We start from the raw sequence: 144,179 nt of genomic DNA, 5'->3' as shown, positions 1-144,179 counted from the left end.
GTTTTTAAAGAGCACTAAGCTGAGCCCTTTTTTAGCCCTGGGCATCTTTTATTTATGTTTCAGTCATGCTTTTCTCTCTCTGTGTTATCAAAGTATGGCAGTACCCAAAAGTCCAAGAGGAGGTGTTAGGGATTTGTTTGAAGCCAGAGTCTGCAGGTCCCCACTTCTGCTCTCTCAGCATTACCCTTACTGTTCCCAGGTCAGTGGAAATGCTTGATTCAAAGACTGATCACACCCCTAAGCTGACATCTGCCATCCTGTTTTTCAAAATATACTGCGACATCCTCAGACCACTCAATGTCCTAGAAGCTGCAGTAAGCCGCTTCAAGATTTGATGCCTTCTAGCAGTAAAGTGTTGTGGTAGGACGTGCTCTTTTTTGCTGGTCCAGGGTCAGTGCTGTGTCTCCCTTGTAATGCTAAAGGTTGGAACATGCGTAGAGGAAGTTACCCTGGATCACAAAAAAGGACCTTTGCTATCCAAAGTGCAGTCAAGCATGCAGAGTAAACTTGTGCTTGAACCCCCTCCCTCTGTCACTGAAACGTTGAGGTTCAGGCCCTGTCTCTGGACTGCTGGCACTTCTAGACTCCCCAACCCAACCATGAGACTGCCAACCCACAGGCAAGGGTGGCTAAGTGGCCACCGAACTGTCTGTTCACTGGCCCATCCAGCCTTGAAGACCAGCAGTGGTGTCTGGAGATGTCATATTCTTAGACCCAGCAATGGTAAGTGTCAGGGCAAGTTTCTTGTGAGTGGGCTACATACACTTAAAGGGATGTTTCATGAATCTTGGGTGTGGAAGATGGGAATGAGGTTTCAGTCTCTGCTTTGGACAGATGTTGCCAGATGAGGTTTTTACAGACTAGTGGATGTAGGAGCCATTTTAAACTACTGATTCGATTTAATTACAGTCATATATCATTGAGCTTAATAGGCTAAAGCCTATTCAGGGCCAGTTTAAAGATAAAAGTGTTCTTGAAATCTATCCTTTTGCAAGATTTACGAAGCATTATTTTAATTAAAATTAAATTCATAATATAATGATTGACCATCTTTAAAATTTCATATTTTCTGTAGCTTTGACCATGCAGCTAACTGTCACATTCAGTGAATTTGCTGTGCCACACAGGAAATGATTGACAGATTTGCACATATAAATAAATAAATATACAGATAAATAAATAAATAAATAAATAAAACGGAAAAAAGTGAAGGAACAAGAGGAAAAAAAGTCCAGGTTTGTGAGTGCAGCTATGTGCGGGTGTCACATTCCTCACCCTGGGCCCCAGGAGCACTTAACTCCACGCTGTCACAATTCCTCCAATTACTCCTGCCAGCCCGCCCGCGCCGACGGGAGGTGGCTCGCCCTGGAAATGCTCGGCAGAATGTGGATGCCGCCTCAACATCAATTATTTAGTCCGCTTCCCATTCGCACACAGCCTTAACCATCCCAGGCTGGTACCATTAGAGATGGAGGAGATCTCCCATTTCCCCAGCAGAGTGTGCGATGGGGTCCAATTCAGGCACTGCTTTTGGAACGCGATGTGCAAGGGCCTCAGGCCTTGAGGAGATAGAGAATGTGGCGATGTGTGAGGGGCCTCGGGCCACCGCCAGACACAGAATGCAGCATTAAGGCAGCCAGCAGGTGACGTCAGCGCAGGTATGACATGTTCCAGTACAGGAGGAATGCGCGTCTCCTGCGAGGTGTGCGTTTTAGCACAGGGGGACTGGGAGTCTTAGAGGGGTACTGGGGCAGACAGACGGATGAAGAGAAGCAAGGGTGGCAGAGAGACAGAGGCAGCGAGAAGCTGGGACTCACTTAGAGCATCCTCCGCAGCGGATAACTAGCGCAGGCCACGGTGGGGAGCGAGAGAAAACACAGCAAGGTGGGGAGAGGGTTCGAATGAGAGACTATGATAGGCAGGGGGAGAGACAACTGAGAGAGAGACGAGTAAGACAGCACATACACACCACACTAGGAGAGCAGAGGAGGCAGGGGAGCCCGTGGTGCACGCTGGTAAACTTTAAGCCGCATTTCCTGAGAGAGCACTCACACACTCAGAGTGAAAATGGGAAGAAACGTCACTCATACGAAGCCCCAAAGAATCCTTAGCAGATTAATGGACAAAGAGAGAAAGTTATCAGGAGTCAGTTCTTTTCATAAGTTAGCGCTTTAAAAAAGTCTACTTTTGGGGAACGCTCAGATATTTACATTTCAAAAGACATGTCCAAAGAAATGACAATCACTAAACCCTCAATCCCCGTACCCTTTTTAGAAAGCAAGGATAAATGCAAAGCTGAAATGAGTTTCAAATATCACATTACATGAGCAACTACATGTTTGCATTGCATGTTTATACAGAAACAGAATTTAGGTCAAAATATACCAATCTCAAAGAAAGCAGCGTAGTTGTAGGCGTTCGGTCAAACGAAGTGTCTGAACATTGCTACAGCAAGACTACAGCAGCTGGCGCGGTAAAAGCAGTCATATCAGTGAAGGCCTTCATCAGAGAAAAGAGTAATGGTGACCATTCATAGTTAAACCCTCAACTCAAACCGAAGATGAGGAAGCAAAAAGAACTAAATTCTTATAGCAGGTAAAGATTTTTTTTTAAAAAACACCCATTTAATATGATAAAGTTGGTATCAATGAAAGCCACAAAAGTCACTGGATTTTTATAACATTTCTTCAGAGTGCTTTGCAAATCTGGACACTTTACATTTCAAAAGGATTTTTTTGTTGTTGTTGTTGTTGTTTTCTACAAAGGCTACTCTTTAAAAAAAAAAAAGATGTTTATCTTTCAATAAATTTGCCACTGTATTTTATTATAGCAGACAATGTTTTTTCCAACATTGCAGGCTGTTATTAAAACAAAATCTTAGATGATTTTCCTTACACAGGATGCATGAGAAAATGTGACTCATGTTGCACCACTCCCCCACGGCGCACTGTTATTCTAGAAAAGGCCCCTGTTACACAACCACGAACCAAGTCATCACACGTATATATATTTCTTGTGGATCTTTTTGTTTTAAGTTTGTGCCTCGGTGCTGACAGGCCAAGAAAGATTCAGCTTTCTAATGACAGAAACTCTCTTGCGCAGAAGGGATACTCAGGTTAGTGATATTCTATCAAAATCACTTTTTCATCCTGTTTCTTTACCCTCTTTTTTGCTGGTAGTGCACCCTACTCATAGGCTTCTGTGTACAGCTGGCCGTTACCTAGAGCTGGGCCCAGCATGCAGCAGTAACTAAAGTAAAGTAAACAGTAAGATAAACCTAACATTCTTGTCAGCTCGGGACATCAGATGTTCCCAAAGGAATTCATTTCCATCGGTTAATTTCCAGCAACTCTGCAAATTAGACTTGAAAGGATAATTACTTAATTTCCATCATCTGTGATCTGTGCCTCTCCTGCCCCTTCAGCAACCCCCCCCCCCCTCCCGACTCAGGCTAAACGTAAATTGCACTCTTCACCATTGCTTGTGTGCTCAGCATTTAAACGGTGTTTCATTGGTAAGAATGAAGTCTCTTCTTCTCTTTTCATTTTGCCTCCATGCAGCTATATTGATTTAGACGTGGTCGAATTCCCTTTTGTCACTTGCACGACCGAGAGCAAACTAGCTACTGACAGAAGCTAATTCCTACAATAACTAGAGTCTTTGGGTATTATTGTATGAACAGCTAGTTATTTTTTACAACCCTCAACATGAGCATTAAAATTCCCCTTTTTGAAGACTTTGTCACACATTAAGTTTCACAGTATTATATAAAAGCTATAAGGTTAACCATGATAGTGTAAAAAGAAGACAGCAAAGTCTGACACTGAAAAAAGCAAAAGGCCAACCAAAAATATACTCCTACTCAGAGACATCTTTGGGTCAGTCTTACAACAATTAGCTCCAGTGTTTTTAACTGCCTCTGAGCCACATATCCACATGCACATACTCATCCAGACTAGCAAGCATGTAGCACGGAGCACTTCCATATCATTTCTAACAATAACTATTTCATGTCATTTCATGTTTAAGGTTGAATATAAGTTTACTAACTCAACAATGGCATTCATGAACCAACCAAATGTTGTCATGTAAACCATCAAAAACATCCATACTGCATGTGGGCTAATCCAGCAATTCATACTTCATTATGAGGAGGATGTGTATCCTACATATTCAAGTAAAAAACAGCTGACGCATTGACATTATGGTGAGCAATGCAAATAGTGTCTTCTGAAGAACACCTCAGGCTGGGAGCACTCAAAGCGCAAGCATTCTTTACCACATAACCTAAGGCACAACACCCACTACTTAGTACCGGTGTGAATTCTCCTGCTCTTTTGGAGGTTCCAGTGCTGCTGACTAAAATGTATAGATGGAACTGCCATATTTCTGGGACATTCTTTTACATCCGCATTGTCATTCCAAGTCATTCCGGTCCTTTATTCCCTCATACTTGGTCTAGCTCACCTATTCTACTTGACAGTGGCGAACCTGACTGGGACGATCCGCAACAATGTTGCTATTTTTTAACGAGCTAGTCGCTGAATATCAGATTTGTTGCAAGTCTGCATGGGCTAATGCTCACCATGTCACGTCTGAAAGAGCAATTTCACTTTCAGCTCTCCGTGTCACACGTCGCGCGCCACACACACGCGACTCAGCGCTGCAGATGTAAACGCGCTGTTGTGATCTGAAGTGACGAACCACTCAGAAGCTCAGGTTGATGCAGAGAGTTTGTTACAACATGATAAACCGTTTATATAGCAATGTAGCAGGTTGTTCTAACGAAGATTACAAAAATCCTTCCTTCCCTTAAGTAACCTAACGCTAGTTGCTCGACAACGGAAGCCACTTCCTGTTCTGATGGCCTCCTGCAAATCACATGACCAACCACGTGACTTACCCTGTTTACCCTGTCTATATGTTCTTGCTTTCAAAGTACTGCCTTACTCACAGAATGCTTTGTGAACAATTCCCACCTACGTGTGTTATTTTCCCTGAGACAGGGAAAATCACAACATGTAATAATGATTCAAAGGCTTAATGCGTTTTCCAAAGAGCTTGGTCACCTTAAGTGATGCTTGTGGCTACATATTAAAAACCTTCTGTAATAAAAGGAAGTAATTGGCAACTGAATTCCAGGAGTGTCATTCTCAGAAACAGAAAACATTTTATTGTGTCAAGAAGAAGAGTGTCAAAACACTCATATGTCAAGCATGAAATGTTTCAAAAATGAGACAGAGCAGTTGCACGGCAAAGCTTACTGACAGGGCCAGAGCCAAACACAAACATCAGTACTAAGAGTGAACATCAGCCTCAAAAATTATGATGGAACTCAATTTACACCCGAATGTCTTAATCTCAGCTAAATCTGTGAGTCATTATCTTAACAAAGCTACTTTGTGATGAGTGTCACATTTGAAATTGACTTGCAACCAGCTAAAGAACAAAACATCAAAATGGAAACATTTTCTCATACTTTTCCACCTAAGGCAATTTTCTATAACATTACTTCAGTTAACCAGAATTCTGATGCCTGGCTTCTCAGAAGAGGACACCTCCGTGAACACATGCAACTGACTATATTAAGCCCATTGAGAATGCCTGTAACCTTTATGTATTTATTTTATTTTTTTGCATTTTTCATTTGTTTGTGTAATTAAAACCAACAGACTCTATGCCGACTTTATGCTGCTAAACATAATACTCTTGACCTGCTTTGGTGGTAAAAAAGGTTTGAAAAAGCTGATGCTCCTCTAAAGCTCCTTTACTCACATACTGTTTTCCGTTGTTTACATCTTAGCTTTGTTCATGCTTATTTCAAGACCTCAGCAGATAAACAGGGACCTATTCCACCACAAATCCATCTAGCCTAGTGCAGTAAGGCATGCCTGGTGTTGGATAAATATTTCGCCTAGCCACCTGCAGCTGTGCAAACCTCACTCTATCATTACATCAGCGAAGCTTCACTACCCCCCACATGTTCTTACAGCACAGGATCAAAATAGATGCCACACATGCACTGCCAAACATGACACAGACAGGCTTAGCGCACGAGCGGCGACACGTCATCCTTTCAAGTCAAAGTGTCCAGGTGTTTATCTCAGTTAGTTTTGTACTGTACAATTGTTTTTGAGATGGCTGAGTTCTGTGAGGCTCAGGGACCCTGGGGCAAGATGGGCGGATCCATGTATTTAGCTCAGTAGGGAGGGTAACAGCACGCAGATGCACTTAATTCACTGTAATCAGTGTGTGCAGGCGGGTAAATGGAGAGCTGGGAGCAGGTGCCTCCAGCCTGAGTGCTCATCTGCTTATGAAATCAGCTTAACCAGACAGTAGCATGACAAAGAGCTTAAATTACTCAGAGTTCATTTTAATACATGTATGAGGACGAGGTCATTTCTATCCATCAAACATATGACATGGTAGAACTGGAGTTCTCAAACTTTCTCAGTTTGGAAACTTTTTCTTGAACTCACTGCCTGTCTGAATGTATTAAAAAAGGACTACATCCGATAAGTAAACAGGATTTGCATGGAATGCTAAAACACTTTTGAAAGGCTTGTTTGAACTGTTTTAGAAAGACCAAGATAGCAGAACAGATACTCAAATAAAAGCACAAAAGTGTGGTACTGGAAATATTCAATTTCCTACCACCAGTGTGTCCCATGTGATACTAACTTTATAGTGTCTATAACATTTATAACTGATTTTATACATTAATAAGATTTTATGAGCCACCTAAAAATGAAACCCCTTTAAACCAGCAAAATAATTGAACACAAAAACAGGCTTTTCTGTAGCGCTCAGCCTCATTATGTACCCAGCAGGGTCTAAAGCTCTGAGTCCACTGTCAAGAATTAAAGAATTTGGCCCTGTGACAGCTTTTCAGTGCCTATGAGAACAAATTGTCCATGAACTGCTTTACTAAAGTCTTTAGACATTACTACAAACAACTGGGAAATATTTTTGTACAAAAGTTCATCTTGAAAATCAAAACATTGTACTAACAATATCCCACTGAGGACCATGATAAAGTGTTAGTCCATATCAGGTGTTAGTCATTAAGAGCAAAAAAAAAAAAAAAAAAAAAAGATGACACTGTTTAAAACATTAGCTTTAGCTTTGGAATGAAATAAATGATATCACATAAATGAAATAAATGACATTGTACAAAATGAAGCAAAACAGAGTGTGAACTGGATACTTTAAGACGTTTCAGTTTCATACAGGAATTTTTCAAATTAAAAAAATATTTGTCCAGGTGTCAATATATAAATAATATATTTCAGAATAATAAGTACCAACTGAGTAAAACTATGTATTATTTTTTGACAAATGATGAAATAAAAATAGTTCCTGGTAGTAAAGCTTTGCACTCTACTGTATGTAGGTACCAGAGGAAGTCTGTCCTAACAGTGGACTGGGTATTGCTCAGTGAGTCCTGTTCCTTCAGTAGGAGTAACACAGGCAATGGCATCATATATGACAAGTTTGGGAAATTTACATCCTTGAAAATATTCACAAGGTTTGCTAGAACTAAGGCAAGCAATGCTGTGAGTGTACTTGTGGTGAAAATTGGAGAAAGAAGGACCAAATAGCTCAAGGTCATCAAGCGTGCATGTGCTAATATCAAAGCTGTCAGTGGTGTTTCTGAGAAACACTATGTGTAAGCAGTCAGTAAACTATTCAAAAAGCTTTCAACAAATCCCATTGAGACACTTCCACAGGGAATACCCATTTAAGCGCACTAACAACTATTTGTAATTCTAAGAACTGAGAGTACATCATTTTATTACATACATGACTTTTGAAAGCCTCAAGACCTCATCAGTGTTTTCAAACAAAGCTTTTTACATATACAATATTTAGCAGATGCTCTTAACCAGACCAACATACATATTTATCAATATGTCAGTGTACTGTATGTGATCTTTGGGAATTCATGCATGACCTTGGTGTTGCTAGCACATTGCTCTAACTACTCAAGTTTCAGGAGTTAAAATCAACAGTTAGATGCGCCAATCAGACACCAGAATTTTTAATTTACAAAGTAAAATTTTATTACTAGATGAGGAATTAAAGACATCTGGCACTGAGACCATTCAGAGTCATAAGAGACATAATGAGGACTAACTGAGTGATTCAGCAGTGAGGGGAAATGAAGGTGATGCTTCAGACAGACCTGGAGCCAGTTCTCCCAGGATGCAACGAGGTGAAGGGGCCTCACCCTCAGTTTTAAAGCCAGAGGGCGGATAGTATCTTAAAGAGACTCAGAAAGCTGAAGAGCTAATTTCACTTCCACATGCTCTTGTGAATATTTCGCTTTGTGTGCTCATGTATGTGTGCATGTGTTTCGTTTTTCCATTTCTCTTACTCTCTCTCACCATTTCAGCCAGAAAAGGCTACCATTACTAAACCATTAGGAGACTCTTGGGCTTTTTTTTTTTGGTATGATCTCCTGGTCGCATATCAAGCAGACGTTGCACTTCAGCACCAGTTACCAGAGGTGATATCCTGTGGTGTGGCATTCAGCATTAAGCACGCTAAAGTTCAAGTTCAACTTAAAGTTGCCCTGCAGTGACCTTTACTTCTATTCTTTCAAGAACTGCCATTCTCACCTCCTGAGTCACAATGTTAATTTGTTCCATTCTCATTAGTACTCAGTGGACTGAACAGTTCTCATCCTTCAACAAGCACATGGGACAATAGAGATGGCTGGGTGGCACGAGCAATAAAAAGGCTTTCCAGGCTATCCAGAGCACTGCTATCCAGCACAATAATACAGACACAAAATGTAGGATCTCAGATGCTTTTCTTCATAAAAGGCACAAAGCTGGGTTGAGCAGCAGGAACACTGTGCTAGGAGAAAGAGCAAACATTGAGATGCACAAGTGTAGCATGGCTGACCACTAGGGCAGTTAGCAAGAGAGCCTAATTTCTGATCCATATCAAAGATCTAGCCAGCTTTAGCAACCTCACAAACAAAATGTGGCTCCCTCTGAGCCAGAAGAGTAAAACATTTGTACTCTTCCATCCATGCCCCCTTTATTTGAAGTCGCTAATATTCTTGTATGCGGATGGACAGAAGGGCTTTTAATACCGTCTCTGACTATCATCAACTAATGTTAACAAGTAAATGTGATGTTCAGTTGCAGAGACACAAATGGAGAACTGAAGAGGTGTGTGTGTGCGTGCGTGCGTGCGTGCGTGCGTGCGTGCGTGCGTGCGTGCGTGTGTGTGTGTGTGTGTGTGTGCGTGCGTGCATGCGTGCATGTGTGTGTGTGAAAATGTATTGTCATGGGATAAGTGAATTCTGTGCACTTAAATTAATTTAATGTTGAGATTTTGTGCTGGTATATTGCTACACATCAATGGCAACTGAAATGAGGTACACTGGGTGTAAGCAAACAAAATAAATGGTTACAAAAACAAATGCAAAATTTTCCAGTGTCAACACTTCTTACATTCATTCTTAATAATAATGGCTTTAGGCCAGATAAATATAGATGGATGCTCAGTCTACAACTTGGCAAGGCTGTATTTGAGAGGACTATCATTCACGAAGCCCCACCCCCAGCCTGCCCACAAGGCCAGTCAAAAATGCTCTCACTCTGTCCTTTTTCAACATCTCCTGCCAGTAAATGTACAGCAACACTAATGCAATTATTCCAAGACATTTCCAAGCAAATATGTAAAGGGTAAAAAGAAAAAAATACAGCTAGAAAGTCTAGCAGTGAGGGGACTGCCCCCTGCACCGATGTTCAAAACATTCTGCAGCGTCTTAACAGATCAAACTAAAATTCCATCCAGCTGCCACTCACTGCCAACCCTCTCTCACTCAGTGCACCACTGACAGCCATGGAGCAAGTGTACCTCAACAGTGGGCTGATGCCTCACTGGAGAGACCATGCCCACGGCCCTATCTCCATAAATTACTTGGATGGCAGGGCACGTAAGCACGCTTGTTAAAATTGCAAATGAAATAAATGGCACTGGGAAGGAGGCAGGCTCACTGAGGAAAAGAAAAACAAGGGTAAAAGGAGAGACGATATAAGGATGGGAGAGAGAGGGAGTAAGGGAGAGAGAGAGAGAGAGAGAGAGAGGAAGAGAAAGATACTGGGAGAAGTGAAAAGAGGAGGAGAGGGCTGATGGGACTACACCCATGTAGCAGTGTCTTGAGGAGATGAAGGAGATGTTTGGGGAGGGAGGTGGGGGTCAATAGAACATCAAAGTTATTCAAATGGAACATCGCAAATTGCAAATTGAGCGTCTCCTGGGTGGCGCCGTGGGGATGGATTGGAGGCTGTTAGTCTTCCAGAGGTTAGGAGGATTAAATGTCATATCAACAGATGAGACTCATCAATGTTATTTGCGATGCTATAACAGCAAAAGTTAAAGTAGCAGCTTGCACTGGCAGCTTGATTTTGCTCAGGGATTCTTCGCCTGGACTCCTGGAACTGGAATGTTGAGCCTCACATGAGACACTGGAGATCTTGGCTTGGCACCAGTAAACACTCAGTCAACGCAATCTCATACAAAACCCTGTAGGTGCTATAATGACTGAGGGCAATATTGATGGACTTGACACAAATAAAGTTGTATGAGAAGTTAAATCTACTAACTCCAGCTCTTAATGAATTGTTCATAAAAGTTAGTTTGTTCCATTGTGAGGGCCTCACCACTAGAATTAATATTATGCATGGTGGAATCAGTCATGCCACTTGAGCTTGATAAGTAGGAGGATGTCTCTGTAAGATAGTTCCCTTTCCCCTTTTTCTCTTTAAATAGCACTTTAAAATTATCTCAATCTTTCAATACTTTAATGACATGAATTTGACAATTTATGAGTTTGCACTGAAAGGTCACTGAAAAGGTTGAACTGATAAAGACCCCCTCTTTAGATTTGACTGTCACAGCTCTAGTTGGTTCATGCAATCGCAATGTCCAGTTATCTAGGTACTAATGGCCTGACCTCTGCTAGGAGCTAGGGACCAGTGCGTAGATTTGTATTAAATCATTTCGTTGAAGCGCTTAACTGCAGCCAAGAGGCTAAAAAATGGAGCACAGCTGTATGAATGCAAAGCAGGCTAACAAGAACAACTCATGTCCACTTTCTGGTCGCATACATATACCTAGTTCAATCAACAAGTAGTTTGTGACCTGTCCTACATACTGACCCCAGTCTAAGTTGAGTAAAGACAATTAATTTTTCTCTGAACACCTGACTATCTTCAAAAGTGCCGCAACCCTTCTTTCCTCCTGTCAAACATGGCAGATACAAAGAAGAGTTAAGACTTTTTAATGGCCCTACCATGTTTAAAAAAAGATTTACTTTAATACTTTAATACTTCCATATGTTATTATTATATCCCCCAAAAAGGATAAAGACCTTTGTGAATATGACATGAGAGGGGCCAATGAATGACTTTATCCAACAGCTATTGAGAGAAGGTATGAATTCAAGACTTCTCTCCAGATAGGTCTGAAGCCAAAATTTAATGCAATACATTAATATAACAGAGGTTTAACAGTTTCTGAACTTGTATAATAAAACGTTCTCCCTACGAGAACTCATGTTGTATCTGAATAAAAGCGATTGCCACAGGCTTGCTGGGCAGTTGTGTGCTCCCTATTTCTCTCTCTGTCTCTCTCTCTGTCTCTCTCTCTCTCTCTTTCTCTCTCTCTCTCTCTCTCAAAATCAATAGGCCTTTAATTGATTGAGAATGACTCATCAAAGGTTTGCTGGTGGAACAACCAGTGAGTTTAGACAAAGCCTGCATCATGTGTAGACCCACAGCAGGAAAAAGAAAACTTGTTGTGATTAAAAATTTACCAAAGATTTTGAGCTCAACTGCAGGGCCCATGAACTTTAAACTTTAAACAGCTGACCTATTTCAATAAATCAAGTGTACTCAAATGCATCTTCTTGTTATCCATAGCTAGTCTTTTTGATTTTTCATATATGGGTTCTCCACTTTTTTTGTGAACATGTTTGTAAACCAAGTGTCTCATAAATTGTCTGACGTGTTAATCCATGACTTTGCCTTTTCATGTTCAAACAAAATTGTCTTTGAAGTAGACCAAAGCTATCAGCCACTGAGCTCAGGAATATGCCTGAAGTTTTCCTTATTTTGCTGTTTTCCCTAATGCCACTTCCTTCAAAAAAAAAGTGCATTCTTCAGCACGATAATGCCTTGCTTTATTCAGATAGAACATTAATACCCATAATGCCGCCTAATCCCTGACTGGAGGTATGGCTTGCTCAGAATCTGTAGCACTGTGGTCAAAATTCTTCCTCCAGAAGAATTTCTTTCAGAAGCAGAGAGATTTCCAAGTATGTGTTCTGTCAAATAACCTTCAAAAGGTGATGCATATCTTTTAAGAGACAATCTGTGAATTTACATACCTTGGGGGTAGAGAAACAGAAAAAAAAGAGAGAAAAAAAGGGAAGGCATACAGTACCATATACCATCACATTTTAAAAAGCTTCCTCTCTCTCTCAGTCAGAAGATAAAAATACAGTCACAGAACTAATCTCTTGGTAATTTACACAAAACCTTTTACCGGCATGTTTCTCATGGCACGATTAGCAAAGGGATTTATTCTGTATTCACCACCACTGGAATTCATATCTAAGCCTCGCAGAATCAGTCATGTCACTTGGACCTGATAAGTGGGAGGATGTCTCCGTAAGATATTTCTCTCTCACTTACTCTCTCTCTCTCTCTTTCCATTTAAGTGGCATTTTTAAACTAATGTCATTCTTTCGCTAGTCTAATGACATTAATTTGACCATTTATGAGTTTTTGTTGAAAGGTCACTGAAAGGTTGCACTGATAAGGACATCCCCCCTCTCTTTAGATGTCACAGTCACAACTCTAGCGCCACCCTGCCTGGGCCTCCATCATCCGAGTTATTCGAGCAGAGCTTACATGAGCAGTGCAGGAAGAATAGTGTTTTTACTTCTCAGCTGTAGTGCTGGAATAATGTGGCACCGACAGTAAATGTGTCTCAGGGTCTAGACTGTAGCTGAGATAGAACAGGTCCCTGGTAGAATTGCCCTATAAAGGCTCCTCCTCCGACAGTCTACATAGAGGTTGGCTTGTTCCATCAATACAAAACCTGTTGTGTGTGTGTGTGTGTGTGTGTGTGTGTGTGTGTGTGTGTGTGTGTGTGTGTGTGTGTGTGTGTGTGTGTGTGTTTGTGTGTGTGTGTGTGCACATACAATACACACTATACATATATATATTGCATTTCATTGTCCTGCAGTATATATAGTTGTGTTCTGCAGTTAATACAACTTTATTCATATTTTGGTATTTTTATGCTGCTTTACATTTGAAAAATTTACATTCGACCTATGTTTTAAGAAATTAATACAATAACAAATGCAGATGCAATTTTTTTTTACTCACTCTTACACTCTTGAAAGTTCCCACAATATAGGCTGCATTTCTCATTCGTGCAGTAAGGATCCTTCAAAATGAAAAGAGACTTCACTGAAGAACAGGCTGAGAAATGCAGCCCACCTCAACTGCAACCTCAACTTTGGGACACATCTAATAGCTCTCCTGTGCATTACCCATAATGCCATACCATTAAAAGAAAGGCGATGACACTAAGAGTATCCTGAGATGGCACAGGCTTCATTTATGCAGGAATTCACCCAGAACTTAGAGCTTTCCTACTGTTACACTGGGTCTTAAATAACTTAAGGTTTACAGGAATCTGTTTTTACATGTAATTTTTACAAGGCCCTGCTAATCTTTTTGAAGTCTATTCACTTATATTATGGGCAACAGCACTGTGTTTAAGCACTAAGTAATTTGACTTGGGTATAAATGGAATGGTAGACTTCAGGGGCTTAAAATATATTATTAGACACACTATACCTAAATTTTCCTTTATAATTTATGAAGCTTTTGTTTATTTTTGGACTCTAATATCAATGTTATTTTAGCCACAAATGGAGCTCTGAATTAATGTTCAGGATATGTATATCCTGTTCATCTAGAACTCCCAGCTGATTTTTTATCCATCATCTATCTTATGAACTGTTTTGTCCATTTTGAGGAAGTAAATTAAACAAATAAATAAATAAGTAAACCTGATTAACGCAACATTTACAACATTTGCAACAGTAAGCACATAAGAGCTCTATTTAAGTAGGGTTCGCGTTTTGGTGACACTGCGCAAGCGCAGAAATAAGGCATAAGACTGCGGCGCAGGCACATGTGGGCGTGGCAGCAATGTTGTTTGCTATTTTCATGACCACTGGCAGATGCGCTAATCCGGCACAGAGCGGCGTAATTTCAATAGCAGTTTGGGTTAGACTGAGTACATGACCGAAAGATGTGGTCATATAGCCACTCAGATTAACTCCTCTCATTCCCTTTAAAAACTGAGTGGGAACAGTGCAGTGCAGTGCAGTGACAGTTTCGTCATGGCAGCGAGTATGCATGAATGGCAACGCCAAAAAAAAAAAATCCGCCGGTGAAACATATGCTTGTCATGATAGTAGAGAGCCACAATATATGGCCCTCGATGATAATACACCTTATTGTCATTGTTATTGTTGTTCTCTGTGTTGAGTGTAACATTAATATTTACATAATTGTGATATGAATAACTGTCATTTTTATAATTTCCCGTGCGTAATGACACGGCAAGTCTCTTGATTCACATTTACTTCTCACAATAGAATTGTTCTTTCTTAAAAAAAAAAAAAAAATTATTAATCAGTTGTATTTAGGTAGTAATTGGGAGATATAGTTTAGTGGTGTTATGTTCGTGGTCAAAATCTCGTTATGAGAAGTGTTTATGTGCAGGCTTGTAGTGAGCATGCCGTGTTGCTTTTCGATAAAGAGCAAGTCCGATGCGGCAGCAGCGCTAAAACTGCCATTGCACTGCTGAAATAAGCCAAAATAGCTCAAAACTAACATTGCAACAGGTGGATTTTACAAGTCACTCCACCAAACTTGTCGTATTTATGTTTGTTCACCAAATTAACAAATGCGCTAAAAAAAAAATTAGTAAAATGCGGAGAAATGGCAGCCCATAAAGTATTATACGTAAAGCATAAACGTAATTATTCGGAGTTGACTAATTAGAAACAGTGCCAGTGTCTGAGCAGAACAGGTTAGCTTATGTACAGAATAGACAAAGCCAAAGAGACCTTGCGCTGATAAACTGCAAGTCAGATAAACAAATGCATTGCATGAATGTGATTAATGTATTTATACAGAGGAATTCAAAAATCATGCAGAAACATATCAACCATTCTGTCTGCTTTATAAGAATATAACAACAGCAGCAACATATAGTTTCGGCAGCTAATTAAAAAACAATAAATCATTTAATGGTGTATTATGACATCTAATTAGCTTTTCCATACCTTAGGGCAGTTTATTTACTTGTGAATTTATTTATGAAGTAAGTTCTGTTAATTTAACATCATCATGTGGTAACATTACTAATCCATATGTTGAGTCATATTCGGTTTACACCCTACACATCTAATTTCATTATCTTGTGGACAATATAACAAGATTGACTTCCGTGAAAGTATTAGGTGATTTAATAATATGTACAACAAACTGCTGATGTTACTAATAATAAATTAATTAAGTTTGTAGAGACCATTTATTCACTGACTGAAACAACATGTGAACTAATCTTAATTATCTTTCATTTACTGTTTATCATTTGGCATCTGTGTCAAAAACAAGCCAAACAAACAGATGCATTAAACTCAAATGGTGGGCTTGTGCAGGCCTGCACTCACACTACACTGGCTCTGCCAGCTCTCTAGACACAGTGCTGGACTTTGCTTTGAGATAGGACAGATGTGCAGAATAACAGCAAAAAACAAAAAACAGAACCTGGAAAGATTCAGAACTGAGTTGTGTAAGGATATATCGCAGGGTCTGTGTGTATGTGTGTGTGTGTGTGTGTGTGCATGTGTGCGTGTGTGTGTGTGTGTGTGTGTGTGTGTGCGTGCGTGCGTGCGTGCGTGCGTGCGTGTGTGTGTGTGTGTGTGTGTGTGTGTGTGTGTGTGTGCCTATAAACCCATAACTCATGAAAGTGTGGCAAACCAGGAAACCACTGTTGCGGACAAGCTTCTCGTGATACAGTCATTCCAAACAAACTGAAAAAGAAGTATCACTTAATGCCTTTCATTAAAATCTCATTCTGGAGATGTGGACAACACACACACACACACACACACACACACACACACACACACACACACACACACACACAAAGTGAATGGCTGAGCTGAGCATCAGAATTGACTGGAGGATGTACCAGCACATCGCGGGCATCGTGGGAGCCTCTGGTATGCATTGTGCGTCAGCGACTCCTTCCTCCAGTGCCAGCGAGCTGGATGTATCAATGTTTAATGTGTTGTAAAAAGAAGAAGGAGTTCTACTTTACAGCACCTAGTTGTGGCTGTGGTGGTGGGGGGAGCGTGCGGAGGCCAAGGGAGCTATTTAACTCGGCAGGACCTACGCGCAAGCAGCAGCAGTGAACAACTTTCAAAACATCACACGGAGGGGATGCTTTCCCTAAAACACCTGCAGCAGCTAGATAGATAGCCACCAATAGCAGGAGGGAGCGCACGCTGAACACTGAAAAGGATGGACGGATGTTGGAAATGTCACAAATATGATTGGAGGCTGATCTTTCATCATGGCTAATTCAGCAGCGACCTGGTGTTGCGGGGATCCAGCCTTAAAGAATTATAGTCAGCACGAAAGGATGCTGGAAGAGAGACTTATATCGGAAAAGTAAAGCGGGAAAAGGTACTGAGAGGAAAAATGAAATGTTCAACTGCATGCGGAGGAAGGGAGGGGAGACGGATGGAAGGAGGGAGAGGGATGAAGGGAATGAGGGCGGACGGGAGAGAGGGAGGGAGGGAGCGGGGAGGAAGCAGAGAGGGAGGGAAGGAGGGAGGAAGAAGAGAGGGCAAGAGGGAGGGAAGGAGGGAGAAAGGAGGAGAGGGAGGGAGGTGGATAGGGAGGGAACGGCTGGAAGAAGAGTACTGAGAAGTTTCTTGGCAGCAGTAACTGCCAGTGGGAGCAAATGGACACACACACACACACACACACACACACACACACACACACACACGCACATGCAGACCCAAACACAAACATACCACTCTCCATCTGGTTATCGCTGTAAATGCAAAGGAGAGCGGCATGCCATTGTGAAGCACTCCCCTGCCTTGGCTGCTGTGGGGGGGCCTGCAGTGCATGCCTTTGTGTGCGCGAGAACGGAGGTGATGGTGCAGAAATCAGAGGCCAGGCAGGAGCAGCAGGCTTGCATGGGAGCAGACGGGCGTGTTAGCACTTTCCCTGCTCTGAAACACCCGAGTCAGCTCGAGAGGGGTTTGCTAGAGGGCTGATGAGACGGATCAGGGATGCTAAAGAGAGGAAAATCCCTCCACTGCTAAGGGCCTTCACTCGACAGGGGCAAGCCTCACGAAATGAGGCTCCTCAGACAAACATTGCCTGTGACCAGCGAAGAGGTCACAGGCGTTCCCACGTGACAGTCTTGACTTTTATCCCATTATTCAAAGCCTTGCACTGCTGGCCTGGAGAGGTGGCCCAACTCCTGAGCAGCCATGACAGACTCAATAATCTATCACCTTCATTCTTCAGTCACATAAGGTATGTTGCACATACAGTCATATTCATAGGTGCTTGAAAATATGCTTTAATTGACCACATGTTCTCACACTCACACACGCATACACACACAGGCATGCACACATGCATGCATGCACGCACACACACACACACATTCAGGCAAGTGAGACAGTGAGGGTGTTACCCCGTGAGCCAGTCTGTAGGAGGTGCAATGGGGGAACATGCTCCCATCTGGTGTTGTGTGAATAGGCCAGAGATCTCAGTATACCACCTCCCTAACACACTTACATACTTTCATTTCTTGTTACAGTCCATATGTATACATATATACACACACACATGCACACACCCATGTGTGCGCACACACATATGCATACACATAGCAACACAAATTTCCCTGTTGGTAGGTGCTTCTCTGAACGTGAAAATGGACATAGACACATTCACGCAACACAAATATACAAAGTGGGGGTTTTAATGATAACAATTGTTTAGAAAGCAGATTTTGCTGAACCAGCCCTGAATCTCTACCACAGTGCTACAATGACACCTGCTGGTCAGGAGTAGGTTTGACAAAAACACACAAGTGACAAAGGCCTCCATGCTGAGAATGCTATTTGGCTCCATATAAACTGATGCAGGAGCAGATATCCCAGTGCTTTTGTGATCTTTATTGTGCTGACCTTTACTGACTACTAAAAGATTTATTGAGTAAGTTCAGTTCCATTTCTCCTTCGTGCCCCCATTACACCAAAACCACCCACCCACACACCCACCCACACACACACACACACACACACACACAATTCAGTTCTTTTTGTATAAATATGTTCCTTGCAGATACGCTCCTTCCTTTATAATATTAATCTTCATTGGGCTCAAATTAAAGCTATTCCAGTAAAATATTGTATTTATTTATTAATATGCATATAATATGTAAATTTTACATGAGTCTGCTGCTGTTTTTAAGGCTACTTTGCTCCTCTGCTCTGACTCCTCCTTCATTTCCCCTTTCCAACAGAACATTATCATTTTACTGTGTGTGTGTGTGTGTGAAGCCTGTGAGGGTGTGAACAGATAGTGTGGAGTATGATTTTCCGACTCCTCTCTTCTCCCCTCTTTCTCATCTTCCCGATCTATTCCATCTCTTTCTGTCACTGCTTTATCACCCTCTGACACTACACTCCCCCCTCCCCCAGTCTCACCCCATCCATGCTCCTGTCTCTCCCGTTCTCTCTCTCGTTCTCTCTCCCGTTCTCTCTCCCCTGCAGATTAAGTTCAGTGTGGTTGCAGGGAGAGCGCGGGTGCCGCTGATTCAGCCATATTCTTCCAAATGACCCAAATCCTCTCTCAGCCTGGAGAAACCTTATCCCCTAGCTGATTACTCTCTCTCTCACACACACACACACACACACACACACACATTCACACACACACACACACACACACACACACACACACACACACACACACGCACACACACACACACACACACACACTCACTTACTCTCTCTCTCTCTCACACACACACACACACTCACTCTCTCTCTCTCTCTCACACACACATTCACACACACACACACACTCTCTCTCTCTCTCTCTCTCTCTCTCTCTCTCTCTCTCTCACACACACACACACACACACTCACTCACTCTCTCTCGGCTCCTCTACCCTCCACCAGGTTTAGCGCTGCCTTCCTCTTCCTCCCCCTGCTATTTTCATCTTCAGTGTGTTCCCATCCAATTCTCTCACTCTCTGTCTGCCTTCATTTTGAGTTCCTTCACCAATCCCCCTCATTTTCTACTTTCCCTCTTCTTTCTCCTAATGATCTTGCGGCTTGAACTTCCTTTGATATGTTCTTCTTTCATAACTGCCAGCAATTTATGATTACGAAAAAACACTGATCACAAAGAGCATAGGGAGTGATCATGGGTGTAACAGAGCATAAACTCAAAACAAATGAGCCTCCCGCTGACAACATGCGTTATCCAATGCATGGGAAATTGTAGCGCCATATTTACTGTACAGTACAAAGAATAGTATGTAAGGTAAATGGGTGTTGTCATAGCAACCACTGGTTCTGCCTTCTTGTTTTGCATAATGAGAGCTTGTTTGCATTTGTAAAGAGTTATTACAGAGTTGGCTGCTTTAATTCAAGAATTATATTGAAATCAGGATCTGATTTTATATTGTTCTGCTTTGGGATTCCATACAAGTAGAGGTCCAGTGAGGTCCAGTCAGCCAGTGCTAGCTTATAGTTAAATGTTGTGTTGGGTCTTCTCAAAGTTGGCACAATTCAACAAATGAACTCTCTCTTTGGTAACTTTGGCATCATTAAGACTCTTCTCTGTCCTGGCTCCCAGATGGTGGACTGAACTTCCACTGGCTGTGCAATCAGCAGAGTCTCTTGCTGTCTTCAAACGCAGACTCAAAACTGAAATATTTTTTGGAATATTTTAAATGACTACTAATCAACTTATGGAAATATTTTATTGCACCTCTGTTTATTAATTGATCCCTTCCTACCACTTATTGTTGTTTGGCATTGCTTTGTAATTCATTCTAGGTATCAGCATTAGCTCCTGTATCTAGAAGAATGATCTCCTGTACGGGTCAGGATGAATTCTATGATTATATGACAAAGCACATTTGCAAGTCGCTCTGCATAAGAGTGTCTGCTAAATGCCATAAATGTAACCCCCTGGGGCTGGAAGAAACCAACCTTGAATTCTGTTCAGCCATTTTAGAATCATTAACCCATAACTAGCACAAGGGGGTGACCTTTGTCTGCAGACAGACACTTGGAGGTTAATGCAAGCAATCACTGGCTTGTGTGAAAAAGCATGTTCATGGGCTCTGGGTCTGAACCACAGGTGCCCAAACAAATGAATGCCTGTTGATTTTGTTTCTCTCGTTGTTTGGACCCTGAGCTGTTAGCCCATTGATATCTGGTGAGGCTAAGTGGCATGCTGACAAGAATGGAGAATGCAAGGAATTTTAAGGAACCTGTGGATTTAAAAAAAAAAAAAAAAAAAAAAAAAAAAAGACTTTCCTGTCATGTCCTTTTATTGTGCTTGCCATTTCTGTAAGAATCTTTAATTCTCCCCTGCATTCCCTATTCCCCACTTCTGTTCCATATGTATATTCACATTATAATGTAATTTCAATCTATGCTTATTCGAGTTCTGATTTCCTCTTGTAGAGAACTGATTGAAATATTTAACTCTCCTTTGTTTGCTCATGCAAAATTAATATTCATTTTTGGAAGCACTGTTTTCTTCTCCCTACTATTCAATATTCATATCACAAATGATTATTCCAAACTCTGTTCAGGTTGCTTTTCAAAATGGAGATGAAAAGATGCAAGTGTGGAGAAAGAAGTGAGAGTAAAGTTAAGTTTCTATGAGAGAGAGAGAGAGAGAGAGAGAGAGAGAGAGAGAGAGAGAGAGAGAGAGAGAGAGAGAGAGAGAGAGAGAAGAATTTACACCAGGTAGAATGGAAACACAGTGATGAGAGAGAGGACAGAGATTAGAGCGGCACTGGATCCAATCAAGAGATCACTAGAAGTAATGCTGAGCTTTTTTAGATCAATTAAATACAGAAAGATTGCAATGATAGGACAGGGAGGAACACTCAGAAACCAGGAGACAGAGATAGCAGGAAACACCAGAGAGCATTATATGCATTGAGAGAGAGAGAGAGAGAGAGAGAGAGAGAGAGAGAGAGAGAGAGAGAGAGAGAGAGAGAGAGAGAGAGGAGGAGGCGGGAAGCCGCACTGCGACTATCTAACCGTTTGAAAAGTCAGGATTCGGCACTTTTTCATCAGGCACAAAAGCAGAATGGGGTTGCGGAGTGATTGTGGGTAAAAGTGGCATATATCAGACTTATCCAGATATGACGGCTAAAGCATCTGCGATACCGCAGGGAGAGACGGCTTAGCTAGCGGCAGCTGATAGCAGCGTTAACATCTGCCGATCATCAAAAGGAAACGAAATCAGACTGCAGCTCTATGGGCCAGACCCCTGGGGTTCTCTCTCTGTGACGTCCTCTCCTTTACTCAAACAGTCTGTTTAGATTCACCAGGGACTTGAAGACACTGTGTTTCTATTTTCTTTGTCCCTCCTTCCTGAGGGAGAGGGGTGTTCAGAAGCTGTGGGCGGGGCCTAAAAGAGCAGCTCAGGGAAGTGAGAAGAGAGACGAGGTTTGAGGTTTGAATATACAGGAGGAACAGAGAGGAGCTTAGGATTCTGAATGTGAGGGATGCAGTGTAGTGAGGGAGTAAGTGGACAGTGACACAGTTTATGGTGTTTTGGCTTTGTACTCCAGTAAACAGCATTTAAAATTAAACTACATTATTAAAGTGCAGACTATCACCTTTATTTGAAGGTACTTACATCCACCCTTTTACATCCAGAAATTTCCAGAGTTCTATGCCATCAGTAATTGAACAAATTGACAAATCTTAAATAACACTGTCATGTTTGGTACTTTGTTGCAAATCTTTTTACTACTTATGACTGCCTGCAGTTTGTGACCCACGGATGTCACCAGACACTAGGCATGTTAGCTGGTGATGGGCCCCCAAGCCTGTCATTTTTAATGCTTGCTTGTTCCAGGGGGGTTTGCTTTTAGTCTTGCCATCCGTAAATGAAGCACAAGCCTAATAGAGTTTAACTGATCTGGCCAGTCAATAGCATTTCACTTTTTATCCTGACAAACTGTTACTATAGTGTTTCAGGAATTTGTCTTTCTACAAGCTGAAACATATAGTAAGACCTAAAATGAAAAGTACTGATTCCTGTGTGGTTCACCAAACACAGATATAGCTGTAAATATCCTGAAATGAAAGTGAGCCTAACAATTTCTCTCACACAGAGTCAAAACAATCTCCATGACTCCTCTCACCCAGACCTCCCTCTGTGATTGGCTATATGTTAATGTTAAACTGGGCTGTCCTGGAAACTATACCAGGTGATCTGAATTTTAAAAATGTAAAAAAAAAAAAAAAAAAAAAAGGACTTACTGGGCTTTAAATGTGCGGAGGACTGGGAGAAGAGATGGCATGAGGCAGTACAGTTTAATAAGGTCTTTATAGTTCAGCCAAGCAAAGAATTTTACAGAACAGTACAAAATCACCTTTGTTCCTCATACAGAAAATAGGTGTTAAAGGATTTAGAAGAAAACGAGGTATAACACAAAGATGAACGTAGTTTTCTTTTTTTCATTGTGATCATAAGTAGTGCATATCAAAGAAAAAAAATATTGACAATAGCTAGTAGATAAAACGTTGATGTAATAGAAGTTTCAAAGCAAAACACAACAATAAAAATAAGAAAACACAGTGAAGAACGGGTTGACAGTATAGAATTAACCCCCAGACAGAATAAAAACAGGTTGACAGTGTAGAATTAACCCCTGGACAGAACAAGAATAGGTTGACAGTGTAGAATTAACCCCCAGACAGAACAAGAACAGGTTGACAGTGTAGAATTAACCCCAAGCCAAAACAAGAACAGGTTGCCCCCAGACAAAACAAGAAAGTTTTGTTTCATGTAGTATATTAAAGAACCTCCGGTCAATTTGCAAAGCTAGACACCTTTCTGATGTTCACCATCTTCCACTCACACTGTACTTAAAGATCTAAAATCTTTTTTCACCACAACTTGCATCCCCCTTTTAAATTAGACTTTATACCGTTAACATATACTACTCTTAGAATGATTAGCTCTGCCCATCTATGGAGAGTGCTGTTCGACAGTCCTTCAAGCTCCTTACACTTCCTGTTGTTGATTTTTGTGTGTGTGTTTTTCAGTGGTTGAGCATTATAACCTGTCAGTACTGTAGTCTTGAAAATATTTCTGAAAGTCGTCTCTTTATTTTAAAAAATGGTTACACAATGAGCAAGAGTTCGTCAGAGCTAGAGGCATAAACATTCACACCCACACAGAAATGTCCACCGTTGTCAGAATATAGTTCAAGTACCACAGGTTCCAGTGATTCGCTGGAAAATTTATTACGTGAATATGACTTATTAATTTGCATAATGACTCAGGCATTCGTTAGCATGAGGAGAAGCCAGAATTGATGAGAATTTAATTATGACACTTCTTCGTTATTAAAGTGTAATCAGAGAGGGCTCTCATCATTAACTTCCACCTTTAAAACTACCACAGGCTGGAAATTCTCCCAGCTACAATCTCACTGCAAAATGATTTCCGTCTCCTATCAGCTAAAATGGAAACAATACAAGCTTCATATCGACCTGCAATTACCACCCTCATCCATCAGAGGAGGGAGAGAGACAAGGTGAAGAAGAAACACAGGGGAGAAAAACAGAATGAAAGAGGGAGAAGAGAAGAGAAGAGAATTGAATTGAATTGAATTGAATTGAATTGAATTGAATTGAATTGAATTGAATTGAATTGAACGGAATCGAATCGAATCTGTTCTGGACATTTTATATTCGGGGTCATTCCTGAATCCTTTGTATTTTTGACCATGAAAAGAAAGCACACTTTACAGTTAATTCTGTACAGTAGGTCAGGCATTTTAGTTCTACTACATGTAAACTATGCTTGAACTACCAGACAAGAATCATAATGTCCAAGAGCCATTCTGTGCTACTGTACCGTTGCCCTCCCTTGCACTCTGTGTAAACTTTCTGAAGTGCTATGGTTCCCCCTCTCTCTGTTGCTAAAAACAAACAGTCATGGCAATTTCTCTCTCAGTATGTATATATACATTTATATAAACCCCCTCATTCCCTCCTGGTACTGAATGACAACCGCATACTCACACAGAAGCACACACACACAATTACAGTGATGTGCAATGAGCACTGTCTTCCATCTAGCCATAATTGCATGTATCAGTAACCAGTAAACATACACTCATTCATACTCAGACACAACTGGAAGGAGTAATGAAGGCACAGTCAGGCACAGTCAGGCACAGTCCTAAATAAGTCCTAAATACAATTGCCTGGAAATAGGACATCAGTTACAAAGCAAAAGAGAGATATTCATTTAACACCAAAACATTTAAACATTTAAACATCAATCCTATCAAATGTAAACATATATATATATATATATATATATATATATATATATATATATATATATATATATATATATATATATATATATATATATATATATATATTGTGTGTGTGTGTGTGTGTGTGTGTGTGTGGTTTTATTGTGCATGTGTGTGTGTGTGTGTTTCTGTGTGCCTGTGTGCTTTGGAAGGGTTTAAGTGAAACGAAGTAATGAGGCTTTAAGTGTGAGGGGCTTTGGACAGGCAGTGAGGTGTTGGAAAGTGACCCATTTAAAGCTGTGTGAGCTCTCTAATGGGAATAACCTGCAGCCCCTCTCCACAGCATGATCCGTCCATGTCCACAGTGTCTACAGGCATGTGTTCCAACCACACGCCAACACCTGTGCAACCCTTCGAATGCAGATGCTGTGTTACTTTTGGTTAAATCTGCACCTTGGAGAACTTATGGAACCATGTTGAAGTTATTTAAACTTGAAATAATTATTTATATACAATAACATAGTTTGGCATTTGAACTCAAGCCATCTGGAAATTCAAGATACACTTATAGCAGGTATTTCAAAATGCATGTCCCACAGGGCCTAGCACTGCACAGCATGCGTTACAGCTCATAGAATGCATCCCTTTCCAGTCTTGTTCTACTATTAAGCATATTACTTTACTTTATTTGAAAGGGGCCATCGTTATGTGAAAATTGCAGTTAAATTGGGGGAGTATAGCACAATATTAGCTGGGCAAGAGAAAACGCATGTATCCGTCAATATGCTTGGCTGCGTAGTTAACAAAACCATCCCTTTGAGTTTAAAATGTGCATCCCAGAGTTGCTTTCAAAGCACATTTAGTATGTTCATGTACAAAGATTTCACACAAACACTGAATTCCATCTTCTTATTTTTCCAGGTATGTTTCCTGAGCATCATGGGGTTTCAGCTTCAATCCTGAGGCCTTGCTGCCCTATATGGCTTCAAGTACTCCCAAAACACCTGATCCAAGTCCATGTCAGGTCAGGGCAGTGAGATCAGGAGTGAAATCAGCTGGTGCTGGTCAGGGGTCATGCAAACACCTGAAGGCACCTTCTCAAATGGACTAGCTTCCAGCTGTGATGCTGGAACTATTACAGTCATGGCCATAATATTCAGATTCTTTTGAAGATGTTATAAGCTGAAGGTGTGTTAGATCAGTTCAGGAGGGTAGAGTTCCTGAGGCAGGGTCAGGCTCTGATCTGAAAGGTCGACACAATCTCATGAATGAGGAATTACAATGAGCCAGGGGGTTTCTGCTGGAGTTCATACAAAGGAGTTTGTAATAAAATCTCCAACTGCTAAATCTGTCCCTAATCTTAACCTTAAACATTTGGAACTTTTCATGACAAATTCTTATGAATGTGTAATGGTACTGTCAAGGTATCTTCCAGAAAGACCACCAAACCTATTATACCCACTGATTGAACATACAGAACTGGTTGTGATTCCATGAGTTCCACGATGATGTCTGCAAACAAGTGAAACCAGTGTTGCATCTCACTGGTTCCTCACCACTTTTGGCATAGCTGTGAAACCATACCAACTCCCCATGTCACAACACCCCCTTAAGCGCGTCCTGTCTTCAACTTTGAAAGCCTAAACCTAGCCTCAGCCGACAACTCTCCCACGAAAAAAAAATGCTTCCAAAACTTGTCGGCCTTCAAGCAAAGGAGGAGTGAACATATCTGTGGTGCATCTTATACCTTTTCATCCTCTCTTTTTTCTTATTTTCCCCTCTCTCCTCTAGCTCCGACACATGCCTGAAGACACTCCTTCATTTCCCTGGAAAAGGGGGAAGTCATTTAAAACTTATGAGCTGCACCAGTCTGTTCTGCTGGTGGCTTTCATTCTCTCTCTGTCATCAGTTCACCAGCCTTCCTTTTTGGCCACAGTTTCTTGCATTTGTAGCTTATACCCAAATTGATAGGCAGCAACTCAAAGGCCATTTCTTCTTTGAATTTGGGAGTGAAGAAAACAATAAGCCAGTGCTTGCTCTTTTTTTAGGCTGCTGTGTAGTTAGAGCTGAGTCTGCGTATGCATCGTGCGACTGTGTATGTGAGACACTGAGATAAAAGGTGACAGATACAGTTCAGTTACTAGGAGGTTTGAATGATATGTTGTGGAGATGTTCCTGAGCACTCTAAAGCCATTTCTAGCTGAATATGAGTAAAACATTAAATGTGGCTAGAACTTAAATTTGACCATAACCTGAAAACAACAGATCTCGTATGTCTTAACATTATACATTCTGGATGCTTTAATGCCATAGAGACTTCTTCTCTCTCTCTCTCTCTCTCTCTCTCTCTCTCTCTCTCTCTCTCTCTCTCTCTCTCTCTCTCTCTCTAGACATTAAATTCCATGTGTCAGGTGGTAGCTGGGTGGTGTCATAAATTCAGGCAGGCTTACGTGGGTGGGTGGGTAGCAGGGGATAATTTGTGGTCAAAAATGAGGGTGTTTTTTCCGCATGGCTATAAAACAGGACAGGGAGAGAGAGAGAGAGAGAGAGAGAGAGAGAGAGAGAGAGAGAGAGCACAAAATAGAAATACAGAAAGAGAGAGGTGTGCGGAGGCCCAGGTTTGGCACAGTAATCTAGCCAAACTCTTTCTTATCCCTTGACTGTTGACATCACCCTCAATCATGTGTACACCACTGCATAGCAAAGGCTCGTCATTTGTTTAACCTACCCCCAGGGGAAAAGGAGGGATGGAAGAAAGGATGTAGGAAGAGAGGGATCAGATGGACAAATGTCAGGATTCCTCCATGGACCTGCCTTCTTTCTATCATGTAGTATCTTCTTAGAATTTCTCTTTTTTTTTTTTTGTCTTTTTTCCCCTCTGTTGCATTATTCTTTTTTTCTATCAACTTTTCCCCAACTGACACATGATCAGCAGGTCAAGGCGAGAATAATGAAAAACTATTATTATAAGCTAAAACAGTAGCCCAAATTAAAAACCCAAATTTTAACAGCTTATAAAATGGTTTCTTCCTGTCACTGAATGTTGCCTTACACGTTCAGTTCGGTGCACAAGTCTCGGAAGGGCAGCCAACCCTTCAGCACCGCTGGGAATGCAGTGGCAGGACGCTACTCTGTAAATCTCACTCGCCTTCCTTCTCAGCCTGCTCTCCCCTGCCTTTTACTTCCTCAGAAAGAAACCACCATGGGACAGACCATTCACCCTGCACAGCATACGCACAGCTGCCTGGGCACCTGGGCCTACAAATGACTGTCAATGTGTCAGCGAGGCAAGGAGGCAGTGAGGCAGAAGGGAGGTGAGGGAGGGAGGTAGTGCTTGAAAGTGTAGGAGGCCTGCCCGCCTTTTTCAAGCGAGGACACAATTCTGCTCATGCATCTTTTACACACCTCCAGTAAGATTTCATTTTGCAGCTTCAAAAATGAGCTTCCCTACTGACTACACAATAACATTACCATCCCACCACTGGTGTTAAAACTTGGCTTTAATACCTCCGTGTGTGTGTGTGAGTGTGTGTGTGTGTGTGTGTGTGTGTGTGTAGAAATATATATATATATATATATATATATATATATATATATATATATATATATATATATATATATATAGAACAGAGAGTGTGAAAGAGAGAGAGAGAGAGAGAGAGAGAGAGAGAGAGAGAGATAACCTGCTCCCATCAAATACTGAGTAATAGAGCGTTCCTTTGCAGGGCTATATTAATAACCATTTCTTTATGCATCACCATATTAAGGTATAACTGAAAAGAAAAATAAGAAACAATAATACTGTTTATTCAGGCGTACATCAGGGAATAACCATAACATTATTTGCAAACTCTGTGATATTGCCAGGTGTCAAGAGATCAAGTGTGCAGGGAAAAAAAATCTGAAACTGTAGCCCAACTAAAACAAACCTCAACAAGGCAGCCGCATGTCCAAGGAGCTACAAAAAAAAAAAGTCCAAGTTACAATGACTGAAAAACAAATGAGAGTTGGTGCCTGAGGCCCCTGAGCAGGGGGAGGTGCCAAGACATCACCCTGCCATTGCTTCATCTATGTGCCTCCCACCAAGTCTCCTCCACCATGTTCCCTGCGAGCTGGAGATCTTTCTGTTTCTCTTTTCTTCCTCTCTCCTCTTCCCCCGCGGGTCTGTCTTTCTTGTTTTCGTTTGTAAACACGCTCCCTTGGCCACCTCCCCCTGGGCGCATTTCGGACACGTCGCTAAGCAGTGCTGCTGATTCGCCTCTTCAACGCACAGCACCGCTGACTGCCAAAATAAGGGGCACTAACATGCACAGGCACATGTACACACGCAAACATCTCCCTTCAACTGTGTTCAAGTCATCTTAATTATAGTTATTGGTGACATTCGATGGTTCTCTTTCTGTATCTGAAAACCCCTCTCTGTGTCCATTCTTACAGGCTAATGGCTAACTTGCTAAAATACTCATTAATCTCAATATCATTGCCTCCTTCTCTCCCATGACTGATAGTTAGTAAGAAAATGAGAAAATGGCTTTTAAAATTGCCATTATAAGGCAACAAATCATACCCTGACACAACAGGAAACAGCAGGTCACAATCAATCGGGCACACTCTGAACTCTGACATTCAGTAAACATCAGGCAATATTTGAATGCAAAGCAAAGCATCCACTGAACATACAGACCCATAGATCAACCAGTTGTCTCAGAAATGGCCCATGCGCAGGGTGTCAACCAGAGGGAGGAGCAGGTAGACAACGAGAGCAAGATTAAATGAGGATGGTCGCTTGTATGTGCTCTGACTGGAGAGAATGCCACAGGCTGTCTATTTCTAATGAAGTGTGTGCTGTGTGTATGTGGTGTGTGTTGGCACATGAGAAAACTGGAAGCACAACCTGTCTGCACATCGTTCTGGCCACTGCCAAGTTCATTGAGAGGTTCTCTCAGTGTAATGGAATGAGCTAGCTATTACCAGAACAACAAGAGCTCTCAGCAATGTACTGCACTGGCAGCAGGGGCTACTAAGCAAGACACAGACATTTTGGAGAAAGTTATTTTTCACCTGAAAAGGCCTACTAGATTATTTGACAGGTCCGCTAGAGTTATCACTGACATGGTGGAAGTGTGCTTTTCAAAATAATAGTAAAACTCACACAATGAGAAAGTGAGTCATGGCAAACTAGCACCTAGTAAACAAAGTGTCTTTGCCCACTGCAGTGCAATCACATTTGAGGATTTTCATTGTGCAGGAACATTTATGGATTGCAGTAGCTGAGCTCCTTCAGTTTATCATGCAGTTTTCCGTACACCCATGTTCAGCAGACAAAGTGTTATTTACCCTGAGCAATATGACACACACGCGCGCGCGCACGTGGACACACAAGCACACACACACACACACACACACACACACACACACACACACACACATTCTACCATTTTTATGGGAAATAACAAACCTGTCAGTACTGTTTTTCATTTTTCTGCTCTTCCTCTCTTTCTGTGTCCTTTTCCTTTCCTTTGATTGATTGTTTTAATTCGAAAAAAACACACTTATCTATATAATTTTTCTTTCTTTTCCACAGAGCTCCTATCGGTCAGGGCCAGGTCATTCCATTCCAATTTTAGCGTAAAATAGAAAAATGCAAAAAGATACTTCCCCTCTCTCTCCCAGCCTTTGTTCCCTCCCTCTTTGGTGTCTCCATTTTTTTTGACCTCCACATTTTAAAATAAGGTGAAGAGAAAGGGTAAGGAAAGCATTGAAAATTATGCAGCCCAGACGGTGTGAAATGAATTATAAGTGCCAAATGTGAACGTGCAATGTGAAAAGGACACAGGGAATGCAGTGCGTATGGGTCGGTACAGGGGAAGAGCCCCGGCGGACGGTCAAATTACGGTGAAAACGCCATGCACAAAAGTAGTCATTTCCTACACAGGGCCAGCATACAACACTCCCTCACGCAGGTGTGCGCCACAAAACGCTCAGCACTCGCTCGCACTTAACCTCGCAGCCCCTATAAAGACTGCGGTTCTTAATATAGATCCCTTCTGTCTCCGTTTTCCCCACTGAACCGGCAACGTTTTACAGGCCCGAGAGGTGCACTTCTGTCATTACTGATCTTTGCGCTCGCGTTAGGTCAAAGCAGAAACTTTTTTTCCTTGTGACACACTTGTGAAGCTCTATAATCTTCTTGCTTTGGCCTGTATCACGCTGGCATTGTTAGTTTTCCTGCTAGTCCAGGACAACAAATTCGTACACAGAGCTGGAATTAGTACACAGGAACCTGTCAGTGCTGTCTGGAGCAAGCTATCACATACCCTTCTATCTTCATCTTGTGTTCAGTTTTCTAGCGTGACAGGATGAAAGATGCTCTTAGGAAAAACAATAGGGAATGGAATAGGCGTCCACTTCTCTCAAACAACAGCAACTTGGCATTAAAACCAGGCTTACGCTTTTTGATGAGCGAGCACCATTCCAGTACTGGTCAAACCGAATCTGCCTCACACTATCAAATGTCCTGTAGATCGTCCTGTTGAGCAATCGCTTAGGGAGTGTTCAGCTTGCAGGAGGCTAGCACCTATTTTCACTCACAAGAAAATGTAGTCGGACACGAAAAGCGATGGGACTCACCTTTGTAAGATCCGTCTAAATGATCCCTAAATAATACGTTTTGGACTCCAGTGACCTCGGTTTCACAGCGTTTCCATTTGTCGTTTCAATTTAGGGCTAACGTAACTATGTTTCAATTTACAGCGAATGCACAGCATCGTCAGTGATAATAACCCTTTAAAGAAACAGTGACAATGAGACTATGTGTTATGTTCAAATGTGACCTTAGTTGGCCTTGTATGAATTCTGGTCCTTTAGCTAGATGTCTTGACATTGGTCATCACTGGTCTTACCTTGGGATACAAAGTGTCTGCGTTTGTTTCAGAAAACCGCAGTGAGTATGTAGGTGCAGCACTAACAGCCATATATGTAATCCTGTGGTATAAAACATGTATCCCGGTTTGAGGTACACAAGTCAAAGTGTATATTTTGTGCATTAAACCATACACTCAGTGCATGGTTGTGCTGTTTCAGTGGTGCACTGAGCTCTGCCAATGAAATGCAATAAAAACGAGCTACAGAGAGGATAGATAATGTAATGGAAATATCAAAGAATGTGTGGATGTAAAAGTAAGTAATCTGTAAGTAATCTGTTTTATGTGTTCAGAGCAGCTCTGATCCTGTTGATGATGTGTTGAACAATTTCTAGTGAAAAAAAAAAGATTAGTATGACTTTCAGACTCAAGTAACAGACTCGCTATCATGTTGAACAAATCGTAGCAGGTGATGTGGGTTAAAGTGTCTTTCGAAAGAAAGTCTTATCTGCATGCCAGAAAGCAGAGGATGTATGTAAAGTAGAAGATTTGCACTGATTATATCAGGTCGAACATACCACTGGTGGCAGAGATTTCCAAATGGCAGACCTATCATATTGTGATAGTAATGATGTGCTGGGACTGAGTTGGGGACGTGGGTCATGAGGTTTTGTGTGTGTGTGTGTGTGTGTGTGTGTGTGTGTGTGTGTGTGTGTGTGTGTGTGTGTGTGTGTGTGTGTTTAGGTTTTTCCAGCAGCTGTTTCAGTATTCACCTAGAGTCCTGTCAGCTTTCAACCCATCTTCCTTCCCAAGGCAACTCTTGCGTTGTTTGAAATGTGCTGTCATAATTTTGGACACTGTCTCCTGACACATTAAATATTTTCTGCTACTTCTTTTTACTGGCTCACCTGTAATTTGCCACCCAACTTTCTCCTCTTGCACAGTTTGTCCCACATAGGTTTAGGAAACTAACGATTGAGTGTTATTAAAAATGTCTTTTATAAGAGAAACATAATGTGCTATATTAAAATTAAAAAGAGACACCATATATTGCTTTTTAAGTATGATTTAATGCAGACTACTCATAATACCATCTCTTTATCTTCTGGTTTACCTTATTTTGTCCCCCTAGATTTATTGAAGTTATGAGCATATGCATCAAAAGTGTAAGTCAGCAAGCCTGTGAGCAAATGCCATCCACGATAAGTTTAATTAATATTAATATTATTCAGACCATCCACTATGGAGAGGTAGTAAGAGCACCTTTTCCCAGCATGTACAGCTACCTGAGTGGCCCTGACATTTGGCACAGATAGAGCTCTGTGGATGAGATGTGCCCATGTGCGAGTGGTCCATTTCAGTGACTTTGTAAAAACCTTCACGCCTTATGCCTTACCCTTCTCATCACTGCCTAACCAGTGACGAGTTAACCAGTTTCCAAAAACTGGCACACATATCAAGAATAAACAGGAGACCTTATCCATGCAAATGAAGTCTAATGCATAAGGTCAAAAATGTAAAGGGTAGAGAATATGCCTTAGTTCACTACCACTGAAGCTACACAGTTCTTACTGTTTTTACTGTAAGATAGTTCTTACATTCTTAGTAGTAGTAATATAGGCTTTGTACATTAGCTATAGATATTGCCTACATATTTTCATTGTAAAGTATTGAATACTGTATACTGGATATTATTTGTCATGCATATTGAATGGAGTATTTGCCTGATTACAGTGCTCAGTAGTCGGTATTTCTGTAGACATCAGAGCTGACGGGACATTAAAGCTATTCCTGCTGCAGAAAGCAAACAAACCCTTACATGGTTGGCATGATGGTGGCACTGTGACGCACACATCAGTGTAGGAACCATAAATCAGTTTCACTCAGCCCCTCCTGTGCTCTCCAAACACGCATCAGTTTTGTCGCCCAACCGTTAGGAGTGGAACAGCTTACTCTCTCTCCCTCTCTCTCTCTTTCCTCTTGAGTGAGGACAGAAGGGCAAATCAGAATGATTAGGTGACAGAGAAAACGTGCTTTCTGAAGTACAGCTCTGTCCTCATTTCTCCTCTCTTGTTACCATGGGGCCTCCACTTCTTGGATACTCTGGCAGATAACGCCAATGGCGAAAACATGGAGCCATTCAAAAACTAGGCAGTTTTTCCAAGTCTTCAGGTTTATACGTCTGTTTTTTCCTTATATTTGATTTGTTTGTTTATCTGTTTGTTAATTTACTTTGCTTTGACTAGAATGATTACATTCCACTTTCCCCTGAAGGCAGGGCTCATTTAGGATTTCCATAGAATTAATGAAAGAAGCTTTACTGCTACAAAGCTACTCCCGAGTGGCTGACTTGCAATATATCTATGTCACTATGCCATACAAGCCTGTGATTGACATAAGATATAAGGTGTGAGGAATTGCACTGCAGAATTTTGGTAACTTGTTAAGATAAACCTAATATTTCAGTAGTTCAGTAGTGAACTGGTCAAATGTTTATCAGGCAGAGTCTCAAAGGTTCTCTCTCTCTCTCTCTCTCTCTCTCTCTCTCTCTCTCTCTCTCTCTCTCTCTCTCTCTCTCTCTCTCTTTCTGTGTGTGTGTAACAGTTGTGACAGGTTTTAACCCTTGGCTATCACCTATCACACTTACAGTCTCATGGCAATAGGACATTTTTTTGTTACCCCAGACCTTAGTATGACATACACCTGCACATACATACACACACACACACACACACACACACACACACACACACACACACACACACACACACACACACACATTAGGGGGTCTCCATGGATGTCTAGAGGTCAATATGTTGGCCTTAAATCAATGAAATATGGTTGGTCTGTTGGTAAATCCAAATGCAATGCCAGCTTAAAGTCATGATTTATAACCACACTGAAAATGCTCTCAAGAACTAGGTCAAACTACATCTGAATAAAAACTATATCAAACTGCTTCAGAATACCTTAATTAAAATGTTTTTGTTTAAGATTTTGTGTGTGTGCATGCAGTACTGTTTAAATGATTATGATGAGCTCATTGGTTTTTGAGTGGGCATGTATCACAAGTGGGTGTGTATCACATTCCAATTTGGCTGTTATAACTTATGTGTGTACACACATGCAAGCCCTCTTTTCATCACATTTGATTAAGCCTGTTTTTGTACCACATTAATAAGCACTTTAAAATGATGCAATGTCATAAATGTATATTTGAGTTTTTAAACCCAAGAAACACTTGTCCATATCCACATCATCCCCCACTCACCTACTTAAGGTTTAGTCAGCACGAGTTTTCCCTTTGGAGCCAATCCAAACTGTTTTTTATTAGGAATACTGAGTAGGCTTTTGCTACTGATTCTGAGAATGAGCCTAATGTGATGACAAATGTACAACAGCTGAGACAGGACACAGTACAGTCAGTGTTAAAAAAAAAAAAACATGGAGATGGGAATGGAGAGGTGTGGACCAGGGGACAGACTAATCAAGGGCATACCTGCCAAATTTTGGGCTCCAGGTTTTAAATGAGCTCTCTCCATTTTAAGGCCAGTTATTTTGTTGAATTCATTATGTGGTTTTACCAGGGCCATATGGTCTTACTGGAACTGTTTGGAACTCCAAACAAGTCTTTTCTTCTACTCTCTGTTTCTTTTCTCTACATCTAACTAAAATAAGGCTATATAATACACTGAAATGAAAAAGATGGATGGATGGATGGATGGATGGATGGATGGATGGATGGATGGATGGATGGATGGATGGATGGATGGATGGATGGATGGATGGATGGATGGATGGATGGATGGATGGATGGATGGATAATTTATTTTTCTTCTTCTCCATGGAACAAGTGTGCCATCTACTGAGAATCAGGATGTGCAACAAGCCAGTAAACAAACACTCACACTCCTCATACACACACACACACACAACATACAACAGGTATGAATGGAAACTGAGGGTGCTGCACAGTCTGAAAGCATTGAAAGCATATTAGCTACAGGATCTTCAAAGCACAGATGAAGCGCTGAGAGCACGCACCCACATGCATGCACACACACATTCATACTGTGGCATTGAGTGTCCTTGGTGATCTGACTGACGTAGGTCACCTACCAGAGCCCTGAGCTGGAGCACAACAAAGCAGCCACACATGGCACAACCGTCCATAATGTCACAGCAAGGGCTCCCTTCCCCCTGGCCATATTAAAATTCACTTTACCAAATTAATGTGATAGACAGCTCTCTCCCTCTCCTTCTCCGTCTGTCTCTGTCTCTCATTCTGCTCCACTGTGCTAAGGGCTCCTCTTCCCCCGGAGTTCGTTAAAGGTGGCAGAGGTAGAGGTTCCTGGGGGGAAAGGGGAGCAGAGGGATGGAGTGTGCTTTAATAAGGAGGGGGAAGTAGACGGCGAGCCGCATGTATTATTCATACATGCTCACATCCGCTGAGTTTGCACAAACCCGATAGAAACTCCTGTTGTTTGACAGATCAGGCCTGGCTCTTTGACACATATGCCACTGATCGAATTCCTCTTATAGAAAAGGGTGCAGTCTGAAGGAAAGAGGAAGAGTGTGTGGAAATGGAGGGTGGGGGGAGTGAGCGCGTCAGAGGGGGAGAGGCTGTGACATGTGGGGAATAATGAAGGCATAAACAAAATAGGAAAGACTGCCTGTATCAACGTCGGTTATTTCTCTGACTTACTTTTCTTTTTCCTCTTGGCCTTCAAGGCCTTTCTCATCTTCTCTCTGTGTGTGTGTGTGTGTGTGTGTGTGTGTGTCTCACCCACTCACTCTATCCATCAGTATGAGAACTTCCATTCTACTGCAGAATCTTCAAAGAGCAATGTCCCATGCATGTGTCCAGGGTGTGAGGAACATGGTGAACTTGTGGTCCATACAAACACATATGGACAGGAAATAAAACAACAGAACAGCACACACACACACACAACCCCTGTCTCGATAGAAATGTGAAACACTGACAGAATTGGAATGAGTGTGAGAGAGAGAGAGAGAAAGAAAGAGAGAGAGAGGGAGAGAGAGAGAGAGAGAGAGAGAGAGAGAGAGAGAGAGAGAGAGAGAGAGAGAGAGACAGAACCACAGGCAAGGATGACAAGATTTTGGATCACTGTTTAATCATGCGAACAGTTCTCTCTCTCTCTCTCTCTCTCTCTCTGTGTGTGTGTGTGTGTGTGTGTGTGTGTGTGTGTGTGTGTGTGTGAGTGATGTTCTTACACCATGCTCTCTCTCTCTCTCTCTCTCTCTCTCTCTCTCTCTGTGTGTGTGTGTGTGTGTGTGTGTGTGTGTGTGTGTGTGTGTGTGTGTGTGTGTGTGTGTGTGTGTGTGTGTGTGAGAGAGAGAGTGATGTTCTTACACCATGCTCTCTCTCTAAGGACAAAGCCATGCAGGCAGCAGAGCGCCGCTGGAGAGAGACTAAACCAGTGTGACACTGAGCAGCTAGTGCATTGACTTTTTGTGCTTTCACCCCTTTCCACTCCTGAAAGGCACATCAACACATATGTATGAAATCTGGAGGTAGGTGGGAAAAGCTCATTATTCTCATCAGGCATGCCATAAGTACCTAGTCTCCACCTCTTAACCTCAGCACGCTCCAACCGAACTTAGCAGACGTATGCACGCCCACGCACGCCTGCGCACAGGTACGCGCATACACACGACTGTGTCGCTTGCTATTCCCGTTTGTTTGCCGCTCATTTTTCGGTCTTTCAGATCATTCATCGTGTGGTGATTTCTACTGGTTGTTAACTCCAGTCTTGCAGCCACTATTTGTTTTATTACTTTAGCTGATAAGGGATCTAATTCACGGATGAGTTGAATCAGTTATTAAAGAAAAGGAGCTATCAAACCTGCCATGGGCTAGCAGAACAGATCTGCCCCAGAGATACAGAACATAATCACAACATAGTTGGTGATTTGATCATGACAATTGCATGAGTGATGACCCTGCTTTACATAGTGCCTGTTTTTATACTACACTCTATGTTTTTAGATTGGTGCCCGATAGCAAATGAACAAAGAAATCCATCAAAATTGATGTGATGGTCTCGTACTGGTCAGTCTGATGTATCCTTTTGCGTTACATGGATACAGTTTAGACTAGAAGAGGAATCAGCATTATACGCATTTTAGCAGAACATCACTGCCACCTAGCGCAAAATTGGAACCTCTTTAACCAAACGCTTCGATTTTTCTGTTAATCTGGTTATTTTTTTTCCTTGGCTTTACTTCCTAAACAGCTTGTTGCCATTAGAAACCATCTCAGCATGTGGAACCGATGGGTTATCAGGGTAAGTCCAATTTTTAATATCAACAACCACCCGATCCTTTCTTATCACATTAGGGGGAAGGAAATTCAAATGTGCATGACCTAAAAAGGCTGAAATTGCAAAACGGTGTGACATCTAATGCTAACACAGCGAAGTCCTCAACCATCTGTACATACATCGTTACTGTACTTTCGGAATGCATGTATGGATAAGTGATAAAAGAAAAGTGATAAGTGATAAAAGAAAAGTGTTTCTTTATTGATATTTTTAGCATTTTTTTAAATTAATTTATTGTTCACTATACAAATATTCACACACAAACCTTCAAAAAAAATCTTTCATAAGTATCATCAATTTGTTTAGATGTGGGCACCGAAATTGGAAATTCTAATGATGGAAACAGGTGACATTGGAATATCGTTCAGTGATCAAGTCAGCATTACTTAAACACACTAAAATGTCGCTGCGTAAGCAAAATCCGAAAACTGACTGGTATTTTAATAACGCCCCTTATGTTTTGCAACCTAACATTTACGTCTCCGGTAAACGTTCCTGTATTATTTAATTTCAGTAATATGTGAGCAGTGTAACAGGAAATTAGTATAGTATATTAGCCTGCTTGTTTTGGTTATTTGAGCAAAAGCCTTTATCCAATTAAATGCTCTTGCTGGGTGTATTTCAGAAACAGCGCAAAATGGGCTGCTATTTCCTCTTAGCATCTTTAGGCCTGTTTTATAATCCTCAACTGGACCTTTCTGAATACAAATTAAGTATATTTTTAAAAGCGCTGCAAGCAATACCAGGCTATCGCACTGTATACAAGTTTCCTCGTCTGTTCTGGGGTTAGCCTAGGATTAGTTCTGCACCCTGTCAAATAAATTATTATACACGGTAACGTTGGACTGAAGGTCTGTGAACCATTAGCCAAAATCCCAATAACGACCTGCCGAAACCGTGCTATGGGTGCCACGAGAGTCCACCTTACTAACCCAAAACATGGAGGCTATATGTAGTGCGTACTTGTCAGAGGTTCGTAGCATTGCACTAAATTCTCAGTGTTCAGCCACTTCTGTTTGGGACACTGTGCTAAGTTTCAAACGCAAAGCCATAAGATTACCTATCTAAGCCTACCTATTGCTATCTTTAAAACAAACAAAAAACTAGGCATATATAAGGTCGAAAAATGTTCAATCTGATACATTTGCTTCTCGGTCTGCCAAACTCGAACTGTTTTTTATGGTAAATTTTCATTATTCAGTCTCATCATTAACCACAAAAGTTAGAAAACAGTATTGTTGCTTCTTGATATGGTAAGCTATTTGTCAACATTAGTAGGCATTCGTTACCAAATAGTTTTATATTCCTTTCCAGACCCCTTTTTGCATCTTCTCATCTAACCACCCAAAGGAAGCAAATATACTTTTATATCTGATCACAGAAATCTACTTGAATTGAGTTAGTTTCTTTTGAAATAAGCAGAATTGGGTAGCTAAGAAACAAACGAGACAGCAATGCCAAGAGTACACTGTGCAGAGCAGTGAAAGACTTTCTGTAGACTGCATCGCTATGCAAGCCTATACCATGCACTACAGAAGTGATCACAGAGCCTCCTGAAAATCTACTTTCATACAGAGATGAGTTCCACTACCTAAGGTGGCATAGCAGATAGAGGTTGTCTGCCTCATCAGAAGATCCTGAATGAACTGGAACTGATCTCTGCAGGAAGCTCTCCATAGGGGAAGCTGGTGACCACTGCCAAAGCAACACATCCCGAGAACTTGGGGCTGAAGCCTCAAGCTGTGAGGGAGCAAAATGACTCTCACCCTTCTTTCTAGAGTATCATGCATAAATGAGTAAAAAAAAAAAGTTTGTCGGGGGAGGGCCACTAATACATATGCTTTATCTGTATTTATTCCTCGTAATGCCTCTGGAGTAGTTTTACTCTTGGCCAGTTAGAACAGTTTCATTAATGTCAAAGGCTGATTTAAGAGTAGCCATTTCCATTATTAGTGCCCATTTACTACTGTACTTAAATTTGACAAATGTTACACATTCAGTAGGGATGTACAATGTCCTAATATAATGTCCCCCTGCTATGTGACACACTAGGATCTTAAACATATCAGTAAAATTAAACAAGTTGTGACCAGTTTTGTCAAAATAGCATATGTTTAGAGCCAGGCTATATTAAGGTGTGTGAGAATGAAGATCATAGTCACAGTGATGGTTAGACCCTTGAAACAGGGCATTTAGTCCAAGAAATAGGGGTTATTGAGGGGTAGCGTCACAATTTGCATAAGCATATATAAAAAGCACAGTCTTTCCACAGCTACACAATACAAATGCACATTCTACAATTAGAAAATAAGAACATTGTCATAATGAAAAAAATATGCTAAAAAATAAATATGCTAAGAGGCATTCTAAATGCATCAAATTGTCTTGGCTCCATCATCAATTTGCTGCTTTTTTAATGCATCTCAACAAAATCCTAACTTAACTTACTGTTATTCCACAAGAAATGTCCCTTTCCAAACAAGGAAACCTGTAGTGCAACAATATTTAACAGAATTTCTTATTCTTTTTCAATTTTTTTGTTTGTTTGTTTATTTTTTTATTTTGGTAGCAGTTTCTCTTCAGCAGTCACGATGCCCTTCTAACAACCCTTCTCACATTTTTCAGCAAAAGATACAACCTCTTGTTAACGTACGTATTAAGGATTGTTAGTCAAAAAGGTTTACATCTTAATACACAAAATGTTTCTTCAAGAGCCAGGTGAGCAGTAACAGTATACACAGGTATGTGTCTGTCATGACTATTAATCAGCCGTTAGGCTTTTCAGCTTTACAATAAGCACTACCTTCGGTTTTCTTTTTGATCTAAAGGGAATTAGTCAAGTACAGGAACTGTGCGCCATCGGTAAGCATGAGGAAGCTGAAAGCTCGCATCCAGCCTTCAACCTTCAGAATATGGGTCTGTTTACTTCCACCTTCAAAACGTTGGAACCACACCAATCATTTCTTTACTACATGGTTTACCCTAATTGAAAAACAAATATAGCAGTGTGTGGTGGTAGTTTACTATGACCTTAAAAACAAAAACACCATCTGAGAAACCAGCTGGCACTGTGGGACGGGACAGACAAAACCCGCTAGGATTCATAACAGTGGCATTAGTTAAGGTATTTTTCAATATTAACATACAAATGTGATGATTTTATTACTTTATTACTAACACAAGCAGACTTTTGAAATGAACAGTTTTGTGAAACAAATCTTTTTTGTTTTACTTCCCGTATATTATTGGACAACTTGGATTAATAATAGGTCTATAGGAAGGGTAAGTATTTAACGTTTTATATAGGATATTAACTTTTTTCTGTTTTGGTGTTTGAAGTAATAATATTAACACTGAATGTAGCAGGAAATGAACAACCATTTTTCCCTGGTTCCTCAAAATGACCAACTTCACCCTTGACCTTTGACCATTCATGACTTTTTTTTGGTGACAGGTTATGAATAAACTTTTTTTTAAAAAGGCTTCATAAAAGGCTTCCAAACCAGGAGATCACCTAGACAGAGCTACATTCCCCTTTTAATTAAAAAAAATTGGCTTCTGTTTGACAGTCGATTCATTTTTTTAAATCATCATTTATTCATTTTAAGGCTTTTCACATCTCCAGCTTCTCCCTGCCCTCCGCTCTCTCGTTCCCCTCACTGTTTTTTGCTCTTCTTGAATAAGCTCTTGATCTTTGAGCGTTTCTTCTCACCATTGTCGCAGGAGTCTGGGCTGGAGGTAGAAGGCCGCTGCTTGACCTCCTTGCTGGCTCTCCCCTCCATGTCTAGAGAGCTCAGTGAGAGGTGGCGTCCCTCAGGGGACGTCCCACCAGCAGGCATCTGGCCCATGCTGCAAGACTTCTCCAGCATGCCATTAGAGGCTGCCATTTTAGTGACAGGGTGAAAGGTTAAACTCTGGGACTCTGGGATAGTGGAGGAGCGAGTGAGGTCAGGTGAGCCCCTGCCGCCAGACGTGGGGTCGATGGAGTAGCAAACAGGAAGAGGAGGAGGAGATGTGTCCACGGTAATGGCTTGCATTTCCTGGGCAAACAGGAGGAGCTCCTCACGAGAGATTTTGCGCTGTGGGGTTTCTGCCCCTGGAGCACAGGGGCTAGAGAATTGCTTCCTGCCTAGAGAGGATCCCATGGAGTCGGAGTCTGAACACGTATCCTGAGAGTCTCTGCAGACAAGGATCAGAATAAACCACATTCAATTTTGTTTGGAATAAATCTTTTATTTTATATTTCTAGTGATTTAGAGATTTAGTGATTTAAATATGAAGTTTTAAATATATCCTAATAAATATGGTAGCAGTGATGTTGCTGTTCAAGGCATGAAGGTAACTGTAACTGTGGTATGAATGATTCTATAATTTCTATTATATGAGCATCGCTTTCCAAAAAAAGCAGCGGGATGAAGAGTAAGTAGTGAGGCGTTACCCTTTCCTGTCCACGCTGAAGTAGATGTGCTCATCATCACCCTCGGGTCTGTAGACACCAGAGGCCATGGAGAGAAGGTCGGGGTCGGGCGATAGCAGCGAGGACTGCTGGGAGAGAATGCTCCGGCGAGAGCGACACATGCTGCTGTTACGTGTCAGAGGAGGTCGTATCAGCGGGGCTGTTGCAAGTAGGAGAAAGAGAGGTAGAGCAAGCAAGCGCAAGCAAAAAGTTTTAAATACGCAATGTTTAGAAAGCATTTAGAACGCTTAGACATATTCCAAATGCTATATACGTATTACAAATTATTTTCAAAATCAAAGCTTGTAGTTTTCCAGAAGTAACGCTTTTCTAGGTTCTTAAGGAACAGCAAGCTTGCCCTCGACTTGACGCCACTCACAGTTGAACTGCGTGACAATGGGCGGGGTGTCCTCGTCGAGGTCGTCCACGCCCCCGGCGATAGGGTAGGGGGGCAGGGAGAAGCGAGGCATCACCACCCAGCTGTGGTCGGAGTAGAGGGAGGCGGTGAGGCTGGGCAGGCCCAGGTTCTGCACCACGGGGAAACCGCACAGCTTCTCGATCTGCTGCCAGCGGTGCAGGCGCTCTCGCAGACACGCTGTGACCTCGGACAGCGCCTTTCTGCAACACAAGCAGCCTAGGGTCAGCGGGGAAGCGCGGACCGGAGTCCGCAGCAGAGTGCGTGACGTGGCGCACAATAGCGTCTGTATGTCAGATGTGTGTACGGGGAAAACGTACTTGGCTTCAAGTATCTTGTGGTCAACTTCATCCAGCGAGGAACTGTGAGCTACATGGAGGGTTCCAAGCACAGAACTCCTCTTCTTTTTAATCTTTTCTGCCTAAAATGTGCACATGTAGACACACACACACACACACACACACACACACACACACACACACACACACACACACACACACAGTCTTCATATCATCATATATTCATATCAAATTCTCTTTACATCAAACAAATCCCTTATACAGTACAAACCACACTATAAAATATAGCAATATGATAATTATAATCCAAGGATAATATGGACAATGGATAAGAGACTGTCAGGAGTTTTGTGGTATACACATTTTGGGAGGTGTTCCTGCAACAGCCATTGCTAATTGCTTCAAGTAATTGCTTGGTGACTCATTTCAAATGCAAATGACAAAAAGCAAAAACTAACTATGTAATTAAAAAGTAATTTACCTGCATCATTAAAAGGCCAAATTAGTGGGAGAAAATGTGTTCAATTTTGTTGGTATGTGAATGTTTTTGAATCTATATATTTCTTGATTAATAATGTGCTTGGCTTAAAATGGGAAAACCACTCAGCTCTGCATTAACTAAAGCTGTAATTGTTTTACCCAGCAAGATTCGCATCAGTGGAGAGTTTGCTTTGAAAACCTACTGTAACCATGAACAGAAGATTATTCATGTGTATAATATGGTCCAGCAGTTCCTAAGCTAAATTACTCCACTACTGGTCAATCTTCATCATATCACCAAAGAGACCTTTTAGTGATAGCAGATTTCAGTCCCATTCAGGTCTTATTTAAACTTGAGCCTGCTGGTTTCTGACTGCATGGAAGACTCCTGATCAACTGAGCTAATTCCCTGTGAATGAGTAGGTCGGGGTGGCAAGCTCTAAGAGTAGCTGTACTGTGAGCCTGGTAGGAATCCGCTCGCATCGTGTCCGACGCACCTCTTCCTTGGCAACGGTGAGCTGTAGCTCGGCATTCTGCTTTTTGATGTTGTAGTACTGGACTTCCACCTCATGTGTGAGCTGCAGCCACTTCTGTAAAGCTTCAGGTACTGACCAGTCTGACTGCAGTTCCTTTTCTGCTCGCTTTAGAGCCATGCGAACCTACAGAGAAACAAACGCACACCACACACACACACACACACAGACAAACACACAAACAAACAAACACACACTGGTCTCAGCGAAACCACATAAATGACCACAAATATTCAGTATTAAAAGGTAACCGCAATCTGAATAACGTAGCTAAAGCTTCACCTCAGATCTGCGGCAAAGTTCAATCTAGAATACCAAGTTCTTTTGTCTCCCACCTGTACCAGCTCCTCCTCTGCATATTTGAGACGGCTGAGCTCACACTCGGCGCCCTCGCGGAGCTCGCGCAGACGGGAGGCCTCTTTCTTCGCCCCGTTGATCTCGTCACGCATTTTGCGCTCCAGGTCCTGCTTCTCCACGGCAACCGTGCGGTTCTCCTCCTGGGCTTTCTCCAGCCTAGAGCATAGAGTGTGTGTGTGTGTGTGGGGGGGGGGGGGGGGGGGGGGAGATAATCCTGGGAGTAGGGTGTAATGCCTTTCGTCCTGAACTTCTCTCCCTGTGCGTACCTGCTCTGCAGCTCCATCAGGCTCAGCTCTGCGGTCTGAAGGCTCTCCAGGTCCTTCATCATGCGGGAGATGTGGATTTTGGAGGACTTGTTCTGCACGTAGGCGAACCAGCAGCCTCCCACGCCAATAATGATGGACACCATCAAGATGAAGTCCTTCAGCCAGTTGTGCTGTGGTCCTGCAGCGGGGGAGGAGCAGAGGGAAGCACCAATCATGGAACTCGCACTGCAGTTCAGGCTGATGCATCATCAGCCATCAATTTAAAAATGTGAGCTCTAAACCAAGTGTAATGGGTAAAAGAACTCAGATTCAGCTTTGCATTACAAGCAGTGGAGGACATTGCAAATCATCAAATCATAAATATTCATTGGTGTGGGACACACACACACTTACGCATTGGAGGACCAAAGAGCACTGCATCCAGTGCTTTTAGATTTAGCTTCTGTTTATGCCGTTGATCTAATATCTTTAGTTGTGATGACATAAATGAAGGTTCATTAGCTGCTATTCTGTAGCAGAGGCAGAGAGAGAGCGTGAAAGAGAGAGAGAGAGAGAGAGAGAGAGAGAGAGAGAGCGAGCATGTGTGCATAAAACAGACACAAGACATTTTAAAATAAAGTCACAGTCATGGGTCGTGGGACGTTTGACTAAGAGAGTGGGAATATGCATGTGCCTACACTTCACGTGAGCAAGTTTAAATAGTAAGTACAAAATATCCGATAGACCATATCTGAAGAGGAAATGTAAGCTAGCTGTGACATCATTTCCTGAGTCAGCATGTGGCGGCAGTGAGAAGAAACCAGATCCTTTACTTAACCCCTTTCCTCACGGCCAGCCTCCCTGCACCTACCCACAGCTACCACAGGAGGGCAGTGCCATTCAAATAATAGCCTTCCCATTCCTCCATAATTTAAGTTTATCTTCAGTTTTCACAAGATAACCAGCTCACTTTTGCTTTATTGAAATACGAAAATTTTATTGTGATGCACAAATCTCTTTTTCACTGCTTCAGTCTTCAGGCATGCAGAATCTTTTTTAAGTCCATGGAGCCACGTGTTTCTGTATCTCTGTGCGTGTTTACTTGTGTGTGTCTGTCTGTCTGTGTGTGTGTGGTGTGTGTGTGTACCGAGGTAGTGTATTGCCATCAACTCTGAACTCCCTGAAGTTTGTCTCATACTGAGGAAGTTCTACTGACTCTTTTAGCCACTGTACAGCATCATCCATTGTCCAGTTATGAACTAAGAGAGAGAGAAAGAGACACAGACAGAGTCATAAGTAAACATTGTAGCCCCCTTTTTACACAATTTTAATCCTCCTGCTGCCATTTACACTATGGAAACATTTCATGATAAATTAACCAATTCAAATGGTCCAGAATTACTTGGGGGGGGGGGGGGGGGGGACTTGCAATGTCAGATTTTAAGAACAATTAAACTTCAACAGCAAAGGATACAGTTTTGGAGTTACTGGGCTTCTTATTACTGTAATGTGTGCATGTAGATATTGTGATAAACATGAAAATATATGCAAGGCATAATATATAATATCTTTCATTAAAGTAGCTAGATAAATTATGTAGATTTAGAATGTTTCTTGTTATGGAAGTTCCACTTCACAAATGTGGAAGGTATTTAGAGTAATGTAATATTTGTCAAACAACCCACAACACTTTAGGACACTTCATACAGTGGCACGAAGCCAGCAGAACACTAATAAAACCAGACATTTCACTAACATTCACACCTACAATTTCGGCACAACAAACTAACACACCCTACTGTTTCAACAATTTCCTAGACTGAAATCATAGAGTACCTTAAAAAGGTTATGTAACCTAATTTATGTCACAGGGCCATCAGGACCTGATTAGCAGTTCTCTAGGCTACACACACTTTGTTTTCTGTGTGTGTGTGTGTGTGTGTGTGTGTTATGAGTTTTATTCTGTTCTAGTGTCTCATGCAGCACGCACTGGCGTCTATAACAGAACAGGATGGTGTTATTGCTTCTGGCATAGTAAACTTTTACAATTGATTGTAGGTTCGATACACATGCAATGGCTTGTCAGTGAATCGACTATGAAACTGACTTGGAACATCTTATGTGTTTGAAATTCAGCAGGTCTTGCTATTTTATATGCATTCCATTCTGTCCATCTGCCACAACCCCTCTTTGGAATAGATAAAAAAAAATTTAAGTATTAGCACCTATCCTTTCTGAATGAACCCTATTTGTTTGTAACGCCAGCTCTCTCTCTCTCTCTCTCTCTCACCCTTACTCTCTCATCCCACTCTCTTGCTGTCTCTCTCGCTCTCGCGCTCTCTCTCTCCCCCCCTCTCTCTCCCTTACTCTCTCATCCCACTCTCTCTCTCTCTCTCACCCTTATTCTCTCATCCCTCTCTCTCTCTCTCTCACCCTTACTCTCATCCCACTCTCTCTCTCTCTCACCCTTACTCTCTCATCCCACTCTCTCTCTCTCACCCTTACTCTCTCATCCCACTCTCTCTCTCTCTCTCTCTCTCTCTCTCTCTCTCATCCCACTCTCTTGCTGTCTCTCTCCCTCTCACCATCTCTCTTGCCGTATCCCACCCGCTCACCTTCAGAGGTCTTCCAGCCTTTCCACAGTTCCTCCACAGTGATGTGCTGGTCCTCTCGGTGCAAGTTGCTGTGTTTGTTCGTTTGCTGCTGCTTCATGTCCTCTATGATGAACTGGAAACCACAAGACACATTCAAATCAGACATACACACCATCACCACATCACAGTATACACATACACACATGTCTGTGCAAGCTCAAGTCAAGAATGACACTTACAAAGTGCTCTTGCAACTCCTAATTCACAACTAAGATAAGAAATGTGTTTTATCCTGTCTGGAGTGAAGCAAGCATATTTAGCATAAGAAACTATTCTGTTTCTGTGTGTCCTGTTGTGTAAAGTCAAATGCCTCTTTAATGGCACTTTATTAAAACAAAATAAGAATATTCAGTCCTTCAATACCAACATCAGAGCCAGAACACAAAACGTCATTAATACAGCTGACATTTTGCATTATAGCATAAATGCAGTATAAAGCTATAAAACTGTTTAACCAGGTCTGATAAGTTGAAAGGCAACAGTTGTTCAAGTACTGTTTGCCTACTGTGAAAAGATGTAAATTGCCATCATAAACGGTGGTTGAGGAGGCATCATTTATTGAAAATCAATCCAACATCTGTGCACCGTGCACGCAACCACACACACACGCCTACACACAGAGTGCTGCATGACTACTTTAAGTTACAATCCAAACATGCACTGAGTCATAGAGGTGAAGGCCCTGGGTCTCAGCTTCATGTGAACATCATGACCAAACATAAACACTCACAGACTTGTATAAATAAAGCCTGTGCGCGTGCGCGCGCGCACACACACACACACACGCACACGCACACACACTCACACAGAGATGCTTGCTTTACATGGATTCTTGGAGGATCTGCCTTTTCTGCCAGATAATGGTACTCCTCTGGTTCTCAGAATGACAGACAGACACCCTTTCAGTTTCAGGCTAAAATCTGTTTGCAGACAGCCAACCTACAGGGAACCTGACTGTTGATCGTCACACTGACCTCGCTCTGTCTCTTTCTTTTAGCAAATATCTTTTGACATCTCCTCCTGTCAGTTTACTCTACTAATTCCCTTCCTGTCTCAGCATAAAGAACACCAACTAAGCTGATGTGGTAATAACTACAGATGCATTGCACAGATCAGAATTCTGTATGCCGATTAAATAAAATGCTGTCCTCACTAAAATAACAAACTAATTTCAAAACAGTATCTATTTTCTGTTTTAATGCTGATCTGGTAAGAGACTTTAACAGTCTACTGATCATTTTTGCTTGTATTCGTGAAACATGCCAACAAACACAACACATACACACATTTGAGCACACACACAAAGACACACACAGGAATTTGCAGGGGTATGAAAGATGAAACCAACTGGCAGCAAAGGAAAATCTTTCGATCTGCTGGGCCACTTCTTTGAGTTGATTCCAATATGGAAGTTCCCCACTAGAACATTCTAGATATAATATACACATACACAACACACACAGTCACACATGCATGCACACAAACGTGTGTGTGCACATGTTCCCTCTCTGCTTACTTTAACACACACACGCGTGCGCACGAGCGCACACGCATGCTTGCACGCACACACACTCACATGCACACAGGAATGTGGGGGTGATAAAGAAGGTCTTATAAAGTAACTTGTTGGCAAAGCCATTACAACATCCACGGAGTACACCTGCCATGCATACCAACCCACCATTAGCAAGAAACTCCAGAAAAAAAGACTAATATCACTGATACACAAGCCCCACTAACTAGACCTTTAATCTGTGCCTTGCAAAGCTGAGGGGGCAATGTGGAGAGGCAGAGAACTTAAAGGAGACAGACAGCAATGGGAAAATATGCTGGTGTTTGATCATCAAACACACATACACATCATTTTCCAAGAATTTCTGAGGATCCCCTAGGCACGGGTTGATTGCTGTCTCTAAACACTACTGGACCTGGGAACGCACATGCATGATCTTGAGAATCTCGAGGCAACAGCTGATTTCTACATTCCCCCCTCAACATGTGATAACTCTGAAGTGACTGTTCTGCACGTCCGGCTAAGTGTTGGAACCCCTGTGATCGCCCTCTCCACTATGAAATGTTTTAATGGAGCAATAAATGAATGTAAATGAAGACATCAGGATGTTTCTACTTACACACAGACATACACACTCCCACACAAACATAAACAGACACATCCACCCACACGTACACCCCGCCAGCAGGGTCCCGATCTTATCAAGAGGAAGGGGACATTCGTCCACGCTACTGAGGGTGCGATTAGCCCCGTCACCCCCTCCTCCTGCTGCTAGTTCTTCACAGGTGATTGCTAGTTCTTCACAGGTGACAAGAGCATAACCACAGAGCAGAGTCATGCCAAAGTTCGCCCGCCTGACCTCCACGCTCTCGTTGACCTCAATGCCACCGTCGTTATCGTCGTCCAGCTGCTTGTGGATGTGCCGTAGTGCCTCCAGGCTGAAACGGTCTGCCTCGTTCACGCATGGAGGGATCACCACCAGGCATGGGTCTGCAAAACAGTGCAGGTCACAGGGCAGAGGTCAGCATTCTGAAAGGCTGCGCTCCATCCTTATGCTCCGCGCGCAGCGTGTTATTTACTGCCACTCAACCCTGTGAAACTGATGTTATCTAACTTCCTCTCTGTCTTCAAAGAATGCTGTATACGTGTGCAGGCATGTGTGGGTGTGTAGGTGTGAGGGGGGCTGTTTGGTGTAGGGTCCTTTTACAGCAATGAGCTTTGACAAGACTTATTCAGTTGCAAATTGTTGATATGGCTAATGGTGCTGGAATTCGACTGGATGGCTGCCTGGTCTTACATAAGAAGAGAGGATGTGAAGGAGGACCCCAACCAGCTTTAACCACGTGATTGAAAAAGAAACCTGAATAGGTCAAAATCAAGCAAGATTCCGTTAACATTTCAACACAAAAAGGAGTGCGCTTAATCAAAGGCGGCCACGGGACTTCTCAGGAGCTTTCCTCCAAAACTAATCAGGAGGCAAATCTGTGAAAATGAACAGTTGTGAACTCCTTCACAGGCACAGTCCTGGTACAAGCCTACAGACTGCATCAAAGGGCAACAAAAGTTACATGTGAAACAGAGGCATGCAGGCCGACCTGGGGAAAGACAGGTGAATGCCTCCTGCGTACACCAAGCCTTTCACTTTGCATAAGACCTTGCATGTGTTTCCCACTACTTACATAACAACATTTGCATACTAAAACTCCCTTCCCAGACTCATATGGCCATTGTTTTTGCTATTTACATAACAATCATCCGGGAGAATGATGCTTGTTCAGAACACACTGCATTTGTAAGCTCAGTGCCAGGCACAGCTGTGCTTAAGCATTTGAAAGTCAGAAGGTATTTACATATCTCCCCCCAAGCATGCAAGCAGAGGAGAGACCCACACTACAGGACGTGACACACATGGGAAGGGATGTCAAACAAAACCAAGTGCCAAAAACATGAGGTGCTAATTTTAAAACAGGCAGTACTATAAATAGAAGCCCATTTCTGGCCATAGGGACGTAGTTATGTACAAGTGAAACAATGGTATGACTGTCTCTGAGCAAAAAAAACAGCTCGCAGTTATCAAGCTCGACAAGAGAAATTCACTAGGCCTAACCTAAGCCTAGTCTGAAACTCACAGATTAAAAATGACCAGGCTATACCGGCAATCGCATCTAAAAAGAAAGAAGTCAAGTTACTTTATACCTGAACTGCCCTTTAAATCAGACTACAAATTACTGGCTGGCAACAACAATGTACCCAGCAATTAACTTCCAATAGAATCTTCATGAGATCTGTTCCCTGCCTGGGAGGCATCGGCTGAAGACCCACTTCTCTTTCCCAGACTCTGGTTATGTTCGACATAGCCTACTACATGCTGCATACTGCACCCAGTATAGACTCTATACTGCATACTGGTCTCTGTAGTAGCATGCAGTATAGTATCCAGGATGCAACAAACGCAAACCATACTACAAGGCCACGTAAATTATGACAGTTTCCATTCACTTGTAAAAGATTTTCCGCCACCATTGCATGACAGGATGCAGTACACCAGGAAGAGAGCTCTGGTCACGTACTAGAATATTTGGTTGAAGTATTACGTTATCTGGGTATCTTTCACACACTGGAAAATTTTATTTCGGTAGCATACTGCATATGGCATACTGGTTTGGGGCTCAATCAGTACGTGAGTAGTATGTAGTAGGCCACAGACAGCTCAGGAGAGTGAGAGCGAGAGAGATGGAGAGAATGAAAAAGAGACAGAGACTAAACAGAAAGATGTGATGGGGCCCCAAAATGATGGATCCCAGTGGATGACCCATCCAAGGCAAATGAGGTTATAAAGATTCTGTTTACTATTACCAGCCCAGAAGACACAAATAATTTCAGCTAGGACCCACAGACATGGGAGACCAGACTGGGAGTCAGCCCTCCTATAAAGCAGTACAGTGGAGACCTGTAAACACCCTTAAGAGGCAGTCAACACTCATTCAGGAACCACTTACCTGGGCTCGTCAAACTGAAGAGGTTCTTCAAAAAATTTGACACTACTGGGATCAGGTGTGACAGGCTATATCAGAACACTTCACCAGAGGACATGCGGCCTAAAATGAGCCAGCACCTCAGCACACTGTAAGGTTAGAGGGGTATTCTTATTTGGGAAGTGTTAGCTCAGTGGTTAAGGTCCTTGACTTGTAATCAGACTGTTGGGCCCCTGAGCAATGCCCTTAACCCTCAATTGCTCAAGTTGTACTCAGTCATAATTGTGCAGATAAAACTTTGGATAAAAGTGTCAGCTAAATACCGTGAATGTAAATTTAGGAAGGGTTTGTGATGGCATCTGCTTAGCATCAGTAAAATCCTAAAATATGTTCTGGTTATTTTAGACAGTTACAAACAAACTCCATGATAGTGGTGTTTATTGTTCGGATCATCATCATCATTACTCTTAATTGTAACAAACTCAATTTGCCAATCTGGTCGATGCCATTACTGGGTTGCCACGTTTGCTATGGGGGAATTTTTTTTTTCTATCAGTGAGTTGTGATCTACCCACACTGGTTTTAACCATCAATGAGGCTTATGAGCACAAGAAAAAATCCCCAGTGTAACGCCTACAGTGTTAATTTCTTTCCGATTTGAATTAAACGAACAGCAAGCACTTTTACCTGCAAGCCAACACTATTACGTCAGGTAGGCCAAAAACATGAAAGTCATATAAATAACCATTTCTTGAAATTTGACCTTAATTGTTGTAAGCAAAAAATAAACTAATATCTTCACAACCAAAATATTTTCTCATGCTCTCTAGGACAGTGGAAACATTGAAAGAAAGTAAGCAAGTGCACCGCAGTTTTGCATGAGTGCAGTATGTCTGTGCATCTACAAAAATAAACAACACTGTAATTAAATTATTTCCAATTAATTTCTGCCAGTAAATGAGGTACTGCTGTGCATAAGAAGGAACTTGGGGTAAACTCTGTCTTAATTCAGCTCTGGAGATTTTGCTGTGATTAAGTTACAGCAGTATCATCAATCAGTAACAATTAACCCAAAACACAAACACCCTCACTCACAAAGAAACATAGCAGACAGCATGTCGAAGATGCTCGGTGCATGTGAAGAATACCAATCATACAGGCCCCATGTTTCAGGTTTCACACGCTTATCCTCCCTCCTTCAGCCAAGGAGATGATGTCACACCACCAGACCATTTAAGATAAATTAAGCTTAACAATGACTGAAGTACTTAACTACTGTTTAACATGTCTACTTCAGTGGCTGTCTTGTGATACGACATATTGCAATCACACGCAAAGTGGATTCACTGCTTAAATTTTGTTAAATTATCAAATGATTAAATCAGTGTTAGGAATCTGGATGAAAGCTGCAAAGTAGTGTGTCTGTGTGTGTGTGTGCCTGTTTGAAAATGCCTCTTAACAGGCTACACTGCACATTATGAAGCCAGGGCATTTTAACTTAAAGTAATAGTTTTACAGAAAATTAAATGTAATGCCTTATCACAGATGAGGATGATGAGCCAAGATATCTTTGGTGTGCAAATTTTGCTTTTATAGCTTTGCACAGGAGGTACAATGCTAAAAGCCAACAATTAAAAGGTACCCATACCCATTTTCCATAAGCTAACACAGTTTCCCAGGGTCTTAGCGACAGGTCCATGACATGCTGTGGTCAAAATACCACAAGAACCAAGCACCACAGCGGCCTTCTTACCCTGCCTACAGTCCTGTTCAGAATGGCCTGCGAGTGCCTGTTACTTTAAATACCGAGTCACTGCTCAGCCTACACCTCTCTACTGCGGGGTGTGCTGACACAAGTACAGCTTCGCGCTGCCATAGCAACTCTTGAGCATGGACCCTTGGAGAAACATGGCTGCCAAAGAAAACAGCAGTGCAACAGCTACGTGTGTGTTTGAACTGCTATATATCTGTTTAAAGCAAAGTCAGAGCACGAAGGGCCTCCTGAATAATTTAAAGAATCAAGGATGCAACAGGACCTTTCTGAATAGTTAGTTAACTTAGTCACTTCGACATTTCTTTTTGTATGTTTGCATTGTAGCTAAGGTCACACAGTCATGGTAGAAGTGGCACAGACAATGCACTGCTAGCATCTCAACATCAACAGTAATTCTATCAGTTACTCTTATATTATTCAGATGTCAATAAGATTAATTTTATCTTACAGACATTTGACTACCAGCATTAATGTTCCTGTGGATACTGCAGCAAGTAACTAATGCCACAGCAAGAAAATTACATCTATTACCTCAGCTGTTAGTTTTGCCATGAACAGTTAGTACTGATGCCTTTTATTACGTTTCATTGCCCTTCCTTCATTGTACTAACACAGGTTGGAAAACCAGTCAGACAAAGCACACTTGTATAGGTTTATGCAGGGGGTGGGGGGGGTGTACTTTTTATTGGTACCTTAAATTTGCTACCATAGCAAAAGCGGTACCACTTTATAGGTTTATCAATAGTTTAAAAGGTTTTTTGTATTAATTAGTTATCATTACATCCAGCATTATATCATCTTGTTAGGTATTTGTTAAAAAGTTACCATTTACCCACCATCGGGATATCAAGAGTCCACCACATATCTAAGAAAACACATTGTAGCGGCAAATTTGTTCATTTGGCATAATGCTAATTGGCAGCCATAAGCTTTCCTTATTTGTTACCTATGTTAGGCTTTGCAGATCCAGTGCAATATAAAAAGGAATAATTACAGCCAGCATATTTTGGCTGATCAATGTGGAGGATGGGGGGAAAATAGCGTAAATTTCTAACAGTGTAAATTTTATACATTCCAAAGTAAAAATGGCCAAAGAAAAAGTGTGAAACTGTTGTGATCACCATCACTTGCATGATATTTACTGAACTTCACCTCAAAAAAAGGTGCACTACCGGAACATGTCAGTGGGACACATCTAATCCACTGCTTATATGATACAGCAAAGGTGAATGAGGAAAAACAAGCAAAAGTGATTATCATTCCTTTTAGCTTTGGAAACCATGAGGCAGAATCCCAAACTTCCAGAAAAGGAGAAGCAGCTAGCCCTGTGAGTTCACAAGGAATGTGGAGAGCAGAAATGAACATAGGCTGGCCTAGACAGAAAAAGAGAGAGGGGAGAAGAAAAATAAGGAGAAGAAGGAATTAAAAATATTTAATGAACCATGAAAACTGTTCATCGTTAAGTGTGTGACTTGGCTGCTCCCACTTCAGAGTAGTTTCCTGTTTACATATTGTGCCTGTAAAACAAACCTGAAAGTGAAGCACTAAGTTCTACAACAGGAAATTAGTTCAGGCTAACACTTATCACACATCAAACATGCATGTATAGCAGAAAATCTCTCTTTATTGGAAGACAAAGTGATACAGGACCAATACATACAGTTAACCATTGTAAGAGCCACAGAAAAACTGTTTTTAGATCAGGATGAAGCATCAACATAGGACTGCAGTGTATAACTACTTCCTCATTTGGGTCAACTCAAATGGTAATAGGATATTCTCTACCTGCCCATTCCTCTAAAAGCACTGCTTATGACAGACTAATCACTTTTGTGCAATGTCAGCATGATCAGAGGCAACCAGGTTGTGTGCACTTCACGTCTCACAGACCATTACTCACGACAACCCTGTGATAAAAAAAAAAAATAAAAATCTCATCAGAGATGGACTATTCTTAACAAACAGCTGTTTCAGCCTGGAGACCCATGTGCAGCACATATTCTTTCAAACCTTCTTAAAAGAATTATTATTCGTGGTGAATTTACAAGCAAAACATAAGCATGAACTCTCTAGTATCAGACACAAGTGCTCCTTGGTCAAAAAGCAGCACCCACGAGGCTCCTATAACTATTGACCCGCAATGTATGACCCATTTACCAGGTTCGCCCTCCTCACAGGCTACACGCAGAAAAGCACGCGGTTATAAATGATACTTTAGTAGCTGTTGAGTTTAGGGAAATGAGTGGAGCAACTTCTGTCTTCTGTCACTGCTGTCAGTGACCTTTGTGCTCTTATTTTAGAAGTTTATTATAAGTTAATAACCATCTGTTCTGAATGATATTCATGTTCCTTCCATATAAAAGTATGCTGACATTCTTACCACTCTACTTTATCATACCCCTCAAAAATGATGCTATTTTTTTTTTTAAATTATAGAATAAATGAAAGATTTTAAAGCCATGGGTGCAAGGCATCACTGCAGTCACACTATATTCTCCACCATCACTTTCAGCACCTTTCAGACCCAGCCAACCCTCAGCATTAGAATAGCACAACACGCACCACAATAGGAAGAATATGCTAATGTGTAACTCCTGAAGCATCCGGCTTGCCGAGCGGAATTGTGACGTGATGCATGGAGATCCGGACGTGTAGGCGGGGAGAACAGCTGAGTAATTCCCTGCACTGCCATTTCACAGGCTCCATTAACACTAGCTGTGTATGCCAAAGTGTGAACAGTAGTCTACCGATTTCTGGGGGAGGCCACTACCCAACCATAGTGCAAGTGTAAGTGTTCAGATGATTGCTTTGTGCTTGTATGGCTTGCAGGCTATACCATACCCAGAGGGTTAACTTCCAAGTCAGTGAGCTTGAACATGCGGAAACCTCGCTTTTTCCACAGGCTTATGTAACTAACAAAACACACAGACCAGCAGATTTTCAAACTGGGAGAAAAACTATTTGACCATCTAAAGGTCTGCCTCCTGGCTTCACCCCTCTGCTGCTGACCTTTATGTGTAAGAGGACTGACTTTACTGCGTAAGAGGAATAACCCTCCTGTGTAAGAGGCTTTGGCTTCCTGCCAGTCAGGAGACACTTCCTGTGTGGTGTGTGGCATGGCTGTCTCCGGGTGCTTCTGCCACCTACCTGAGCCCAGTGCGAGGGTTGCTGCTGAAGGAAGCATGATACCGCCAACAGTGACAGTGGAGGTTCCACCTTCGCTGAAGGTGCAGCACACACCTCCTCTTTCTCACCGTGACCAAAGGTGGTCATTTCACGTAGAGGAGCCAAGGTTAGCTCCTGCCTACAGCCTCTATGTTTGATTAATTACAGGTGTCACTGTCCTATGTTTGTCTCTGTGGGCAGTGGACTGCTGTAATGAGATTTGCCACAGAGCCGGCCAGAAAAAAGTTTGCAGTGGAGCAGAGGAGTGGGGACCAAGATGCAAGGTAGAGGGTCTCTTCAGATACACAGAAATGGTGGCGGCATACCAGGGGCTTATCCCCAGCATCAAGGGGCTTATCCCCAGCATCAAGGCTTACTATAGACACCCACTTCATTCAGATATAGTTAGTGTGATGTTTATTAACAGCAACAATCATCACTCTGCCTGTGTATGATCAATAAATAGTAACAAACAAGACATAAATGTGCCACATATAGCTTGCGATATATGGTAACTCATCAACTCATCAAATCACATTGTGCCACAAAAGATGCTGTGAAGTGCCAACTACCCAAATCCAGTAGCCAAATGAAGCCAGCTGGCCTGCAACACAGAGGTCTGCGTAAGGAGTTCAACCCTGACGTCACCCCTCATCCTCCCCTCACGAAACTTCATTCAAGCAAAGTAGTTTTAAAGGTTGTATGAGCTGCAGCTTATAACAGCTCTTAAAGTGCAGCTCACGAAACACAGCAGCGTGTGTTCTCGTGTTACCGTCTCCTTGAGACATTTTTTTTGTGGCATGTTCCGCAAAATCTAACGGGGACATGGTTGTGCATGCAGGCTCTTGGTGAGAAAAGAGTATTCACATTCAGGCATTGCTAAGGGCTTTTCTGCTTGCATCGTTTTCGGGAGCTGAAAAAGCCGGCTGAGGCAAAGCAGAAAGGATGAGTTCCACAGCCAGAGGCGTCGGGCTGGCGTGCAGAGCGCCAGGGAAAGCCTTTAGATTCCTACGCCACCCAGCCAGATTCTTAAGAGACAATACCATCCTCTCATCAGCAGAGCATTTCCTTTACTAACTAACAGTTTCAGTGGCTTCTGCAGCGACAGAGGCAATTACTCTCACTTATTGTTAAGTTATGCAAAGGCTACTGGAGGGCTGTGCATGGCCTTGCTATGTGAGATGCATAAAGCAAGGAGAAATCTACACCAGTCAGCCCTCCTGAGCTACTGCTCGCTCTACCTCTCTCCTTCTACCTCTCCCTCTCTCCCTCTCAGGGAAAGTCCCTGAAATAAGATGGCACAGCTATGCCGCTCATCTAAAATATCCCTCCACATTTCTGTCACGTGAACAGTATCCAAACCCTCCTTAGCTTTTCGTTTTAAAACTGAGTGGTAAAGCTCAAAAACACACAAGGTGAGCCATGGACTCAGACTGCTGAAATACAGTTTGAAGGGAATTCAAGACCTCTCAACCCAGACAGGTCTGAAAAGTCAATTATTACTATAAATTGAAACAGGAAATACAGGTAAAGCAACACTAGCTGTATGCAACTTGATGAAAGGGGATTTCATAACTTAGTTAAGTTACATTGTTATTTTATTCACTTTATAAAGCAATTATTGCAGCAAACAATACACACCCACATGCAGCTTTCTTTTTTTTTTTACACATTTCCACAGAAGATTAATTAAGATTTACAGATGTTTCATCAGCTGAATTTTGTGTTCAGTATTTCAGTATTTTGTTTTGTCCTAGTCATTTCCCTAGCCAATTCCCACCCTGCTATCTAAGTTTCTCCATCACGCGATAGCTACCAAAGTGGGAAGCTGGGAGCCTGCATGACACGTGAAGCCAAACACCTACTTTTTCCCCCAGGACACTGGCCGTCACAGGGCAAGGGGTTACCCTCAGAGGAGATTGCTCACCGTCCAGGTCTTTATATGTGACCTAACCAGCCCGTGACTGGCTGACATCACAATGATAGACAGGGGAAAAACGAAGCCACCTTTCCCTGCCCCCGACAGCAGGCCCCGTAAGGCTTCTCAGACTCCAGTCCAGGGACGGCTGCGGCTTTGCTGGGTTTCGAACTCGTGATCTCCCAATGATGTGACGATGGACAGCTGTGCTACTCTGGGGTCCAACTGTTGTTTGTTATATGCTATGGAAACAATAGATGGTTCTGATGTATATCATTAGAAAACTGCATAGCAAGCATCACTTTTTTCTCCTAAAGGGGTAAATGCTTTCAAAGCTGCAATGCTTTTAAGAAACCAACTCTTAAATAAGATATACAGTGATGGAGAGCGGAAATACAAGGAAAGCAAATCTTTCACTGCAGTGTTTCAGGACGACTGTTCTAGATGACCAGCCTCAGCATTAGAAAACCAAAGATGGCAGCTGCTAGAAGGGGCTACAGCAGAAATTGGTTTGTGACTCTTGTGACACAACCAGTACAAGCAATTCTGTTCACAAAGATTTAACATGTGCGCGCGCGCACACACACACACACACACACACACACACAAACTCTTTAAAATCTACCAAAGAATACCACACACATTCACTTATATTTTGTCAAATGCAAGATAGAAAGGTACAAATAAAATATCCAGTAGTGTGTGTGCGCGCACGCACGTGTGTGTGTGTAAAGCATGTAAGCCATGGCCCAAATCTGAATAAATCCGTTGTACATTTTCCTCTGTAGTGACTCTTAGCAACTCAAATCCTCTTCCTCTTTTAGCTCCATCAGCTGCCATTCCTAGTGCTGGACCACGGCTGGTCCACTTCAAACCAGGGCCAGGAGCCAATTAGTCCACAGCATATCCGCTACTGCAGGCGCGACATTAAGACATCTGACAGGCGTGTGCCACCATACAGTAGTCTGCAGTGCCTGAATGCAGGCAGTGGAGCTCGGCCGGTGTCCAGACTCCTGTCAACGATGCCCCACGTGCATGTCAGGATCCTTTTCCTTTGTTTACATTTAGTTTGCTAACATTTTCTAAGATGCATACTAACTCGGCAGCTGAAAGATGTTGGACAGTTGGAAAGATGAGCTCAGCATGTAAGCCATATACAAATGCAGTGAGTAATTCTGGGGCTGGATCAACACCTTATCGTAAAACAACACGAACAAGGCCACATCAGAAAGTACAGCATGGCAGTACAGTGCAATGAACCATATTTACATGGAGAGCAATTTTTTGCATGACTGGAGCTAGCAGATAGATGAAGTCCTTCAAAGAATTGGCTTAGTGTGCAGGGATTCCAAGGTGAAGGGATTACCCTGCATTTATCTCCACTGCTCCACAGATCTTCACATACAAATGTGGATTAGAGACATGCAAGAAAGAATCAATATTTGGGATGTGTGTCACTGAAGACTGCATTGGTTTCTAGGGAGCTAGCCAATTAGGTAACCATAACCCGAGCCAAAAGAGACTTGCACTCTTATGTGGTTATCAGAAACAGATACGATTAGATTCCAGAGTAGACCATACTTCAAAAACTTTACCCTAACAGAAAGGCCTTAACCCAAACATCAGCTGGCTTATTGCCACAGATCTGAATCTGAAGAGAAGATAATATAAACTAGATCTCTGACTTGTATACTAGATCTGAAAGAATATATTCATCAAATGAAAGCATTATCATGGTTCTGGTATTTCTTAAGTGTAGAGGTTTAGGGGAAAAGGCCATTTTAAGCATGATGACCATGGTGGACTCAATTCTAAAACAACTTTCCCTAACTAAAAGGGATAAGGGATACATTTAAATAAACAATTATCAAAGAATATTTTCTTCATTTGCTCCCTTAAAAGTGGCTATCCTCATCCTCTATAGGGTTCCTCTGACACCTTCACCCATAATAGTCAGTCTGGGTCACCACAGCAAAATCCAAATGTCATGTGTTTGAGCATGCCTGTTTTGAACCTCAGGGTGCAAAACTAATTACCCCCAAGGCAAAATATAACCTGAAAGCCAAGTTGCTGTCTAACTGTGACAGAGCTCGAAAACTATGCGGAACATTCCGGAGCCAGTGACTGCATCACACGCGTAATCACAGGCAACCTTGATTCCGCCATTCTTGATCCCAACACAGGCAGACAAATGTATATCTCTTGGCTGCATCACATCCTACTGGAAAACATTACCACTCGTGGCAAAAATACCTGCCCTCTGCCCATGGATGCCACAAACTTGTTCCTTGCCCTCCTTCCCAGGAATGGGCTGGCAGTATTAAAGCTCCAGTTGATGAGCTGACATCACAGCAGGATTTGTACACCAAGTTCACCGGTTGAGTTCAGCAATAGTGAGAGTTAGTCACATTATGGGAACTGTGCTTCTTACAAATCACAGAAGAGAAGATGAAAAAGATTTTTTAAAAGTTGATCAAAGATAAAATAAAATGTAAATAATAAGCAAATGAATAGAAACTACAACATGGTCAAATAATAACTAACTCCTAAACACTGCAAAAGTCTCCTATACCTACCAATGGGGTCAGGAAGGGAAAAGTAAAGAAGCATCTCTTTAAAATGACAACCTCTACCAATTTTCTAAAACCACTTTGAGCAATCATGTTTGCTGAACACTGTGCTAGTGTTAGGCACCAGATATGGTCTCCTGGCCAGAGTGATGAAATAGACAGCATGCAAATGAGTGCTTCAGTCACTTCATAGATAAGTCAACAAACACCATGGGTAGACCAAATGTTTACTCTCCTGTTCAAATAGCCTCTCTTGTTACTGCAAAGACTCTTCTGACAAGCAAACACATCTCCGATCTCATATATATTAAGAGGATAAAAGATGCATTACTGTCAACTGCAATGCACTTTAACTGACAAAATTCTTACCTAAATAGGAATACATCTTCGCAAATGTTGGTTTCAGCATTGACTTTCTCCTAGTTAGGTCTTTGAAAATATTTTTTCATTCCTCTTAGTCCAAAAAGGAAACTCTTGGCACAGATAACAATGATATTGTTACTGGCTGGCTACACTTGGGGTTACAGTTGATGGGTTCACTTTTTCTTATTTCCAAATTGTTTTAGAACACATCCAGTAGGCAGATTTACTCTCCTAGTAAATGAACATCTGAGTGAACATGTGTTTTATACAAAAATAGGTTAGTAAATAAAATCCTAACTTTTTAATTACGCTATGCTGTTTAGCAAAAAACATGGCTGAGGAAGGAAAAGTATCACATTATTAGAGTGCTCCTCACAGCCAACCACATGGCACGTGAAAACCTACTCCTGACATGAGAAAGGAAAACAAGGCTGTATGAAGTTTAGTCACCGTAGATCAAATATGAAAACATGAAATAAAATTTAACAATGACATGCTAGTCAATGGTCAGCACAGGAGATAGGAAAAGAGACACCAGCCCAGCCACCCCTTTTTTTTCCTTTGTTGTTGTTGTTAAGACCGCAAATTATTAAACCTAAGGGTAATACAGGACCATCCGATTAGTACCGGATTTAATAATGATACTTCTTTAATAGTGCAAGTAAAACCAAAGAATAAATCACATCATTTCAAAATTTGAATAATTCCAATAACGATGTACTTTCTAATTAGCCAGGGTATGAGTAAACATCTTTCTTGTTAAAACTGTTAGTCTACATCATTTATTTTTCTTTAGATTCACTTCATCTATAAATGAGGCACGGCAGTTGACAGATTAGCTAGTTTGAAGAACGCACAGCCAGTGACAAACAATATAGTTATCTAACTAGCTAGCTGTCAATGTTCAGTGTACCTGCAGCTAACTGCAAGCGCACTTACAGTTATGTGCAAAATAATAGCAGTGTGTTTAAAACAACTGAGAAAAAGCTCAATCCTCATAATAGCATTTATTTCCATATACACAAAGGCACTGGGAGCACTGCACATTCAATTCCCAATGAAAACATGAACAAAATATCAATTTTTAAACTGAAAATGAAGAAAAAAGAATAATGGGTTGTTCAGAAAAATAGCAGTGTCTTCATTTTCATTTACAAACTCGAATATTTACAGTATAAAATGAAAGCTGTTTTCAGTTTTAGCTTTTCTGTTGATCACTGAAGTAATATTTAGTTAAATAACCTTTATTTCTGATAGCTGCTTTACATCTGTGTGACATGGAGTCAACTAACATCTGACACCTGCAAATAGATATTCCAGCCCAAGCTGACTGGACTACATTCCACAGTTCTTCTGCATTCTTGGGTTTTGCATCAAAAACAGCATTTTTGATGTCACTCCACAAATTCTCAATCGGATTGAGGTCTGGGGATTGGGCTGGCCACTTCATAACATCAATCTTGTTGGTCTGGAGCCAGGATGTTGCCCACTTGCTGGTGTGTTTGGGGTCGTTGCCCTGCTGAAACACCCATTTCAAGGGCATTTCTTCTTCAGCATAAGGCAACATGACCTCTTCCAGTATTTTGATATATTCAAACTGGTCCACGGTGACTGGTATGCCATAAATGGGTCTGACTCCAAAGTATGAGAAACATCCCCAAACCATTATGCTTGCACCTCCATGTTTTACAGTCTTCACAGTGTACTGTGGCTTGAATTCAGCATTTATGGGTCGTCTCACAGACTGTCTGTGACCTTTAGACCCAATAAGAACAATCTTGCTCTCACCTGTCCATAGAATGTTACGCCACTTCTCTTTAAGCCAGTCAATGTGTTCTTTGGCAAACTGTAACCTTTTTAACACGTCTTTTTTTCAGTAATGATACTTTACGAGGGTTTCTTGCAAATAGTTTGGCTTCACATAGGTGTCTTCTGATTGTTGCAGTACTCACAGGTAACTGAAGATCTTCTTTGATTTCCCTGAAGCTGATCAATGGATGCTTCTTTGCCATTCTTGTTATTCTATGATGTACATGGATGGTAGTATTTCTTTACCTACCACGTGTTTTGGGTTTTGTTTGTCATTTTAAAGCATTTGAGATCATTTTAGCTGAGCAGCCAATTATTTTCTGCACTTCTTTATATGTTTTCCCCTCTCCAATCAACTTCTTAATCAAAGTTCTTTCTCCTACGGTACAATGTCTGGAACAACCCATTTTACTCACTGAGCAAGGGCTAAAACCAGCAGGTACAACATTTGCCCACTTTCTTTAAATAAGGGCCATAATTGACAGCTGTTTCTTCAAAGAATGAATGACCTCACTAATTGAACTCCACACTGCTATTAATTTGAATACAGCCCTTTCATTAAATGAGTCAATTACACCCAATTAGCAGCATGCATGTCATGACTGATTCTGTTGGTTGCCCATTACTCGGCTACACCCAGTCATGAATTTTTTTCCCCATGATGTATTATCTTTTCTGCCAAAATCAGTAATTAAATACATTAGTGATGTCAGACTACTATTATTTTGCACATAACTGTATGTTGTTAATTTGTTGTACATGCACACTGTTCTGAATTTATCTTTTATTATTTGAACCAGCACTGGTAAACCACTGAGATATTCTGGTTATATCAGATTAGCACTACCATGGTAAATTTGCATTAGTAAGGAATCCTTTGTTAGGTTACACTGTGAAAGTGTGTTTGGCAGCATTTGTGTGCAGTAACTTAATTCTGATGAGTAGCCAGCTAAGGGCGTCATCTTTGACAGGATATCAAGTTTATCTCTACTGTAAGTGCTAATTGTGAGCTTCCAATTTCAGAGGGGTAATCAAATGTTACACCTGAACCATGATAAGCAGAATAGTTTGTTCCTGTTTTGTAGAATCATACCCATTAATTAAAGAATATTATTCGCGAACAGATTTGTGAAAAATTATACCAAGACCATGATTACTTTGGTCACTGATTTCATGAGAAAGTTTCAGAGGGAATTCACGTCACCTGTAAGTTTGCTACCCTGAACTTTAGCTACTTCTAAAACATCCACCGAGCAAAGCCCCTTAAATGATGGGCACCTCTGCCTCTAGTCTGTAGAAACACCAAACAGGCAATCATGTAATCAACATATAATGATTACATCACCTACCAGTGTTCATCAGTAATCCTAGGCAATTCTTATTCTGGGCATTTATGGGGTTATGGGACGTTGTGCTGTATTAGAAATACATTGGCAAGGAGGAATTTCAAGAAATCTAAATGTGAAACAATTCAAAAAGAGAGATTAAGCATTATTTATCTGAACTATGGGGACCAATTTCATGATTAAGCCAAGCAGATTGGGTTGATATCTTCTATCCTAAATGACAAAACATGCTAGAACATACTAACCCTTACCCCAATGTGAAGGCCACACACATTCATCATCCCTGTACTCTAAACAGTTACGATAGCCATCAGTAGCAGAGGAAATTCCATCATTAATGAGTTTGCAACTGGGAGCCATTTACTTACCCAGGCCATGTACAAAAGAACACACATACAACCACTCCCTTTCTGGAGTTATCACATTCTCTAAATATGCCTTCTCATAAGTATGAGCAAACACACTTAGTTGTTTGCACTTAATATGTATAGATTTTCTCTCCATCAATCCCTCAGTTTCATGAATACACACCCAGTGGTGTTCTACATAGCAGCAGATGACCATAGCAAAGTGCCAGATGGGGAATGGGTCATTTGGTCAACTTGAGCAGGCCTGCCAGATACTGAAGTACAGTTTTGTTTGACATACACACAAACCCTCAGGGAAACTGGTGCAATGCCAACACATCACCTTTCTCTCTCTCTTCCTCCCTCTCTCGCACTCACATACACACACCCAAACAGTCATGGCACGTGGGACTTTCAACTCTGTTCTCTTATTCACGTACCTAAAGCTTTCCCCCACACCTCCTCCAAGCACTATAGTCCTGTGCCCCCTATCTTCATCATGGGGCCTCTGCCCTCTGCATGGCGTAGGACACAGACTAAAGCACGGAAATGTAGATGACATCTTTCTTCCAGCCATCCAAACCCACACTTTTGGCCTACGCCTCACTGTCTGAAAGCTTCTAATGAGAAACTGACATTGGCACTGGGGCTTCTCATAAGAAGTTTTCTCTTCACAGCACAGGCTTAACTTGAACCTGTCACAGTCATGGAGGCAGTGCCAACTCAGCACTCCTTCTCATTTGTTCTGCCTCATCCAACCCTCTCGAGCTGAGGAAGTGAAAGCAGGCCTAGCCCGGCAAATACTTACTCACACTTTCTGCATGCCGTGTACATGGTCAGTCAGCTGTATATTGTGTAAAAAGCTAGTTTTGTCAAGTCAGTTTCTGATGTAATAGCAAAATAGGCATGTAGCTTTTGTCTTCTGCTTTTCTGTCCCTCAGAGCAACTCTGAGCCAATCAAATGCCTGCCCTGGATCTTTCCAGGAAGCCACTGCAAATGGTTGGTCCCTGGAACGTTGCTAGGTGTGTCCATGCAAGACTAAGTAGCCTTCAACCCAGGTGAACCGAGTTTCTTGACAGAAGTTAATAGACCTAATAAATACACCTCAGATCTCTCTCTTTAGCCAGTAGTAAACATATAAAAATCATTTTAACTGTAGATAAAATATGTGCATGTTAAGCAGCATTAAATGGCCATAAATAAAGTTGGTGGCTCATCTTGCTCATTTGTTTCTAAAGTAGATTTGGCACTAGGCTAATAGGTGTATTCCTAGGACAATGATATATTGTCCTGTGCTTGGAGCCTGTAACTGTGCACAGGTGAACTTAAGTCTAGCAACCTAGGCAGTCTGGATCCATCTTTGAACACTGATGCCGGCTGTGCACTTGGCAGGGTGGAAGGGGTTACCACTGAAGTGCGAGCTCTCTGTCATAACAGCCTGACCCAGGCCAGACGGCTACACATCCGAAATGCTACACCGTCATTAAATCCTGGCCCAGGAGTGAGAAAGCAGCTGGACAGGACTAACCTTGCCAAGTCAGAGCTGCAGAAGAAGTGCCACATACGCTCACACGCATTTGAGTTTGAACCTCAGTATCCTCAGTGCACATTCACACACTTCCAGCATGTAATGCCCACATGATACAACAATATTTATTTTCTTCTTTTTTCTTTTGGGGGGCGGGGGGGGGGGGGGTCTGTGCTTTCATTTTGTAATGCAGATACCCCATCCCATACTCAGAGCTATTAAGGAAAGCATATTTGCATATTTGTGAGAATGAAATGAGAACTTCCTCCAGAAAAGTATGGAATGTATGAATATTATTTTCATAACTGTGGACTTCCTAAGGAAGTCATAGATGACACCTGGGCTCATGTTTTACCTGTTCAGAGAATGGACACACTGACCTGTAGACAGATTTTCTGTTAAAACATCAAGAATTCCTTTGGCGCTCACTCATCATCCTACAAATATAAAACAGTGGATAATATTATAATTAAACACTTCAGAATCCTCCAGGGTGATGCAGAGTCCGCATCCCTCTTTAAGGATCCTCCACTAATCTCCAACAGACAAGACAAAACAAAGATACGCACATTAAGAGTGAGATAAATGACCGAATAATAATCATGCTGCTGTAGCCTACAACCATATATGATGTGCTACATGTAAATATATTGACGCAGTCACTAAAATAACTAGCAAGAAAGGACCGATTGTTATTACCCTTGCCTCCTCACGCATAACTGCAGGAGTTGTCAATTGTGTGGAACCTCTTCAGATCATCAGAATTAAAGATTTGTCATTTCCTGTGATAAGGCAGTTTAATGCTTATGGATAATGCATTAATCACATCAGTTTGTATTGCCAGTTGTTGCTATGGCAGCAATAGAGTTAGGAAACTCAAAGGAAAATACATGATAATGTGATTTAAACATCTACTTTTCCTAACAAACTAGTTTCACCTCCTGGAATCCCTGAATACTTTAATGCCACATTTCTACATTTTTTACAGTACATTGCATTACTTTTACAATACAGTACATTACTCCCTGGAATCTTCTTTAGATATTTATATATACATAAGTCAGAGTTGTGCACATTGAGATCATACAGTCTCCTTCTGGTGTTTGGTGACAGGAATGTCATGCTGTAGCACCTCAATAGAAACCTGAGGTCTGGCGCTTTGCTGGTGCACCATTGCAGTGGTTACCACCTGCAGCACTTTTGTAGAACACCTACATCAAATGATCAAGTTTTCAACTCAGCAGCACACTCTCGTCCCTATTTTACCTGGGCATGTTCCACGGAACAACTGTAATCAACCCTCTGCTAATCTCAGGAGTCACGAATCGCAAGAGGGTATGTGGTGACTACTGCACATCAGTCGGTGATGGTGAGCTACCAGTCTCTTTTGCTCCAGTGCAGGAAAGAGTGAAATTGTACTCCATCCATTTAGCACTGTGAAAACAAGAAAGCTGTAATTTAAGCGATGGAGCCAATGGTCCACCGTCACTATCGCCCCACAGCGGTAGACACAATGTGTAATACTTAACGCTAGCTGAGGAATGTGACGGTAAACAGAGGGGATGCCTACAGAGAGGATGCCTACAGAGGGGATGCCTAAAGAGGGGATGCCTGGCTCTTGTTAATCCAAGGGCTGCCCCCATACTCTTGTGGGAGGGGAACGATGAGACAGCGGGAGTTCTGGGTAAAGGATGGGGGGTTACCTCTGTCATTTGGGAGACCATTCTTGCTTGTTAGAGAGTCGCATTCTCTCGAACCTTCGAGAGATAACGTAAAGGGACGGATCGAAGACCAGAGAAATAACCGTACCATCGTAATTACCTCGTAACACGGATGCCGAGAGGAATCATCATTTATATACACATTAAGAGCCACATTAAATCTAGCAAAGAAAAATATGACCGACAAGCGTACAATTTTGTATCGTTTCGCAAAGAAGTCGTGCCTTGCTCTGCATGTAAAAGGGTAGGGATTAGCACGAATAACACAATGATAGACTTGGAAACCTTACCTGTAGTTGCAACAATTGAGGCGTCTGGGGTCGCATGGGTCAACAGACCACCGGAGCGGATTTCTAATCCCAATACCGCAGAGATGACGAGTCCACGTAGCAATACAACCACTGCCCGAGATAAGTAAGTCATAGTGGGCGAAAGCTTTCAATTCCTCCCACGGCAAGGGAGGAGGACACAAACGTGAATTTTCTCGTTTCCCTATATTGAAACCTAATCGTTAGCAAATCCGTCAAACAGTCAAGATTCGATTAACAACAACGGCACGCCAGACCCAGCAGTTAACCTATAAAACGCACCGTATTTAAATATCAGCAATCGCTGAATTTAAGATTTCCATCAGGGAAATAAAAAACACCCCAAATATATTAGCTAAAAGAGAGATAGTAGGACCACAATGATATGTTCTTGATAAACGTATTCTATAAATATGTTATCTATATTTCACATAGAAGCTATGTCGGGAACGTTAAAAGATCCAAACTCCATGAGTGCGTAGCCAGTCCACACTTCAGAAAGACTTATCGTGCTGTTGCTGAGATTAATGTAACGATTTAGCAGGATCTCTGGCAAGCCGACAACTAAACCGTTTCAGTCCATTAGTTAAGTTCCAAAGACAAAAGTGCAAATGATGATGAATTCCCAATTCAGGAACATCACTTCCATCCAGGGTTAATAACACAATTCCTTGCCAGAAAAAAAAAAAAAAAATACAGGCTACGTATCCAGTGCCTTTAAAGTGCCATAGACCCTTATGACTGAGCTAAGACAAAATAGTCCCTGTACTTCCACACAGAGTACGCAAACATCATCTGTAGTCCCTTCAACATAATGAACACACGGTGTAAATAAGTCCCGCCTCCGCGAATTAGGACAAGATTCCGTCCTTCGATTTAATACAAATCCGAGTGTCCGAATGATGCGCCTCTACGACACATCCTCTGAGTGCCTCGGGTTTCCATGCCAGCTCGGCGTGTGTGCGGGACACCGGGGCTCCTCTCATCGCCACCTTCGCAGTCAGTGTAGAAGGGAAAAACCAGTGGCGGAAGTCCTTATGCAAACCGCTTAATAAAAGAGCTGTAAGTGTATCGAGCCCCTCTGCAGCTGCGAGCGCACAGCAAGAATGTGTATTTTCCACTTTTCTGAATTCCGTCTGAGGAAAAGTCACAATTACACGCAGTGTCTCAGTCAACCCTAGCCTATATGATTAGAATAGTTTTATGTGGTGAAACACACCACTATTGGCATGAGGAAGACACGCAATAAGTTCTGGGCTGGGAACCCTCCTGGCGCGACGAAGCGGAAACACCTCGTTCTATTGTCCAACACTTCCTCGTTTCATTACTCCCATCATGACTTTCTCTAGAAAGAAGTTGCCTTTTACGCAGACGAACGACTAACTCACCCCACCCAAATCCTCACTTCAACCATTGTAACAGAAAGGGTAACACTAGTCTTCGACAAACGGGTAACTTCCACCTTGCCCACCTCGACACAATGCCCGCTTGGCAGGGCATCCACGTTTTTCTCCTCGATTCCTTCTGTAATTGGTTAAACTGTCCCAACATGGCAGAATCTGATTGGTTGCTATAGCAATCTCTACGTGCTCATTTGAAACGTTAAACGCGGGAATATGCGTGGCGGCTGAAGGAAACCACGCAGGACTGTGAATATAAGAGAGGTAACGTTATAGAAAGCCACCATTTATTTTGAACAAGACCACAATTTTGTAACACAAGCTGCACAGTGTTTGTAAAAGGTTCAGCTCTGCGGACAGGCCACGTCATTGCATAGTGAACGCGTTCAGATGGAAAATCGATCAAGCCTTTTCTGACTTAAGCTCTAATGACGCTGGAATGAAAATATGTTCTCTGTTACTCTGACTTCAAGTAAAGCTATCAAAAAAAAGTACAACTGCACTCTCTTGCCCAGCTACTTGGGCGGGGAGTCGGGGATCAATACAAGAGTTTTTTTTTTTCTTTTTATTGTTGTACCTTAATGGTAACTAACATTATTTACAGCGTTAGTTAACAAGAACAGATAATAAACTTTAACTTAAAACATGACCGACTTAAATAAAGCCATTATGTACTCAACCGTATAATTGGAATACACCACAAATGGTGCATATATACAAGTGTTGGAAAAAGAAGACAAGAAAACATGATAGAGCCATTTACACGAAATCTTTCATCAAGGAAGTGGCTGGTGGCTCATTAGTCCTGAAGTGCAACCTTCTCACCACTAGGGGCACACTGACGTTGTATAATTCAATCCCAGAGTATGCTTGTTTGAAAAGGAGGGGGTTGATCAGCTCCTAGGAGATAAGCAGGGCAGGGCGTGGGAAGCTGGGTAGACAGGTGGCAGATGTACTGAGACTAGTCATCCAGCAGCACTGCTGTGTGAGGCAGTGAGAAGCCGGGCAGAAAAGTGACGAGTGGCATAATTTGATATGAGCAGGCAGGACTGAAAGAGGCCGGTGGCCAGCTGACTAGCAGTGGTATAGACGACCCAAGCATGTGTCAAAGGAGTTTACAGGGTTTTGCTGTGAGCCAGGGTACCTGTAAGTTAATGATGCTAGCATTTAAAGGGCTCTGTGTGGCAGAGTGCTGGACACCTTCTCCATATACAACCTTTCAAATGATTAGACAGACTTCTCCTTAAACTTTAACAGATCAGGGCTGAAACAGAATCCAAATAATCTGTAATAAATGGGTGGGCAGCAGTAACTGTAGCCACAAAACAACACTAAACAGTGTACTTTAAACTACATATTTAATGTAGCTTATATGTTTTAAAATATATAACCCCTCATGATTATAACTTACTATCTTTCTATAAGTCAAAGAAACATTATTTACCTGTTCAAGTTTGCAGAATATTGTAAATGAAGTTTATAACAAGGCAGTGCTAAAGAAACTTCAGAAATGATTGTCATGTCAATGTATATATATATTGATACAGCATTAAAACATGATTTAAAAAAGTTACAGTGACACAATAAGGTCATTTCTGCTTTGTGTTGTTTAATGGGAAGATGTATTATGGGTGAGGGGGAGAGAGCTCTATTTAGGTAAACTGGCATAGCAAACAACATCTGCTTCATACACTTCCATGGGGATGTGTAATAACATCCTTAACGGGCACATGCTTTATAATTCACATAATAACAATGTAACTGTCTTTCAAATTCACATTTATGTGCCATTTTCCTTCTTTAATCTGCAATACAACAGATGCATGTCACACTGACATGGGGTAGTATGCTATAATGTTTGATTATTGTAGACAAGGGATTTTAAACTACATGTATTTCACTCACAAATGCTTTAACATCCTTTGTTTCTTTACCATATTGTACTCTTTATATTATGTTCACGTTTCCTTTTTTAAATTCCAACTGAATGGATAAGATACATTTTTAGATTTTAATATGTTAAATCTCTCAGTAATGAATAGCCAAAAGCAGCAGCATCACTAGTATAAATTTACTTGGGTTTATGTAGTTAGTATGTAACACTAATTATTACATACTATGTGTCTAATTTGACATAATTCATACATTTGAAGGATGGAATCTATTCAAGGAATATTTCAACATTAAACCTCAAAAAGCATTTTAATCAGTATTCAGAGTAGTTTAAAAGGTTTTTAGGATTTTGTTCTTCAAATATTTGGTTACATCTGGGGCAAACATTATATCTTGGAATTATGTCCCGTGGAAGTCTATAGGAATCAGTGTTAATATACATACATATATAGGTCCTTGAACATGAAATGGGACTAAAAATGTAAAGTTAGTCTCGTATTTTTGTGGCATGTGGTGTGTAGATTGCCTCTATTTTTAACTTATCTCGTTATATTCAAGACATCATTCACTGCAAATGACCTCAGCTGGTATAGGCAAAGCAGGCAGACTTCTCCTCAGATGACATTCGCAAAGAGGAATATCTGGAGGAGAGGCATGACCTTTAGGGTTGAGAGGTCAGCAAGAACAGCCTGTGACAAGACAAGGACACAATGAATGACAATGGGAGGAACGATTGTTCTGCTGAACATTATTTCTCCATCAGCAATAGAAAATCCTTCCCCCCCCCCACAAAACCCAAAAGTATGCCATTCTGCTCCCATTTAGCAAATCCAACTGGAGAATTTCTCCACCTCAGCAAGAGGCTGAATGTTTTGTGGACGGTTCGAGGTAAGCCAGATGCCCTGTGGCCCCAGTAGCTGGCTCTAATGCCCAAGGGTAGGGCAGGAGGAATCTAGTTTTTCTCAAGCATTCGCAAGCCCTGGCCTTTTAGGATTGGTAGCGAGTACATTTAGGGTCTCCTATCATGTTTGCAAGCCTCTAAAGTTTCAGGCTCAGGCCCTGGGTGCTAAAAATACAAAGTGTTATGATATGTTCTCCAGTAGGGCCAGATGGTCCATGCCCAGCAGATCCTGCCCAGCAGCATCTCCCTTGCGCCCTGGGGCCCGGACCTCTGCGTCACTGTGGATTACGGCCAGGCGCCGCTGACAGAGACTCAGATGGGCTTTTACTACAGGTGTCAGTCAAACCATCGCTTAAGGCAGCAACAAATGATGTTGCCCTTAAAATGCTATTAGATACTTGCAACTAATATATTCACGTGTTAAAAATGAAAATATATTATGTCAATGTTGTATTTTGTAGTTACAAAAATAAGCAATCTCTTTCATGTGTGTTCCACATAAATATGTGATGACAAAATGTATTTTAAGGAAATGACTGGTTAGCAGTTATATGTGACCTCTTGCCGAGGAGCATACAGGGGCAAAAAAGACACAGAAAAAAATCACATATTGCAAAAAAACCCTGTCAGAAAATCACACAAAATGTCACATATCACAAAAAGTCCTGTCACATTTGGTTCTGGATGCATCAGGGCCCCAGGGAGGGGTGGTCTGCTTTTAAAAGTGGACAGGCCAGCGATTCTGAGACATGTGCCTCAGAGAGGCTAAGTTACTGGTGCTGGCTAAGAGTCAACACGCTATTTCAGTCTCTCTCACACACACACACACACTTGTATGCTGTACACACATACTACCCACACACTCACCTCAGCTGAGGCCAGTGATGTCACCTCCATTAGGTTTTCAGCTCGAAAGGCGAAGACTGCAGCCGCCAGGACTACGGAAAGAAGGATGGAGAAATAGCCAATCAAATATTCAGCCGATTAGCTGATACACTTTTACGGTCATATACTGGAAGGTTCCCTTCCATGTAGATCATGGGACAGAGGTTGCTTCTTAAACTTACTTATGACTACAAGCTACTAACTTGTATGCTAGATGAAAAGTATGTAATTCAAAATATAATGAAAATATATATCCTAATAGTTGTATTAAAACTGAATTTGTATGTGTGAAAAATGTTTACTATAAACGTTTGCAAGCTGTTGGGTGAAAAACAGAAAGGAAGGGACGCACCTGCCACTAACTCTAAAGAGTCGTAGCCAAGGATACGGTCCCATAGCAACAACAGCTGGTCAGTAGACAGGTACCCTGAGAAAGCCCGAACCATCCACTTAAAGGCAATACGCAATCTAAGGTAGAAACACACATATGGGCATTTAGATTTCATTTTCTCTCAAAGATAGATCTTTTCTAAGGACAAACTAAGCAATAAAAATGGGCAAATTACTAAAAATTTGCAAAGCAGTGTAACAGGATATGAGACACGAATACACAGCATAAACACTAGGTGGAGCCATGTGAATACTGCTTGCAAGAGAGCGGCATCTTTCCTCTAAATTGGGACTGCATCTTACTACTTAGAATAAACTGATCGAGAATCTGTCTTTACATTTCTTGTCCCATAAACTTGGTTATATGAAAAAGGAAAAGCACTATTACTCAGATTATATATATATATATATATATATATATATATATATATATATATATATATATATATATATATAGATAGATAGATAGATAGATAGATAGATAGATAGATAGACAGATAAAAAGGAATTATGCTGAGTAAGGGATTATGCTGAGTGAAAGATAGCATGCTGAGTGAAAGATAGCATGCTGAGTGAAAGATAGCATAGTAACATAACACAGCAATCAATTGTGACTTACGGCTGGGCCATGATCTCCTGTAGATGAAAGAAGAGCTGTGGCAGATGGATTTGAAGTAACCTCTCAAACTGCAGACAAAGAGAAACTATACCCTGCAAACACAAGCACACACACACTGGCCTTAAAACACACACTTCCAGCCTACAAACCGAGACATTCTGTAACATCTACTTACTGAGGGGCTGGAGGAGATGGAGTGTAGCCTGAAGAAGTAACGTACATACATCTCCCTGAATACACTGTACAGCTTACATGGCTCGTTGTACAGAAAGCACAGAGGAGCCACTGCAGGAGACACACACACACACTCTTAATGCCCATTAACTAAACTTTCCCCATATTTCTGTGTCAGCCAAAATAGATGTGCTGTCTTCACACTCACCATACATTGAGAAGCCATGGAAAGGGATCACACCTAAGCGACAAACAATACCCATCTGACACGGTAACAGAGGCACTGTTTTATAACGTAGGAATGCAGTTACAAGACTATTTGCACTGGTGAGAGCGTAATGGAAGAAGCTCCTGGATGGGTTGAGATTACCATTTGGAGGATACACGACAGCAAACTCCTCTTCACCAGTCTTGCCTGAGGGAAAGACATATTTTATTAGATGACCAAATAATACACAATAGCCAACTTACACATGGATTCTCACACAAAGATCCAGACATTTCTAACAGCATTACCCTGAATGTAGGATTTGGGAGGGGTGGCGCTGTTGTAGCTGAAATGCTCTAAAACTGCAGTGTCTCGAGAGAAGCACAGTAAGACCTGTTGAACAACAAAATCAATCCATGTGTGTGCGCATGCACACGCATGCACACACACACACACACACACACAAATACACGCATGCACACACAAATACACCACAATGTCCTTCCTAAATACAGAATTCTATTTTTGAACCATATTTATTATGTCAATGGCAAATTGCTCAGGTGCATTTACATTTGAAGAGCACTCCACTTAAAAACATTTGGCCAGCCAACAGTCCATTACTTATTAGAAATTCCATTTAAAGCAATTCAGGACACAGAACCTTAGCCAAAAAGAAATCTTTCCAATTTGGCATACTGCCAGCTATTACCTTTTTAATTAGTGTTTTGTTTACAAATGATTTGAATATAAAATCCCACTCTACCAAGGAAATATATTAAAATTTATAATGATAAAAAAAAAAAACTTATATATGCTTCTCCATTTCTAATGAATCCTTGGGCTGAAAAACATGACTGAAGCCATTATTCCAGCTACAAACCACATAAACAGAACAGTTCTTTATCTGCTCAGAGACTAGTACAAAACCAATATTTATGCTCTACTGTTAATCATTTCACACCTGTAGTCCATGATAAGACTACATAGTGATGACATAATTTGCACATTTCATTGAGATACAGCAACCCAAAAAAAACCAAACAAACCCAGAATGACTGAAAAGAGTAACATTTTAGGATAAGTATATTTTTTAATTATTCAGCCCAGCCTAACGTGTTATATGATAGATTTACGTTTACAGGATTTGGCAGACACTCTTCTACAGAATGACTTCCATGTATTTACCTCTATGTCAGTTTGAGTTCTCTTGGGAAATGAGCCCCTGACCTTGGCCTTGCTAGCGATGTACCCTAACTGCTCTCCCAAGTGGGCCACAGGCAGATATTGCAATAGTATCTCCCCAAGATACCATAAGAATTGCAATTTTAAAAAATACACACAGAAAATTAAAGGTCTACAAGGTATACATGCATGAATGTCAGTGTGTGTGTATATATACATTGCAAGACACACAGCCAATTACACGCACAGGGCCAATTAAAACTTGATGAAGTAAAGGGCTGAAGAAAGCAGCCTGTTAAGATGTACACATGCGTGTGTAACACTCACCTGATACAAAACGTCTTCAAATACAAAATAGTAGTCATCATTACTTGCAGTCAGTTTCACATCCTGGGGAAAAAAAACTATACAAATTGACAGTAAATCCTGACTAAGGCCCCTGTATAGGAAAGTGGAAATGACATAGTGGATTCCATTAAACTGTGAGCTGGTTTCATTATAGTTTCATATCACATTTCTTTTGTTCTGATCTAATCTGTGTTCATATGCTAAATGTACCATTTCAAGAAGACTTTGGGACAAGATGACTTCTAGCTTTGGTTGGGACACTAAACCTAATTAAGAAGATCTTATGATATCAATCAAGTAGCCACAAAATCCATTTTTATTAAATAAAATGTACTTCTTAAACATTCTCAGGCTTGTATGTGTATGCCTACCTTATATATTAGGTTATCCACCAGCAGGTCATGGTGTATAACAGCAGCCTTGAGCTGCTCATAATGCGCAACGTCCTGGCAAAGAGAAGCAAAATATGGTAACTGAGCCTGAATGGCCTAATACCACACAACTACAAATGAAAAGCCAGGACATATGTGTTCAAAAAGCATCAAGGTCAAAACAAAAAAGATTTGAATCATTACCTATAGGTCAGTCACCAACATCTGCCACTTTAGCTCAGAAATGCCTCCCTTCTTACCATCACATTTATTAAAAATACTGCAAAAACAGACCACTTAGTAACAACTGCCATGTGCTACCTTTAACTCTTCTAAATATAGCTGGTGATCAGTCATGGATATGATGGCAAACTTTGACTATTGCTGATACTGTACTAAACAAACCGTATATTTTTAGGTAATAACATATGCAATCTAAAAATATTCCAGACGATGGAAAATAAAATATTACCTTGGACAAGGAATAAAAAAGGTAAGCATAGAGAAGGAAGTCACAAAAAAGCTTTCCTGTCCTGATGGGGGTAGGGGTATAGGAAAGTTGTGGAAACCATCAAGACAACTGATCCACATCCAGACCGCTTACAGATCTTTTTTACAAAAGAATAAAATGTCTGGATCATGTCAGGACGGAAAGATTACAATTCACCTTAAAAGTCCTAAAAGAAACTGCTTGACTGGAAACTCTTGAACTGTTCTAAAGAATTTTTCAAATACAGTCACCTGTGACATTAATCACAGCAACAGGAACTAAACCACAATAGGTCAAATGAGCAGCAATCTTCAAAATTGAACAGGAAATGTATCAGACCATGGCATAAGATTCTGCCATATTCATCCTCTTTTTCTAGAGTTATGGTAAATCCAATCTGATGAACATTTTAGAGTAAACAGATCTTACTCCTTCCTAAATACAGAATTGAATAATGTCCAATGCTAATTCCTTGGTGGTCACCTACTGAGAATCTGCAGAGATGTCCTGCACACTCCTGCCTTCCTAACACACACACTGCTTACCTACACTCTTTTTTGCTGAACTGTTTTGAAGAGAGCACTCATATCTCTGATAACATAATTGCTCCACCTGCTAAAACATTAATGCTGCCTCTCATTTTTCACTGTCCACTTTGCCATGCCATATGCTTCTGTCCTGTAATCGTCTGAAGCAGTGACATGGCAGAGGAGGAGGTTTACAGGAGAAGAGTATGTTTACTCAAGTCAATAAAAATTGTGATTTTTTTTAACGCGTGTTTGTCCCTCTGCTGTCAGCTATCCTCAACGCTCCCATTTGACTACGCAAATAGCAACTAGGAGCTCACGTCTTACAGAAGACTAAAGTTAAGCAGCCTGATGTACACAAGGTGGACAACCGAATGGGGTGACTGTTTTAACCTTCTGCCACACAATTGGGTGACACCTAACTTCATATTTATGCAACAGTAATGAAGGTTAATTTAGCATGTCAGAGTAAACCCAGTGACAGGTTACATTAGGTGTGTGCCAAAGTGGCATGTGTAGATATTGCCATTAAAATTCAAACACTGGTACAATTAACATGGTGTGAAAGTAATTAAAGAGATTTTACTTGATACTTTTGTGTATATACTTTACCATATTGTGCCTATCAAAGCCCCTGTGCTTAGGTGTCCCCAGACTTGCAAGTTGTAATTTAATATATGCAGCATATATAATGGACATTTGTAAAATGCAATATGTAATTGTGTGTGTTTGTGTTACCTCAGGGTCGTTAGTGATATTGAGGATTAGAGCCCATAGCTGTGCTCTGAGGCCTGTAGGACTGCCTTGCCTGCTGTACTGCTGAGCAGCCGCACTGTCCTGCTCATCCACCACTAACACATGTACACACACACACGATTCACTGTATACACTTTCAAGAGGTGCTCCAGACCTACATAGCTTATCCATACACATTTCAATTTTTGATGGACTAAATATTCCAGGTGTAGAAAAAAAAACTGTTAAAAAGCATTTAAAGCATAAACCCCGAGCCACTATCTCCATCTGTGTTGTTAATATAGGTAGGTTAGTGCATGTGTCTATGTATCATCTAAGGAGGACCAAATGTTATGCACAGATAAGATGGAATTATGGGTATTCAACAGAAACTCTCAGCAAGATATAGTGTCCCAGGAAAGGGGGACTACATAAAGATTGTTTTTTTTACCTTTCTTTCCAATACGAATGTGTTCACTTTCAAACAAATCTGTGTAAAAATAGATACAGAGAACAAGAAAGACAGAGATAATTTCACATTTTTCTCTCCAGACGGGTTGAACACAATAAGACACAAACTGGATAACATACTGAATGAAAATCAAATGGATGGGCATCATTCCTAGAGCAGGGTGCTTGCTCAGTAAGAACTTGCACTCCCAGCATGGATCAGCCTCTGCATTAACTGTGCAATATTAAAGACAAAGTTAAAAATGGCTAAATGGCATCAGTTATGACTTTAACCCATATTTTGTACCAAATATTGTGAAATCTAACATTAACTGTTTCAGGCTTTATATCATAGCCAGAAACCTTATCTTATTTTGATTAATTTTTAAAAAGTTTTATCGTACTTTTAATAGCATCTTAAAAACCAAAGCAAAACATGCTTTTTGTTGTGTTCCATGCATAAGCTTTAGGGACTTACAGTATTTTAAGCAGAGGTGTGGGTGCCACATTTTCCAAATCAGAAGCACTTACACAACATGCCAGTGCTTTACAGAAGCACAGCCTGAGTGGAGATCTACCTGGGGGAACGTGTGCGTGATCATCGATGCCAAGCTGGCTGCAGGACAGACTCAGTTCTGGATAAGCCTCTCTCTGAAAAGACACGGAACAGGAACAGATGATGAGTGGAACAGTGTTGGCATTTGCTCTTCTAATTTCAACATGAGCTTTGGATATGCTGGGGGGGAAATCAGTTAAAGTGAATGGATTTCCTCTGATCCCCTTGTTTGAGTAGACTGGAACATGGTTCTGAAAATGAGAAGTAGGCGGGATAAGGCTTACCAGCTGGGGGACATCCCGGACACTGAGAGAGATCGGAATAAGGCCCCAGTGGCTCCTGGCAGTGAGCCCGTCGCTGTGGTCGTGATTGGGGTTCTTCAGATTGATAAGCACCTTCCAAAAAATAAAAAATAAAACACAGGCTGCTATTCTAATATTCATTACATGACATGCTGCACATATATAATGTCATTTTGCAAATTTAAATGTATGCAGAATGTCTTATAATGTAGATATAAAACAATATATAACTAAAATTTCTATGGCCTATTTATGGGTTTATTTATAGGTTGCATGCGCATGACTTGAGCGTTCCTTCATTCCCAAGTACAGAACACTTCAGCCTGGCAATTAAGAATGGCATATGTGCAGTGCACCTCAATTATAAAGAGAATGAGTCTGTGTCTATGCCTGTCAATCACTGATAACATTTCGTGGGCCATTTCAGAGTCATTTTGTGGACCATTTCCTACTGGAATACAATCAGCCATTGGCCAGCCAAGCCCTTCATTCACTTGAAGGTAGCAGATGTTTCCAATCAAAACTTACCTCTAGGAAATCTTTGGGTGCATAAACAGGCCTGAACTTGCTCAGATCTGCAAACAGGAGACTGTAGTGGTTAGTCAGTGATGATGCATCACTGCACAAAGACAAACAATAAGCATCAGAAGCAAATTGCTTTGCATCTTACATATTAGTATGACAGGTGAACTATGAAAGTTAAGTGAACAATAAAGAATTAGGTGTTTTAACTTAAAGACCCCTTTAAACAAGAAGTGTCAGAGAGAAAGAGAGAGAGAGAGAGAGAGAGAGAGAGAGAGAGAGAGAGAGAGAGAGAGAGAGAGAGAGAAAGAAAAAAAGACGGGAGGGGCAGACTATAAGGCAAGCAGTAGCTTAGGAGGGATAGCTCCAGTTATCTCCACTCATTCCAGAGTTCTGGACACGCTCTGGTTTCATAGGCTAAGCTGTTTATGCCATTGGCCAGACATCCATAAATGTTATCATACGCATGGCAAACAGATAGCATTGTTATGGAACTGTTACATCCCACAGGATAACTGCATGCAGGCAGATCTCAAAAAATAAACTCAAGGAGACGGACCCATACACACGGGGGTGGTGGTGGGGTGCTTCAAGAGTGCCAACACACAGATATTCAGAATTAAAAGGAATGTCCCTCTCAACACTAGTGCTGCATGCTGCTTCAGACAAGATGTTAGCAGGTGAAAACTGGCCTATGAGCCCTTTCACAGAGCATCTCTCACTCTGCCTCTGAGAGGTCTGGAGAGAACTTCAAGCTGCATGCTGTTGTCTCAGGTACCACTGCAGTAGTACACTCCAAGCTGTGTTGGATCTAAGACTGAATCATTTTTTAATGCCGCAGCATAGTAAGTTTTAGGTGTTCTGACTGGAATTTATCAAGAGCGGAAACTCAGCTGTTATATTCTGTTTAATACAGAATTCTGTGTACAAATGACATCAAGGCAATGCAGGCTTGTAGATGAAAACAGTTAAACTGGTGAAAGGAGGCTCTCCACTTTGTCCACTGTCAGTTCAATTCAATTAACCACAATTAAGAACTGGGTCTGCTTTTTATATGATCTACACCAATCTTGGTTACATAAACATTGCAAATAATCCAAGATCAAGACACAAAGTTTAAGCATACTGAGGTCCCTGTGTAATTTCCACTGGCAAAAGAAGACAGAGCAACATTTGAGCGTGACTACAGGCTGTGACATTTTACATTTTAGTTGTCCTTTATTTATTCAGGTACTATCCTGTTGAAGTTTTCAATGTCATTTACAACTGAGCTGGAAAAGTAAATCCTCAAACTCCACAAATAAATTTCACTCTAACATCTGTTCAAGTTAACATAACTAAAAATATATATAAAATAAAGCCTCTAAACAGAATAGTTTATATATTGTGTGATGTAAAATCACATGAAAAATCATTTACAGGTTTACATGATGAGTCATGAGAAAATCTCAAAAAATGTTTTGACAAAAGTTTTATACAGACTCTGCAGTGTTTCATGGTGGATTTTCATTTACTAGCACTAACTGACTTTTATAGACATCGGTCCCCTGGTGTCCATGCTCAAAACCAGACACAGACTGAAAGCTGACCCTGGACTTGGTGTCCAGACATGTGGTCGTGTGTCTGGGAGCCTTTGCTGTTTGGTGAAACTAAACACCAAAAACAGTTACGCAGCATAGGCAGGTGCCCTGAGACTGTCAGAGAGTCACATGTGTTTATGTGTGAAGGTTGCATGTGTGTATTAAAACTGCATGAAAACTGGACATCATGTGTTACCTGGTTCATCTGCACCCATCTCATTCCATTTGCTTGTCAGCTCTTTCTGCTCTAGGACAGGCCGCTAGGGTAAATGTGGTAAATTTTAGTAAAACTGCAAATAGAACAGACTTATGGGAAGCTGGAGTTCTAGCCAGCAAGCATGTGGCTTTGGTGTGGGTTCTGAGCAGCAATTTGTCTGGACTCTACCTTCCGAGCCAGTGGAACCCCCAGCTCAGTACACATACTGTTCAGACTCTTCAGGATCCTCTTCTCCCAGCTTGCCTGCAAAGAAAGATGTGTGTAGATGTGAGGTGTGAAAGAGGGGTGGGGATTGTGAACAGACAGAGGGCGAAAATGCACAGAGGAGGGTGTGACTAGGACGTCTTACCTGGGCCTTACGCATGTATGCCAGCGGCTCTTTAGTGTGCTCAAGGGGAGCTTCTGGGTGCCCAGATGGAGGCAAACTGCAAACCACACGCATGATCCCAACAGGTTCAGCTGGTTTAGTACATTCTCATAATGTTGAGTATCTTCACATAAGTGAATTTTAGTGCACCCCAACACAAGCTCTTGCCAATCCCCACATTTAATAGTATTAGACCATCATGTTAACACAATTCAAATTCCTACAGCAGAATAAATCCAACATTCAGCAGAGACACTTTGACTTCAATACCTCCATCTGGATTCACATATGCAGGAAACATCATGCCATCACCTTCCCTCAACCATCAAATTCAGTGACTGTGAGCAACAACAGCTCTAGGTCTCTTCCAGTTATCTACTGGCCTCCTTAAAACACTAAATTCAATATAAACATGCCATCTTAAAGACGACATGCAGATGACTTGCTTGGATCATTTGTTTTAAAGATAGCTTCATAAGACATGCACAAAATACATTTAAGGAAAGACTACATGGTGCTCTAACAATGCCAAGTGTTTGCTCCTAGACTGCCGTCACTCAGTGTCCATCTGCTAAGTGCCACCTGCTAAAGACCCTTCTTTTTCAGGACACAAAACATTTTCAGGGCACAGAACTGTATATAACTCACACTCTCCACATGTGATAAACAGGAACAAAGGAACCCTCTCTATGGGACCCATAACCCAAATACAAATGCCCAGTGGAACACACACCGCCAAACAGAGGAAATATTAGCCAAGCTCTGTCATTGAAATGCTTTCAGCTGCTACAGAGGAACTGTTTCAGCACCACACTCACAGGATCTTTTTTTTTTTCACTAGGTTGCAGACAGCTGACCTACAGTTTTAATACCGGTCAACTTGCATGAGCAGCACACACACACATATTGCCTAATGCTCTGCCCTGTAGGTCACTGAAATATCACGAAAACCTTAAGTAATGTTAAAGTGTTCCTCTTGTCACAGTGTCTAGGTCAGGTAGACCTACACATCTGAATGCACCTCTAAACATTATTGTATAACCACTTCCATACTGTTGCCAGTATTTGCATTTCGTTTATACTCATCTGTGTTCCATGTGCCATTAGCTACATCTCTTGCCATTCTTAAACACAGGTGACAATATAAAACATAAATAATATAATGACGATATAAAGTATCGTCATTAAAACGATACAGAAAGAGAATATTCAAAGTGTTGCTTATTTTATCACTTTATATATATATATATATATATATATATATATATATATATATATATATCGCATTACTGGCTGCCGATGATGACATAACCAGTTCCTTTAAAAAAATAATAATAATAATCGCATTACAAAAAGCTTTGATGAGATTTCAACTTAACCTACATGTGCAATTCTCTGTAGACTGCGTTCTGCAACTTTCTCTCCCATCCTAGCAAAAACAGAGAAAACCGATTATACCTAACTAGTTATCCTACTTCACGCAACGCTTAAGCAAAGAAAAATCACTGCAGCTTTCCATCACCAATCCAGCGGACCATGCCTACCTGTAGCCCTCAGGAATTTCCGAACGTCTTCTTTTATGGATTCTAGTCTTATCTCCGGTCTATGTAAACATTCCTAAGAAGGGAGAAACAAATCCGTTTCTAGTTAATAGTGGCACTGTATGACTGTCGCTAGTTAAAGATGCCATGAGAAAGGGAGTAGTGCAGTTAAATCCGATGCACATATTGCAGGTGCACCTCATGCAGGCTACATTAACGTTAGCTAGCTAGCTACCCACTTTCGCTTGTTTCTCCAACTGTGAGTGCAAATGAGTTCCTTTCAGACGCTGGACAATCTGAGCGATGGTGACAGACAACTCACTTCCCTCGTTCATCATTACAGGTATTTCGTAATACCAATCAAACTCACAAAATAATTTTACTGTGATTGGGAGGCTCAGAATCTACGAGTGGAGCACCGTATCTTAGCAACTTCGAACTACACGTCTGAGGAAACAAGGACATTGAATACATGGTTCCTAGGTTCTGAAGGTATGTTAACTTTACATAAGGACACGTTGCAGACAAAATTAAATAGCATACTGGGACCCAAGACTAACCAAAGGGAATAATAATTTGTAATGCATTGTAAAGCATCTTACAGTTTATTAGGCTGCAAATTACTGTGAGAGTTGGACAACTGATAGAGAACTGGTGATGAATAAGCCACAGTGCAAAAAAAAAGATGCAGTGTTTGGGGGAAGCATGTGACAGCCTCGCCCTCCCTGGCTGGTAGCTGTTGTGTGATAGAGGGGAATAACCTGACAGGTGGGAATTGATTGGTCAGTCATAACATTAAGACCACTGACAGGTGAAGTGAACAATATTGATTATCTAGTTTGAGTGGTATCTGTCAAGGGGTGAGATATATTAGGCATCCATCAGCCACCTCCTCTACATGGATGACATCAAACTGTATGACAGAAGTGGATGTGACATTGACTCCATAATCCATCTCACTAGGATATAAAGCAACGGCATTAGAATGTCATTCGGGTCGGTTGGTTACCAGGAGAGGGAAGGTAGCTAGAACTGAGGGGTTCATACTGCCAGAAGGAACAGATATTGAAGGCAGCTACAAGCACCTTGGAATCTCACAGGAAAATGGGAATCATGAAGAGACCAAAAGGAAAGCAGCTACAGCCAAATATGTACAAAGAGTGAGGCAAGTCCTGAGAAGTCAGTGGCATGGGAAGAACAAGATCCAGGCTATCAACACCAATGCTTTACCATTTATCAGATATCCTGCTGGAATAATATGCTGGCCAAAGGAGGAGTTGCAAGTTGTGGCCACGAGCTGGACTTGGTGGGTGTCCAGCTGATGTGCCTTGCATATATTCCTGCATATGATCACTGTCACCCTGTTACTTTGTTGTGTCACTGAGTGTGTGCTTTCCCTGCCAGCATCCTGCATCGTGCTACTAGGTGCTGGATTGTCTCAGTTGCTCATTTGCTGGTTCTGCATATATATATATATATATATATATATATATATATATATATATATATATATATATATATATATATATATATATATACTCTGTGTACTTTGCTACAATTTTGAATATCTCTCTCTCTCGTTCTCTCTAGATAGATAGATAGATAGATAGATAGATAGATAGATAGATAGATAGATATAGAGAGAGATATTAATATCTATCTATCTATATATATATATATATATATATATATATATATATATATATACTCTGTGTACTTTGCTACAATTTTGAATATCTCTCTCGTTCTCTCTAGATAGATAGATAGATAGATAGATATAGAGAGAGATATTAATATCTATCTATCTATCTATATATATATATATAGATAGATAGATAGATAGATAGATAGATAGATAGATAGATAGATAGATAGATATAGAGAGAGATATTAATATCTATCTATCTATCTATATATATATATATATATATATATATACTCTGTGTACTTTGCTACAATTTTGAATATCTCTCTCTCATTCTCTCTAGATAGATAGATAGATAGATAGATAGATAGATAGATAGATAGATATAGAGAGAGCTATTAATATCTATATATATATATATATATATATATATATATATATATATATACACACACACACAGAAAGAGAGAGATATTCAAAATATTCTGTGAAACAGAATGTTTTGGACAGAGGTCCTTCATCAGCTGTGCAAGAAAAGTGCTTCAGCTGCACACACGCACACACACACACACACGCGCACACACACACATAAATGCTATAAAGTCATGAAACCAGTTTGTTTGTTTAGGTTGTACTCTTCTGACATTCTTGAACACTGTTAGGCCCCCCTGTTTATATTAATAATATATATACATATTAATAATATATTCTACTATGCTGCTATGCTATGCAGCTTTAGCTGCCAACATAAGATTTACCATAACATAAGATTTATTGCGTGATTCTGAAATAGTGCAGTCTAAGCCCACAGTGATTTGCTCTATGGTATTAGTTCTAGCTGACAGGAATCAGTATCTTGTCCTCTGTTCACCACCATCATGTGCTCACTGATTGACAAGAGCACAATATGTTCTGCTTCATGTTATAGTTCTTCTTCATCATTACTTCATCATTAACACAGTGAAATCTGACAAACTCACAAAATACTAACATCAGATTAAATTATGACACCTTGTTCATTTCTATTGTTAAATCAAGCAGTTCAAGTTCACACTGAGGGCCAGTGATTTGCACATGAATTAAGCCTAGCTTTGGAATAAAGTCCACACTAGTTTTGGATAAGATGCTGACCTGGGAAACTGGTTCTATATCTAATGTATTAATGTGCTGTTATTCCAGTGAGTCTTTTTTTTTTTTTTTTTATAAACATCCCTGGCTAGACACCATTTGTTTTTGTTAGTTGAATTGATAGGCCAACGCAGAGAGACCGAAGAGGAGCTTCTTCCTGCAGACCATTCAGGCCCTGAATCAGGGCAGCTGATGGAACTGATGGGACTACTCTGCGTATGATGTCCACAATAACATAAAAAATAAGAAAAACTGAAAAAACTGGAATTTTAAATTGTAAAAACTGGAATTGTACAGTGTATATATGCATAGTATACATTTTCCCACTTCATTCATCATAACATATTTATTCATAACATATTTATTTGTTCATTAAACCGCATTCCATTTCCCTGCATCTCTCCTCAGCCACAGACAGAGTAGTTACAAAAAGCATTTCACTGCCAGTTATAAAAATGTATGACTATGTACATGACAAATAAACTTTGAACTTTGAACTCTAACATAATATCAAATGTTCCATTGGAATATGAATGAAACAAATGTTATATGGCAGAGAACTTTAATACAGAGGTCAGTCTGATATTACTAAATTAGACTTAAAAACAACTTAGTCTTTGTCCCAATTACTGCCCAAGCAAGATTCAAAGACATGTTCTAGTGATAAGCAGAATCCAGTTTCTTGCAGTTAGAGTAGTGTCTCACTGAGTAGTTGCAGGTTGACAGGTAGATTCAGGGCCTGCAGTTACATGATCTCCAACTTCCATATTTAAAAATATTTAAATATCAGGTTATCCCCATTTCAATGAACAGAATGATTGCAACATATGTGAAACACTGTACATTGATCCAATGTACAGGATGTATTACATAATTCAGTTAAACTAACTTGTTATTGAGAAAATTAACATGATTAGCTTTAGTTTAACTAACTTAATATCATGTCAGTCCTGATGGAAATGTAATTTTCCATATGGTAGTTTAACTCAAAGTAATCATGTTTGGAAGAACTTATTTTCTGTAGCATGGACATACTGAGGGTGTTCGCAAGGGCACGAGACACTATCAAAACAAGCAGAAGGGCAGAAGGGCCAAAAAAGTTAGATGACTGGGTATCCAAAGGTGCTTTCGTTTCCAGAAACACAAACACAACACAGGTGCATTCATTATCAAAAACACAAAGACAGGCAAAGGGCCTAAAACTAGCTGGATCACTATAAAACACCTGACAGAACAAGAATGCTCAGATAGCCACTTTAGGAGGGCAAGATTCAGCAAAGCACAAAGTGTAAAGGAGAGTATGTATAGGGTCCCTATGAGCCCTGTGCAGGTGTGGGTAATCAATGGTAGGTGTGGAAGACAGTAGGCTAATGCTCAGTTCACACAGAAGCATCACACAGCAACATGTTTCGTATGTTGAAAGTAGTCTGTACAGATGGAAATAATAATTTAATTGTCTCAGTTTTCTCCAAGAAATGTGCATTAACTAAAATATTTTACCTCAAAATGTATGCGTACCTAAATCTTTTTATGTGTTTATGTCATTGTTAATTCAAGTTTTATGAAGAGTAGTTCGAAAGGTGATATCTGTTTTCAACAATATTTTTGTTTAAAACAGTCCTGATGTGTGATTTCACAAATTATTACCACTGCGTATTAGGTAACTGGTAGGAAAAACTACATGTACATTTTTTTTGCCAGACGTACACATCATTTCCTATTGCTTCAGTTGCTTACACTGCATGTTCACTGTAAACTATTGGAAATTGATATGCAGTATATCAAAGTTATTTGTTTGTTTGTTTGTTTGTTTATTGAATTATCAGATACTATGCCATTATTGTAAGAACTGTCCATGTAATACAAGCCAGAAACCAGTTGAAAGCTATAACAAAGCCCCCCCCCCAACACACACACACACACACACACACACACACACACACACACATACGTTTCTCATCATTAGACTTTTATTTGTTGGGAACATATGCTTGTTGTTTCTATCTTCTGTCTTTTCTATTGTTTCTATCTTCTGTCTTTTCTAGAATGGTTCATGAAGTATAGGTGTCTTGGTATGGAGCCTTTTCCTACATTTCTCCACCTACTTACAATTTTTACTGAATGTCAAAGTTTGTAATAACTAAGTAAAGCTATACACAGATTAATCGCTGATTTTTAACCTAATTGTTAAGTACTGAAAAATCACAAATTGTACTGTTACAAATCCCAAATTAGCACCCCCTTTTCGAACACGGCAAATGCTGTGTTGAAACTTTAAAAAAAATGCTAGTTGATTCAACACTGCATGTTAAATCAGCAATAGTTATTTGGCATGGAAAGAGACCTGGAGAACTGCATATGTTTTTACTGGTTCTAAAAGTCCTTTTAGGGGTCTTTAGGGGTAACTTACATACCATTTTTCAGAACCGCTTTTGGAATGAGATAAAAAGATGTGAGAATTAACTTAAGTTTAGTTCTGTGAGCTACAAAGAAAAAGAAAATTTGTTACTAAAAATTTCACCGAAGTAAGGCGGGGTCTACAATTACATAGACTAGCTTTCCGATCCACGTGCGCTATAGTGCTTCGTGTAGGGAGTAGATGCCGTAAGTGCACGCGTCAAACATTACTCCACTTCTTGGTGCGTTCGCCTTCCATATCTGTACTGTGGTCCGATTTTTAAGTCATCGTTACTTATATATATTTTAGTATCGGCTATAATCTGCATGTTTCTGCATTTTTAATAATCTCGAACCTTTGCTGCATCTGTTTTTTTTTTTTCAGAAAATTGTGCCTTATTAATATTTGGCAATCCAACCATGACATGACGGAGACTGGACCAAATTATGGCACGTCAGCTATTGTTGGTATTTTTTTCAGCCGATGCAGAATGGAAGTTCTATAATCTTTCTTGATATCTGGACAATCGAGCAAGACACAAGATGGAAACATTCACAATACATGATATGGTCTTCAATACCACAGATATTTACAAAATATTGTGTGGATTCGGTTTAAAAAATATGTCAGAGTGCGAGAATGAGACCGAGACAATCACCACAATGACACCACGGGAGCCTAAAGGTAAAATCAAATTTCTCTTGTTTAGAAACACAAGTGTTGCATCTCATTTATTATCAATGTAAAATTGCGTATCATTATACACCAATTAGGCATCAACAAAATTACGCGCTTTTTCCTATGCGCACAAATGTGAGTCGCAGATATCTACTGATCTTTAATGGGTGGACATTAGCCGATAAAGTTTATGAATTTAGTGTAAATAATATGATATGGTTATTATAAGGTTATTTGTGATTTAAAAGATCCTTAGATGCACATGGCGTAGCCGTTACTTGACGCACCAAACTATATGACTTAAGCCCAGAACAGACAGCAACATATATTTAATTTTCATTGTAGAAAGCGACGCTATAAGGAACTGCTAGGGAACGTGGAAATTTATCCTTCAAATGGAAAATATATTCGACGAACAATTCGAACAGTTGTTTTATTTTATCAGTAATTTCATCTTGACATTACCACGTCTAAGTTCATTTTACAAATATGTTATTTTTACAAATGTTCATAAGGATATATATATATATATATATATATATATATATATATATATATATATATATATATATATATATATATATATATATATATATATGTATATATATATATGTGTGTGTGTGTGTGTGTGTGTGTGTGTGTGTGTGTGTTCATCATGAAATTTGAATAGACCTGAACTTGGGAAGATAAATCTGGAAAACTGTGCAGCATTCAAAAAATTAGCCTTTTAGCCTATTATTATATGTCACAATATGTAAACTTGTTTAACCTGGAACTGCATTACACTATCTATGTGTCCTAACCAAATGTTGTTTTAACAGATATAAATCAAATGGTCCGCATCGTCCTCTACTGCCTCATCTTCCTCCTCAGTGTCCTGGGCAACAGTCTCATCATTGCCGTATTGGTGCGGAACCGGCGGATGCGAACGGTTACCAACCTCTTCCTGCTTTCTCTGGCAGTCAGCGACCTGATGCTCTGTGTGTTCTGCATGCCCTTTACCCTAATTCCCAACTTGATGGAAAATTTTGTCTTTGGCAGTGGCATCTGTAAAGTGGCCACTTACTTCATGGGTGAGTATACAGGCAAGTGTGTATGTCTATAATGTGCATGTGCTCTGAGAATTTAATAGCAAAGATTAAAGAATGCATCTGTTGTATGTACTAAGTTAGGGAGAGGCTGCTGATTTTGTTCCGAGCAAGTAGAAACACATTTAGTACAACTAAACCATTTTTTGAAGACTGAGACCAACTGATAAAACAAGTGGAATCAGGTGGGCTCTTGCACAAGTGGAATTAGATATAGTACTGCGAAGTTGGATCAGATATGATCTTGCACAAGTAGAATCAGAGTGGGATCAGGTGTGCTCCTCCTCACCTGGAATGAAGGCCTGCTGCCACACCGGCCCTTTGCATGTAACATGCAAAAAAAATTCTGAAATTTGGGAATCAATGACAGACTACACCAGGACAAATGTTAAGGCCCAATTTCCCAGATCCAGACTAAGCCTAAATCTAGACTGAAATGTATTTCCAGTGATTATTCTCTATGGGTCACTGCAGTTTAACCCAAGACTAGGCTTAATCCATGTGGGGGGAAAACTGGCCCATTATCTATCTATCTATCTATCTATCTATCTATCTATCTATCTATCTATCTATCTATCTATCTATCTATCTATCTAGATAGATAGATAGATAGATAGATAGATAGATAGATAGATAGATAGATAGATAGATAGATAGATAGATAGATAGTCGTACAAAATTGGCAACTAAACTAAACTACAGATCGTGTCTTTCGTTTTTAATCCAGGGAACAGCTAACAAGCCAGGAATGTCTCACATTGTTACAGAAAGCATGTTCAGTTTACCTTGTTTTTAAATGTTTGAAAAGTAGCACTAGTATGCTAAAGGCACACGGACTGCATTCGCGTCAAACACGCGTGAGGACGTAACGACGTGATGTAAAAGACCGAGCTTGTGGAAAAACATAAGCGCATACACACTAGTGTGAGTCAAGTGTCTGATTAACACAGTGCACTGATCCCATCTAGACACTACCTTCTTTATCTGTAACACGGTCTCTGTTACAGCTCTGGCTCCGAGGCTGGAAGGCTCGAGTGTTTATACTGTGGGTGCTCCTCCATGAATCCACAGCAACTGTCCGTGATTAGGGGAGGAGCAGGCAGCACGAACTGGTGGGAGGACTAGTCACTCCACCATCTTCCCACCACAGCACCCAACACTAATTGTTTTTAACAAAAATAATTTCGGTTAAAGTAACAGTTGGAGAAAACACATCACACTCTCAAATAAATTCAAGGATGCTGTGAGCAAAAATAATTGGGGCGGACATGTTACCCCCCCCTCCAAACTTTGAAGGGGACGTGAATGCAACCCCCCCCCCCCCCCCAAAAAAAGTGCCTATGTATAATATACTGCAAAGAGCAAAATCAGACTGCTAATTCTAAGACAGTATAAAGCAGATATGCATGTTTTTTTATTACCTATATATGGGTGTGTCCCCCCTTCATAAATAATGAGCTGGGTGCCAGCCAGCCATTGCTCATCCAGTGAACTTCTGAGCAGGAATACTGGAGCTTTTTACAGACCTGAAGATACATTTTACTAATTACTGTAAAGTGGAACCCGTCAAAATTCAGCGTGTGCAGCCCATCTTCACAGTGGCTTCAATACAGTAATTCAAGCTTATATAAAAAACAACAGGTGCAGGGACATGAGCTATTCTCTACTAGATTTATTGTATTAGTATTTGTTCTCTACGTTTTAAGTAATACTGCATTGCTACCATTTTCATCCCACATTCTTCATTCCCTCATCCCCAACTGAAGTTTCATCCCAGCAATCTTGCCTCTGTGACCACAGTCCTCATTAATGGGTGACCATTCTTCATGCCCCACAAGCAAATAAGTATAAATAATTAATCAAATAACCATACAAACACTATTCATTGTCTGTACTCTACAGTATGCACCAACCGAAGATAAGAGCATATCTATTGTAACTGATATGTTGTCAGTTTGTCACTGTGGAAAATTGTTGGCTGTAGTAATTCATGTGTCTGAATTTTTGATTTGACATTGATTTTGCATAGTGCAATGGATTTCAAGACAGCCTTTCATTTTCCTCAAAGTGTGTCTACAGTTGTGAAAAATGTGTTTGACATGTTGGAGCATAATCTATTTAGAAATACCATTTCTTTAAATGTGTGTATGCAATTGAAAAAAACTGTCATCTTTGTCTTAATGTGTATAAAGAAACCTAACCATTTTATTACTGATCAGCAATTTAGCAATCTCTGTCAGACATTTACAAATGTAATAATGCTTAGCAATTACACAACTGCAAAATCTTTTTAAATGTATTTGAAGCTATAGGTAATGAGCTGCACTCGATATCTGAAGATGAGCACTGTTATATAATCACTGATAATGAATAATATGCTTGCTTTCAGTTTTGTTAGTGACAATCGTTCATAGTTTGTAGCTAGTTGAGCAAGGCGGTAAGACAATGGTGCTGTCACAAATCCTCATATCCATCAGCATGCTTCTGCCATTCTGTTCACCATGTCACCTAGTGATTTAACCCCCTGGGTTTACCAGCCCTCACTATGATGGTTTGGAACATGGACAGAGAACAGGTCGTACTAGTCAACATTCACAGGAGTGGGTTTTTGGATCAGTGCCTGAACATCCTAAAATGTGAAACCAGCAGTCATTAAAATAACAAAGAAGTGTGCCTTTAGCTTAACATCATGCAGTTAGTATATCTTGTGACAAGCTATAAAACAAGTTGCTCCATTAGTGCTGAACGGCAAGGCGTTTCCTTAGGACTGCCAGTTCTTTAGTTCAAGCCTTCTAGCTAAGAACCAAGACACTCTTTTGCTGGTACTCTCAGTCGCTGAGCTTACTGGGTGTAGCAACAGCATTCCAATGTTTACACTTGATAGAAATTCTCTGTCCTCTGCTGAAATATAGTTTTTCTTTGCAGTGTGATAACTATGCTGATTAACATTAACATAATGCAACGTAAATTCCCGATAAAGCAGATTGAATTTACTGATTTTATTTGTTTACACATGCGCACACACACACACACACACACACACAGGTATCTCGGTGAGCGTATCCACCTTCAACCTGGTTGCCATTTCCCTGGAGCGTTACAGTGCTATCTGCAATCCTCTAACGTCACGCACCTGGCAGACCAAGTCCCATGCAGCCAAGGTGATCACTGCCACTTGGCTACTGTCCTTCCTGCTCATGCTACCCTATCCCATCTTCAACACCCTGGTACCGTACCGCCGCACCAACAACAGCACAGGCAACATGTGCCGCCTCCACTGGCCCAGCGACATCATCCAGCAGTCGTGGTAAGGTCCCCTACAGCTCCCAACAGCTATGCAAGGCTTCAGTTGATAATGAGGAAATGATCATTTGGCACATGTGAATGGAACATTAACTAAAACGTCTGAGGTGACTATTAGCTCGCATACCGTCGGCGTGGTAGCCACATTAGGCACGTTACAGGGCAGAAAGTGCTGGAAAGTATTGATCTGCTTAGCTTTGCAGCTTTTTCTTTTTGTCAGGTATGTGTTCCTGTTATTGATCCTCTTCTTGGTGCCGGGAATTGTGATAATGACGGCATACGGTCTCATCTCTGTCGAGCTCTACAGAGGAATCAAGTTTGAAATCGCTAACAGGAAGTCAAACAGAGGTTTATTTGTCATGCATACATATTCTTCAAGAAATACCAGAAAGAAATATGTAGATTTGAATGTGGATGGATTTCTTCCAGATTTAGCAACCAGATTTAAAATGTTAAAGTTTAAATTGCTGTGATAATCATGTTTTCCTGTATGTTCGGACATTCCTATTGGCTGCATTTCCCAGAGCGTGAGAGCAGCACTGGAAGTCTAAAGCCCAGTGACAGCGATGGCTGTTACCTCCAGCCCTCCAAGAGGAAGCGATTGGAACCCCCGTCGCCACACCAGGCCCTGGCAGGAGGGAGCTCCAGCGAGGCCAAACCCAAGCTGAACCGCGTGTGCAGCAGCAGCCCCACAGCCAATCTGGTGGCCAAGAAGCGCGTCATCCGCATGCTCCTCGTCATAGTGGTCCTCTTCTTCCTCTGCTGGACGCCTGTGTTCGCTGTGAACGCCTGGCGGGCATTTGACAAGAACTCAGCCAACCGACTGCTGTCGGGCGCACCCATCTCGTTCATCCACCTGCTGTCATACACGTCGGCGTGCGTGAACCCTATCATCTACTGTTTCATGAACAAGCGCTTCCGCCAGGGAATGCTGGCCACCTTCACCTGCCGCGCATGTGGCCTGGACAGTGAGGCCAGGGCCGGTGGGCGCTTTGGGGTCACGGCTGGTGTGCTTACAGGTATGGGCTGTGGAGGAGGGGCAGGGCAAGAGAGTGGGACTGTACCCTCCAGTGGGACACTGACCCGACTCACATACTCCAGCGTCCGCGGGTCCGCACAGGCGTAGGGTTACAAGAGGGAAAGGACGAAGTTCACTGGCGACCTTCTGCCCATGAAGGGTAGTCAACATTAAGGAAGCCCTCTTCAGTGCAATACAGTCTATAACATTCAATCCATACAGCTCTACAGTAGACTTCAGTCAGTTTGGACATTGAATGTAGATATCACTGACTGAGAAATCAGTAGAAACATGCAATATCACTATTCAGCCTGTGACATTCGAGACCCACATGAATAATCATGTGCTGCCGGACAGGAACATTGAAGGACTGCAGTCTGATGTAATTTTGGGTACATGTCTTAACTGAATAAACACGTGCATCATACAGAGCATTCCAGTGGAAGGCTTGACAGGGACTCCAGTCTGCATTAGCACACTGGCTCATGCTTGGGCTTATGTAAGGTAGAATTTATGGACTAGCTCTGGCCCTGTCTGTCTCTTTCCAGTGGTCTGGCCCACCTACAATCTCTTGGCGAGAACTGTTTATTAAAGAGCCTATTCTTTAAGGGGGGGTTATAGGGCAACATTTTCTCCATTAAATTTCTTTCTTAATTTTTTTTAGGTTTCATTACCAAAGACAAAATAATCAACTCTGGATTGTTTCTGCCTCAGTATATGGTAATAGTTTTGGAAGCACCTAGGTGAGAGACTTTAGAATGACACAAGCAGTGTTAACTAGTGTCATACTTTATATAAAATATTTTCAAAGATCCTTAATGCCACAGATAATCTTATATGATATTCCTTTGAGCAGTTTCTTTACTGTGGTTCTGTTGTATGAAATCATAGGTAGCCTAAAATCCTGTACTGGAGCAATAACATTTTTGAAAGTTAACAAATATATAAAATAAGTACAAATCAGTATTTTAGTCATACACATATTGAATATAGAGGATACAAAATGGTATCCACAGTTTGAAATTCCCAAGTTTGGCAAGAACTACCTAGATTTTTCTATATACAATCAAACTATGTGATTCAGTCTTGAAAATTCACAGAAGAAAAGGGGACTGTGGGCAAAAATAAAAACTGTAATGTCTCTCTAAACCCTCCCTGCACTGGCTTACTGCTCTCTTTCTGTGGCACACAGAGACTGTAAACGACTGAGGTTGTCCAGATGTTTTGAGAACATGCACAGCTAGGGCTTTCAGAGACTTTACAGACCTCCAGCATAGCAGAAACGTGTCCAGGCCTCCAGGATCAAGCCCAGCGAACAACCCAGACCTCAGGCGGAAGATGTGTACATTATCTTAGCCACATATCATTTACTTATCCTCTGGGCAGTTTTTCAGATTTTTTTTTTTTTTCCTCAGATGGCTACAATTTATTGTCATTGCCACATAAATATGTAGAAATGTGTAAATACATTTTGGTGTATTTCATTTCTGACACTCTTTGCAGATCTTGTATGTCAATGTAGTGTCAACCATTTTCCCTCCCAAAAGGTACACAGTCACTTCTTTATCCAAACACTGTGTTCTTCAAACTGTACAGCTTGTACCTTTTATTTGACATACAGGTGCTCCTTATCTTTATATGAGACTTTTCACACCTGTCAGCAACATCAAAGCACCTAACCAAGGCCTGTTGCTCACACCTGGCCCCTTCTCCTCCTAGTACCTGTGGCACGCTGGAAAATCTCAATATATTTTCATTGTTTACTGATTCTCAACATTTATATAGCCAATTCAAAATATACTGTGTTACTATATATCTTAAGACAGCATAATTACTCATGTATCTGTGCTTGATCGTGAATAAACATTAACCTAATAAAGACTTGAATAATCTTCAGCCTTCTCTCTGGTATGATGGACCATATAGAATATTCCTGTTTAGGTCTAGAAACATGGACTCCCAGGAAACACCATTTCAAAGCATGAAACAGAAAAGCAATTTTTGTAAACAATAGGTTATAGGTATATGTTAGAGGTAGCTTGAGTGTGGAGCCATTTTAATTCGTACACTTGTTTATGCTGAGAAAGTCATATGAAGCCTTTTAACAAATTTTGCACATTTATTAGCAACCAGTGAGGTGGAAAAGACACTCATTTAACACATCACCTATAGCATAGCATTTTGCCATACTTATCAACAGTATGTTATAACAAGTGAAATGGCCACCTTCAGAAATACAAAGGATTAAATAAAGCTTTTAAGCGACTGAACTGGATGCTTTGATATATACAAACACAACCCATGAATATATTTGAGCGGCTTAATGGAAACGCCTCTGAGAGTCTGCGCTCATCTTACTGAAATGTGCACGTGCATATAATACTTTCCTTTGCATTACAGTAATCAAAGGGAGAGAAATAAAGCTTTTAACAGCCATGGTGGAGAGGATGTGAAGAGTAGGATTACAACTTCAGCATTTTGACAAGGCACCAATGACATTACCCATTCGTCACTGCCTTGGTAGGAATAACAGCCACGTATCTTAACAATCCTGAGTGACTAGCAAGCTTAAAAAACGCTAATCTAAACAAACAGCCAACCATGTCTTTTAGTATGATAAAGGTCTAAAGATGGCAGTGAACTACAGAAGACTGTTTACCACTGAAAAATGTTTCCATTGAATTTTCATGAGTAAGAAAAAAAAAAAAAAAATCACATCTCAGAATTTCTCACATTTTTATTTCTTGATTTTTATGCCAATATTGCAAGTTTTTTTTTCCTTTTAATGACATATGGAACTGAGCAGGTGCAATATGTACAAAACAGACAACAGAAACAAACTAATGTTATATATAAAACTGTCCCCTTGGTTCACGTTATTGCTAAAATATCACAGACGGCACAGGATCCTACTGTCAGGGCTGATACCACTACCATACCTCTTCTTATCACTAGAACAATACACTGATAGAAAATAAGACAGAGAGAAAGAGAGAAGAGGGCTGTATGTAAGCAACGTAACAAGACGAATGTAGATTCTCTCCAAGTACATGAGACAAGAAGACTGAGTAAGTGCAACGCATCACAGAGAAAAACCACAAACTAATGAAGCAGAAATAGGTGCAGCCAATAGGAAGAGAGAGAGAAAGAGAAAGAGAGATGAGAGAGAGAGAAAAAGAGAGAGACAGCTTTGTATTTTCTGTAGCACTTTGTCTAGTCTTGAATTTGTAAGGTTTTCTGCCACAAAGAAGCTAAATTTGCTTTTTCAACCTCTGTTCTAACACAATGAAAAAAATGTAAAAGCTGCCTCTGGTGCCACACTTTTTAAGCAGTGCACGAAAAGGTAAAAAGTCATTTGGCATATTAGAGAACACACGCGCACGCGCGCACACACACACACACACACTCACACTCACACACATTGATCAGAGCTCATAAAAACAGCTGCTTTTGGAAGAGACAAAGAAACCGGCTGACACATGAACATGTAACCATTGGAAGTGAAAACAGTTATATAGAAACAGAGAACAGAAATGTAAATGGTGATTTCATGTTCGGTCAGAGTTCTTACTGTGAATATGGAATTACGGGTGAGAAACATCTGTAACATCTGATGGCTGCTACGGTACATGCCTCCAGCTAAAGAATGTAATGTCCATACATATTCTACACACCTGAACTCTGAGATATACCAAGACGTTACTGACTGGATATGACAAATATATTGTGTGTGTTTTGTCAAATCATGTGTTATTCAGTCTTGCAATCAATGTAATTACAATTGACCTAGGTCAGTTTTAAAAGTTGAAATTGTTCTAGTCAAGTCCTTCATTCTAAAGCTCTACACCAAAAACATAAAAAGGAGAAGTCAATGTAAACAGTAAAACCCAGCTAGGATTGTCACATAGGCTTGTTTGGAAAACAATACAATGAATCTTGTCACATGGTTTCAAACAACCAATGTGATTCAACATAAAACAAAAGCAGAGTTGAGCCACTGCATCATGTCATAAGATGGGACTACGAAACAGCATTTTACACAGGCTGAACAGTTCGGAAAGCTTTCAAACACTATAGAACAAAGAGAGTAAATGGCAAAAAAATTAAAATGATAATTTCCCAAGGAAAAAAAAAATCATATACTTGGAGGGGGGTACAATTTTTCCACATGAAGGCAACCTGGCCTTAAAGCACTTAATTTAGTCAATGCTGACAGCACATTAAACAGGGAGACAGTTTCATCAATATTTTTAAATTATTACGCATTAAAGCCAACTTTTACATCAGTAGCCAACAAAATGCTAAAGATTTAGGACAGAGATATATTTTTTAAAAGCCCATTTCCGGATCCAGTCAAGAATAGTCCAAACATCTCCACCATCATGTAGGATAAACGCTGAATTTGACATGTAACATGGTAAATGTAAATACTGTGGATGGTTCGCACGTGAGCCCTTGCAACCAAAGAACCATACAAGATCATTTAAATGTTCGAATGTTTTTCAGCATTCTACAAAATAAAAACAATAATATAAAGCATTATTGCAAGTTTTATTTTTAAATGACTACATGACTGAAGTAAGGCAAGTCTAAATAAATCATATTTAGCATTATAAAGTAATTTTATAATGTACAAAATAAAAAATGGAAATAAGATTACACAAAAAATGGAAATTATTCATATGTTTTTTGTTCCAAGGGCTTACGTGCAGTTACCTTGCTGCTGCTATTGTTTAGTACTGTCACAGCCGTTGCAAACCCTAGCGTGATGGTACTTAGGACAATTCCTAAATGGAGCTTCAAAAGGCAAAATAAACTCCCTGGGGGTACTAAATGTTATTACTTTGGATATTCAAATTACAGTTCTGCCCATAAATGACACTTATTCTTAAAAAAATATTGCCTTGTTTAGTTGTTCACTACATTTACTACCATTACCAAGAGCTCTGTATAGTAAGGAAGACTGTAAACTCCACCTAAACTTGATGACTAAAGAAAACCATTTGTTTATGCTGTCTTAACATTACATATACATCGATTCTGTTAAATAATTCCTTAGATGCCCAATGAGTGGATTTTTAATTCATTTGTTTACAAACTATGTGAATAGAGCAGCTGGAGTTACATTAAGGTTTTCTACTGACTCCTGGTTCTTGCATCCTATTTGGCCAGTGTAATTAAAGTTAAAGTTAGAGTTAGACTGAATGTTTAAAAAAAAATGCTCATTTTTCTAAGGTGATATAATGAGTGCAAAGGAAAGGGAATTGGTCTCAAGGTGAGTGTGCTAATCATCAAAGCCACAGAAGTGGATCAGGCTGGTGAAATTGGTTATTCCCAGTGGTTATTCCCAGTGGTTATTCCCACATACCAAGACGCACCACTTCACCTACACAATATTGCTGTATGCATATATCTTTGAAAGACTAAACACATAGCTGCAGGGTACTGACTTCCACTGGACACTTCTCTAGTCTCTTGTCCGCTTTCTAAGAGGACAATGAAAGAAAGTAACAGATGTGGACATCACACATCAAACTGCTTGGACACAAAACACCACAGGAAGTTACTAGGCTACGAGACTTAGATGCAGGTGCAATGAAACAAAAAAGATTTTAACAAAAGGTAGTATTGTGATGGTCCTCACAAGTTAAATTACTGTACAATGGAAAGACAAAATGTTATACAAAACTCCTAGAGCAGATTGATTTGTTAGTTACTCTTAACTGTCATTAACAACCTTGATATACATTACTGGGTTAACAAGGCCACAAGAAACAAATCAATAACTGGTGTAGTAAAGCTGTCTACTTTTGGTGTACAAGAGGCCACAGCTGCCAAGACACACTTCAACAATTACAGAAACAACTACGCATCACAAGATCTTTGGGTACGTTCGAATGAAAGCAAAATGTTTTGATCATCTAAAGTTTGACAACATACAGAGGTTAAGGACGTCAAGCCTGAATGTTAAACAGCTGTGTTGGGGGATGGGACCGAGCTGCTTCCAGTTCACAGGCCACAGCGGTGAGGTGTGAACTCCACTCTAACTATGCCGATCCGGTAAGGCCACGTCTAATGGAAGGACAGGACTTACATAAGAAAAATGCTTTGAAACAAAAAGTCAACATTCTGAGAACTGAAATTAAAGTGTAGGAAGACGCAAAAGGGATTTAAAAACGTTTTAGAAAATTTCAAAACCTGAAGGAAACAAATTTTTTAAATGATCTGTCCAATCCAGACACTTATGACACACAGAAGTAAGAGGGCCGTGTCAGATCATGGACAAGTGACACACACTCGGAGTGTGCTGGAAATGTACACTACTCTATGGCTACTGCTTAGATTCACCAAGCAGACGCATGGGCTCCAAACCTTAGATAGGCCTCTGTATTGCGAGTGATGGTTTCTGGTTTCATTGTTCTGAAGGCAGAGAGATGTCGCTGATCCTCCTCTCATGCCAACACGCACATTACTGAAAATTCTGAAAGGAAGCATATTCACTCCGTATTGCAGGCAAGGAAGAGGAAATACTTAAAGCTTTTTTTCTTTTCAAAGACTTAGAAAAAATCAATAAGAAAAATAGACCCTCTGAGTTGCTTCCCAAAGCAAATTGAAAACAACTTTAGATTAAAAAAAGAAAGGAAAAAAAGTCCCTTTTTAAAAATTGAGGAGTATAAAAAATTAAGTCCAAGCAAACAGGTGAAAAGAATATCATTACGTATATAGAATATACGTATAGAAATGAAAGAAGCAATATACAGAAGCCACGTAGGGACCGTAATACCCTGCCATGCCCCAAACCCTAAAAAATAAAAACAAAATAAAATAAAGTAACAATAAAAAGTGTAAATCCTCAGAGTAGGAAAAGTAGGAACAGAATCTATTTGGTAACAAAAGTGTACTATATGTTTTCATTAAAACAAAACAAAAACAAAGAGATATGGAGAAAATGTACCATTACTAAAGCTTATACAATAACATTGGTCCATAAGAACTATATGTCTATAACATAACTATAACATTGGTCCATAAGAACTATTTCTTCCTCTTACAATTTGACCACAACCCTCCTTTCATGAGTCCATTCCTCTGCACAGGCACCTCACTCTTTAAACACAAACGTACAAACTAGGACAGAGAGAAAAAGGTCAAAATTAAAAAATAGGGTGGGGGGGGGGGATTGGCAGGGTACTGGGTACTGTCTTGAAACGTGTTTTGGTGTGTGTCAGGTGCTTCACTGCCGTGATCCAATCTCCTTGGTACGGGCGCTCAGTGTCTTTTTGGCTCAGTCCATCACGAGCCCCACACAGGCATGTGCCTCATGGGAGAGTGGGGGGAACCTCCCCAGACACTTCCCTATATCCCCCACTCCACCCCCTGCTACCCCCAGTCATTTCAATCTTTGTATTCCACGCTTTCGTCTTCTCTTTACTGAAGGTTCTCGGTTTTCAAAATCAATATGCAGCACTTTCCTTTTGAAACGTACATGTACGGTCATTGGCGGCGGCAGCGGTTTGTCGCGGGTCCTCAAGTGCTCCCGTGGCCGTTAGGACACCACGGCGGCCGTGACGTTGGAAGACGAGGGCGTGACGGGGTTGGGCCCGCCCCCGCCCACGTACGCGGACCCGTCGCCAGTCCCGCCCCCTGCGGTGCCTGCCAGCAGGCTGGCAGCGCCCGTCCTCAGGATGGCTCCCGCGGCGCTGCAGTGTGGCCGCGGGCCGGGCTCTGGCGTGTACGTGAACGTCAGCGTGGTGGAGTAGATAATGCCATCGTTGCGCACCAGCGTCACGGGTACCTGCACAGGCTGCCGCACCCATCGCCAGCCCTCGCGGAACGCCGAAATGTCCGGGACCACGCAGAGCATGCTCTCGCCACACCTGCAGGACAAGCAGCATGCTGGTTAACATGCTGGTTAACAGGAAGAGCTGGGTGAGCAGTTAATGCAGTACTTCTCAGTGACGGTGCACATCACTGTTCTACCGCTTCATACACAACTGAACTCAACATGTTTTAGGTGCTTTAGCACCTTTTGTCTTTCATATGCCTCTGTGAGGTCATGGGTTTATATATTGGGAACTTGAGCTCCCTCATCAATTCATTGTGTGTGTGCGAGCATGCAAGCATGTGTGCATGTGAGTGTACGAGGACTTCCATAAAAAAAGAAAATCCTACCTGTACATAGTCTCAGCTTCCACATCCCCAAACCAAACGCGTAGGTTTGGAGCAAAGTTCTGCCCCGTTAATTCCAGCATCGCTACATCTCCTCCACCATTGAGCTGCATGCATACAGAAGCATGCATGCACACGCACACACATACACACACATACAGAGAGGGAGTGAGGATGCATTAGTTCCTGTGAGAGTGCATGTGTGTGTGATTTCTTTCATTTATAAATATTACCTTGGGCCTTTTGCTACAACTAATGATGTGGTTACAGAGAATAAAGGCTTTGTTCCAGCTGTGTGTGTGTGTGTGTGTGTGTGTGTGTGTGTGTGTGTGTACCTGTAAGCTCTCAACCACAGGCACAGGTGTGACAGAGGAGTGGACAGGACCCATTCCCTCATAGAAGGTGTATTCTGCTTTATCTGTGCTGATGATGGTCCAAGAGGCGCCATCGTTGATCATCTCTTTATTTGGTTCCTTTGGGCATGGAGTGGCCTGAGGAACAGTGTATACACGCACACACAAATGCACACGCACGCACACAAACACAAGCGCACATGCTAAAGTTTCTGCTCTAAAATCCTATTCATTGAAACAGATGATGCATGCAGGTGTCTGGAGAGGGACAACCATGGAAATCATGGCTGATTTAAAAAATAATGAATGAGCTAGAAACTGTTATCCTGTATTAAAATGACTTCAGATTTTGCTCCTGTGTATGTGTGTGTGTGTTCTCACTTGAAATTGGATGATCCTCTCTTGGGAAAGGCACAGGTACATCCTCTCCGTGTCTTTTAGGTAGAAGGCACACTTATGCAGCTGAGACACGGGGTCATCTGCATCCAGCAAGGCAGTCTGTTTGTCTACCTTACGGATGATCTGTAAGGGAATACACGCACAAAGGAATGTGTGGCGGATGGGTGCATGTGCGTGCGCACACACAGAAACACACACGGAAGGCAGACCAAATACAGCAATTAAGAGATCCCCGCAAAGAGATATAGAGAGCAAGAAATATAATAGGCCTATAGTTATAGAAATGTCCATGATATTAATATTACAGGAGTTTGTTTTGGCATTTTCCGGGGTCCTTTATCTCCTATTCTAGGGGTAGACAGATGCATGGATAGATAGAGAAACAAGAGGGATAAGAGACCCAGTTCATACCAGTCGAGGCAAGGCCATTCCTGTGACTGAGCAGACAAGTTTGACCGTTTGGCCATAATGAATGTAACCATCCCGCACAGTGAACTCTTCTCCCTCAGACTCCTCATCATCCACTGTACACACACACACACAAACACACACAGCAGGGAATCAGTGTTCCTCTGTATGTGCCAGCTGTATGATTAAGATGTTTATGGTCCTGTGTGTATCTGTGTGGCTGAGTCTGTCTGTATGATGAAGGTGTGTTTGTGTGCTGGAATTGGTCTACTAGCTGCTAAACAAATTATACATAGAGGCCCATATTTTTGAGTGACTTTGTATGCATGAGCTTTTGCTCTTGGCTCCAACTAATGACTAGATATGAGCAGCCATACTTGTGTAGAATTTATGCCTTATGTCTGTATGCTGTTCTTTCTGGAGACTTTTGTGCGCGTGCACCCGAGTTTGAGAGAGAGACAGACAGAGAAACAGAGAGAGATAGAGATAGAGATAGAGAGAGAGAGAGAGCGAGAGAATGAGTGTGTGTGTGTGTGTGTGTGAGAGAGACAGTAACAGAGAGGCAGAGAGAACGAGACTTACAGAGGTGAATATAGAAGGCCCCCCACTGTTGCGAGCTGGCATGAAAGTTCCCTCCCTCCACGTGTAGGTAGCGTGTACTGACCGTCTGGGAGCGCAGTCTGTTAAACAGTGCCACTTTAGTTCCTGACGCTATACATACTACACACACCCAAAGAGAGAGAGAGACACACAGAGAGGGAGGAAAAAAGAAAGAAAGTGAGCGAGAGAGAGAGAGAGAGAGAGAGAGAGAGAGAGAGAGAGAAGCAAGGAAGTCATAAAAGATTAGCTTGACATTTCTAAACTTCATAAAATATTAACTGCATATTTGAGAGGGAGAATACCTACTTTAAAGTGGAGTTATATTAGATGAAGAAAAAACACAGCTCAAACCACCACTCAGATCTTGTTAAACAAGGAAGCGCTGGAGTTAAACTTGCTTATGGCTCCCCCTAGTGGTGTCTTATCAACTTGCTACATGTACAGTTTACTCTCAAATTTACTCTATTAAATATTCTACTCTTGTACTGCTCTTTTAAACATAGATAAGACAGATCATCCATGTAAAATTCTGAGGCTGCCACATATTTTGGTTTTCACAAAGTTTGCTTCTTCTCTGTTTTTAGATCTTTGTCAGATGTTTCTATGGTATACTGAAGTACACACACGCACGTACACACACGCACGCACACACACGCACGCACACACACGCACACACGCACACACGCACACGCACGCACGCACGCACGCACGCACGCACTTATATATAGTATTTCATCTAAAGGTTTAATTTTTCTTGAAAAATACATCAAGTTTATGCAGTGTGACCCTTCTTTTTCAAGATGTCTGCAGTTCACCCTGTGAGAGCCCACTCCATTGGATGATAAGCAAGCCCACACATGAACAGTCTCCATATGCTTTACTGTTGGCATGACACATTTACATTTTACATTTATGGCATTTAGCTGACACATTTATCCAAAGCGACTTACAATTATGACTGCGTACAACTTGAGTAATTGAGGGTTAAGGGTCTTACTCAGGGGCCCCACAGTGGCAACTTGGCAGTGGAACCAGCAACCTTCTGATTACAAGTCATGTGCCTTAACCACTGAGCTACCACTGCCATGACACAGGACTCATGGTAACGCTCACCTTTTCCTCTACGGACAATCGTTTGTCCAAATGTCCCAAACAGTCTGAAGGGGGCTTCATCAGAGAAAATAACTACCCCAGTCCTCTGCAATCCAATCCCTGTACTTCCTGCAGAATGACAGTCTGTCCTTGATGTTGTTCTTGGAGAGAAGCGGCTTATTTGCTGACCTTCTTGACACCAGGCCATCCTCCAGAAGCCTTTGTCTTGCTGTGTGTGCAGATGCACTGCCTGCTGCCAGTCCTGAGCAAGCTCTGCACTGGTGCTGACCCAACCCCATAGCCGAATCCTTTAGGAGACGGTCCTGGCCCTTGTTGGGCTTGAATCGCCCTGAATCCTTCTTTCCAGCAACTGACCCTCTCTCCTTGAAGTTGCTGATGATCTGATAGCACCTATATTTTATCTTACAAGCAGCAATGTCCTTTCCTGTGAAGCCCTTTTGATGCAAAGCAATGATGACTGCACACGTTTCCTTGGGAGGTGACCATGGTTAACAGAAGGTGGCAATGATTTCAAGCACCACCCCCCTCTTAAAGCAAGTCTGCTCTTCTAATTCAATCTGCATGACAGGGTGATATCAGCTGCCTTGTCCTCATTAACACTTTCTCCTGAGCTAACGAGAAGATCACTGAAATGATGTTAGCAGGTAATTTTATGGCAGGACTGAAATGCAGTTGAAATGAGTATTTTGTGATTAAGAAATTTCATAGCAAAGAATGACTTTGCAATTAATTTCAATTCATCTGATCACTCTTCACAACAATGTAGAGTTAATGCATATTGACACCAAAAAAAAATGAACCAGCAAACTTTGTGAAAACCAACATCTGTGCCCGTCTCAAAGCTTCTGGCAACAGCTGCAGGTTGCCGCAGGCATGTCATGCCAGGCAGGCTTTGAGCACTCACGGTCAGCGTTCTTGAGGGACTGCTTCTTTTTGGAGGGCTTGGAGATGACCTTGATGCGCTTGCTCAGGAAGACTCCGATGTTGGCGCTGTTTCCGTACAGCATGCGTACCGACAGCATGAAGTGCTTGCGCTTGTCTGAGTCCGATATGTACAAAGTTTTGGCCGTGCAGTAGTTCTGTGGAGGGACAGGACATGGTTATGTGTTGATGTATAGTATTATCTACTAATACACAAATATATACGAATACACCGTAGCTTTATTCAGAGGGCTACTGCTCATTACACAGTCTGTGCAGTCCAAGCATGTTGAAGGCAACATCACTTCTACTACATGTTATCTGTTCTACTATCAGCCAATAGGCCAAAGAATCCATGAATGGTTTGAGCCCCAGGGTTGTCAGTGTGTCAAGAATGTGTGTGAGGCATTTATTGTCCTGAGATTGATAATATGTTAAATGCAGCTGTATAGAGTTCTGGAGGGGGCTCTTTTCTTTGTCTTCCAATGTGCTTTAATTCCTTAATCAATGAAAATCTTTCTCTAAAATTGTTGTAGTGTGGAGGTGGTGTGGTCAGAAGGTGATGAGAAATGGAGGAGACAAGAGCTTTAGACCTCCTACTCCCGGCTCAACTACTGGCTTCAAGTCACTACGTGTGCTGCTGGGTATGCGTTTGCCCAGGAGCCGTGGAAGCCTCCCCACCAGGAGGGGCTAAGCAAATGGTTAAAGTTGATCGTTAATCTGCAGGCCGAGACTTGTGGAAATCACATAGTCTTGGCTGGATGGTATTTTAAACGATTAAGAGAGTGCACCATGAGCACACAGTTGCGTGAGCCTTTTTAAATCCTCGAAAATGCTCTTTAGACCCGATAAGACGTTACATAACACATGCAAATTAAAATAAAGACTTGAGAGAAATGACATGTCAACAAAACAAGATAAATCACAGAAACATTTATAATACAATTCTAGATGTAACTGTAACAGTAAACTTTTCAAAGAAACATGCCAGTGGTGATCTTATCTTATTAGGCAGTCACCATAAAAACAAGCTCAAGCTTTAAAGGACATGTTTGTATAAGGACTGATCTATTGGTTACCTACATATTTGCTGGTTCCCCCCACCCCTCAAACATTCAGTTAGATGTTGAAGAAAACATGTCAGCTATCACAGTAGCAGAAGCCATTTTTAAGCCTGACATTTGGCCTTTTATCCAAGCTTCTGTTACGTTAGTCACATTAGCGTGTGTGTGTTGTACCTTGCCCTCTAGATTGAGTTGCTGCATCTCTTGGTCACTGTTTCCAATGCCAATGAAGGCGCATGGCTGGGACTCCTGCTCTGAGCAGCCATCTCTCTCCATCTGTTCTCTCTTCTTCTTCCAACCACAGCCCATCAGATAAACACACGGGGGAGGGCAAAAGAATCTACACACACACACACACACACGCACACACGCGCACACACACACACACACACGCACACGCGCACACACACGCGCACACACACGCGCACACACACGCGCACACACACGCGCACACACACGCGCACACACACGCGCACACACACGCGCACACACACGCGCACACACACACGCACGCACGGGTGAACTACAGGGGAAAAAAGGCACTTAAAAAGTGCATAATGTTCATCACTTAAAACTCCTGACCATAAACACGCTGGTGTGGGTGACTCAAAACAGTTCCATTTGTTTCAAATGTCCAGTAGATGGCAGCATACACTCTGATACTTTTAATAAGTTCAGTGGCTCACACTGACAAAACATAATATGCCATAATGAAACTCAAGATCTTCCAAAACACAACTATTCTATTATGAATCATTCAGCCATCGAATAGCATCAATAGAGATCCTACACTGACCAATCAAGAATATACACAAACACCTTGAGATGAAGAAAAGAAACCTTCAACACACAGAAATTGGTAGTCTAAAGTTACAATTTAGACGGTAGTGTAGTTCTATGTCACATGTGCAGTTCTGTCCCTTGACTGGAAGTGTGTGTGGACTCTGGTGTCAGCCTCCTAATGACACCACTTCAGCACTTTGTAAACAGTACAGAGTTACAGGGGAAAAAATTATCTAAAAAAGAGGGGGGGGGGGTGAAGAGACAATGCAGAGATAGTCCAAGTAAACGCAGTCAGTCTGAAACCCTGCTCATACATACAAACGAGAGAAGAAGCAAACAAATCATTAATGAGTCATAACAATGTCTGCGTCACGACAGATGAGTTTATTTGAACACATTTTAGAAAAGGGAAAAAAAAAGGAAACGAATCGACTTCTATGCTGTTTTAGCATGCTGTTGGTGTCTGGTTTCACATCCTACTAGCAAAATGCTTCTGAAAGGCCAGGCCAGTGTGAGGAGAGGGAGTAGCTAGCTGTGTCTGGGGTCTTGCTGAACCGACTGGAAAACACTTTTCATTTGTTTGAAGAAACGTTCCATTTAGAAAAGACAAAAGGACTGAATTACACATCAGAACTTCAATATTTGATACTCACTGATCTCATACACACAGACATGCACAGCGACACACCACAAACATGCGCACACACAGACACGCCACAAACCAACACACCTACACAGAGACATACAGACACATGCTCACTTCCTCCTATCTTGCACTTTAACACAGACTTCAGGTTAAAAGGTTACAGAAGGAAAGGAACAATATATAAATGCAGTCATGCCAACCCATCCACACATTCAGTGGCCTTCACTAGCTCTTCAATGTCTGTCAGCACCTCTGTATGGAACCAGGTAACATTTCACAGCTAATATTACGAGGAGGTTTTAACAGTTTGGTCTGTCTCCTTTCTGCTCTCTCCCCTACTCAGCTGCTTCCTACGTCTGGCTGCGAGTTTTGGATTAACAGTGCGACACTTGTGGTGCAAGCATAAGGGGGAAAGTATTTCCAGCTAACAGAAGCCAGCCAGGATGTAACCACGGCACAAGTTCCCCATACATGGCCTCGGCTCCTCCCTGATCAATCTTTGCAAAACCCTGATACACCCCCCCCCCAAAAAAATGTTTCCTTTCTTCCTCCTCCCCTCCCTTGCTCCTCTCTCTCCTCTCCTCTTACTTTCATCCCTTCTTCTCCCTCTCTTCAAAAGTTCCCTGTGGGCAGAGAAAAACCTCATTTCCTCCAATGTCTCACATGGGAGGCACGGGGAGAGAGCAAGAGGTCGAAAATCACGTCACAAAACATCCCCGCTGAAACCCAGTGCCACCTCCCTCCGGCTGACATAGCACAGGTGCGCGCTACCTTTTTTCATTGCCGTATGACTTCTGTGCAACTTTAGCATGTAGGATCAGAACAGTTTGGTCTCCTCGCTCCTTCAGATAATTCCGCATCGCTTCTCTGGAGATCAAGACACAGAGAGAGGAAGAGGAAAAACAGACAAATAGTTAGTTGATTCTTCGTGAAAGACTAACCTTGAGAGAGGGTCCAAGCCACTGGGTGGTCAGCCATGGCTGGATTTGACAATAAAGACGAACTTCTATACTTAAATCAGGACAAGAAAATTAAATGCGCTTCCCCCCCCCACCCCACCCCACCCTTTCCTTTTTTTGGGGAAGTTGCTCAAGTCATTACAATTCTTCATGTTTCCCCACATGAATTTCCAGCACGGTCAAACTAATATGACCTCCAATTTTTTCCAAGGTATGAAGACGTATGACCTGTTTAATCTGTATTCAAGTTAAAAACATTCCCAACTTATATTTACATTTTGTGGTAAAACTTCCTAACTGCCTTAATTATTCATTCAATCTTATACATTTCATATCAATGTATTTCTAATCAAGGCTTTGCAATATATTGTACACCGATTGTCATGAAAACATAGGCCTTACAGCCTTCTAGTACAACAGGAAGCTATAATACGTAAAGGAGCGCTGTAATAAAATCACAATGTTTTATCGTGAGCTGTGAGCATCCTCAATTATCTAAGGCATTTCAGGTAAGCAATCTTTGGGTGTTTTGATGAATCATGGCATTTATATGATCCACTGCAGTTGTATAACAATACAATCACAGTATTAGTATTCTCTTGGTCTTCCTATATTATACAGCCCTATCATTCCTGTGCTACACTGCTGCAAAAACAGTTAAATTACCAGTATTCATCTGTACAGCAACATGTAAAATATGTTGACTCTTCTGCTGTCCTAGGACAGCATGTCTGGTTAAAAAGAAAGCTTGCTGAAAATCTACATGGGCTTCATAGCCACAGTTTCCAAGAGTTGGACTGGAAATGCAGACCCAGCTCTGATTAGCCAATTCTCTAGTGAGCGTAACTATGTATTGCTTGCAGAGAGCATTCGAACACCATAGCCAAGACCCTTAACCTCAACAGCTGGGGGGTCTTTAGGAAAAATTGTGTGTGTGTGTGTGTGTGTGTGTGTGTGTGTGTGTGTGTGTCAGGGGGGTAATGAAGGGGGCAAAAGGACAGAAACTTTGTGTGCCTCTCTGTGTGAGTGCAAGAGGTAAGACTAAGGGAAGAAGAATATAAAACCTCTTAGCTCATGACCAAAGAATTCTGATTTCGTGGTCAAATGGTGCAAGATCAGTGTTTCAATTACTTCAGTTAAATAAAAAACATAAGCACATTTAACTCTCTTAACATGAACCCTCTGAATACAAGTTAAATACAAAAACAACAACTTAACATTGCTGCAGTACAACACAATCTGTACATAGGGCTCAAACGAAACCAAAAGGACAATTATTGATTGTCTGCAGAAGACGAAAGATGCACAGGATGCACAATCTGCTAAAAACACTCAAGCATGCAGCACACACGTCGAACGCTCCATTTGCACAGATGTCAGTGACACCTGACACGCCAGAGGACTCGAAGGGACACATAGTAATGGTGAAAGCAGGTCTGTCTGTCTCTCTCCCTTTCCCTCTGCCTCTCTCTCTACACACACGGTACACTCCTCCGTGCCACACAGACGTCCTTCGCACGCTCGAGTTAGATGGTCCTTTGTTATGGAAAGCATGGGGCCCCTTGAGACATGGAATAGGGAAGGAGAGAGCGTGGTGGGATGGAGAGACACAGGAGTCACAGCACAAGAGTTACCCTTACCGGACTGGCCTGGGGCAAACACAGAACACAAGGCGTACACAGCAGACCTGCACGCTACACCCCAACACACACCAAAGTCTGATGAGCAGAACTAACACAGCTAACAGTCTCACAGTCACAAAAGATTTTGTGATTTTCATGTGTGTAGCAAAGGATGTACGATTTGAAATATAAAACACATTAAAATATGGTTGTGTCTTTATAACATCCACTCTAATGGACCAAATATTGAACCATGATGCATGCCATGCTGGCTCACAAGAGGTACATAGCTCTGGCCAGTTCCTGCAGAAAAAAGATGATGTCATCCTTCTGCAGCCTATGTCATTTGATAGGTCTGATATGGTGTATGACCTGCATGTGCACAAGTGGGATATATGTGTGTGTGTGTGTGTGTGTGTGTGTGTGTGTGTGTATACGTACACGCACGTGCATATGCGTGTGTGTGAGAGAGAGAGCGCTAGAGACAGAGAAAGAGAGACAAAGATAGACAGATGGTGAGACAGATAAAGAGAGAGTGAGAGAGAAGCATTCACTAACAAGAGAAAGATTCTTTGATGCACACCTTACGATGTGTACCACAAATGTTTTTTGGTGCCGCACAGAAACCACTCCAAAAAACTGCAGCAGTTGTCTTTGGTCTCCCTCCAAGACTGGAGCCTTTGGTTTGCATTTCATAGAAGTGGCCTACTAATGCCGTGTGGACCTGAGCTCTTCACTGCACAATTCTAAATCAACATTCCTAAAGCATGACAATGCTGCTCTTCACCAAGGTTGTGTGTTGCCCAAAACCGTACAGGCTTTTTATTATGGCAAATTGTGTCACGCTCGTGTGCACGATTGAGCATCGTGGACAGCCACGGTGGCACACTTTCCCAACAGACATCTGAAAAGCTTTGGAATGTCCCTGCCAGGTCCCGCCAAAAGCTTACTGCCATGTCTCAGAGTCAACTGGTGACCACGTGACCCCACGAAAGAGAGGCGCATTGCACCTTGGGTACTGTCGGCACATCGCAGGCCCCCGTATGCGTGTACGCATGTGAAGGGGAAGCCCTGGGAACATGTGATTTTGTACACTTCACACAAAAACCACATGCCCAACACTCAGCTAGCTGCTCTCTCACAGACCAGGAACAGCGGGTCAGGTGCTTTCCAAATCCACCTCTTCCTACAGCCATCATTTTCAAACCCACTCAATTTGGGCAAATTCATTTAAAAAGGTAAAAGGAATACATAAATACAAGTTCCAGCATGACATTTGAGTGTGTACAGATCCATGCGTGAAAACAGCCACTCACGACAGAAGAAGAGCCCTTTGTGAGTCAAACGTTTCCTAAAAGGATATGACACATAAGGGCACTTCGGTAAGAGTCCGTGACATGCCAACACACAACAGCAGATCTGCATGCCCTTACAGATGCACTAACAAGGACACTTAAAGGCATGTGCACCATAGAACGCCAGCCTTCAGGATTAGAACAAAAGTGCTTTGCCACTGACTCACTATCAGCACGTCGATGTCTATGTGAAGACAGATGACTATTTCACTGGCGAAATGTTCGAGCACGTCTTGCTATTCATTACAGAGTGCTTAATCTGCTGCAGCAAGGAATAGCTTTGGATATCATTGCTTCATCACACCCAGAAATCAATTCTGAGATGCGAAGGACCACAATGGCAGCAGTAGAGGGTAGGAGACAAGTGAGGAAGTTAATGGGATTGTTTGGCTTTTACAGCTAGATATGCATAAAAGAGGTATATGTGTTGCACCATCTTGCACTACACCCTTATACAGAATCTGTTATGAAATGCAGCCATACAAACACATAGATGGCACCATGGTCACAACCAGCTTGATCACACTGTCCAGCGCATTTAGGTTTAACACGTGCCGGCCGCTGGCACCGTAGCCTTCAGAATACTGCTCTGCTGTCTCCCCCAAGTCAGTAATAACTGATGGGGCTTGAAAGGTGGGATCTGGGAGTCTTTCAACACTGGGCCCAGTCCTCATCTTACCCCTATCTAACAAGCACACAGCTGTGGCCAAGTGAGCAAGGAGCAAGAGAAGAAGCCTAGGGCAAAAAGTTGAGAAGTAGCAGGCACCCTGCCTTTGGTAACTAAGCCACAGAAAGTGTCTTTCTAAGGGGAAGTAATCATGAAGAGTGTGCACTCTGCTTCTGGTGCCCTTCAGTCACAGAGGTAGACTTTTTAAGGGGAGAGCAATCAGGAAGAAGTGTGCCCTCTGCTCCTGCTGCCGTTTGTGTGTGCACTCCAAATGTGGACACACTTTGAGGAAGTTGCTGAGCGGTCATTGGCCATCAGGTCTGGATTCTTGTCTCTTCCAGCCGAGTCATTTTCCATCTCAGTCACTTTGTATCACCACTCCAGAGACTCAAACAAGAGTCAAACACTGGAGTCATCGCGGGAAGCCTATGAAAATCACTTTGGTTCCTCTGCTCCTTCCACTTTTGGAAAAAAAAAAATGCTCAGCCTCTTATTTCCCCTCTGAGAATGGAAAAAGAGAAAAAAAATGGAGAGAGCGAGAAAGAAAGAGAGAGAGAGAGAGAGAGAGAGAGAGAGAGAGAGAGAGAGAACGAGAGAGCGCAATGTATTGTCCTGAAAGCCCACAACCAAACCCCAGTGGAGGCCTTAGGGCCTTGAGCCAAAAGCACTTTAATTTTCAGATCGGCTATAAAGAAACCATAGCCATAGCCACAACACAGACATATTATTCGCCAAGCATCCAGTGACCAGTATGAAATCTTTTAAAGAAATACATACCACAAAAATCCATCCCATAAGACTATGGCAATACATGTAATACCTGTAGGTACTGTTTCCTTATGTTGACACACAAAATGCTTCAAAGCTTAAGCCATTTGGTGCTCCATTGCACTCATTAGACTATTTGCCTCTTTGTTTGTGTTTGTTTGTTATCAGATGACGATGGTCTGCTTACCTCGTCAGGCGCTGTGGTTGAGGGCGCTCCCCAAACTTCCTGTAACGAGAGGGTAGGAGAGAGAAAGAGACAGCACATGAGAGAAGCTCTTTAGCAAAGCTCAGTGACTTCTAACCACAACATAAACATTGTGCAATTTTGTGCACAGAAAACACCTGCGAAACCGCCTGAGTCCTGCGGATTATTTTTGCGGAGTGCATTTCTACAGAGGGGCACAGGTACACACCCACATTGCACAAACAAACCAAAATTGTTTGTCTGCCATAATTCATGGTTACTGACATACTCTTGCCCTCAAATGTCAACATGATTGGCAAAGACATACAAAGGCCTGCAGCTGCTATAGCAACCTTGGGACAATTTGGTCACATGACCATGTGTACAAACACCAACAGGTGGCTGGGACTGTTTTGTCTTTCCGGTAGTCTTCCGCAAACAGCAGCACCGCAAACCTCTCCTCGCTCCCCATGATTCTGCACCAAACTAAACCTGGCCAACCTTCAACCTCAATAAGCGATAAGTTGACAACTTTGCATCTTTGCATGAAGATGTCAGTAGCATAGAAAAACACAAAATCACACTGTGAGAGTGAATCTCAGAGTTTGGGTGATACGTCTGAGAGAAAATGAACTCACAGTGATATAAAGCTTTGAGATTGGGCCCTGTGAATCTTGGGCAAAGAATCTCAGACAATTTAAGGGTCTGGAGAAAGAGCTCAGTGCTTGGCTATGAAGGATTACTACTCAATTCATCTACAAAGTAATATCCAGTAATACTCAGATAAGATGAGAAATATCTTAACAGGTTTCTATTCATGGATTCATCTTACAGTACCCAGTATACTGGAAGGGTAACTTCTTACTATCATACTGAGAAACAGTGAACAGACATGGGCTTATGTGAAAACAAGGCACAGAAAGCCCCAACTGAGTCAGTTTTATTCTGTACAGTCGCTATATTTCATGACGGCCAACTTTGACCCAGATTAAAAAAGGAGCCTCTTTCTGTGATTTAGTCATCTGTTTAAAGGAATCACAGATCATCAATGTACAAAAACTTGTAGGAAAATGTATGGTTTTCCTCTAAGGTTGCAACTAAAGTCTGTCAGCAGTTTAGTCATATCACGAGATCAATCATGACATCATCCTCTTGTACCATGTCCCAAGTTTACTCAGGCCAGTGTGGCTCTGTGCCTGAGCTGTGGTATCCTAACAGAGCTGGTTTTAACTATGGCACAAAGCCTCCAAAAGTTCATATTTAGCAGTGAATGTCCTTTGTGTTCAATTCATTGATTTCGGTGTGAAGCTGTGACAGCAGTGATTGACATAGTCTGGTCAGTGAGATAGGCCTTTGAAATCTGGATATTACAAAGACAACACAGCACTGCCTCAACTGGTCAGTGGTCCAATCAGCTAAAGATTATAACATGCCCATGGTGTAGTTTGTACTAGCTGGACTGGGACCAACACCACATGGAGAGCATTTTCAGCCATCATTACATTTAGGCAGAAATGTGCTTTCACACTTCTGTAAAGAGCCTCTGTCAGCATACTGAATTGGGTTTATTAGTACTGAGGCAAGTTAGCTACATGTAACTGCCCATACAGGGGGGCACCCACCTCAACACCCCCCCCCCACCCAGTCCCCCAGGGCTCCAGCTGAACTGACAGCAAACTTGAGCCCTGCAAGGTGGCAGTCTGGAGACAGGGGAAGCTGCAGAGGGTTTTAAATAGAAGAGGAGAGAAAAATCAATGGCTGGATCTACCAGCTCAGGGACCACAGGGAGTTGGGGCAGGATCTCCAAGGCAGTCACGCCGGCCCTTCCATGACATCACGGCTGGCCACAGGCCAACGGGGTAAGGGCAGCTGCCGTAGTGCGGAATACCAACAGCAAAACGGGTAAAGATCGGGAGTGGTTAAAGCGTCAAGTAATCTAAACATACAATACCGCTTACTAACTTGCCAAATGAGAGATAACCAAATAATCTTTTACTGAATGCACAAGCTATAACAGTTGACTGCTGGATGATTTAGCTAGAACTTAGGATCCTTAGTACATGTATTAACACTGCTATTAGCAAATTTATGCTGCTAGGCTTTGAACACCACCAATGTTATTGTCATATGAAAATTAGAATTTCATATAAACAACTTAAATGTCCTTCATAGAGGAAAACAGAAAGCAGACAACATGAGACACTGGAAAAGACATGAAATGGAGGCTAAGGATGGTGTGTGTGTGTGGGGGGGGGGGGTTTCAGGCACTTATGGAGGAGAACAAGGGAGAAGATAAGAGAGGGACAAAGAGGCGATTGGGTGGGGAAATGGGAAGATCGCGAGAAGGATAAAACAGGAGGCAGAAGAGAAGAGAAGAGAAGAGAATAAAACAGGAGGCAGAAGAGAAAGACTGAAACAGCAAGAGAGAAAAAGACAGAGAAAGCAAGAGAGGGTGTGTAAGTAGAATAATTATAGAGCTGGAGATCAATAAGGTTCCCACAGTGTAACGTTGATGTTTGGGTGGATAATGGATTCCAGCCTCTTCCAGGCAGCCCAGGCCCACTGCTGTGTAGTCCACAGTGAGAGGTCCATCTGAGGCTACGCGGTTGACCGACACCCCCCAGCCTTTCTCTGGATCTTGACTCTGCCACTCCATCATTACTGTCACTATCAAACTTTCATTCCACTTAGGTTTAATGTTAATGGTATTTTTAAAACATAAGTTGCTGCAGATGCACAAGGGCAGGCAAACCTAAATGAGAACCCAGCCTTAGAAGAGTAAATGAGAACATATCTGAGAACGCTTAAAAAGTAACAGGTGTACATTAGGTGTGCATAAATTGGAATGTTAGAATATGCTGCCCAGATCAATCATATCTGTCCAACACAAGTTTAACAAAAAGGACTTTAACTAAAAATCACATTTGAAAGGCCACTACTGGGTGAATCATAGCATGGCACCTGGTTGAAAACGAAAAAGTCTAATACCACAATCATTATTCTAACAAGTGAGAAAGCAACAACTCAACTAAGTGTTCAGTCCTCAAACTGTAGTTGCATCCTAAAACTATCCTGAAGTTGTACAGCTATCCTGAAGCTGTAATTATGTCCATATTTTCATATACAATTGTAGTTTTCGCGTAAGCGCCCCCTGCCGCCAGATACATTATTACTTTATTATTTATTGCCGTATTACTTTATTATTTATTACTGCGTTTCAACTGCTAAACTTGGACAAACTGCAAAGTCGTGAGTCAAAGCTCACTGATAATGACAGATGGACATTTACCGTAAACACCACAAAACTAAAAATGTAAAATTATCACAAAACTGAAAATCATCCATAGTGTGGCATACTCTCCACATGGAAGTGCTCATCTTTTGAGCTTCACTCAGCTGTGGTTAAAGGTTAGGCTGCCATACAGAAGCGAGCTGTATCTACACCAAAAGCACACGGATGCATAACTCAATAAAAGCAGCAGCTGCACCAATGCAGAAGAAAATGTACACTCTTTCACCTCTTTCCACATTTGGCCTTTTAGAGGATTCAAAAAGCATGCCTTCAATTCACAATATCAGTTGTGCACTGTTAACCATGGGGGTGAGGAGGAAACCTTAGCAAGAATGCTATCAGGGTTGTACAACATACTGTTTGTTAGGCTAATCATTATCATTATATAAGCCTAGGCCTCATCACAGAAAGTGCAATACGCAATTAAGCTCTCTAACAGATCACACAATTTTTTTATTCCATTTTGCAAGCATTCTAACCATCCTCAGGCATTTCCACACAAGTGTTCTAGGTCTGATGAAGATTAATAGAGAAGCAAATTTGTCTTCATCAGTAGTGCCAGAATTAAATTGGTTGTAAAAACCAAGGACACACGGTGATGTGAAGCACAACTCTTACATAGCACCCCTGGTGTGGTGCCAGTGTACAGCTCCCCAACCTAGCTCAAGGACATAGAACTGGGTTGAATATCAGAGAGGCAGGCTGAAGTGAAGATTTCTCTAAGAGTTAATTTAAGCCTGTCCTTCTTCATAACATATGGAAGTTGTTCTGGTTTTAACAGCTGGGTTCTCATGGAAGTGATGGCTGGCTATTTCACACATTTAATTACTTACTTTCCCCTGGTTCTGAAAGTAAAACCTTATGTTTTGCCTCCCCTTGCAATTGATAAACAAAAACGCAAAGAGAAAAATTGAGAGCTGACAGCTCGTTAGCCAAAATCTTGCTATTACAACCAAACCATGCAAAACTGCTTAGCTAATAGTCGTATGGATTATGTTTTAAAATCCCACAAAAAATCTGAGACATGAGCAGCAGTCAAAAAAACATATTTATCTAAAAGATGGCTTTGAGCACACTAAAATAAAGCTAGGTAAGTAGAAATTCATACCTCAAATTAAACAACAGACGATTATAATGGGAGTATAGGGGAAAAGTCTGCCAACAGGAAATAGTATTCAATTAACATTCTTCATGTTATGAAGAGTAGTATTAGCCAGTCTTCATTATTGAAGGGTTGTCACAGTCCCAAGTAGTGTGAGAGACAGCTGGGGGACTGAGTTACAAATGAGAATTATTGGGCGCTTTGCATCCAAAAAAAGAAGACCGTGGAAGTCAGGAACCAGATGAAACTAATTTCCACTACCTGTCAATGTGTTACCATCTTTTTAAAAGGTGTCAAGAAAAATAATGTGTGAATAAAAAAAGTGTAAGAAAGTCCATGAAACTACCATTTCCTTATATTCTGAGACAAATAGACAAAAAGTGCAAAACCAAGAGCCTCTTAAAGGTGTGCTCTTGTTAACACATGCCATGTCGAGTAATCAACAGTGTTTGCACCCTGCAGTCTGAGTGCAGTAAGTAAAAAGTTGGCAACCAGTGTGCTGGTAGGGGCTACATATCAGCTCGCCACAACACAATCAGTGCTTTTGGAGAAACTTTTTCTGCCACATTGTGAGCCGGTCTGGAGAAATTAGTCTTAGCCTCACTTGAGTTCACAAGGACAAAAAGGTCCTTGCTTCTTTGTCTACTCCTCACATCCTCACCTCTCTTCTTCTTTCTCTCTCTCTCCCACACAAACACAGAATGAGAGAGAGAGAGAGAGAGAGAGAGAGAGAGAGAGAGAGAGAGAGAGAAAAAAAAACTCACAAAAGGTGCAAATCAGAAGGTGAAAAAACCTGCAAAGATAGCAGCCGAGGCCGTTTCCTGTTTGGTCAGTGAGGTCATATATTGAGCCTCTCTGCCTTCATTTGTGACTGTGCAGCAGAACCCTTGACTGTCCTCCACAGAAAGTCCCTCAGTAAGGAGCTTCACATAAACTTCAAGGAGAAAGCAGAAAGCACACACAGCACACCGGTCAGAGAGTCCATTCACTCAACACGCAGTAGTACCCCTGCCGCTACCAGCTTAACGAATGGAGCTGCAGGGAAAGTTGAGAGGGGAAGAACGAGAGAAAACAAAGCGTGAGGCTATAGGCAAGCGGCAGCCGCCCACATTTCCCTCCCTTGGACACTTCCAAGAGGAGCTCAATAGAGGAAAGGGAAGTTCTGTGCGAACTGTGTTTTAATCTGTTTTTCTGCGCATTATCCAGTTTTTGCTTCCTTCCCTCCACTGGTCCTCACCCTTCATCCCAGAGGGAGAAGAGGAAAATGTCCCCTTTCACTCTGGCAGGCGAACACTAGTTCACTAGAGTTGAGTAAACCAAACATATGTTTACTGCATTCTACTCCTCATTATACTGGCACAGAAACACTGTGTTTCCGGGGTTGCAGCCATACTAAAAGTGCACATGGTGGATGTGGTTTTATTTACAGGATTCAAGACATTTCAGAGCAAACAATTTAAATCTTAGAAAATTATTCAGTAGAAAACAATTTCCTGCACAAAATCTGTAAACTGTTACCTCTGTCCATTCTAAAACTTTGATGAGCTCACATGCCAGTATATTACTTCCTGCTGCATGAAGAGAGTACATCTAGCTCAAGGTCACTGAACTGGCAGAAGTTTGAGTCATTATGGGTGTTGACTGGCTCAGTGTCTATATTAAGTGATGTGGGGGGGGGGACACTCTCCCTTTTCCAAAAGGAAGTAAGAATGATGTAATTTCACAACCCAAAACTTTGGCAGGATGAGCATTTCCTACATACATAGGATGACTGAGGGTCATGTGATTGAGATAAATTTTTTTAAAGGGGATAGGGTGTTGATGCAAATTTAAAATAATTTCAGCAAGCAAATCAAATGAGATTTCTGTTAGCATATCTAATTAGTGACATTCTGCTAATTGTTGTCTTTTGTGGAAAGTTCAAGTAATTACAGGTGTGGCTAGACCAATCTATTTAAATTAAACTGTGCAATACAATCAGCTATGGTAGTGAATAAAGCGTGTCATTAATTCACAAACCACAACAAAGCACATCATGGCACTTAAGTTAAACAGTTCTGCCATACTATACCTAGCTAACTGGCTTATTTTGTTATGGTCATCCTCAGTGCTGCTAAATAAAAGGCTGGGGAAAAGGATATAGCGGATGTCAATAGAGTTATTAAATGCAATTCCTGAGCACAAAGCAAGCGTCTCCAAAGGACATTTTGTACACCTAAGGAGCACATTTCTCTCGCAACACAACCATAAAAAGCAAGTGAAGATGAACACTTTATGAGAGCAAAATGAATGCAAATGATGTGAATAAATTAGTTTAGCCGACTGTAATGAAGTAAAAACAAAAATTATTACAAGAACATGGCATATTCTTGATTCAAACATCTCAGGCCCGAGTTAAGAGCCGAGTCATGATTCAGTGTTTAGTTCAGCATTTGCACCTTGTCATGCCTAGTCAGGGTGGGGTGGGTCATACATATGAACTTGCTCCACCACTCTCGCCCCAGCCTCTTCTCTTACACTAATACTTTTACAGAAACTCTTTCCATCACAAAATCTTTTTTTTTATTTTTACATTTTTGTGACCAAGTCCAAGCTCAGCCCAATCGAGGCTTCACTCTTGAACCCACACCCACCCTGCAGACCACATGGGAAACAGTGTCAAGTTCGTTCACGCACTGCTCATGAGCAAAAGCAGTCCAACTAGGAACTGTGGTGGAAAATGGCATGATTACGAAACATATCGTGGACACTGACTGGGAAGTGACGCCATTCATCATCAGTGGCCATTTAGTCTTGATTACAAAACGGATTCAGTGCTCTATTTGAGGAAGTGCATCAAATACAAGTCAGTTTAGCCAATCAAATGGCTTGTCAAGAAACAGGAGTTACTGCTTTCTTACTTTGGGCAAAGCATGATGACCAAACAGCACATGGCTGTTCTCAGTTCTGCACTGAATCTAGATGTTATTGTGGCTCTTATGACCGAGATAGATGGTCATTTGGTTCAAAATCCAGACGAATCAATTAGCAAAAGCTATGCAAATGGCTCTTTCACACCATGTACTTTCTCACCTCAGCATATTTAAGACACATATTTGTCACCAAAACCAGATATATTGTAATGGGGGAATGAGAATTGAGAATTCTTGACCAATTTAAATGTACATGCAGAGAAATGGCTAAAAGAGTGAGAGACACACACCCGGAAAAACTCAAACCCAAGACTCACATTTAAAACAGGGGCACTAACACCACAGACAGACATGCACTTCTGAGAAATGATACAGCAGAATGATCATGTAAAGGATGTTGTCAGTGTTATCAGGTAAACTCATCTCATCTGGCATTCTCTCATATTTGTCTATTTCATCAAGGGAGCAGCTTCCAATAGAGTTATAGAGTTATAGCTATAGTTATCAGAACACATTTTAAATGTAAGGCAATGACTTCAGAATTTGCTTCATGCTCCATTTGTAATTTATATGTTACAATTTGCTTCAAAATCTCCAGGAGCCATATTGTTTAATAGAAGTTATTTTAGCCTCGTGTCCAGGAGTGCCTTTTGTCCGGTTTCTATCACATTTTACTATCGAAACAGTAAATCTATGGTATGCAAAAGTATTCATAATGTGCACATGTATTTTATAATGTAATTTATTTGCATTGTAAATCGTTTCAGTGGTGCTCTTACACATCTCACCTCCTGCATGTCTCACATCTTGGCACTGTGCACTGTGGTATCCTCTTGCTCTCACACATGTTGGCAAAAAGCTAGCTGGTACTTTTCAGCAAATCGTGAACAAACACTATGTGAATGAAATCAGACGTGTGCATCTTCTTATACGTTTACACATCTTTCAACATCGCTGTGGGAAAACGGTGCAGATTACCGGGCGCTTACGTCAATGATATTATCAAACAGACAGGAGTTGATTAGAAGTGTGGATACCATTTCAGGGCTATGGGGGTTAGGGGTGGGCGGTTTTTCTTTCCTAAGACAAATGTGATAAAAGTTGCTGCATAATTCAGAAAAAAGGAAGAGGTCACTGTTGGCAGACAAAACCTGGTTTAGGTTTCTGTGGTGTGTGTTTTTGTGCTGTATGTGTATGCATGCACAAACGCGTATGCGCTTAAAAGTGTAAAAATGTGAGTTACGGTGTGTTGGTGGGCAGTAAGTTAGAAGCATATCCGGCCTGTCAGGTGCCTGCAGGCAGAGAGATAAATTTCTGAGAGCTAACTGCTCCGACTACGTTTACAGTGGTGGCTTATTGAGAAATGCCATCTTCCTGATGTCACTTAACAATACAAGCACACCCTGCCAACAAAAGCATTTTATTTGGTGTCAAGAACTGGATAATGAATACAAATTTATGGGACCAGGTTGCTGCTTTTGTGTTATATTGAATTTCATGTCATTGTATGGATGATTATTAAGCTGGGACACACCACCGGTGGTCAGCCAGTATCAAGAACCGGAGACAGGCACTTCAATGTGTTCAGACATTGCACTGATTATTTGCTGTTTGTTTGTTTGAATGACTGATTAACCGATTGATTTTTTTGCAAGCCTTTGGATTCCAGCATCTGGTTGTTGTTTTTTTAAGCAAGAACTACTTACAAGCCAAGCCCAAGTTGTTCCTTGTGAATCCTGGGCACAAAGTTCAAAGTGAACAACTTTATCTTTTGATAAGATTATAAAATCACACTACAGATGATTGTTCCATATTGGAACTTTTAATTGGTGAAAAAAGAGCATGTATGTTTCAAAACATAAAACAAACCACTTCCATGTAAGTCCTGCAGTAAGTTGTTGCAGGGTAGAGTAGGGCTTGGCCTGCACCGTGCCAACATGCACCAGCCTGGGAGCCAAGCACCACACTGCTGAGGGGACACAGCTCTATATAAACATGACCCTGTGCGCCAACTTCCAAGGAAACCTGGATGTATAAGAGGAAGACAGGAAGAACTAAAGACATAATTAGGGTAAACCTGTTCCACAAACTGTCTCTAAGCCAAAATCAGCCATACGCCATTCCTTGAGATCAGTACATGGACCAGGGTAAAGGCTTTTTAGGTGCAGAAGGAGTTTGTGGGTTTTTGGGGTGAATTTGATCAGGTCACTTTGGGTCATCGGATGCATTGAAATGGAATTTGGCTATGCTATGGCTTTAGCCCCGCCAGTCAGAAAAGATTTAACACTACTAATGTACTTTATGGGTTATTTCCATTCCTCTGTATCAAAACCTCTAGGAAGTAAGAGATGAGTGGAGTCCTATTTTGGGGAGCAAAAGTACTCACTAAGACATATCTCTAATTTCCCTAAATACGCCACCCCACTTCCACACCAATGGCAGAAAGGGTGGAGTGCACTGGAAGAGGGTCAAGCTCGGGTAGTTCTGTTTTGCTTGTTAGGCTCGGTCGGCTTGGGTCGCCTGAGGCAAGGCACATATGGCTGGGCCCACAGCACCAGTTCCTTGCTTGTCAAGGGGATATTTTAATGACAGGGAAAAGTCAAAGAACACTCTCCCTCTCCTTCTCCCTCTCCATGACCACTTCCAACATCAAGCAGGGCACATAGAAGCTCCATATGGGACTTTCTGGAGCGCCGTTTTGCTGTTGGCTGCTCGCCTAAAACAATCACCCGTGCGCATGCACACACTATGTGTATGCTTTCAGTCCTGGGTGTCTTGGACACACTAGACAAAAATATGGGGGGGGGAAGGGAAAAAATATGATCAGGGCAGGTCTCTTTTCACCGGTTTGTCTCATGCCCCACCTTGGGTAGGATGGGCAAAAAACTCACTCTTCCTCATGGTGTAATATGTACACACCTCATACATATACTCAGTTGACTTTAGCTGGCCATCACTTGCTGGCTCTCTCCTTTAGGAAAAGAGCCAGTTTTGGCTGCAGACACGATGAGATACAATATGCTGTCTGGTGGGGGAAAGGGGGGGGGAGATCTACTACATCAACATTTGAAATGGTGTTATGTTTCAGTTGCAAAGCTTATAAAGAGACTAATTGGATTGCCCTAGAATGAATCATTTAATTTTAATGCGATGGATCCAATTTCAGAGCATAAGTGTGTTGGACACACTATTTGCTTTCGATTCCTTTAGAAATGAACAATCACAGAGTACAAGGTCACATCTGGCTAGTTTCTAGGACTGTTATTTAAATGTAAAAGAACCAATACAAATCAAGTACCATCTCTACAATTTAAAAATCTTGCACCACCAAACATCATCTATAATACAATTTTTTAATTGCTATTTTTTCTAAATTGTTACAAACTTGAAATTATGAAACTTGAGGTAGCTATACAGATTACATTTCAAGTGCATAATCACCAGTGAAAATCTTTTTTTAATGTGTGAGAATAAGCCATTAAAAAGTCCACACTTGTCTGGTGGTCTTGATGTCAACATTGCTTTGTGTACAGGCTTGCTCCTACTGGGAGATGACTCCATAATAACTTTCAACTCACAGCAAAAAGGGGCTTTGATGGCAGCTTCAACAGCCTCCAAAAATCCTTCTGGTTTGTGCCAGACTTTCCACACTGTGGCATTGTTATTTTTTTTTGGATATTCTCATTTTGGAGTGAACCACAGCTAAGTTTCAGCAAAGGCAGAACCTATTTCCAATTGGTCAAATGTTGTCACCTTTGTTAAGAACCAAGTGGGGTGAGATGATGGGTAGGTGTGTTATGTATGTATGTACGTATGTATGTATGTAAAGATGTGTGCATGATTTAAAATAGCATTATTATTTACAGATTAGCTATGTGCCGCCACCCTTTTTTCCTTAGTGCGTGTGCACATATGTCTTTCTTTGAGTAAAAATCTTTAAATAAATAAAAATTAACAACAGAAGAGAGTGCTACACTTAAAACAATTTAGTAGTGAACAACTCTACCTCACAGTAAAACACTGGTATAGTTGGTGGAAAATTCTATAAAGACATGACAGGTCCATTAGTTCTAAAAAGGTACACTTCCACCAAAATAATTTTTAAAACAAATTCAGAGGAGAAATATCTCCAGCTGGTCAAACAAGATTTTCATAGCTCCAAGGCAGAAAATACCACAGAACGAACTGTTGCATTGTGCAACCAATACAGGGAGATGTGAAACAAAACTGCACCATTCTCAGAAAAAGAATGGCTCACATGCTGTTAGAAATTGCTCTGATCTGATACCACGAATCGGAATCAGGTCATTATCAGCAAAAAATGCTGGATCGGATAACAGGAAAAAAACCTTTAAGGAATCCAATCCGATACAATCACAAATCCAGCCTGAAAATAGCACAGCAGTGCTTTGCAGCAGTGCACAGGTCATGTGATAACAGCAGGTTAGTATGAGCAGGTCACGTAATAACAGCTTGAGGACAGTTAATACAACTGTAGAGTTTAACTGCTATTCACATTATTTATCAAAGCTATAATGTAAATGCAAATATCCATGCACTCATACACACGTGCTGACTTGCCTTGCTATCATGTAGTTGTGATAACCCAGTGTGTGGGACAGGGTTGTCTGCCTTCTAGTGAGAGCATTTAAATAAGTAGTTTGCTGTTAACATGCTGAGTTTTAATGTGGAAAATTTGAATAAGAAGCTAGGGAATAAACTAATTTAAACTACCGTTAGATTTTGTTTCTGTTGGTTTTAAGCGGAAGTTGGGTGAAGAGAGACTTGTAGTACAGGTATTCCCTTCCTGTCTGCCCACTTAGTGCCTGGTGTGTGGGGGTATAACAGGTAAAACAGCAATTTACCACTGAGATTCACAAGAAGAATCGTACTGTCAATATTAAGTTGACGTGGAAGTACAGTTGCAAAAAAAATTCTGATGAACTACAGTATAAATTTCAGGAGTCAGTGAGTGAGGCAGCTGTACTGAGCAGAGTGAGAGAGCGAGAGGAGTGTGAGAGTGAGTGTGTCTGTGTTTGTTGGGAACCCACTCAGGTGATGACCAAGGCAATAAATATCATCTAACTAAAAGAAAAATTGTTTGGCATTGGAAGGAAAAAAATATTAATGTTTTAGTCTTGTAAACAAAGTTTTTTCTGTTTTTTATCCATGCATGATGTATACTATATTTCTACAGATATAATAAATATCACGCAAAAAAAATTCCCAACAACGTTTGACCCAAACATCTCAACCACAACTCCACAGTGGTTTTTAAGGAAAAGAAAAATCAGCTCAGTATCAGAAAGCTGATTTTGTGCCATCTCCACATAATTTTAAAAAGTTACAATATACCAATTATTTTAATGTTTATAAGAGAATATCTAAAAGCTTCATGATGAAAAGAGCAGTCTTATATCTAGAGATGTGCCTTAATCTAAAAGTTGCATGGTGTTTTCATAAACAATCATAAGGGTTGCAGTGGTTTATTCATGGAGAGGGGTCAGTTTGTTTTCTCATCCAGTCACATTACTCATCTCATATCCTTTAAACCACTGCGTTAAGCAGGAGACAGGTGTGTGCACAAGGTGCAAATTCAAAACAGGCAAATATTAGCTGCAATCATACATTCGAGTAATTAAAGCAGTGCTTATATGGAACAGGCTTCAAATGCCATGCACCAGAAAATAGCAGTGAAAACCAAGTATGTACAATGCAATAAAATACAAAAAAATTAACACGTGTCGAGTTATTTTATTCATCTCTGTGAACACTAATGACAGTCAGGTTTTAGTATTGTAATCTTTAAACTCTTCTTAAGTCACTGTTGTGTTGATCAGCTAGTTAAGCCCCATTACACGTAAGCATCCAGTTAGATCGCTATGGTATAGCAAAGGATGCTTTTCTATATCTTTACAGTCTGACAGCAAATTTGGAAGCATCAACTCCATATTCCGTGTAAATGTAAAAGCTGACCTCAATGAAATGGATTATCTTATGGTAATGTAAAAGCAAGCTAATGAGCGAGAATTACACAATTACACACAGCACTGTGCAGAATTAATGCAGGATGAAGTTACATATCCTAATCCTAATATTGATTAGTACTCATGCACTATAATTGGTAGCACAGCATCCTTGCAAAAAAAAAGATGAATTCTCCCTCGAATTAAGACAAGAAAGAGACACCTTTTTAATGGAAGTTTCAATGGAGAACTGCAGAAAGAATGCAGAGCATGAAGACCTTTTAGAGTAGGCTGGTCTCATAGAATATGACTCCAAGCCCTTGCACCCACATTGACCCGTCCCCTCTTTCTTTATCTTGAGCACCACGAAGATTCATGTGCAACAGAGAAAAGGGCTGGGACAAAGCAGCAAAGCATGTTGGGTCAACATTTGCATGGACACTGTCAACCCCATCATGTTAGCTCCACAGGACTTCCAAGTTCTAAATGGGTCACTGGTCACCTCCTGTCCTTTTGTTGTGTAGTGGTCTACCCATGACCCCTTTACACTTAAACAAACTGTGCATATATCCACAGCAGTCTGCACGCCAGTGACATACCTTACAATGTTTGGATAACTTTTCATATCCTCAACCTAAAATGCTATAGAGTGCAATCAGAAGCTTCAAAAAGCAGAAAGGAAATAACTTTCTAATGACACAGTATGAGAGGGAAAAGAAGAAAGTGGTCAGAGATTTTAAAATCTCCCCTAACCTTTAGCCCACATGTGAACCCTAGCAGGGAGCTAAGGAGGAAGAGAGATGCTAGAGACAGAAGGTGTTTGTGATACTCTGCCTGTGTCACATACCCTACCAGATGGTTTCTGCCTACTGTTATGACTGACAGACACACACATACAAAAAAACTGCTGCTCCTCGATCACTGGGGGTGGGGGGGGAGTCCCAGCTCCGTCTCTCTCTCTCTCTCGCCTTCTCAGTTTGAAGCACCTCTAAGCGCACACCTTCCTCTCCGATTTCTTTGCCGCTGCTGCCTCGCCCAGACCTACTGCGCCTCTGCCGTCAGCCCATCCCCGTTCCCTGGGCCACAGAAGCGCACCTTCTTCCACAGCTGCTTGGTCAGAACCTCACCACCTTGACAAAACAGAGCTGAATGTGTGAACTCCGCTACTCTGAGGGAGGCCGCTAATGCCGCAGCACCGTAAAATGGTGAATTCTGCCACTTTTGTGTTGATTAAACATGCTGGCCAGAAGCATTGTGATCCGCACACTGCTCAATTCCATGGTAGACCTGAAACTCCACTCAATTCCATGTGAAAACTGAAGCCAGTCAAAATAATTATGTGGATTTAAAGGATTCAAATGGTGGCTGGAGCTGTGATTACCTTTGAATTGTTTAGCGGCATTTAAGTTATCATTACTGTACACCTAAATTGTGGTTGGCTTTGTTTGAAACAAGGAGACAGCCATGGTAATGCAGGTTTTAGACACATATCTCATCAACAATGGTTTAAGCAACCAACATACATCAGCTAAATTCTAACCATGCTAGTTCTGCTCTCTCAACTTCTCCCCTAGACATACACCAGAACAGGATACTTAAAACTGGTGCAACAAAGAAAACAGTAGTAGAGGTTTTAAAAATTAGTCTGAACAAATGTCTATTTTAACCATATGAACAAGTTCACTCTTTCAACCTCTTCCTTAATCCAATTCTGTCAGTAGCCAAAGCATTTAAAATTAAGTTCTTTATGCGAGACCCAGCCAAGCTTCCTTACTCTAACCTCCTGCTCACACCCTCAGGTACATCTTTTAGTGTAATGGCCCCTTTGGAACTCCTTTCCATTCTCTTCACCACTGTTCTTCCCTTTCTGAGGCCAAACATCAAACCTTTTGTCTTCCTACACTTTCAATCTGCATCATCTGTACTTCCAGTTGATAAAAACTTTACGCTTCTTCTAATTCATGTTCCCATCGGGTCTACCTACTCAGTACCTATTTGTTTGTTATTTTGATGCCTACAAGGCCAAATATACAAAATGTAATTGGCCATTCTGCAAATTTCAACTGAAAAGTTAGAAGATTTGTATGGCATAATAATAGCCCGACAAGATCTGCCACTACAGCTTTTCTCTTTCCTGTTCTTATGCATATTGCAGCAATTCATAGTGTCACAGTGAGAAACTAAATGTCATTGCTTCCAGTTACTAGGCAAACTCGTATAAACAGCTACACAAAAGAAAAATCCTCCACCCCTCTGAGTATACCCTGTCAGTCACAGTCAGTCCACAACACATAGACCTTTGTCTGCAGCCAAAACAAACAACTTATCAACACAGGACTGTTTTTCTGTGCTAGAGAACAGGCATTCTGATAGTTCATATTCCAGGTTAAAAAAAAGTTTAAAAGAATAAAATATATTAATTAATGGAAATAATAATAACAATAATAAGATCAAAACCATTTATTAGGATATTATTTCATAGTGAGGTGATATTTAGTTCTACATTCCTATCTTTTCAGTACAAAATTCATAAATACATCCACTCTTTTTAGACAACCGACAAGATAAAGAAATTAATCACTTAAATTAAGTACAAAGTATTTTTTTACTTGATAATTGCAAACAGAGTTAAAGTTAGTGAAAGTGATGAAGAATCAGGCAGTGGTATTCACATCATGTTTTCTGAATGAAACATGCTTGAGGTTAGACAAAAAAAACAGAACTGCTGACACTGAAGAGAGAAAAGTTCCTTTGACTGTTCTGTAATCGTAACCGACGGACTGGGGCGAGTATGAGGAAACTATGATATATAAGTGCACTGCAAACAGTGCTCTGCTCACAAGCTTTTTTTCCCCCTTCTCACACATAAACCAAGCCAAGGAAAACACAATGGAAGAATTGGGATTTCTGTCCATTCCACTGTTTCATGAAACTGCACTCCCCTTTCTATCCTAATTCCACATTTTGGCTCAAACTGATAATGACGCTCCGATTACCTGTCCTCTCTCCCTGATAAAGCTAAAACCACTCATAGCATTACCAAGCTCACACAAGCAAATGATGTGTCTCACTTTTTCATAAGGTACTGCAGCCTACATTTAGCAAAAGAACAACCCACTTCAGATAGAGGATAGTCAATCACTAAGTCAAGTAACGAATCAATCAAATTGGAGCAGTAATTTCAAACAGTTTTTAACATTTCCACAGAAATCCAAATTGTCAGTATAATCTTGTACCACCTCTAAAACCAATACACCCCCCTAAATGTATGCTCAGGCACATTTCATACAGATACAACTTAGAAGTTAAAAAGGACCACATTTTATTCTGGGTGACAAGTGGACTACCAGCCAAGCTAAATCGCAAAGAAAACTGCCATTTTGTTCTGCAGGTTTCTTACGTGACTGAAACAATGCAGCTGGAAAAAAAAACAAATAAGCATTCTCACCCCACAAAATCAACATATTTTAAACCACGTATAACTTCAATTACAGCTCATGAAACTTTCAGCCTTATTACAAGCGGCAAGGTTATTTTTTACTTCCTTCTTACTTGATCTCTTAAGATAGCAGCCACTTTGTCACACTTCAGAATTAGTTGGTTTCATAAGAACCACAAAGAAATGTGCTGTGGTAAGATTCAGGGGGACCCTATACATGTATCCTTTAATGGCTAACTAATTAAATGCTTAAATGAAAATAAAATTGGGAGTGGGGTGATTAAATACATAAAGATTCATTGTATATCAGAACAAATCTCTTTAAGCTCAGCAACTTCTCCTCTTTAGTCTGCTCATTCACTATTTCTGTTCTTCTCCATGTCTGTCTCTCACTCTCACCGTCTCAGACCTTTACCTTAATAATGGGCATTAAGGAAAGGTAGAGGGCTTGTGGGAATAGTTCTCCTTTAACACATCTCACCTCTCTTTTGCTAGGACAGGCTCCAGCCATAAAGATACACACCCACACACCCACACACCCGCACACGCGCGCACACACACACACACACACACACACACACACACACACACACACACACACACACACACACACACACACTCTTTACTGTCCCTTGCAGGCAGCTTTTATAGTGCCATTTTATAGGACAGAAGGGGCTAAACTTTTCTTCTTCTGGCGAACAGCACACATTCCAGGAAAACTGAAGAAAAGAAAATTAAAATGTAAAAAAGAAAGAAGAAGAAAAGAAGAGAAAAAAAACTATGGTGCGGTAAATCAAATCCTGTTCCCTGGGGGCATATCATGTTGGAACAGGTGATTAATTCTTTCATCATTCCAAGTGAAGCAGATTACTGCCCAAACAGCAAGAGTTTCTGAGTGCTGGTTACACCTTCTGCCCTAAAACACAATTTTCCAAGATTATAACAAATGACAGGAATTGTTTGTGTTTTATTTCAGCAAAAAGGGAAACCATTCTGTGGTGTGTTCCAAGATTTGTATACATTTTTTAGAACATTTAAAAAATGACAACTGCTAATATTGAATTGTCTTATACTAACAAGGTGCAATCTACACATTTCTCTGTTTGTTTTTCTATGACAGAAATATTGTGCTTGTTTCACTGAAATAAAATGTATTTCTATCAGATATTCAAAGAGAAGAAAATAAAATATAGTAAAACAATAAAATTGAACACTGAAATTATACACAAATCTTATTCATGAACAAGAATACAACATGGTCTATGTAATGACTCTACAATTATTTCTTAGACTTTCAATCATGCAATCAAATATGATACAACAAATGATAGAGCCATCAGTTTTATCATATACCCAAAACCCAAACATAACAGGATAACGGTGAAAGTGCACTTTTAGCAATCTGACATTCAGACTATATATTTCCATTCAGTTTCCTTGTTTTCTCTTCTGCCATTGATATTACACGGTTGTTAGTGAACTGGTGTATATTAATCCGAACTGGCATGTGCCACAAACAAACTGGATGGGCGTATCAAAAATTGGGTCTCGATTATACACCCCTTGTCTTCCAGTGAGCATTCTTAGCTAGTCCCACAGCTGGGAGTACGCACTCCCACTAAGGCCCATGAACTCAACTGCAAAAAAGAACAGAGCAGCCTTCCACTCAATATCTCCAGCCGCTGACGCAGCAATGCCATCGCTCATGCTAATGAAGCCTCCTTATGTCACTATAATTATATTTATGTTTTTCTCCTCTGCAAAAATCACTAACTGATGCCATCTCCCTTCATCCCTCCTTCCAGATGGACAAAATCAGATAGACAGGTGGCTATTCAGCCAGTGGCTAGCTTCGCTGAAGACTCAGAGGGAGTTCAGGTCTGCTGGAAAGCCCCCAAATGAGCACGCACCGCCAGCCCCCCCCCCCTACCCTGTCTATCACCTACTGGCGTGAAAGCTTGCGAATGGTAATAAAGGCACTCTTTTTATGAACACAGAGGGGAAACTTCGAATAATTGTAAACTAAATAACTATATTCTGAAGGGGAGTTAACTGTATACAACTAAAGTATCACTGCAATAATAGATTATTGATCAATTATAACAATTGATATACTGCTGTATGCAGTAATCTATATTTAATTTGGGCTGGTAAATTATTAGTTACCACTCTAACTTTTCTAAGCAACCGGTGCGAAGGGACACCAAAAAATATGCAAAATGGGTGCCTGTGAGCGCAACTGGAACTAGAGTGGGGGAAGAAAAATCCTCTTGGAAGGACTGGCTGTATTCATCATAGTGTCCAATAGACAGACGTCTGATGTTGGATCTCTTGTAATCGGTACCTGCCAACAACCATGGGGGCTTGCAACATTTTCTACATATTGTTCAGATTTGTCTATAAGTGACATATTTCGCTACTGTAACAGAAAGGGAGGCAAGACACACTCGCTACGGAACAGCGTTAACGGTAGCGCTGTAAATCGTAGATTGTAAGCGTTTAAATTTCAGGCTACTTCAAGTCGGGGAGCTTTAATATCCTCATTTGCACTCGACATCAAATAATCATTTGTCTGCAATGCGAGGTCGATGGGAAAGCCAGTGGGGCTATTCGGTAAACGACGTTTAACACACACGTCAAATAATGTTTCTTCTCACGTCTGTATTACAGTACTCATTGACATGGAATATCATAGGTAGCTAATCTAACATGAGCGGACACAGACCACAATGCAGACATCCAAAGCAAAGCGATTGTAATTCAGCCAGCCGGTGGAGACGAGGCTCTCCGAAACAAAGCAATTGTACCTAAGCTTGAACCATAAATTTCATTTCAACATCAGGTTACGCGCATGTGTGCAGTGAATGTATTAAAATTATATTGAACTGCTTTATCGTGGCTTGTCTTTACATCTACATTTTAATAATATCGTATTGCTAGATTTTAATTGCATCGAAAAGCTACACAAAAACGGTCTTTAGTAGCTAACTGTTAGCTGGCTAGCCCTCAGATCGCATGCAGGCGTAGCCTTGTGCGCTGGGTTCAATGCACAGACCCATAACACAGCGCAGGGTAGCAACAGTCACTACAGAAGAGCTGCTCAAAGGGGGAAAAACACAAACACACACAGTGCACAAAAATAAACATGCATAGCCACGGAAAAGAAGCAGCAAACAACCGAAACGGGAATCATGTCTGTGGGCTGAAATTCGAGAGATCATTTCAGCAAGAGTAGCTTCTTATAAAATGTTTGACTCCAACACCGCCACCAGTTCTGAATCTCAGACTTACCCTGTCACAACAGGCGCCATCTTCCACAAACTCTCACCAAAACTCCAACACTCGCGAGATCCTTTTCCCCCAGACCAAGTAGCCGCCGAGACAACACAAGCCGACTGGAGATGAAGGGACGAGGGAGAAAGAGAGAAAGGGGGCGGGTGACGAGGACAGGAGAAGGGGGGGGGCAGGGAGAGTGAGAGAAAAGGGCAGACGCCACAACAACAGGCGTGGGAAACTTCTCACATCTCGCGAGAGTAAGAAAACTCTCACAATAGAACAGTGTAGAACTGGGCTCGTACCATCGCGAGAGGGGCGTTGAGCGCAGGGGATGGTGGTGTACGCGGCTGAAACAGTCAGCTATTCCCACGCAGACTTCGCGCTTTGGCACAAGCAGCATTGTAGTTATCAAGAAGAGCACCGAAATAACTCAGACTCTCGTTTGATAATCTTTTTTCTTTTTTCTTTTTTTTACCTAAATGTGTTAAGAGTGCGATAGATTAAAGTAGACAGCCTTTGGACAGGCTGCACAATTTACATGACAATCTGGAATAAGCCTATTATTTTAAATTCTGTAGGCCAGCTCCGAACCACTTCAATCCTAATATTTACCTGTTGTTAAAAGCAGTGACCATCTAAAAAAAAAAACATAATTCTGAGAGAAAGACTAATCGTAAATGGTTAACGTCTGAAATTAGTCATGAACCGCAATAAAACTATTTGCATCACAAGTCGATTTTTTAAAAACACGCTAGCCGCAGTGGTGTAGTCACCCAGTTCTCTAATATACTTTGCAAGATGTCATGCCAACCGGATTCAGTACATTTAGAATTCTGCTCCCGACATCCCCAGCTCACGTCTCCAGTGCGGAACTGCGTTATGCATTTTTTATTACCGTTCTATAAGTCTGTCAGAGCGAGGGAGGGAGAAATGAAGGCAAGGGGAAGATGAGAGAGATAGATGGAGCGATAGAAAGTAAAAGTGAGTGGTATGGGAACTGACAGAGTGTAACAGAGACACCAAGACTCTGAGTCTGAAAGAAGAGAACCTCGACCCTTCAAGACAATTTTCCACAATTTTTTTCCTTCTGTTTTTTTACGATTTAGGAAGCCCTCCAGTTACTTGTAGTTTTATAGGAAGCATAAAATTTCCCAAATCCTTTGCAGATGAAACCAGTAAAAAACTACGAGTACACATGCTATAGGGCCCCCAAAAAGCATTGCAACCACAGGAGCCTTTCCGTATGTCTATTTTTGAAACAGTCTTTTAAAGTTTGACTATTGTATTTAATCTTTGATCCCAGACTGTTGTAAAAATAATAACTTTTGTAAAGCTAATTACAGGTATGGTTTAAAGTTTCTTTCTAAATTCCTTTTAAACTATTTTGTTTTTCTACATGCACCATTTGGTTCTTTATGACTATTAAGCATGCTTGCAAGTGTATTGTTGCAAGGGTAATGTTGGAAATGTAGCTAAACGGTCACCTCCGTAACAAGTATCACTGATAATGCCATAAAATATACACGTATATGTCAGAACCACAGCCTTTTAGTATTGCAGAATGCACTGCTTGTCCATTTGGTACTATGTCCTCTATGTCCTCTAATCCTTCTTTCTCCTTATTATGTTCTTTGTTAAAATTATTATTTTTAATGGAAAAGACCCATCTAAGGGGTTAAATAAAGGAATAGTCTACTACTCCTGCCAATTCAAACAATCACGACTAAAATCCACGAGTGTGCCCCTTGTAAATCCATTGCCGCTGACTGTTTCTGTGTTTGGCCAAGAGAAAGTCTGGGCTCCATTCACCAATTCTGATCCAGCACCCAACCAGATGTGATTTTGTCATTCTGACCCACAAATGTGGGCGGTAGGCTAGTAGCATGTAGCTTATGATACGCTGACTGCCAGCCTTGGCTTTTTTAAAAGGCTGTTTGTGTCATTTATTACGTATTTGTCCTAATGGAAAGGCAATCAAAATGAAGGAAAGTGATGTGGTGAAAACTGAGCTATCACAAAAAATAAAGTAGAGTAATGTAGAAAGAAACTGAAACATTTGTCCTTAAAGAGGGAGGAAGTTCTCATTAGCAAGCCGTGGAGGTTTAAAATGATTTTGTGTGAAGGATGATATAAATCGTTTATAAGTAGATATTTTTATCTGCACTAAATGTGTGATGCTCTCTGAGGGCGTTCACCCAGTACATATACAGAAAGTATTTTTTTGGAAGTACTGCTATCTGCTAAGAGTTACTATGTTTATGTGAAAGGAATTTTTTAGGTTTTGACAGAACAATTGTACAGTCAATTCACAATGACATGCACAGACTCATCTTATGCTCTAAGATCAGATGATACTTTTATATATGTGAATCATTGCCTCCAGACATAATAGGCCACTGACATTTTGCTGTGTTGGAGTTTCAGACAGTTGAACTATCTGTGTGTCCTTTTGTGTGTGTGTGTGTGATTCAGGGGGAAGCCCAAAGGATTAGAGGGCAGACAGTTTGACTAATGTTGAGGATGTGCAGTCCAAAGGAAGGATGATCAGCTTCAAAAAGGCTGGGCGCCACTGGGTCCCCATAACAATGACATTTCTCTTTCTGATGTTAGCTCTACAATAGTAGGTCACCATTATCATGGCACTGTTTCTCAAGATAAGAAATGTTATTAGTTATCTGTATAAAAAGTAGTGAACACATCACATCACACATTTTTGTTACAAAATATGCCCATCTATTCAAAATGCAAAACCTACAGTATAAAGCAGTAAATCAATCAAATAAAAAATAATGAGCTTAATTTGATAAGGTCCAAAGTAATTGGTTTCTCATCTGTCCGCTGTTTAGAGAGAATTAAATGCACTATACTCTATGTAGAAAGTTTGTTTCGGAGACAGTAGACTGTTTTTTCTATGTGGAAAACAGTTGACCTTCTTTGTGAACTTGTATTATTCTGCACTCTCCTCTCTCTCACACACACACTCACACACACACAAGTGCAGCAAATCAAAAAGTTTAATCCTAGCCTTGGGCAGCTACCCCAATACAAAAACCAGTAGTTTAAATGTGGAGCCAAACATGAGTTCCAGGCCAGTTTACCATGGTTGCCAACATTCTTAAGCCTATGAGACACTATCTAATAAAACCATGTCTTTATCATCTGCACATAATTACAATGTTAATGTACACCTTACTTTAACCACATAATAATACCGGAATATGCTATATGACATTACTGATACAGGATAAATTGCTTGAGAGAAGGCCTTTCCGCTGTGTATCATAAAATAAAACAATACTTCTACTCTCTTACACAGGCAAAAAGTTTATTTTCACTTCTTTAAAGTGCATTTTGATTCACTTTATAAAAGACTTACAATACTGTCACAGTAGGTCATGACATTTTAATGCTGCAATTTGAACTTTGAAGTGCCTTGTGCATGTAACTACAGTAAAGTTCACAGTAGTTACATTGGCATACATCCATAAACATACTAAATCTGTATAGTGAATACATCTGTAAAAATGCACAATGAAATATACACTGATGTGCTAAACATCAGTTAGATAGCAGATAGCAGTTTTTAAATTGATTATGAAATGGTGTTACCTAAGTGGATGGCTCACCCATAGCTGTATAAGTTGTGAGGTGTTATCTTGTGAGTGAGGCTGAACACTAGCCAGCATGTCCACGGCATGATGACATCTCTTATTAGAATCGAATGAAGCATGATTGTGACTCTGGCAGAAATCACATCCACATTCAATGCAGGAGGCCCCACACACATATCCCACAGGTCAGTGCAGCATTCTTTAACTTCCATGGGATATGGGAGCAGAAGACCTTCCAGAATGCCTCTGTTAACACCAGGACAACAGAAACAACACCCTACCTGGGCTTGTGAGGTTGCTTATTGGACCTTAGATGACTGCCAACATGGCGTGGTTCGATGAGTCATGGTACCAATTGCTTCCTTGGTAGGGTTTGTGTGTGGCATAGCCCCCTGAAGCCATGGACCCCAGCTGGCAATAAGGCACTGTGCAGGCTGGTGGAGGTTCCACTGGGGAGTGTTCTCAAGGCATGGGTTGGGTCCACTGGTAAACCTAAACACCTCACTGACTGGTGACCATTTCACTGCTTTTGCAGCCCTTCATTGCCTTCACGTACCCCCACAATGATGGGCATATTCCAGCAGGATAATCCACCATGTCATCGGGCCCAAGTTGTAAACTTCAGTCTGTTCACAAATTCATGCATAGATGTGGGGTAGGCAAAATAAGGCAAGCTGCATCTGCACATTTGTAGGCCTCCCTGTCTATAGAAGCCCCTGTACCACTATTCCTGACACCTGCTGCATCCAGTGAGTTGCCACACTCCTGAAAAAAAAAAAAACAGGCATTCACCAAGGCTACTTCTTTTACATAGTGGTAGAAACGGTCATACGACTTCACACTACATGGCCATATTCATTGGATGTGCAGTTGACAGGAGTGTGGGAATTGGGTATTGGGAATATCCAATCCCCACACTCCTGTCAAGACGCTACACTAGTGTAAACATCTTACAGATAGGAATAGTTACTTTTGGCATCAGTGAGAACAAAGTTCTTCATAACAAACCTCTGATGATTTGTTGCAAGATACTGCCTAAAAGTGCTTCCATAATAAGATCATGGATTCGTTTATTTAAAAATTTGCTGAGAATAGTAGCCTCTCACTTTGAAAAACGATTCGTAATTCGTAGTCACCGCTTTCCATTCTCAGCGTGTTATCATTGAAATGCCAGCAGGAGTTTATTATATCTGATAATGATTGCAGGACATAACATGAGGAAAATCCGGTGTCCATGTCAAGGACTGGGTGTTTGAACACCCATAATCTGCTATTTACCTTCAAATAAACACCAACGAAGATTAACTTTCACTTAACAGGTATAAAGTCATATGAAACAAATACTGTATCCAACAAAAAAAAAACAAATTGCGTGTCAATAAATTCCGCTTTTAGCAATCAAATTGCGTCGAGTACGTTAATGAAAGGAAAGTAAGATGTGAACCACACCAGAACAATCTCCCAAATCTCCCAGATCTCCAAATATTTTTGGAACATAAACATTGTAAGCGGACATATAATAAAAAAAATAAAGACAAGAAAAATGTAGGATATGGGCCCTTCAAACTACATTTGATGCTGATACTTCTGCAGTGTCAGCAGTTATGAGAACTGATCACTTGATAAGTGATAAGATAAAATAAAAATAAAAATAAATGATAAGATAAAATAAAAGAAGAAACAAAAAAGGAGTAAATCATCCTTGTTAAGCAGTAATGTAATCTTGCTAGAAATCAACATATTTTTTAAATGTACCAGTAATCATATTACTGCCTTTTTTCTGTAACTGTAACAGAAAACAGTTATCTTTTTTGTACCCTGATTACATAACACTATTACATGTATTCCTTTACTACCTAACCCTGCTGTTATATAGAGCACTGGAATACATCAGAAACCAATCACCAAGCCAGGTGAGATTTTTTGCTTTTACAAGGTTCAGGTTTTCATCTAGTACTGACTATGTGCTAGAACAGTCCAAGTACTTATAAAAGCTGTACTGAATAAGCACTGGCGATCTACTACTTGCCTAGGCAGATGCACTGTTTCATGAAGCAAATGCACCACCTTCATCTCAATAACCTGCATGGAATCCATCTGCTTGGTTGTCCACATCCTTTGTGAACTGGACAAGCAAATCTGGGAACTGGCAATCTTGCAAAAAACAGAATCACCTAAGAAACAGCACTCATAAAACTTATATACATGCAGCCATCTCTTTGGCCTTGCCTTCTTGCCAAGGCCCATACCAACCCTTCTCTGTAAACGCCAGAAAGCATCTGTATATTAGCAGCCACAAGAATATTGTACAGTCATGTTCAGTCTGCGCACAGATTAAAGTGCCACATCATCCTGGGATCACCACCCATAATAAAGCGTACTTGATGCAGCCTGCTCCAACATTTCTCAAAAGCCTCTGCTGACTGATCCCTGTGGCTGGTCTTCCGGCTGCCTTAAAAACAGCCTAGACCCTATTCCATCAAATCATTGATAGAGGACACCATCTCTGATTGAGCACCCCAGTTCACATCAGATCTGTGCAGGAGATTTATGGATAGTTGGGTGCCAGCCTGAGCTTCACTCTGGACCTTACCAGGCTGACAGTCAGACTGGTCAGAGTGTGGCTAGGCCACACCAGTGTCATCATACTCCAGACACTTGCCATTAAAGTGTGTTCTAGGTTACCAGTCTCCAGTTTTCTCCTAAGATCCAAGCCAGCACAAGTAGTGAATATGTGTTTTTGAAGCGGCAAACAAACGTCAGCTTCCAATCACCACCATTTCTAAAAGGAAACAAGAGGCAGAAGTACCAGGTACATCAGAGTGGAGCTGAAGCAAGAGGGGTTTTGACCAGTATTGTAAGCATACTACACTCTATCCAGTAAATATTGGAAAGTATTGCTATTATGTCTGTGAATGTAACTCATTGCATTGTTCCAAGTTAATGGTTTCCTTGGTTTTCTTGAACTTTTGCACATTTTTGTTCTACTCATTTTTGATTGTTCACTGTTCACAACCTCTTTGTGCATTTGTGTTCTGCATCTGACTCTGCAATGTTCCATTCTGTGCTCCTGGTAGGGAACACACTCTGAACATGAAGCAAAGCCTGTTTCAGTGACAGAGGAAGATATGTAGCCCTTTTGCTTCCTGTTCTTGACACTCTTTTCTGAGGAATGGTGTGTCTGACTCACACTTCCTTCCACTTGTGGTCTGACTTAACATCCAGTCATGTTATTATGACATGACAACTCTGCTAAAAAAAAAAAAAAAAAAAAAAAAAAAAGAGAGAGAGAGAGAAAAATGAAAAAATCATAGAGCATCATAAAGTTAGTGCTGGTTCATGCTGGTCACTGTTAATTTGCATTGTTGAAACAGAGCTACCAGCAAAGTCTGTTATATTAGTTGGTCATTAGAATCAGAATCTGGTTTATTGGCCAAGTGTGCTGCCACACACAAGGAATTTGGTTCTGACTGTTTGTTAACTCTCAATAAATACATGCAACATACATACAATCCATAATATACAGATAATGTACAGGACAACATTACACAAAAAGTGTTAACATCAGTAGTGACTATATATGGGAGTGAAGGAATTAATTATATAATGCATTATTGTAGGGGAGTCAGTATGAAACAGTGTCCTGTCATTAAATCCACTAGGTCTGCATACTTTAACAACATTTCAGTGTCTGATGATGGGAATTTTCATCACTGCAGGTGATTTCATGACTGGAAATGATGAGCTAAATTACAAGCAAAAAATAAAACCAGGTATTTTATAGGATTCGTGCTCTAATAGCAGTGGTAATCTCCCACTACCAATGCTTAATTTATGGTAGCATTAAGTATGGTAGCAAACATTTCAAGAAGTCCCAAGGGGTCAGTTCAATTCATGTGTCATCAATGACAAATCAAACCATTATGCAGAAAAACACACACACACACACACACACACACACACACACACACACACACACACACACACACACACACACGCACACACACACAAACCACAACATTTTGTGGTCAGTGAATTTTCTCTATTTTAGGTTGCATATTTCCAGCAAACATGCAGATTCCTGGCTCAGAATGGGGGATTCTATCAAACTATATGCAGTAGCTTGTATGATAAAGCTCATCTTTCATACCATTATCTTCCATATGCGCTTTCATTTAGGAATATTAATCGAGGTGAATGTTTCCAGTAACACTGGTTTATTTCATAAATCTCTGTGAACATAATTTTGTTTGTCAGTGGTATGTGGTTGGAAAATCAGTATTTCGATTTTAAGATTTCAAGCATCAATGTGGTCAGCTGAGCTCACAGCCATGCTTTTGCAAGGTCATGTTTGAGAAAAAAAAAAAAAAAAAGGAAAAAAAAAAAGCTTCTTGAAAAGTATTTTAAAAATATCGGACTATGTGATGAACAGAGATCACTTTCCTCTTGGTGAGTAACCTTGACTGCTGTTTCAGAAGTAAGGATATGACAGCACACAATTGGGCCAGTAATTGCTGTCTACTAATGAAATACTTTAAACACTCAGCAGGAAGCAAGATAAGTACAAGACAGAGTCCCTTACATCTTATCAGAACAGCTCAGGATCCTGCCATCCTGTGCTGGTCATATTTTGTGGCAGCACTGCACCACACTCCACTCTCTGCCAGTGTGTGGGGGGAATCAGAAGTGCGGCCTATTTAAGTTTTGCACCACAACATGCAGCACACCACAGATTTTAAGAGCACACTGACAGCATAATCACAAAGTGTGCAAAAGAAGGGAGGGGATACAACTGAAGTTTTACAGACCATCATTAAAAACATGCATCATCCTATTTTTTATCCTTTTTCATAAAGGACATTTTTTTTTAGCGCAAGGGACAAACACGTTTTTAAATTGTTTGTAAAAATTATCTCAAATGAAAAAAAAGGTTTACAATTTGTAATAAGCACCTGGGATTTGTACTTT

At 41.1% G+C, this 144,179-nt stretch overlaps 4 protein-coding genes across 5 annotated transcripts; 1 reads left to right on the top strand and 3 right to left on the bottom strand.

Annotated features, from left to right (window-relative positions):
• Positions 1-40,070: 40,070 nt before the first annotated feature.
• stim2b (stromal interaction molecule 2b) lies at positions 40,071-70,168 on the bottom strand. The gene is made up of 12 exons (XM_027003799.2): positions 68,666-70,168; positions 49,718-49,848; positions 47,307-47,418; positions 45,839-45,950; positions 45,106-45,221; positions 44,713-44,890; positions 44,425-44,602; positions 44,054-44,215; positions 43,098-43,198; positions 42,742-42,980; positions 42,345-42,522; positions 40,071-42,085 (listed from the first exon to the last, which is right to left on the bottom strand). The coding sequence occupies exons 1-12, from the start codon at positions 68,796-68,798 to the stop codon at positions 41,563-41,565; spliced, it is 2,163 nt and encodes a 720-aa protein (XP_026859600.1). The 5' UTR covers positions 68,799-70,168; the 3' UTR covers positions 40,071-41,562.
• Positions 70,169-71,469: 1,301 nt separating this feature from the next.
• tbc1d19 (TBC1 domain family, member 19) lies at positions 71,470-84,762 on the bottom strand. 2 transcript variants are annotated; one of them, XM_027003813.2, is made up of 21 exons: positions 84,584-84,762; positions 84,348-84,420; positions 84,187-84,232; positions 82,786-82,861; positions 82,605-82,679; positions 82,416-82,479; positions 80,646-80,692; positions 80,100-80,210; positions 79,838-79,910; positions 79,261-79,299; positions 78,813-78,925; positions 77,058-77,132; positions 76,666-76,728; positions 75,462-75,546; positions 75,316-75,360; positions 75,154-75,228; positions 74,947-75,056; positions 74,772-74,863; positions 74,115-74,230; positions 73,745-73,815; positions 71,470-72,665 (listed from the first exon to the last, which is right to left on the bottom strand). In XM_027003813.2, the coding sequence occupies exons 1-21, from the start codon at positions 84,680-84,682 to the stop codon at positions 72,591-72,593; spliced, it is 1,623 nt and encodes a 540-aa protein (XP_026859614.1). In that variant the 5' UTR covers positions 84,683-84,762; the 3' UTR covers positions 71,470-72,590. The 2 variants fall into 2 exon arrangements, with proteins under 2 accessions (XP_026859614.1, XP_026859615.1); XM_027003814.2 differs by having other exon boundaries at positions 75,154-75,186.
• Positions 84,763-90,057: 5,295 nt separating this feature from the next.
• On the top strand, positions 90,058-95,710 carry cckar (cholecystokinin A receptor). The gene is made up of 5 exons (XM_035519925.1): positions 90,058-90,199; positions 91,015-91,266; positions 94,327-94,588; positions 94,805-94,932; positions 95,109-95,710. The coding sequence occupies exons 1-5, from the start codon at positions 90,058-90,060 to the stop codon at positions 95,708-95,710; spliced, it is 1,386 nt and encodes a 461-aa protein (XP_035375818.1).
• A 2,611-nt stretch (positions 95,711-98,321) lies between these two features.
• Positions 98,322-135,719, bottom strand: rbpjb (recombination signal binding protein for immunoglobulin kappa J region b). The gene is made up of 11 exons (XM_035519694.1): positions 135,616-135,719; positions 115,617-115,655; positions 110,830-110,925; positions 108,804-108,969; positions 107,549-107,723; positions 105,514-105,651; positions 104,935-105,047; positions 104,506-104,646; positions 104,107-104,262; positions 103,775-103,878; positions 98,322-103,479 (listed from the first exon to the last, which is right to left on the bottom strand). The coding sequence occupies exons 1-11, from the start codon at positions 135,633-135,635 to the stop codon at positions 103,149-103,151; spliced, it is 1,479 nt and encodes a 492-aa protein (XP_035375587.1). The 5' UTR covers positions 135,636-135,719; the 3' UTR covers positions 98,322-103,148.
• Between the last annotated feature and the right edge of the window lie 8,460 nt (positions 135,720-144,179).

This window comes from Electrophorus electricus, chromosome 19, assembly GCF_013358815.1.
Source record: "Electrophorus electricus isolate fEleEle1 chromosome 19, fEleEle1.pri, whole genome shotgun sequence".
In the NCBI taxonomy this organism is placed as follows: Eukaryota; Metazoa; Chordata; class Actinopteri; order Gymnotiformes; family Gymnotidae; genus Electrophorus; species Electrophorus electricus.
This window is presented reverse-complemented; position numbering and strand designations above follow the sequence as displayed.

What these genes read in the sequence shown, in the direction of transcription:
- stim2b (XM_027003799.2), bottom strand. Translation starts at nt 68,798, where the DNA reads ATGACTTACTTATCTCGGGCAGTGGTTGTATTGCTACGTGGACTCGTC. An exon ending in CTGATGGAGCTGCAGAGCAG is followed by an intron (nt 44,603 to 44,712) that starts GTACGCACAGGG and finishes TCTATGCTCTAG; the next exon opens with GCTGGAGAAAGCCCAGGAGG. An exon ending in TCACCGTTGCCAAGGAAGAG is followed by an intron (nt 43,199 to 44,053) that starts GTGCGTCGGACA and finishes TGCACATTTTAG; the next exon opens with GCAGAAAAGATTAAAAAGAA.
- cckar (XM_035519925.1), top strand. Translation starts at nt 90,058, where the DNA reads ATGGAAACATTCACAATACATGATATGGTCTTCAATACCACAGATATT. An exon ending in GACACCACGGGAGCCTAAAG is followed by an intron (nt 90,200 to 91,014) that starts GTAAAATCAAAT and finishes TTGTTTTAACAG; the next exon opens with ATATAAATCAAATGGTCCGC. An exon ending in AGTGGCCACTTACTTCATGG is followed by an intron (nt 91,267 to 94,326) that starts GTGAGTATACAG and finishes ACACACACACAG; the next exon opens with GTATCTCGGTGAGCGTATCC.
- rbpjb (XM_035519694.1), bottom strand. Translation starts at nt 135,635, where the DNA reads ATGGCGCCTGTTGTGACAGG. An exon ending in GGCCTTCTATATTCACCTCT is followed by an intron (nt 105,048 to 105,513) that starts GTAAGTCTCGTT and finishes GTGTGTGTACAG; the next exon opens with TGGATGATGAGGAGTCTGAG. An exon ending in GAATGGCCTTGCCTCGACTG is followed by an intron (nt 104,647 to 104,934) that starts GTATGAACTGGG and finishes ATTCCCTTACAG; the next exon opens with ATCATCCGTAAGGTAGACAA.
- tbc1d19 (XM_027003813.2), bottom strand. Translation starts at nt 84,682, where the DNA reads ATGATGAACGAGGGAAGTGAGTTGTCTGTCACCATCGCTCAGATTGTC. An exon ending in ATATCACTAACGACCCTGAG is followed by an intron (nt 77,133 to 78,812) that starts GTAACACAAACA and finishes TCTCTTTGCCAG; the next exon opens with GACGTTGCGCATTATGAGCA. An exon ending in CCATGGCTTCTCAATGTATG is followed by an intron (nt 75,057 to 75,153) that starts GTGAGTGTGAAG and finishes TGTCTCCTGCAG; the next exon opens with TGGCTCCTCTGTGCTTTCTG.